Consider the following 138,824-nt stretch of genomic DNA (forward strand, 5'->3'; position numbering starts at 1 on the left):
ATTTAAGAACGCTAAAAAGAAGACTAACAATAAAATCCAGCAGGCCATTGACTTTTCTTTAAGCAGCTGCAGAGAATCATTTCTGCATGCCCTGTGTACGGCACGGCTCTCAGATCTTTTGTTTGCATGATCACATCCTTCTTATTCTTTGTCCAAATTTCAGTCCCCCTCATCTAGCTTGCCTATAAATCCTTGAGGATTTGTTGTGGTCTGACACAACCACCCCTTTCCCTCTACTCTAGAACAGCCCCGTTCTCTTATTGGCTGTTTTCACATTCATGGGTGTATGTGTATCCTTTATATAGTGTGTTGCCTCATGCACTGAGCAAAAAGGGGGTAACTACAGTTGACGGTAAGCTTGCCATGTTTTTGCTCATTTCTCGCTGCTTAGTAAATAAAACTTTTCACTAAGCAATTTGATCTTGGTTTTGTCTGTGCTGTATTTTTAAATAATGGAAACATTTAATATATAAAATTTAAAGTGTACAATAGCATCTTTAAAGGAACTTCAGCTGCCTTTCAAATGAACATTTTGTTGCATCTCTAACAGATTATTGAAGAAATCCTGCTTTGATAATTAAGCACTATGTATATCATCCCATGCAGGTTATTGTGAGTAAAAATGACTCCATTAGGGCTCATCCTGGTCTCATCTGCACTACTGGCAGGGGTCTGGGCTGCAGGTAATCTCATTACATAATGTTAAAAATATAGTTAGACTACTATTAGGTCAATGTGTAACTATAAAGCTTTTTGCTTAGCCTAATGAATAAACCTTGTTTGTGTGCATTTGTTTATCCATTCCTGATATTTTGCTGCAAATGGAAATTTGACTACATGTAATCATGAAAACAGAAGTAGTCTATCAACTTGTTAATCAAATCATCATATAAAGTACTTGGTAATTTTTTTATATGAATTGTAACAGTTTACAATAAGGTCTCTTGTTGATGTATTAACTAACATAAACTAACAATGAGCAACATATTTTTTACTTTATTTGTTATCTTTTTTAATGTTAGTTAATAAAAATAGTTGTTAATTTTTTGTTCATGCTAGTTAACAGTGCATCAAATATTGTTAACAAATACAACTTTTGATTTTAATAATGTATTAGTAAATATTAAAATTAACATTTAGAATAAATGTTGTAGAAGTATCGTTCATTCTTAATTCTTGTTAACTACGTAGTTCGATAATGTTGCTAATAAAACCTTATTGTTAAGTGGTACCAAATTTGTTTCAAAACCAAAATTAATCAATAGTAACCTAATACAATGAAAATTTGAAGCAGATCTGATCATGCTGGTCGATATGTTGACACTATATGACCATCTACTGTATGTCTTGCACTTTAACAGTTAATGAATCCATACTTAGTAAACTGGAAAAAATTCCAGTCAACATGTGGATGTGTCAATCTGCAATAACATGACATATGGTGGGTGCAGCGGAGAGGTTAATACATTTTAGTGACAGTACCATATGAGTTCAAGTATGTATGTAAGAATAAGAATGAAGTATGTAAGATTTTTTCATGTTAAAATACATCATCATAACCCAGTTTATTGTTTACTATGAATGAGGTTTATCTCTCCCAAAAGAGTCAAATTTGAGCCTCCTAGGGACTATCAAAATAGTGTGAGCGGTCTGCTCAGATCTGTCTATAATGGTTTAATCAGACGCACATGAGTTGCCGCAGAGTTGCCTGGGCAGAAGTTTACTTCCGGTCTGTGTTTGTTTATCGGTCTGGCTAGTGGATAGTATGGCGCACTACTCAGTAGAAGCACATTTTTGACATACTATTCTTGGGTAACATGATATAAATATTAACAATCAAGCAGAGAGAAAATGACACCAGCGCCAAAACAGTGTGTGCGACTCACCAAAAAGCCTTGAATGCATTATAAATATCCAATCTGATTGCAAATGAGATCGGGGTCTAATGTAATTTAGACCCCGTCCACACGGAGACACGTTTAGCTGTATACGTATACATTTTGTACCGTATCAGCGTTTAGTCCACACAGATCCGGCGTTTTAGAAGCATGCATCCGATATTTTTCGAAACCGGGTCCCAAAGCGGATAAATCTGAAAACGCTCATCTTCCGTCTTTGTGTGTACAGCGAATCCGTATATTTTCTGAAACGGTGATGTCATCACACTACGTCCAGCACGGTTAAAGAGGTAAGGGATACAACTACGGGCACGGCATGCGCACATCAATATCGCTTCATTTAATTAACGTATCTGCATACCTGTAAGGGTATGTTTTGGGTTGGGGTAGGTGTAGGCATTAATAAAACACATCTGTTAAGTAGCAAATGTATTTATTGTTATTTTATTGTGAGGTTTTGCCTCACCTCCGACCACTGCTATACCCCTTTTAGCCACAACTCTTCTTCTCCGTTTTTAGTGTATTTCTGTGGCAGAATTACAGCGCCACACACAGGCCTGGCATGCAAACTACATCGTTTCTAGTCCGTTTTTGTAATCTCGTGAGAACGCAGATATTTCTTGAAAAGAGGGGAAAAAAAAGATCGGATTGGGAAAGCGCTGGCTTCGTGTGGACAGGGCCTTAGACTGTATGTCTAATGTAATTAACTTGTTATTTATTTAGCTTTAATTTATTTAGCAGAAATAATATACTGTAGCTGTAACTTATTCTGGCCGCGTTTACACTTTGCATTAGCATATGATCACCATGATCCGATCAAGCAGATCGGCTCATCAGTCGATCAGGACCAGGACACGCCGGTTTTCATTTGTTCATGTCAAGTGGTTTCCATCTGGATAACTGATCGGATTTATGTTTACCGAAAAATATTAAATTTTGTATGTAATTGGCCTTTGTCACGGAGTGTAAAACAACTTTCGCTTTATCCTATATTAAAGGTGCACTATGCAACTTTCCGTCCACTGGAGGGCGCCTATTCAAAACAAATGCGTAGTTTGATGATGCAAAGTTTGAGCGCAGCATCTTAGGACATGTTGTCTTCACCCCACAGCCGGTGGAAAATAGGACTCGGGCAGAAATCACGTTCATGCATGCTGTTATTAACGTTACTGTAGTGTAAAGCAGAGCAGGAGCGAGTGTTGTGGACCTGAGCACAGCTGCTGGAGCGATTGTTAAACAAACACATGGCTCGCGAGCACTTGGACTTTTATTATGACGGGACGGGACACAGTCGCCGGGCGCCCGCACTGATCCGCTCTTCCGGTTATGATTATGAGGTAATGCAGCTCTGTTTATCATATTAGATACATTTAAGTGTGTTGAAAATTATGTTATGACGTTACTCCGTGCGTTCACTTGTTCACACTGCTAAGAGTAAAGCGCTCCTGTCAAATAAAACCCGAAACCAAGGGTAGCGCAGATGTGACACAATTGACAGGCTTCCTCAAATGCTATGCTGAAACGTCCCGGTCCTTAGTTAAAATAGCAATTTTCGAACAATTTACAAATAGTTGGAAACATTTGGGATACTCAACTGAACATAATATATGACACCGGCCTAGTGGTTTTTGGATATTTTACTGCAAAAATACTAAATAGTGCACCTTTAATGGCAGTGCATAAAGCACGGGATTTTTGTGATACATTCATATACAATCAATCTCAAATAGGGTACTTTATCTAACTTAAGTTTAAGTTTCCCAACATTAATCTTATATTATGGACCAAAGAAACATGTCATTTCGACGCATTGCATAATTGAAAGGCGAGCGTGCACATTAGGGGAGCTTGCTGCCTACTGTACAGAAAGCGGTATTACACAGTCCTTAAAGGATTCGTTTACATTATGTCATTATTATTCACCCTCATGTCGTTCCAAACCTGCAGGACCCTTTGTTCATCTTCGGAACACAAATTAAGATATTTATGGGTTGGGATCAACATGAGGGTGAGTAATTAATGACAGACTTTTCAGTTTTGGGTGAATTAACCCTTTAAGGGGGGCATTTCCCTCACTCTATATTGAAGACAGAAATTTGAGATTATTTATAGTAAAAAGTTTCTATTTAAAGATGATAACGTATAAGAAAGATAATGCAGCCTCTGTTGTTATTGACGTCTACCGGAATTTAAGTTTGGGCCACAAAATCACGCACACGCATTTACGTTTGTTTATGTTGTTGCCGTTGAAACCGTCTATAGCGATAGTTTATGGTATGGCTGCCATAGCAAGCTGAGACAGATGGTGGATCCCAATTTGCATACTACCCATCCTAAATAGTATTTGATAATAGAGTTAGTATGTCTCAAATTATAGTATTAGTATTCCAAAGATACCCGGATGGTCTACTACAGGGGTGTCCAACCCTGGTTCTGGAGAGCTACCACCCAATAGATTTTAGCTCCAACCTGAATCAAACACACTGAAACAGCTAATCATGGTGTTCAAGGCTGTTTGATAATTACAGACAGGTGTGTTGAAGCAGGGTTTGAACTGAAATTTTCAGGATAGTAGCCCTCCAGGAACAGGTTTGGGCATCCCTGATCTACTATGTCTGGTTAAAAATCGAAGTGCAGATCCGTTCACACTCTAACAACTAATATTGCCCACAACGCATTTGCGAGTTAGATGGGGAATCGTTCAGAGCTACAAACTATAACATAGTTGATTAATGTTTGTTTTATATGTGAATAAAGCCTAAATGAAATCTGTCCATCATATAAAGCGATTGTCTCTTCAGATTTTTTTATTTATTAAACCGCTCAATTCATATAGATTTGTTTAACAATCTTTTATAAACTTTTTTTTTAAGCGTAAAAGTTGCGTAGCTGTCAAATGAGGGACAGAAATCTCGCCGATTTCATTAAAAATATCTTAATTTGTGTTACGAAGATGAACGAAAGTCTTACGGGTTTGGAGGGAGAGTAATTAATGATTCATTTTCATTCTATTCAGACATGATATAACAAACCTCAGAATTTTGCCACATAGGATAATTTATTTCTGAAATGCCTATATCAGCCCACACCATCTTAAAGTCACCATGAAAAGAAAGGTCAATTATTATTATTTTATGGAATGTTGCAGTGTTTATTATAAACTACTTATTACTACTATAATCCACTTAATTTCCAATGGACAGTATCAAGTCCCAACGTTCTTTTCTTTTCTTTTTTTTTTTTTTTTTTTGTCTGTTTACGAAGATGTTTCACACAGACAATTTTGTGCATACTTTAATATGGCTTTTTCACAAAAACAGTGCACGCCTAATATGTTGATTGTAGAGATCAATGGTACCAAAGGGGGAAAAAAAGCATAAAACCAGCCAGTAAGATCAGAGCTCATTATTTTCAGAAAGCTCTAGCCCTTCTGGTAATATGTTAAAATAGCATCTGGTTATTTTATTAATGCATAAATGCATTGTGGTTCTGTCATGTTTACCCTTTTCCTGTCATGTTCAAGCCTGAATAATGTATATGGTTGCATTACTTAACGATTTACTATTTTTATATACACTGCTTTATGTACATTTATGTAAATGTTGAGGTCTGCATGTGACGATTGAAATGGTGTTCATGTGACATTTTCATTCCAACAAGGATTTTACGGGACTGAGGTAAATAGGGCTTAATACCGGCAATAACCAGACGATCCATGGACGTGCCGTCTGAGGCAGAGACAAAGCAGGATGTAGATAGAGCCAATATTAGTCTGACACGGCATGTTTCAGTCTAAGGCATGGCACTGTGTTGGCACCGTCTCATGACATCCCGCCAGGCATGGAGCAGCCGGCATTTAAACCAGAGAACACTACGGCTATTCACTTTAATGAGTGTGATTAATCAATTAGCCACCGCTAACCAAGCAGTCACTAATGTGGGGCAGCCCATGACATGACTTCAGTTTTGATGGCATGTACGTTTTTCATGCTTTGAATAGGGGGATGAGGGGTGTCAGTGATATGCTGTGACACTGATGAAGGCCTGCTGTGTGTTGCACGAATCAAACTTAAAACATTCTCACCAAAAACTGGCAGAACTTAATCAAGTTTGCTCAAGTAGATTTACTCTAACATTACCTAGAAAGCGTATCTGGTTACAATTAGATATAATTTCTTCAATGACATCATTTTTCTTCAATGATCATTTTAAAAGTAATAGTTCACTCAAAAATATCTGCTATTATCAATTATTCTAATGATTCCATCCTGTCATTCCCATTTTAATGTTAACAAATTTGAAGTCATTAACGATTGAAAATCCTCTTGTCCTGTTAACTGTTGCAGGATTTGTGATTTGAGTCTCTGAATTGGTGAATGAATAACTTGAACTTGAGAATAATGAACAAATCATTCAGTTTTGTGAGATCAACTTATTTATTCAAATGATTAAGACACTGTAAAATTCTACTGAAATTGAACATTTTCTACTGACTGATCACATCTATATTTTTCAGTTGGCCGAATTGGATTTCTGTGAATTAAATTGCATAAATTCACAGAATTTCAATTCGGCCAACTGAAAAATTTAGATATGATCAGTCACTAGACAATTTTTAATTCAATTAAATTCAAATCAAATCAATTCTATTTTTTTTTTTATTTTATTTTTTTTTTTTACAGTGAAAGATGTTTTTTTCATGAATTGGACTTGCACCTGCACTTGTTCAGACTACGTTTATGAATATGTTTCTACTTTTTGCATCTTCAGTCTCAGTTTATTGCATTTGCTTGGAAAAGAGAATGGAAGAGCTTTTTTTTTTATTCTCGCTTTTTTAGAATCGATATTTGCTTCTGTAAAAGCAAATCATTGTGACTTCAACTTATTTATTGTTTTAATTATGTTTAATAGCTAAACGATCCTACTCATAACCATAATCTGAAAAGAGATCCACCAGCCAGACAAGTTGATGTTATCGTGGTAATGGAAATCAGGGGCATAAATTGGGAATGGCAGCCACCATATCTTGCAGGTGGATGCTACACATTGGTGGTTGAGGGGATCCCCCCTTTCTATATGTAAATCACTCTGAGTACCCAGAAAAGGCGCTATATAAATGTAACAAATTATAATCATTATACATTGACTGCCTGATCATTATTCAAGTAATATATTTAAATTGCAGGATTAAAGGGGTACTTCAGCGCTGGGAAGATGAATCTGTATTTAAACTGGGTCATTAATGTAGTAGAAATGTGAAATTATTTTTGAATTTGGTGCCTTCTAGACTGAGAAAAGACAGAAAATGTATTTTTGTCTCATGGGGATAAAAGACTACAATTCCCAGAATGCTTCACTGCCCTGTGAGGCCATTCCCAAAGCCGCTACTGGATTACTGTGACTGAGTTGGAGAAGACACTACAATTAAAACTGAACGTGTCTGTTCAATCAGGGTATTCTCACAAAAATGCATATAAATAGTACGAGTGTGCAATGTCGTGGAATGTATACGCCAAAACTCATTTTGGCGTGTCTATGGCACGCTGTTTTTCGCGTGCATATGATACGCATTTTATGGCGTATTATACATACGAACCCCCCACCCCACCACCCTAAACCTACCCAAGCGCGTGTCATATATACGCCCCACTACCCTAAACCTACCCAAGCGCGTGTCATATATACGCCATAAAGTGCGTATCATATGCACGCGAAAAACAGCGTATCATATGCATGCCAAAATGAGTTTTGGCATATACATTCCACGACATTGCACACTCGTACTATTTATACGCATTTATGTGTGATCGGGTTGGTTCAATATAATGAGTGATACACCGCGCGAGTGTCACAGCACTGAGCACTAACTGCAGGAGTGAGATAAATGAGCTGATGAGCTCTCGTGATGAGAGCTGAGGTAATCACGACTACACTAATGGCATACATTCACAGCGCGAGTTCAGTCTGGCGCGTTTCAGTTCATGCCTTTGCAAGCTTAACTTTCATAGAAATTAATTTGAGAAGTTAAAAGACTTACATTGCTCACCATAGCTGCGTTTAAATGAGTGCCTGCAGCTGCGAGCTGAGCTCTGAGTGTAATCTCCCATCCCCCATGCGCGAGTTCAAAACATGAGGAAATGGCTCCCTCTGCTGGCTGTAGTCTTTAGCCACTGGCGAAACATTCCTCCTATGATGCAAATATCGTCAATTTGCATCATAGGAGGAATTTTTCCAGAAATAAAATGCATAAATCTCTTGTCTCAGGGGGATATGAGGAGGGAAAGCACAATCATTTGAATATACTCCAGGGTTTCTACTGATACAAAGCCATATGCCAATCACTGAAGTAACCCTTTAACAAACTTATATTACAATGTGTAATATATCATTTGTAAAGTAAATGAAAGCAATCTGGTTGTTATATTAGTGTCATGTGAGTTTAATTCTATTTACAATGTGATTTTGCAGCGTTGAGAATTGTAGCCAATCACAGGGAAGTTACCGGTAGTGAGAATCTGCTCAATGTCTCTCAAAACACTGAACAAGTTTATATTTAGTGCAAGTTTACTAAGTTATGCACACAATATAAATAAAATATTTTTTTTTATTTAAACAGGAGTTTTCACACTTGATAAATATGCGCCTGACAGATTTGCCAAAACTGTCCTGTTTTCCGTACCCTTCGTGTTCCTTGGCAGATGCAAACAAACATGTGACTCAGATCTGAGGGAAGGTAAAAGATCTTCCAATTCATTGAGAAATAGATGGGGATATATAGGAAAAAGAGAAAAAGGCGTATTATGGTTATAACCAATGAAAAAAAGATTACATCACATGATATGAGAATGATATACACGTGATACCCGTGCATTATATAGAACACATCTGGTAATCATTATATGGACCAGCACTACATTAGGATCCTGCTGTTCCTTTCCACCAGCAAACCCTCTTACCAGACAAACCTAGCAGAGCCTTCTTTACATAAGAAATATATGCAAGGGAGAGGGGAATATGGTTCCCATAAGGAGAGAGAAATGGAGAAGACAAAGGAAAAGCAGGCCTACACGTATATTCATGTGATGTGGACTGAAATGATAAGGATAATAAAAATGATTACATAAAGTGTCAATGCTGAGATGTAGATAAAACCTTATCAGCGCCAAACTGACAGCTTCAGTATTTAGCCTAGGAAACGCTGGTAACTCGCGGTCTAATTTCATTTGCAATTTAAAGGTGTTTTTTTATGACACTGTGACATTACTAGCTACATACTTCACTACAAATATTGACTAAATGTTTTTTTGTATGTTATAATAGTTTGCTGGTCACTAGTCTGGTAATTTAATGTTGTTTTAGATTTTAAAATAAAAGTGTTCTTACATTGCAAACTTCAGATTTTTGATCTTTGAAGTGCTGGTAAAAGTTGTGTGAAGTAGGCTACTTGAAAGTGGGACTGTCATATTGAGGTCCTCAGAGTCTGCCATACCTTGGCTTTTGTGAACACAGATGGAATTGCGAAAAGGCAACAGTGTTCACTCATTTCAACGAAATATTGCGAATTACGTAACCCCATATTTGTATTACATATTTTAACTCGTTACATATTTGTTACATATTTGTACACCCTATTTTTATAATTATTTTTGTTGTTATTATTATAAATGTGAAACAAATTCAATTGATCAAAGACATCTTAATTTAGGAATTTATGGATTAATATTTGAAAAGACAACTTAAAATACAGCAATCCATGTATGATTTCAAAAAGACTAAACGTTGATTCATGATTGTAGACACATTCATGCATCTATCAATCTATCAGCACGTCTGCTGGTTGATGTGGACTGGTCTGCATAAAAATCAGGATCAAAACAATAAAGGGAGCTACTCCCAAGTGGACTCAGATGCTGCAGCCAGACGAGTGGGGCACTTTCCCATCATTTTGTAAGCGCTTTCTTTAGAGAGTTTCTGGAACTTTCTCAAACTCCCACCGCATCCGTTCCGCTGCAGGAGGTAGTGCACTCTCAAAAGCAAGCTTTTGTTTATTTCAAACTATCTCCTTTTAAGTCGTATTTGGTCAAAGTAAGATTAGTGGCCATGAGGCGACCATTTTACCATAGTGATGTAGAACAAATGGGACATTGTCTGCATCTGCTAAATTTGGGAATATCAGTGGTTGTTTGAAGAAGAGCGCAAAGTACATCTCAGCGTGACTGAAAGCTTCATTAGCAGCCAGGAATGCCATATAAATGTTATGCCCTTGTCAGATGGAGATTTTCTACTCACTGATTCAAAAATTGGATTAGCTAAAAAAAAACTGACATCAAACAGCCAATTAGACAAAAAGAATAATCATATTGTGTAATAACAATATCGAAAAGATAGTGGGGTTTACCATCAAGCATCACTTTGACTGCTCATACTTAAGACTGGAATACACTACAAAATTTTAAATTAAATAAAAACTGACCATACACCACATGACTGAGGTTTACACACTACCAAACTTTCGTGATTCGTTAAGTCGTTCTGAACACAACAAAATAACAGAAACATGTGCCTCATTTGAGCAAGTGACAAATGTAAACAATAGGCTATGTGTTCCAAAATCAGCTCAAAATATCAAACATGTTTGATATCCCGGATGGAATCATAATCTGAGGCCAATTTCATAAACTGCCTAGACTAGTTTTACAATGTTTTTTTCTTGAAGAATGATCATAACTTGTAAACGACAGTGTCATTAAAAAGTAGCTTAGTCTAATTTAAATTGGAAAAGTAAGCCTGATTACCCCTAATTAACTGCTAGTAGGTCAGACTAGTTCTTAAGAAACAGTCTTAGCATAGTGGCTATGTTTATGCAACTGGCCTCTGGCGGTCACTTTTTTAGTCACTTACATAAAAGGTAGATTTTGTCTATTTTGATTTGGAAAAATACGATATATTACCTCTTGTCTAACTGCTAATTGGTCAAACTAGTTCTTTAATGTTTTTTAAGGCTAAGTTTATATCTAATCTATCAAAATCAACCTCCAAACAAACAGCAGGATGGCTATGATTTTTAGCAACTACCATCGACTTCCAGAATGCAAATTGGGGCAAAAGTCATGCAGTGTGTTGCAGCTATTTAAGCATTCCAGGGTTACTGAATGGTGCCTCAAATCATGTGACTTGATAAGGAGAGGTGTGATAATGTTTTTCAGATTTATTTTTTCATCCGGTGGTAAAATGGTCAGAGACTATTCTACTTAAAGCTACACTGTGTAACTTTTTTAGTTTATTCTTAGCTAAAAACACTTAGTTCTTTCAAAAATATATGTGCTCATTAATGTATATTTACTTCTTTCAAGTAAGCCATTGAAAATACATACGGGTGAGGGGTTTGAATGCTGGTCGCCATGTTGCCCCTCCATCTTGAAAGTACATTAGCCAAAGAGGGACATACCCATAAATTCAAGCTTTGCCTTCCGCGTTTTAACACTTGATGGCACCGTGTCGAATGTGAAGAGGGGGATTGCCATGTTAATCTCTAAATCGGCCACCGTAGGAGTTCAAACGAAATCAGAATTGAGAGGAACAGAAACTATTATTCACTGAATGGTCATATACCTTTTCACCGCTAGAAAATATCACACAGTGTAGCTTTAACTACATTTTTTAGAATATAGAAACTTAGGGTGGGTGAAGCCTTTTCTTGTTCCAGTAAGCAACTAACCAGAGCTCTATAGCAATCACCCATAACACCCTAGCAGCATTAACAACACACTAAACACAATTCAGAATGCATCAGCCCTTCATTTTATTACATTTTGTTACAATGGTCCAAGACTGATCCAAGCATTTAATCTGTTCCCTGTAGTAATGAAGAATTAGTGAAGGATTTATATAAATTTGTAACAAGTTGACAGAAATTTTGTTTTATATTTTAGGACCACAAAAATTAAGAGTTACAACCATCAAGGTGAGTTGAATTAATTCTATCTGGGACACTTATAAATAATTTGTTTTAATGCTTTGTAACTAAATAATGTTTTGGGTTGACACTTACCCACAATCCCATGCAGGAGGAACCATATGCAATGTCCAAAGGCTCCGAACTGGAGGGCTTTTGCATTGACCTGCTTTCAGCTCTTTCTAAGAAATTAGATTTTAAGTATGATATACAACTCGTGAAGGACAGCCGATATGGCATTACAGATGACAGCGGCAACTGGAACGGTATGATTGGAGAGGTTTTAAGAGGGGTGAGTATCATAATCTTTGAGTAGACAAGGTAGACAATTGACCGCCCCTCTGTGTCAATCTTTAAATGTTCTTATTTGAAAATGTTCATACAGAGCATTACAATCTATTAGTTGTTTGACAACAATTAAAATATAAAATAAAATGTATAAGAAATGGTTCTTGAGCACGAAATTGTCTCTTGGGTATGGATTTAAACCTGGTTCCCTGAGCCCCTGTGTCAGGGTGTTGAAGCTATGGGAACACTTCCAGCATGCTAGTGTCTAAGGCATGTGTTCAGTCACACTAATTTTGTTGGCCGACGGAGGGTCAGGTTACGTAGAATAGTGTGTCTGCATTAGATGTCATCAGATTCTGATTGTCTGAAGGAAGACACGCAGGCATGCCTGAAGTGGAGTGTAATACCGTTCGTAGATGGGAAGGAGGGAGGCAGGAACCGGCGAACATTCAACAACTTTTATTAAATAAACAAAACGAAAGTAAACCACGGGCAGCCCTTCACGGATGACTGCCCACACACACATAACAAAACATAAACAAAACTCAACATAAAATCCAGGCCTGGTCCTCTCTCCTCCTTGACTGGTGTCGCTCATCCTTAAATGCCTCCAAGCTCCCTCATGAGAGGACGGGGGGCCAAATCTCCGTGTCTCACGCGTCTGGGGTATGGGGGGACGATACAAGAGAAGCAGGAGACGGAGACCGAGCGACAGGACGAGAGTGAAGAGAGGGGGAAAAAAAATCTGGTCCGGATCCCTGACACACTGCCGCTTGGTCCTCACCAGCCGAGAGACTCTTCCCCGTGGTGCCATACGATGGTGCTGGACGCCCGGTGGACGGCCCGATCCTACTCCGCCCCCTGGTGGCCGGCGGTGGCTCCTCCGATTGAGGGCAGTTGGCAGCGAGCCCCGTGCTCCCTGCTCCTCCCCATCATGGCGGACGGCAGCAGGCTCCGGCCCACGGCGAACACCGGCGACTCCTCCGCTCCCTCCAGGACGGCCGCCACCCCACCTCGACCCAGGGGCATGGCAGCGAGCTTTCCGTCTCACCAGTCTTCACTCGCTCCAGCACCACTGCCTCGGGCAGCCACTCGCAACCTTTCCTCATCCGCGCTGCACAAACTCCTCAGCACCGCGATACCCCTCAGCAGCGAGGACTCTTCGACAGCATGTCCCTCCTTCCTCCCGGGTTTCGGCACCAATGTAATAACGTTCATAGAAATGGGAAGGAAGGAGGCGGGAACCACCGAACATTCAATAACTTATATTCAATAAACCGCGACCAGCCCCTCACGGACGACTGCCCGCACACACATAACAAAACTCAACGTAAAGTCCAGGCCTGGTCCTCTCTCCTCCTTGACTGGTGTCGCTCATCCTTAAATGCCTCCGAGCTCCCTCATGAGAGGACTTTAACGCTTTTTATCTGCGTTTGTAGTTCTAATCGAATCCTAGTCCCAACTCGCAATAGGTTGTTGGCAATATCAGCCGTTAGAGTGTGCATCGATCCATACTTCGAATTCGGAACGGAAATAGTAAACCATCCGGGTATCTTTGGAATAGTCTTTTCAACATACTACACTGTAAAACATTTTTTTGAAAAAAAGTTACCTGGTTGCCTTAACATTTTGAGTTCATTGAAATTAAAATTTTGATTTAATACAATGAACATTTTTTGAGATTCGACAACCTTTATTAAAATATTAAAAGATTTTATAAGCACATTGGGTAATTGTGTCTGTTTTATTTCTGATGACGCAGTGAAACATGCCAAATAGTGCTATTTTCATGATTCATCAATGTTTTATGTTGTTCAGATACAATAATATTTAGAGTTTCTATTTATTAAACAAATTTCCTTCATTGTATCAACTCAAATTTTTAATTTCAATAAACTCAAAATTTTAAGGCAACCAGCTTACTTACTTTTTTTTGTTAAACCAACAAAAACCAACAAATGTTTTTACAGTGTACCATTTGGGACATACTAATTCTCATTTCGAATACTATTTAGTATGGATAGTGTGCAAATTTGGACACAGGGAGAAAGGTTAAAAAAAAAAAAATCTGATGCTGAATGCTAAAATACACTTGTAGAAACTCCAGAACTGAGCCAACCAGGCAGTAGACAGGGTCCAAATACAGCTGTTTACACCATTTCTGGGAATACAGTTTCGTAGTAGAGGGGCCTCAAGCATTCATTCTAAAAAACCTCGATTGGAAACTGTGGGCTTGAACCCCTCGAGGGGGACCCACTCATAGATTATGTTCTCTCAACCGAGGTTGGGGGTGGAAACGAGCCCCACACAGAGAAAAAAAAGTCTCTCCGGAAAGAAAACTTTGCATGCCAGAGTACATTAACATTTCCGACTGAATGCTATACAATAATACTACTTTTATATATTTTGAACCAGCTACAGCAGTGAGGAAGATGCATGGACATTCAATAGCATTATTTTACCTAAAATTGCTGTACAGCGTCTTATTGCTTCTTATGCTGCCTCTTGGCCAGGTCCTCATTGGAAACGAGAACTTGTTCTCAGCTGACTTACCTGGTTAAATAAATAAATCAATAAATACAGACAGACTGTGACACAAATGTGGATATGTGTCCACACAGCTCGCTGTAACAGCTCAGCCTTTTACAGCAGATTTATTTAACAAAAACTGACAGTCATGACTTAAATATAATTTTCCTCTACATAAATCAGTACTACATTTCAGCATTGGTAACTTAACTTTCGCACACCTTCAAGCTCTATTGACGAGTTCATTAAATCAGTGATGTGTTGAACAGCTGCAATCGGATCAGTTCGATTCACGCATTAATCGTTCAGCGTGATTTGTTCATTTGAAAGGATAGCTCAATCGCTATTGCATTTCGGGGCGGGTCTTAATTTCTTCAAAATATAGAGGAAAGATATGTTTTAATGAAGGGGTTTGAAAAGTGCAATATTATTCTTTTTTGGAATGTAGTGAAGTGAAAGTTTCCCAAAATAAAAATACTCATCTGATAAAGTACATATACTTTAAAAAAATTACTTAAGCACTTTGACAAAGTAAAAACACTTTGATACTGCACTCTCAGAAAAAAAGGTACAGTGCTGTCACTGGGGTGGTACCCTAAGGTACAAAAGTGAAAAGGTACATCTTTGTACCTTACTTACCCCTAAATGGTACATATTAGTACCGTAAAAGGTACATATCAGTACTTTAAGAGTGCAAATTAGTACCTTAAAGGAACATAGTAGAACCTTAAAGGTACATATTAGTACCTTTTCGGTTTTGTACCTTAGGGTACCGCCCCAGTGACAGAAATGCTTCTACTTAGGCTTTACCTGGACTGACATCCAATACTGTACTCCAGCATCTGTCGTAACACTGGTGACAATAACATGCCCCAAGAGACCCAGTGTCAACACTGGGGTCTGTATCACAGAGAAAGTGCACGAATGCCTCAGATAACTCTTATCGCAGAGGAAAACCTGGATAGTGCAACCTCTGCTTTTTCACTTTTGCAATATGCCTTTTATAGAGGCTATGAGCTAGGTTGTCATTCCAGGTCATACCCCAGTCTATGAGTGGGACACCAGTCGTAACATTGCCTTATGTACCACAGAGAAAGGGTACAAATCCATCAGCACCCCATGGTGTGCAGAGACGCACCAGCCTGACCTGCTGTCATATAAGCTTTGCAGGGTCAGGGTCAGGGTCAGGGTCAGGGACCCCCCCCCCCCCCCCCAAGGGTGATGCAGAAGAAGGGCTAAGATAATAATAAACTGGATAGTCTCTTCAACCCTAGGCATCATCCCATATCCATGCCCATGCAAACCCATGATAGTCAAATAACTCAACATCACAGGACTAAAAACGTAGAATAGCATCTTTACGCCGTGTCTTTTTCTATTTTTAAAGAGAAACATTTCTGTTGGGAGGAGAGAGTAAAGTCATCTTTACTCATGGCACAGAAACCGAATCTGAAGTGGCAAAAGAAATCACAAAAATGTGCATTTCACAAATGTGCAGACCTTTTAATGCTTCTCTAAATGCATTTACACAGTAATTAAAATTGCAGAAAACAATGCTTTGAACATTACTAATTACTAATAACCACAGTTTTAACAAAGGGTTAAAATTAATTTAAAACAAATAATATATAAAAATAAAACAAAAATATGTAATTTTAACTAATTTTGTTCTGTGTGCTATATTGCGCTTTTGATGTGTGTCATAATTCTGTAGGCTTACTGTAATTCTGTAATTCTTCAATTTAGGCTACGGTATAGTTATTTAATATTTCTTAAAGGCCATCTTTCAATTTAATTTTATAACTTAATTTATACAGAATATTGTATGAAAATGTAAATTTGAAAAGACATACATAAGAATACATATGTTTTACAACACCCACGGGCAGAAATTAAGAAAAAAAGTGCCTGTTCTAAGCTATGCTCCAAAAACTCGCCTTTTCCCAGAGAACGCGTCATATGACGCAACGACAGGCAAACATAGGCGCTGCAGCACTGGCTCTCAGTGTGGGTTTACGTAGTCTGAGAGGTTTCTGAAACAGAAAATAGAGATTTTCGTTATCGTAATTATAGTTATAGTAGGTTTGAGTTGTCACAATGGTGAATCAATAAAAGATCCTTGTTACAATGACTGTATTTACATGAACAGCATATTCCCGTCATAGCCGAAAGACTAACTGCTTTCATACACGTACTCCACAGTACATGTGAGCTCATTTACATTATGTCCGTCGGAAATCCCAAGAGGTGAGTAGTATAACAGCCGACTAAGCTCGGCATTCCAGCTGTCCGTGTGTGTTATGTTGTTCAGATATACGGCCCAAACGCTTGACATCTGCAGAAGCAGAACATGCGGACACTTAGGTCTAAAAGCAGTTACTGATTAAACATCAGGTAGCAATTTCTACAAAATTTCACAATAAACTATGTTGTGTAGAAATGCACAGAATGTCTATCCCTATCTGACCGTCACAGATGTAAGCTATAGCCTACATCCTACAACATTCATTTAAAATCTGGGATCTAAATTAATTATTTTAAGACACATATTGCTGGCTTAGATGTTGACAATCTACATGGATGCTTGAAAAACAACAAAGTCGACAGCAATATTGATAAATATGATTTATTAAAGATACTGCAATGTGATAAACATGGAGACAACGTAAGCCACAATTAGCTATACCCTGTGGTCATTTACCAAAGACACCTGCCCAATTCTCAACAGATTCTCCTCACACCACAACTCTGTCCATTTACCCTTCCCCTTAACTCTCCCTGACCCCTCTCTCGCAATTATACAGCAATAGCCCATCGTAAGAGTTGACATTTATCCCAACTGGAACCTCTTCGCTGTCTGATACCATTACGAAGAGACGATGTTTCCTATACTATTTATCTACACGTTCATTCACAGTGATCTTCAACTTGAAAGATGGGCTTTAATAAAATTGTGCCTGATTGAATAAATACTATAAAGAAATTATATAATATTACGGCTAGATCACCGCCAGATTAAAATGGGTCAAAAGTTTTTTTCAAAGAAAAGGAAAATCACTTTTGGAAAGTCACTCCTTTCCCGGTGAGAGGGTTCAACAGCTGCCCTTTTTGCAGTTTTTCCGCAGTTTCCTCTGTTTCTATGGCCACTCTGTGTCTGCGCTCGCTGCAGCTGCCTCCCCTCTTCTTACATAATAGAGATTTTTATAGCTTAATGCTCTTTAAATATTTTGTTGCATTGTGAAAATTTTCGTTGCATTGGATGGACCTGTCAAGAGCGCTTTGCAGAATCTCCATTAGGCACCAGGCTGCATAGTGTATTTCTCTAGGCCTATAGACTGTAAAAGTGGTCAGGAATGTAATATTTCCCCAAAACAAAGTTTAGTTCTGCTCGTATAATTTGAACCCGAATATTCGACAATTCTGTTTAATTGTGTTAAGGAAACAGGAAAACGTTACACATGTCAATCCATTACCAACGATTTTGGTTTGCTTCTTATTTATTAAATAGGCTATACTGACAATTATTTAATTAAAAAAAATGTTATAAGCTAATATTTAAACGTAGCCTAACTATGAAACTATAGGCTACGTTTCCTTTAACCCTTTGTCCAACGAAAGTGTCAGTGCATTTTTTTTCCTTTATGACAGTGGGAACAACTCACTCTGTCATTTTTTGCCATACAGAGACATAATTATAATCTATAAACTGTCTAATTTTTTGTGTACACTCACAATAACAACAAAGGCTGTGGATTCAGGGAACAGATTGTTTTACAAGCACTTCATTCCAAACGCTGTATAAAAAATATTTTGTTTATTAAATGCAGTTATTAATTTCAAAAGCATTTCTAAATTCAGTTCATATTTCCAACAAATAGAATTCCGAGCCAAAATAACGACGAGGTAAAAAAACAACAACTTTGAGTTAGCCTACAACCATGCAAATTAAACATTTTGCCCTTCTCTCGCAGTGACTACAACCCGGCTGGGGAACGGTACTTAACTAAATGTTCTAAATAAATATGCACATAGCCTAATAATAATGATAATTATTACACAATAATTACAAACAAATACACAACTTTAAATAAACTCAAATATTCTACAACACATTGCATATAGACAAACTACAATACCATAAATGATGGAGTAGGCTACATTATGCCTAAGGGAAAAATCCAAACTATTTAACGACATAACATGTAGGTCAGCAGATGGCCTATATCAGTAAATATCAAATCTAATATCAAATATCGTTCTCAAAGACTATATGGGTTAACTGGTGCCGACTGGGTTAAACATTTACCGTTTCTGAGGGGAAATGTTGCAGTGCGTTGATCTGCCAGTCTCTTCAAAGGAAGATTACAAACAGAAAACATGACTGTGGTTAGCTTGACGATGTGAGTACAGAACTCTTTTACTTGAACTCCTAGATGGTTTGTCTCCTGCTTCTTGATTCTCCCGCCTCGTGAGCTGAAGCTGACAGGCAGTTGCCATGACGACTGTGTAGTTTAAGGCGGCACAAGTTTGCGTTCATTTACACTGGATCAAAACCGTTTCAGCGTCGCCTTTGATACTAGGGGCCGAGGTGGGTCAGACCCACTATATTTCAAGTCTGCTTTTATGCAGCATTACGTCTTTGAAAAGAATTTTGAGCAGACACAGGGGCGCTTTAGAGCCGCCTAAACTCGGCTGTGTAAAGATGCCTTAAGAGAAGCTACTTGAATCTCCCCGCTTCAACTTTACAGGAATTCAGTTCTTTAAAGCTGATTACGGACAGTGCTATATCCTCATTTCGATTGGAAGAAACAGCTGAGTTACCATCCTGATCTAACATGTGGACGGTTAGAAAAAAATCTAAAGAAAGAACGTAAAAAAGAATACCTATCTCAGCTCTTTTGCCAACCTTACATGCAATCCGCATGATCAAAGTTTCTGCACCGCCTCGGCAAACTGAGCATCCGGACACAGGGTGTACATGCCTGACTCGCTTCCCTCGAGAAGTTGGAGTGGAGCTTTCCTCTTAGTGACTGCACACATGCTTCAGACACCGGCACACTGGAAGTGTTCCCATAGCCTCAACATGACGCAGCGCTGAGTTCCTTTGAAAGAAAACAGCATATTAGAAGGATTTCTGAAGGTTCATGTGACACTTATGTGACAAATAATTCTCTGCCATCACATGAATAAATTATGTTTTAAAATATATTTTAAATATATATTTTAAATTATAGTATTTAACAATATTACTTTCTTACGTTCATTAATTATTGCATTTTCTGTATTTATACTATTTCTGTGTTCAACTTACCTGAAAATGTGATGATTTGCCTTTCTCATTGAGGCATTACTTTTAAATCTATTTGTCTCTACAACATTTTGTCTGTATTATGTAAAAATAGGTCCCAAGAAACCCTCCTTGTATGTGTTGCTGATTTCTACAGGAAGCAGACATTGCTGTGGCGCCACTAACCCTTACAGCTAAACGTGAGACAGCTGTGGACATGAGCAAGCCCTTTATGCAGACTGGCCTTAGTTTCATCCTAATGAAAGACTTGGCCTCAGATGACTCACAGTTCCTGAGCCTTCTTAACCTGTTCTCCACTGAGATGTGGATAGGTGTACTGGTCGCCTACCTGTTGACCTCTGTCTGTATCTTCTTTGTGTCACGGTAAGGGTGGGATGGTAGTACCATGGCACTTTGGAATATAGGATGATAATGACCTGTTCATATTATATGCCATGGTATTTCAAGTTACTATAAAAAATTGCCATGTCATCCCAAAAATTAGCAAAATCATGAACCATGGTTCTGTTTTTTAGGATTAGCCCCAGTGAATGGGAGCAACCAGAGAACGAAAAAAATTGCTTCACGCTCTCACACAGTTTTTGGTATACTGTGGGAGGACTGACTCTTCAAGGTATGTTATGGTAAATTTGTATTATTTCAATTTGTTTAATAGCATTGCAACAACCATAAAAGCATCATAGGCTCACTGGGAAAACACCTCTATCCTCCAAAAACATATGAGCCCTATTTGGATGGTAATTGTTTCTCATGGGGTCATAAATTATTTTCTAGAGGTCGACCGATTCATCTGTTTTGCCAATTAATCGGCACCGATAGCTGATTGGTGGAACAATCGTTATCGGCAAAAATCAATACTGATAGTTTTTCTGGTTTTTGTCTGTTGCGGAGCGGCTGAGACACAGTACGAGAGCTCTGAGAAGTGTCTGCTGGCATTATATAGCACAAGAGCGGCCCCTAGAGGCCAAATAACAAACTATCACTGACGTTGTTTATATCAACACACAAGGCTGCGCTTCACGGAAGCACATGAGAGCGCGCTAACACATCTGATGCGCGTTTAAAACACCTAAAGGGAAACGGTATAAATACAGGACACTTCAGTACATGTTGCCAAATCATTGTAATGCTTTAGCAGGGAAAGAACAGCAGTATGTATGTACTTTGTCCTCGAGGCTGACAGGACGCTAACATTAGCAGTAGGCCTAACGGTTACCTCAAGCAGTTAAAACAATGGAACAATGCACTATGAGCTAACATGAATGATTAAGGTGCAATTGTATTGCTCAAATATTAATACATGCTGTAAAATGTATATTGCAAAATGTATTTAGTTCATGTAAGCTGGCTGAATAAGCTAATACATCCTTGTTAACAAATGGGACTTGCAGTCTATTACCTATGACGTTCACATACATGTTTCTAGGTTATAGCTAAATAAATATTTATTTGCAATATTTTAATGTTTTAGTTATTTCCTGTAGAATTTTTTTCTGTTAGAACTTATCATTTTAATATATTCATATTTACATATGCACTTTAGCACATTTTCATGGTTCAGTACTGTTTTACTTAGTGTTATGTTTCATCCAGTATCTATTTAAAAAAACTATTGGTCGATTAATCGGTTGTCGGAAAGTGTGGTCCAACCTAGTTACCGGTATCGGTAAAATCCACTATCGGTCGACCTTTAGTATTTTCATCATTTACAGAGGCTAGTCTGATTTCATAGCTGTCCGAATCCAGAATATCAGTGTTTTCAAGAAGAGATCACCATCAAAATTCACTGTTCATATCCTTTTTAACCACTGCAGAGCACCCAACAGTTGTGCATGGCGGTTATTGGAATGCATTTTAAAGATCCTTAAAGAAGAGAATTATCTTTCACCATGTAGATAAGAGGATGTATTAACTTATTTCTGCTCATTTTCAAATTTTTAAATAACATCCATCATTTTAAGATAAAATCAAGATAGAAACCCATTTTAATGCATCTATCTTCCTATTTTTAAACAGAAGATATAAATATTTAAATAATAATTAGGATATTATTTTCCAATTCTTGAATTAAATATGAATTTATTCTTAATATAATAACATTTTATTTACAGCAGACAATCCCGTGAGCAGCGTGTTCCCGGGTCCATAGGATAAAATTCTCATCTACACCGTGAATAAATCGTCATCCAAATACATGAGTTTTATCACTGAGGTGGCATGCAAATTTATTTTTATGGAAGTCCACATGAGAAACAATTACTGTCCGAATAGGGTGGCTACATACAAGCAGGTTGCAAAAATGATTGAATAAAAGGGTATGATTATTTATGAGCAATGTGTATTAGAGAAAAACACTTATTTTGTATTGTAATTTTATCTAATGTGTTATCTTGCGTTTGTTAACTATTGATTGGGTTTGGTGTAGATGGTAGGCCTAAATTATTTTATTCAAATGCGATAGAGCATTTAGAGTCCCTCACAAGAACTACCATGATATGTAACCCACAACAACCAAGGTTATAAAACATTGACACATTAATTATTCTCATATAAAAATGAGCATGCTTTTAGTGCCACTCACTGGGCATTTTACTTTAACATAATTTTTTTTTTTATTATGCCAAAAGCATGTTTTTCCAGTGAACCTGGGTGGATAGATTAGTGACTTATAGTGACTGAATTAAAAAAAGTTTGTTAAAAATTTTACCGTAGGTGCTGGTCCTCACCCAAAGGCTCTTTCGGGACGGGTCATTACAGCTATCTGGTGGCTGTTTTCATTAGTGTTGCTTGCTTCTTACTTTGCCAACCTCAGTTTATGGCTGCATTCAGACAACCAGCAACTGTCAATCAAGAGCTTTGAAGACCTAGCTAATCAAAATTTTATTGAGTATGGTACCATTAAAGATTCTTCATCTTTTGCATTCTTCAAGGTAAGACACAGCATTTATTTAAATCTATAGAATCATTTCATTTTAATATATAATATGAGCCTATTATTATATTGTAAGACTTTTTAAGGGTAAGTTCATCAGAAAACTGAAAATTCTGACATGAATTACTCACCATCATGTGGTCCTAAACTTTTGTTCATCTTCTGTACAGAAATTACTTTTTTCTTAAGAATAAAATTATTCTTAACTGCCAATTTCTTCTTATTTTCTAACTTAAGAAAAAATATAAGAATATTTAGTATTCCCAAAAACTTTTCTTAAAAATGTTCTTGTCTTTTTCTTTTGACTATTATTAAGATAAAATTTAAGAAGTATTCATATTCACGAAAACAAAAAATGTCTTAAAATCATCGTAAATAACTTATTAGGATAACCTCCAACCTATCTTAAATACCCAAATGTAAGATGTTTAACCAATTTATTGGGTTGTTTCAAATATTCAGCATTACAACATAACAGTAGCTAGCTAAATATAATATTTATAATTAATAGTAGCTTACCATATGGACAAGTATAAAACCAGCAAAGCTTGCACCAACCGGCAAGACAATGGAACGTCATGTTTAAAAAACCTGTCTCCGGCGCAATAATTCCGATCTTTCATGTATTCATACTCTTGTGTAAATACTCTTGTCTCTTCCGTGATACCCTGAAATTTTGAATAATCCGATCTAATATGATTTCTGACCTGTAAGGTTGCCAGAATAATAATCCTACACGGTTTGTTAATAGGCCAGAGGAGAACTGGCACCCCGACTGAGTCTGGTTTCTCCCAAGGTTTATTTTTCTCCATAATGCCCTGATGGAGTTTTGGTTCCTTGCCACTGTCGCCTTTGGCTTGCTCAGTTGGGGACGCTAAAATTATGATCAAAGTTATTCAACTAGTTATACAGATAAAATTTATGAATTAGGTTTGAATTAATTCTATAAACTATAATACTGATCTGCCAACATTGTCGCTATATGATAAATTAAAATAAGCTGATAACATCACTGTTTTCTCCAGAACGACTGTACAGCAAAATCTAATTTTGATGCAATATTATCCTGTTTGACACTGTGAAGCTGCTTTGACACAATTGTGATTGTAAAAGCGCTATACAAATAAAGTTGATTGATTGATTGATTGATTGATTGATTGATTGATTGATTGATTGATTGATTGATTGATTGATTGATTGATTGATTGATTGATTGATTGATTGATTGATTGATTGATTGATTGATTGAGAAACTCCACGTAATTTAAAAATACTACTGTTATTGTGTCACAAACAGTAGTTTGAAGACTTTTTCAGGTGAGAATGTACTTGTTTAAAGATTAAAAATGTGGTTTATTTATAAAGAGTGCTTATTTGACAATTTTACCTGGCGTTTTCTGAGTACTGAGAGCCAGGCCGTCAGCAGGTGTTCAGCGCTCGTTAACCCGCAGAGAGCAGCCTTTCCTCGGCCAGTACTTCTGACGTCTGCCGCGGGCTCGCGTCTTGTGTAGATCTAACAACCGATCCTTGGTACCCGAGCAGCGCTCTTGATAAACGGCTAGGCTCTTATAAAATACAGATTTTACCGACACGGTACATTAAAAACACAACATTTAGTGATTTGCTCCCGTCAAGCCAGTCACAACGAAAAATAAACACACTTAATATGATAATCTGTAGGAAGTGCAAAAAGACAGGCTTTGAGGTGTTTTTCATCCAGCGAGTCTTCAGTAATACCTTTCAATAAAATAACACCAAATAACATCACTTATTTTCTTCTTAAGTAAAAAATTAAGATGTTCTTAAGAAAATATTTGAGAGCTTCTTAAGAATTTTTCAAGAATTGCACTAAGGAACATTCTTACGAACTTCTTAGAATTTATCTTAAGAATTTTATTGACTTCTTTCTCAAAAACATTTTCGTGAATTCGGACTTCATCATGTAAAATGATTGTACAGAACACGTTCAATTAAGAACTTTTGTGATAAACTTGAAACTTGAAAATGACTTTTAGTGGATGTACAAAAATCATGAGTGAAAATACCTTAATTTGCGTTTTATAGGTTGAAATTGAAGCAACATAAGAGTGAATAAATGATGACAGAATTTTGTACTTTTATGTACTTTTACGTAAGAATTTTAAGCTGTGTTTGGCCCAATTTAGATTTGACAGTATTACATCGAAACAAAGCAATGTGTTTGTGTAAGAAAAATATCATATTATTAAGTAAAATATCTAGCCTCCGCCAGACCATATTCATATTCAACTTACGAAAATACAAATACAACACCGACCAACCGCCACATTCTGCTTGTGCAATGTCAACAGATGAAAACAGGCAGCAATAATAACGCAACAAAATAACTGAAAACAAGAGCCAGAGCAAATATTTTACATTTTATCTGCATTTGAATATGGAATCAATACAGAAACAAACCACCTGTGAGATGAGATGCTACACTTTCGCGGATATTCCGTATCATAAGCAAAAAGTCTCTGCTGATAAAAACATTGCCCTGCATGCCAAAACTGCATGGGGTTTTCAGCAGAACGACTAGCGTTTTCAGCTGGATAAAAATATTTTGGTGGACACACGGCCTTAAGGATTTTGAATTGCATGAGATGTTATATTTTAATACAGAAGGCGGTCTGGCGGAAGCTAGATATTTTACCATATAACTTGTTAAATATGGATATTCTGCTTTAGAAGGTCTTTATGACCCCCCTGGAGCAGGGGGATTACTTTTATAGTGGATAGAAGCACTTTTTGCATGCCATTCACTGCCATTATAATACTTGGATTAGCCAGGACATTTTTTTTATTTAACTCGGATTGTACCTAGGATGGCCTGAGGGTGAGTAATTATGGGATAATTAAATGTTTGGGGTGAACTATCCGTTTAAGCATTATTTGAAGAGCAGCTGTCAACAATGTTTTACTGTTATTTGTCTTTGACCAGAACTCAAACAACCCAACATACCACAGAATCTATGAGCACATCAAGAATGCCCAGAGCTATTCACTCAATGCAGAGGAAGGTTTTCGCAGAGCTCTGAAAGGCAACTATGCTTTCATCGGCGAGTCTGTGTCTCTCGACCTGGCAGTGTCGAGATACTGTAACCTTACGCGTGCCCCAGAAATCATCGGCATGAGGGGATACAGCATTGCTGCTCCTTTAGGTATGCTCTCTGTTCCAAAAAAATTATATTATTTTGCATACAGCAAATTAAGTTTCAAAACTTAATTCTAGACATACGTACCATGGTACTGCCATAGAGCATTGGTTTAATGTTCAATGATATTCTTACCGTTCATTTACCATGTAAACACTATGGTACTTGAATATTGTAATCGGTAGTGTCATGGTATTAGCATCTAATACGATTCTAAGTGTGTGTGTGTGTGTGTGTGTGTGTGTGTGTGTGTGTGTGTGTGTGTGTGTGTGTGTGTGTGTGTGTGTGTGTGTGTGTGTGTGTGTGTGTGTGTGTGTGTGTGTGTGTGTGTGTGTGTGTGTGTGTGTGTGTGTGTGTGTGTGTGTGTGTGTTTATGTCCATTAATGTCCTTAGGCTCTCCTTTGATAAAGAACCTAAGTGTTGCGATTCTCCAGCTGAGTGAGTCTGGTGAGCTGGATTACTTCCGCAGCAAGTGGTGGGCTAGCAGTTGTGTGGCTAAAAATGGCAAGAGTGCTCCACTAAAGGCCACTAGTCTGAAGGGAATCTTCTTATTACTGGCACTTGGCCTGGGACTGGGGCTTTTCTTGGCTTTGATGGAACTGGCTGCCAAATCACGAAAAATTGCTAACACTCAGCAGGTGAGGACCCTCCAATAATGTTATTATTGGATTTTTATCTTCAATTCTATTTCAAAGTGTGGTTATTTTTAAGAATCAATTAAAAAAAATACCATTGCGTATTTCCACATATTAAGCAGCGTGACCATTTTCAACTGTTTTAATTACCACACTATGGTCCTCTAGTGGTTAAGAACAATGTGTCGTTCGACACCCATAAGACCTCCGTTCATCTTCAGAACACAAATGAAGATATTTTTGTTGAAATCCAATGGCTCAGAAAGGTCTCCATTGGCAGCAATGACATTTAATCTCTCAAGACTCATAAAAGGTATTTAAGACGTCGTTAAAAAGCCCATCTCACTACAGTGATTCTACAATCATTTTATGAAGTGACGAGAACAGTTTTTGTGTGCAAAAAAAATATTTATTAAACTTGTCTTTATTCAAAAAGTTCTTGTCTTCCATCTGGTCCTCTGACGTGAACTCACGAAGCATTGCGACGCATGTCAAAGGCCCAGATGAAAGACAAGAACTTGTTGAATAAAGTCGTTATTTCGAATTTTTTTGCGCACAAAAACTGTTCTTTGCTTTATAAAATTATTGTAGAACCACTGTAGTGAGATGGAATTTGTAACGACGTCTTTAGTGCCTTTTATGGGTCTTGAGAGATTAAATGTCATTGCTGCCAATGGAGACCTTTCTGAGCCATCGGATTTCAACAAAAAAATATATTACAATTATACAATATACAATATATTATACAATAACAATACAATATATTATAATTAATGACATACTTATCATTTAGGGGTAATCTAACTCTTTAAGCGATATAGCCAGTTTAGATGGAAAGGATCTCAAGCTGACTTGCTGAAGACATTATTGTATAAATAGATAGACATGGTACTTCCTTGAAAATAAATTCCAACACAGAGCGACAACAACCACAATCAAATGACCCTTTACAATAGATAACTACATATTACAATTTATCAGTTCAATAAAATACCTTACCCGTCCCGTTGAGTAATAAAAACACCATACACTACACTTTTAAAACATTCCAAATCCCTCAGTTCTCGCCATCTCCAAAAAAAACAAGCCAATGTTGATTCTGGTTTTATTACGAGCTCTGTCGCGTTCTCTTTTTGCTAGCTGACTCTCATCTGTTCAAAAGTTTTTTTAAGAACAGTGATTTCCCGGAAGTTTAAGATTTAGCTGCTCCATGTCAACCTTTCTCAGTCGTTGTGACAATGAACCTACGCCACTTCAACACGTCAAAGTGGCCGGAATAACTTTTTTCTATTTATGGATATAAAGAGACATATACGGGCGAGTGACGTATGTATGGAATTTTCTATGAAAACCACCACACCCTGTCTAAAATATAAACACTTGCCATAGTGAATCAGAGTAAGACGGATTGATGATGCAATATTAAAATGTTGTTAATTTTGAACAAAAGAAGGTTACATATTGTACATTTAAGAAGCAAATCAGCATATTAGAATAACTTTCAAAGGATCATGAACCGTTCCTTACTCAAAGTTTCACAGACAAAGTTTAATCTTAGTCCTAGACTAAATGTATGTTTGAATGGTTTTACCTACACTGAAATATCTCAAAATATGTCAGTGCCATTGTTTTGTCTCAAGATGCACACCAGTAACTTTTCTTTCTAAGGCATGATTATAAAAGCTCCTTAAAGCCTAGTTTCACAGACAGGTCTTAGATTAAACCAGGATTAAGTCTTAGTTTAATTAGGACATTTAAATTGCTTTTATAAAAAAAAACATTACTGGTGTCCACCTTGAGGCAAAACAATGGAACAGACAATGTTTTTGATATATCAGTGGAAGTCACATTTAAGTACAGCTCAAACATGCATTTTAGTCTAGGACTAAGTGTGAGCTGTCTGTAAGCGAAAGATCTTACATAATCTCCCAAAGATTTAAACACCTAAAAAAATGTAGGTTTGTGGTAATATAGATTTATGATAATTTGATGATAAATTCATTACTGCAACTAAGAAGAAAAATAAACTAAAGTGTTTTCTGAAAATGGACTATGGTAGTAAACTGACCTGAGACCAGGTACACACACAGACCCAAGTTGAAAGTGAAAATGACCTACTTTCTTACAGAAATCCTGCTGCTCTGTGATGTCCGCTGAACTCAGTCAGCGCTTCAGAGGTGGCGAGGTGACGTCAGCGGAATCCTCTGAGAAAAGCAAAGCCTAAACCCCAGCAAAGCATTGACAAGTGCATTTAATCACTTAAAATATTAATGTTCAAATCAAAATTATTCATTACTAACAAAGCAGGGTGGGTGAAACTTATGAAGACATTGTGCACACATTTTTATTTTGTAATGATTCACCATAATAAAATATTACCAATATGTATAAACACTTTCCAGTTTAAATAATATTATGTTTTCATGTAATAAGACTTTTTTTTTCATATTTCACTTTTTGGTGAGAATTATGTTTTTGAAAGTTTTCATGAATTTCACCCAGGTAAAAGTTTAGCATTTTATATAGACAAGATGTGGTTCTACTAATTTCGGATTAATTTTTCTTATTTGATTAAAAAAGGTTTAGTTGGATGCGGATACATCATTTTATTAATATGTTATGTTGTTTCAATACAAGATCGGACACAGCAGTTAAGGTAACAAATTTATTGGGAGAAAATAAAGATTACTTAAAATTTTGAAAACAAAATTTCTTGTCATATTCGACCTTCTATATTACTGAGATCAGCCCTTATATTTTATTAGCAGAACAATGTGTGCCATGGGTAAAATTGTGATTTCCAAAAATGCATGTAAGAGAAGATCGTATAAATGGTTGAATGTTTTTATATTCCTATATAATAAAGAGATGCATGCAACATTTCTGCCATGACTAATATGTATGTGAAGACTTCAGTTCAGTATTTTATGATTTTATTTTAGAGAATTATCTTAACAAAATAAAAGGCTGAAAAATGTTTGTTTGTTTTTTAGTATTATTTTTGCAAATTAATAATTGGGCTTTTAACACCTTTCATCAGTCAAGTATTCTGCTCTTGCTCCAGATGTTTTTTCAGGTTTTTTGAGGACACTCTATCAGATATATTTTGACCGGAATATTGCTATTCACTTTGACATTCACCTGTTTTGTTTTTGAGCCACTCCAGTGTTCATTCAGTGAATGGGATCAACTTTCTATGCTTGCTTCATTTCTGAATTAAACAGGCTCTCTTTAAGTATTTCACTACATTTTGCCTTATTCTTCCTTTTGGTTTAAAAACGAAGTCCAGTCACTAAAGAGGACCATAGGCAGCATGTTTAAGATTTACGGCACACATAATGCTTTGAGTCTGATGTAAATGTTCTTGGTCTTATCCAACCACACAATTTTTTCCCACGCTGAACTAAATCACTGTTTTCTTGGCAAATTCACATGGTTCTTTTTGAGTAATTGCATCTTTGTGCCAGCCTCTCATTGCAGTGTTATTCACAGCTCTTCATTTGGTCGAGTGGGTCACCTTTACTCTGTTATAGCCATTGAATTCTGCAGCTCTTTCAAAGTGAACGATGGCCTCTCTGTGGCTTCTCCCACAAATCTCATTGCATGTGGTGAAATGTAGTTAGGCTACTTTTAACTGTAATGTGCTATTTCTATTTGATTTGACCCTTGATGTAACTTAGTGATAATAAATCATATTTTTGAAAACAAGCAGCTAATTATGAAGTCCCTCCATGAAGTACATTTACCAAGAAATTATATATATATATATATATATATATATATATATATATATATATATATATATATATATATATATATATATATATATATATATATATATATATATATATAAATATGTGTGTGTGTGTGTGTGTGTGTGTGTGTGTGTGTGTGTGTGTGTGTGTGTGTGTGTGTGTGTGTGTGTGTGTATATACATATATATATATATATATATATATATATATATATATATATATATATATATATATATATATATATATATATATATATATATATATATACTTTAATATACACATACATATATTAATATATTCAAACTGATATATGATTTTAAGTACTTACATTATAGTTTATTTAAGTAATTATATATATATATATATATATATATATATATATATATATATATATATATATATATATAATTACTTAAATGACTTAAATATACTATAATGTAAGTATTTAAAATCATATATCTGTTTAAATGCTTCAATTTGTTTTTATATTATATTATTATAATGTGAACACAAACTGTGGTAGGCTTTTTAAACGGATCTCATAACTAAATAAACTATTTTCAAAACGTGAACATTTTAATTAAATTATAGGCTTAGTTAGTTACTTAAAAATCCCTGAAACCCACACAAAAATGACCCATGTAGGCTAAATGAGTAATTCTGAGTTTGCACGGTAGCCTACCTGTGGTGGTGGTGGTGGTGGTGGGTGTGTGCTTGTAAATGTGTCGGAGTTTTGTTACCGTGCTCATCATCCGTTATCATCTACCACTAAAAAAATGTTTAACGTTTTATTTTACAGGTCTTTTGTGCTGCGTTTCAGTTGCGTTGTTTTTTTTTGTTTTTTTATTACGCTAACTTCCCTCCGTCTCGTTCACGCGGATGTGCGTCATTGTTTACGTTGCCTGAGTGCCCACTACCCACTACTGGCGGAACCTTTGCAATGGACTGAACTGGAATGCCCACTTGGAATCCGCCATGGAGTTGATTTTTTTTTTCTCCTTACGAAATTGTTTAATGCAGAATTCTATATGTGTATTTGTTTTTTGTTTTTTAAATGTTTTAAAAAATAATTAAAATATCATAGAGTTGTTTGTGATGAGGTAAATTAAATGGGATATGCGGTGATGTCACAATCATGTTGCATTATGGAAACCTATATGAAGCTGCCTGAAGTGAGCGTATGAAGTAGACTCGCTCCCTCTGTCCAAACCGAAGGGGCGATGGTCTGTCCATATAAATTTCCCTCATCCACTTCACAAAGTGGAATGCACTTCAAAATGGCGGCAGGGATTCCCTGAGGGGAAGTGCTTAGGGAAGTTTGGGAGTGTGTGTCTAAAAGTGGAGTGGAACGCAGCCCTAGTGAGCGCACACTTCCTTACATCATTCTCTTTCTATGAATCCTGTATTCACCGGTTCTAAAAAAGAAATAATAATAATTCTATGGGAGGGACCAAACATACATCCACTTAAAGCAAAAGTTCACCCAAAAATGAAAATTATAGCCCATGATTTACTCACCCTCAAGTCATCCTATCAGGTGTATGACATTCTTCATTCAGTGTGAATACAATCAGAGTTGTATTAAAAAATGTCTCTTCCAAGCTTTATAATGGCAACGGCAGTTTCTGTTTTGTAGTCCATATCCATCATAAAGTGCTTCACACGGCTCCGTGGGCTAATAAAGGCTTTCTGAAGTGCAGCAATGAGTTTGTGTAAGAAAAATATCCATATTTAAAAGTTTACCATCTGTAATCTCTAATTTCTGCTAATTGTCGTACACACGTTCACGAAAGACTGGCATTCCAGCGTATGAAGTTTGTTTTGCTCTATCATCTGCGCTTCCGCATTCGTCACCGGAACTTAGCCACATCTACGTCGTACATCATAAAACGCCATTCTCTCGTGAACGTGTGTATGACAGTAGGCAGAAGTTAGAGATTACAGATGGTAAAGGTTTAAATATGGATATTTTTCTTACATGACTTAAGGGTAAGTAAATCATGAGCTAATTTTCATTTTTGGGTGAACTATACCTTTAATATCATCAAAAGGAAATGATGGAAGGAATTAAAGTAACAATGTTAAAAATAAAATTAGCAACATCAGGGCTAAATCGTTGAGCCACAGTTATCATTTAAGAGATGGTCTTGAACACTATATTAGATTGTCTTAAAGTCCTTATAAAATCATAATTGTATTTACTTTGTTAGCACATATTACAGGTCTTAGAGTGAACAATGAATCTGTGCAAGGTAATTCAAAGAAAAAAAATGTTTGCCACTGTAATCTTTAATTAAAATCTGAAAAGTTACTTCCAGTCTGGAAATGGCGTTCCTTTTTTCAGAAAAAAAAGGTACAGTGCTGTCCACTGGGGCGTTACCCTAAGGTACAAAAGTGAAACAGTACATCTTTGTACTTTACTCACCCCTAAATGATACATATAAGTACCTTAAAAGGTATATATTAGTACCTTTTCAGTTTTGTATATAGGGTACCGCCCCAGTGATAGCAATGTACCTTTTTTCTGACAATATGTCAATTTGACGGCTTAGGTTTGAAACCGCCCTGCCCTCTATTAAATATTACAGTACCGAAGAAAACTCACTTGCTAGCCTACTTCCGTTTACTGGGGTTTTAAATTCTTACTGGGCCAGTTTTCAAGAAACAAGGATTTCCTTTTATGTAGAATATTGTTTAAAAAGAAAAAAAGGAGAAATTATTTTTGTAACTATAAATCCATAAGCCAAAAACATTTGCTGATTATAATCGGAGAGTTTATTGGGAAGTTTACTACAAGTTGCACATTAAAAGGAAATGTTTTGAGAAAAGACATATCGTGGGATTACATTCCAAATAAAAGATTGATTGTGGAGGAAGTCTGTGGGCCCAATTATTTTTAGGGTATAATTAAAGAAGTCAAAATCAATCAAATTTAAGCCAACATAGTAGTAAATTCCCATTAAACTATACAGCAATTCTACATAAAAAGACATTATTGTTTCTTGAAAACTGGCCCAGTAAGAATTTAATATAGAACTGATTTTCTTTTATAAATTTGGACTGAGCGGCAGGGTAGAGTGGGGGAGAACACCCCCATGGGGTAAAACTAGATAAAACCAATACCAGTAACACCAATGACAGGACACATTAGAAGGAAAAGAGAAAACTCTTTAAAATGATAACTTTCTTTTAATTCAACAAAATTAAGTACAAGCAAATAATAAAATTTTTATTAAACGGAATCCTTCTCAACTGTTACAGTTGATAGGTTACACAGTTGACAAGTAACACATTTCACATTTCGGCCATTTTTGGGTCTTGTGCAAACTGCTGGCCTTGGATAATTGGTAGCTGACCTAGATTAATGTATGTTTTTATATTCTTTCTCTACACATTTATAAATATAATATGTGACGCAAGTTTACCAGAACATGTTGATAACACAGTTGACGGTCAATTCATCTACTCTGCAGAAAATAATATAAATGGTATATTGAAGAGGAGAAGTTATAATTTACCACACTGTCTTTAAATTTACCTCCAAAAAAGGAATGACATCATTTGATGGACTTTGGAACAAACCATTGCTGAGGAGGGTTTATAGGGAGTAACACCTTTCTCATAATTGAATGATTATTTTGGACAAATATAGATATATTCAGAAACATGCATTTTAGTGCTAATCTGAAGATCAAACCTCACATTTACCAAATGGGACAGCACAAAAACAGTGAATTCTAGTATAGAATATGACATTTTTGCAAGATAAAAGATAGGTATCGGTTTGATTTTTGTATTAAATTGATAAAAAATCTCCCCTGATATAAAATCAATCATTGCTTGAAGTGAAAAGTTAATGAAAAATTGTTAAAATTGATAATTGAGTCCACGGACATGAAATGTACCCCTAATTATAAAAGGGCTCAATTATAAAGTTATATCATTTTTAACAGTAAGAAAAAAAAAATGAAGAAATAAATAAATATATATATATATATATATATATATATATATATATATATATATATATTAAGCTTGTTGTATTGCAGAACATCACAGTTTTATATAATATTGTAAGAGAAAAGCCTGTAGTTAAGAAGTAGGCCTAACGTAGCCTGCATGTTATTAAAGGAAAATATAATTAGCCTATATTTGGAATTTATATTTAAAAATTACCCCAGGCATCAGCTTAGCAGCCATTTAGCATCAACTAACAATATTTTTCAGAAAGGTAGATTGTCTCTTTTTTGTCTCTTTAATCGGAATTGCTATTACAGATAGAGGGTGTAGTAATTTATATATATTAAGCTTGTTGTATTGCAGAACATCACAGTATATGTGTTTTATATGTGTTATATATACATATATATATATATATATATATATATATATATATATATATATATATATATATATATATATATATATATATATATATATATATATATATATATATATATAAATAAATTAAACATTGCATTGTAAATGAATCTACATGTTTGGGATTAATTGTGTTTTAGGGTTTTTATTTTTATTTTATATAATATAATGTAACTGAATACGGCTGGACGGAAGGCGGAAGTAGGAGTTCGTCCGCGCTTCCGGTGTGGTTGGTGATGTACGGTTGGTTTTCATCAGTACTCATGACTGTCGCTTTGTGCAGTTGTCGCGCTTATGGACTCTGTTTTTACCAGCAAATACGTTTAAGAAATCAACAGGTCACAGATGAGAGTTTGCTTTGAGGGTCTACCTGTAAGTACCCACATGCGATGTTGAGCGATCATGAGTTGAAATGATAATGTTCATAACAATGCGGTTTGCTGTGAGCGGCCCGTCAACAGAGGCCGAGCAGACATGAAATCAGCTGATGATCTTTGACAATCACCCGCACATACAGATCATCATGTTAAATAATGTGATGGTGAGCTGATACAGGGGCTTCAGTTTTTTGACGATATAAAGCTCATCTGGTAGAGCTGGAAAAAAGCTGAGATATTTATGCTAACATGATTATATCAGCTGATATTGCTAGTATTAGAATTACTAGTATTATTAACTGCTGACTCTACGTGAGATCTGTTAAGTAGAAGGCATGATTCATAAATGTTAATCTAGTTATATATAAAAAGTGTAGTTTTGTGATTGGCTTGACTTCCCGTCATCTAGATTTAATAGCAGCTCGGCTAACTGTTAGCACAGACTACACACACAACCGGTCAAACATGTCATTCACCTAACAGCTGATTCTTACTTCAGCGATCTAAACATCTGATAACTCGCACAAATCACACACAGATCGGTTTAAAACGCGACACTTTTCAGGAAACGTGTGTTAGCTTGTGGTGAAGCCTGTTCATCTGCGCTTATGGAATTATTAAAACATGAATATGTTAGTAACCGTCGTTTTGGATGTCATAGGGCGTGCGGTATTTTTTTAATCAAAGAAACGTCCCTGAAGATCGTTAATATTAAATCGAACTTGAGAATGCATACGCAAGGTCCAAACAGTGCTGGGTAGATTACTTCACTTATTACAAATTGTAGTCAGTTACTGATTCCAAATTACATGACAAAAAATGTAATTAGTAACGTACGTAATGGTGCTGTCAAACGATTAATCGCTTCAAAAATAAGTGTGTAATACTGTGTATAAATTACACACACTTGCATGTGTGTATGTATATATATATATATATAATATTTATATATAATATACTTAATATACATGTATTTATTTGACAGCCATCCATTACATTACACATTGAGATAATATAATCTGACTAGTCTTTGATTACTTTTAGATCACTTTTGACCTAATTTTTTCACATTGATTTGAATGGGATAATCTGGTTCCATATTGATATAAAAATACAGAGAGAGAAAGCATATTCCATTATCCACAACAGGAAGTGCATTAAGTATTACATTAAGTCAGGGTTTTCCAGACTTTGTTTTGTTATGTAACTGCAGGGGGGTTGTTTAATGAAAAGTTATTAAATCATAAACATTTTTTGATTAAAATAAATAATTTAAAATTAAATACAAAATAAAAATCACTAAAACGTGTGCATGTTGTGAAAATTAACTTTATTATTATTATTATTATTATTATTATTGACTTGTGAAGTCAATACATATGAAATGTGAATTTGTACACTTTAATGTGTTTGAAAAAAAAACAGAAGCCTTCCAAAAACTGTACTACTACATGGTTAAAAAAACTCACTGAGTAATGATTTCAAATAATAAATAATATGTTCATCAGGAGCTGAATGCAATGTTGAGAAAACACTTGTTAAAAGCTGAATGATTTCTGTAAATCTAGTGATCAAATGCTGTGTGGCTTTCAGTTTTTCCAGTGGCAAATGATATGACTCTATGATCTGTGTGCAATTCCACAAACCTGGAAGAGCTTTTGATAGGTTTTGTTTGGAAAGAAAATAACGAATTATGAATAATTTACTGCCATAGTGAGAAACAGGGCTGTGGCTATCGATTCTTTCAAGTATTCTACCGATTATTCCATCGAATAATCGGATCATAATGACTTTTTTCTTTTTTTAAAGAGCAATACTAAATATGTAAGAGAAAATAAGACGGGTATCTTAAAATTAACATGTAATTTGTTTTCTTTTTAGAAAAATTACGTTTTATTGCAGAAATTGCAAGCATTAATAGCTGTGAAACTAAACCATTTTAATGCATTCAATCACAATATTTTATATTATAAAAATCTATTTAAAATTACTTTTAAAAGGTAAACATAGTTCAAACTAAAACTACAACCAATAAACCAAAATAATAGTAATGTAAATAACAATAATGCCTAAACATTGCATTTGTCATGCAACTTAACTTTAAAGTTTCAGCTTCAGTTCAGGCATGACATGGGCTAAGCCTTTGCTGTCTTCTGAAGGATTTGTGGCTTTTGTAAGAAGCAAATAATATTAGACATGAAGGTGTCTTGAAATAAGAACAAGAGTAGAGATGGGCATACTAGAGATGCGCAGATCATAGATAGTTTTTTGATAAGCTGTTGGACAAAACCACAATACGAAAAGCATTAAACAAGGCTTCAGATGGCACTGATGCGCGGGGAATACAGAGATGCCTCGCTAGAGCGGCCAGCCTCAGGAAACGACTTTCATTTGCTTTACCAGTCAGGAGCTTGTTGGCTATACCATTGCTGTATTGTAATACCATGTAGCTTTTTTTGCATGTAACTTTGTCACCCTTTCTGTCGAAATAGTCCCACACAGTATGCTTCTTTCCCATTGCTTCATTTTGCGAAATATGTCTGTGGCGGCACATGTGACTCGTTGCATGTGTCGACGCGCCCCTGATAGTGTTAATCAGTCAAAATTCAGTATTATAGAATTAAATAAGACATAATACATTTATTTTATTTGTATATTTAGTTAAATAACTTAGATCATAATTTTAGTGTCCCCAACTGAGCAAGCCAAGGCAACAGTGGCAAGGAACCAAAACTCAAAAATGTCATGCTCGAAATGCTATTGGCTTGAGATTGTCATTCTTTGAGTGTATATTAGTAATACAGTGGAAATCAGCATGTTGATTTACGGTGTGCACACCTATATTTTCTGGTTGTGACCCTCAAATTTTCAGTTGGGGGACGCTGTGCTCCTAGTAAAAAACTTAGTAAAAAACCTAGTAAAAAAAAGTCTGAAGCCCTTTGTCTTAAAGGGTTAGTTCACCCAAAAATGAAAATTCTGTCATTCATTTCTTACCCTAATGCCGTTCGACACCCGTAACACCTCTGTTCATCTTCGGAACACAAATGAAGATATTTTTGTTGAAATCCGATGGCTCAGACAGGCCTTCATTGACACCAATGTCATTTCCTCTCTCAAGACCCATAAAGGCACTAAAGACGTCGTTACAAAGCCCATCTCACTACAGTGGCTCTACAATCATTTTATAAAGCGACAAGAATAGTTTTTGTGTGCAAAAAAACTAAATAATTACTTGTATAGTGATGGGCCAATTAAAAAAAAAACGTTTCAAACCGTTATGAATCAGCGTATTGATTTATGATTTGTTGCGTGTCGATATGCTGAAATTGTGACATTGGCGATCCGAATCCATTTTGAATCCATTGGCGACAAAATTTTCATTTTTGGGTGAACTAACCCTTAAAAGTCTGCTAAAACAACTCTATATCGCAAATCACATCACAACAATACATATCGTCGCATTTTTATATCTCGGTATATCGGTACACCCCTACAACCAATATTTGATCTGTGGTGCTTAAACTAGTTCAACAAGAAACAGCCAGATGACAATTTGCAAACGCAAACCCAGGTTTACAGTTTGATATTTGTTGTTAGAACTGCTAACTGTACCATCTTGTCCTCGTGTGTTTCTAGGAACTCAATAATAAGGGCTCAATTTATTGTTTTTCACAATGCATTGAGCAACACTATTTCTGAATAAGAAGAAAGGTTTACAGTCATGTTGGAAACATTGTGTATTTTGTCCTTTTACAAACAGGTTCCCTGCTTTTGAAACCTTTCAAATCAGCTAGACAGACTTTAAATTTTCGGTTTCCACAGATTGTTTTAATGATTTTTATTCATATAGCTTTTTGTTTGGTGTCAAATCAATGTTGTATTGTTAAATGGGCCATACCAGCATTTCCTCACTCTTTTTCTTGCAAAACAACCATAGTTTAGTTTCCACGCTCTTTGTAACCTTTTCAATTAAACTGTAGCTTCTAGACCATTTAGACACTTTATATACATATAAACACGCATCTTTTTTATGATTTATCGGAATTTTTATATATATGGTAAATAAGGTTGTGGATCCAGTATAGTTTGTACTAATTCAGTTTGCATTGCAATGTGAAAGATTCACAAATGAATCCAATTTAACTGTACCACGTCATTATTTATGGTAAGCCATATATAGACATCACCTGGAATAATATTATCAGCATTACCTTTTTTTGAATAATAGTTTCTCCTACTTCCTCCTCCGTGACCTCACTCTCACGAACTCTGCAGACTCTCACATAGAGCTGAGATTAATAACATTCCTCATGCTAATGCTTTGTTAGCTCTGAAACCTCAGTGGCTTGTATTTCCTTCCTATTCGAAAGTATGTAAGGACTGCGTACAGTGCTTACATGTGATTATATGTAAGTATTGTGTAATTAATATACTTGTTATTGATTTGCATAATTACATATTTTTCACACAATTTAAGTAAATCTATTGATTTTCCCTCATTTAGTTTTTCTATCTTTTAAATATTTCCAAAAAATCCTACTGGAGTGCTTTTATACATTGGGAAGGCGGAGATTTACGGAGGATCACGATTTACAGATTTGCAACCTTTATTTCTAATTGGCTCCTGAAAAAACACATCACACAAATCTTTATATGAGGGCTGCGAGTTTTAATCTATTTATACAACATGCAATTTATTAAATCAAAGGTTTTTTTTAGGGTTTTTTTATAAGAGAGGCTCTTAATGAAAATAATGTAAAGACATTACGTTATTGTAGCAGAAAAGTAAGGCATGTTGGCAGTGTTGGGAAGGTTACTTTGGAAATGTAATAGGTAACAGATTACAAATTACCCAAATGTAAAAGTGTAATTCAATTACCATTTCAATTACTTAATTAAAGTAATGTAACTGGTTACTTTTCTAATTTCCAGCATTGGAACGCCTTTTTATCACTTGTCATGGTGGCTCCCAGACAGGTTGTAGCCTAAAGCTTTCAGAAGCAATGTGGATTGAGAAAATTGGCAGATTCAACAAAATAATAATATTCAACATATCCTAGCGTTTTACAGAAAGTATTCAAATGTAACCCCCTTTGTAATCGTTAACATTTTAAAAAAGTCTCAGTAACTGTAATGGATATTAGTTTTATTTTATTTTGTAATTCAATTACGTAATCTAGTTACATGTAACTAGTTAATCCCAACACTGGGTATAAATGCATGAATACTTTTCTTCTCTATCCTGCAGGTTGCCAGATCTTGTTGAGGGTTGTGTGCTGGTTAATGCATAGAGGAAAAAGGGTGAAACTTGAAGACGACACTGAAGGTAGTTGGAAAAGGTATGATAATGTTGTTGTTTTTTTACTCCATTTAATATAAATCAAATAGCTTTTGAATGTTAGGCTTATGGGTCGCTCCTGTGCTCAGCTTTGCAGCTGTCAGAATGACTGCCGTAGATGACATCTCAGACAGCACAGAGGTTGTGGAAATGGAAGACGTCCCCTCCCAGTTTTTTGTGGAAAAGCACTCATGGGATGGCTTGCGTGACATCATTCACGGCAGCCGGAAGTACTCTGGAATGATCATAAACAAGGCACCCCATGACTTCCAGTTCGTTCAGAAGCATGACGAGTCCGGCCCTCACTCGCACCGGCTCTACTACCTTGGTACTCTTTTCTTGCAGATTCTTGTATCCGCAAATGCACCAGTTCCTCATTTCATTATTAAAATATAGCTTTTTTCAGCCTGTATGTTTTTAAGTGGTTATGTCGTAGTTCAGTGACAGTGTTCATGATAAAGAAAATTATCCTGTTTTTTAAAGCACGCCAGCTGTTAGAAGAGTCATTATACAATAAATATACGTTTTTAAAGCATCGTTCCACGTGACATTGATTCACATACTACATCAACCTTGGTTTGTAATTCCAAATGACCTGATGTAAAGACCTAGAGACAGTCATAAGGACCTGCAGGGGGCCACTGATATCATTTCATGTTTAATATCTTTTCCCCCTTCATTTATGTTGGTTGGACCACATGACTTTTTTGTTCACGCCACATACCATTCTAAAGTCTGGGGTCTGTAAGATTTGAAAGAAGTCTCTAATATTCACCATGGCTGCATTTATTTGGTCAATAATACAGATAAACAGCAATATTCTGAAATAGTGTTACAATTGCAAATAACTTCTTTCTGTTTTAATGTTTAATATGTAAAAACTACTTTCTGATTTGTTACTCCAGTCTTAAGTGTCAAATGATTCTCCTGAAGTAATTCAAATATGCTGATTTGGTAAAAATTTCTTATGTTAAAAATAGATTTTCAATTGAAACTGATGCATTTTCACCCCCAGGATTCTTTAATGATTAGAAAGGTATAAAATATGTTTACGGTATTGATCAGTCTCTTGCTGAATAGAAGTATTTAGGGATGCACCGAAATGAAATTCTTGGCCGAAGCCGAAACCGAATAATAATGAAATGCTTGGCCGAAGACCGAAGGCCGAATACCGAACGCGGAGTTTCGCATTTTTTCCATTTATTTGGCAATTTTTTTTTACCATTACAATAATTAAATAGTAAAAATTTGCTTTTTACTATTTTGTGTTGCTTTTCAGAGAAATAAATCAAATAACAAAAATACAATTTCAAAATATTTATTTAACACTGAATTTTTTTTTAACATTCCAGCAGATATTATACAAACTAAGCACAACATAACTTAAAATAAATAATTAGTAAAATAAAAAATATATTTTTATTTGGCCATCTTAGAAGCCCCCCTTCTTGAATAGCCTATGTTAGGCCTATAACTGACTGCTGAAAGAATGTAACTCTGTATGTCTACAACAACAAATGTGCATTGAATAGTGCAAAAAAAGTGGATAAACCCACAACAAATAAATATCTGTCCTAGACATAAGCCTACTTAGCCTACTTCTTCAGGAAAAGTGGCAGGTTCTTCTTTATGAAAAGTAGCTTCTCTGCTTTCTCACATGAAAGTCAGTTCCTCTTCTCATCGATGACATGAGATCCAGCACTAAACAGTGCTTCCACACTGCTGACATGTTTGCTGCATAAAGCACGCGGCTCTCACTCTACGTGGGTTACTTTTTGATCGCGTCATTAAAAACGTCATTGTTCGGCCAAAATTATTCGGCCTTTTTACTTATTCGGCCGAATGCCGAAAGTGCTTTTTTTGGCTATTTTTGGCCGAATAATTTCGGTTGCCGAACATTCGGTGCATCCCTAGAAGTATTTATTTTAATGTAATAATCTCACTCAACCTTTGAATGGGAGTGTATTTTCTAAGAAATACTACATTCTTGTAATCAGACTTTTTTTCTCCATTATGATATCAGATAAGTTGTCACACCAACATTTTTGTTGTTTAGATTTTGATTATTTGCATGATTCAGGTTTTTCTGCCTTTGTTCAAATTGTTCCATTTCTGTCATTTCCCTAATGTTTTCATCTCGTCATACTTGAATAGGAATGCCCTATGGGAGCAGAGAAAACTCATTATTGTACTCCGAAATCCCAAAGAAAATACGGAAAGAAGCCCTCCTGGTGTTATCGTGGAAACAGATGTTAGATCACTTCCAGGTATCATTTGTTCTAAGTAAATGATGCAAGGCATATGAGGGATTATAACATATTAATAACATTAATTTAAAATGTCATTAATTTGTGTTTTTCCTGTAGGCAACCCCACATCATGGTGTTTATTCCCGTGAGGAGGAGCTTCTCCGTGAGAGGAAGCGTCTGGGGGTCTTTGGCATCACGTCCTACGACTATCACCCACAAAGCGGCCTTTTCCTCTTCCAAGCAAGCAGCAGCCTTTTCTATTGCCGTGATGGCGGCCATAATGGCTTCATTGTGAGTCTAGATGTAGTATTCTGCTGTCCTCAGTTTAATATTTCTGGGAAATTACTTCATAATTTATGTGTGAAGCTATGCGTCCCTATGCCTGAAAGTCATGTGATGTTTAGCAGGCAGCCCCAATGAAGCCTGTGGAAATAAAGACTCAGTGCTCAGGGATTCGCATGGACCCCAAGATCTCACCCGGTGATCCCAGTTTCGTTGCCTTCATAAATAATAATGACCTATGGGTGACGAATATCGAAACTGGAGAGGAGCGCAGACTTACTTTCTGTCATAAAGGTTTGTTGATCTGTTAATATAAAGAAGCAGTTGTTTAATAATAAGGGTATATTCTGGGTTGTTTTTAACTTAATGTCTAAGGAGCTGAGGGACAAATCAAAAATTAACTCTTGAAATCGACAACATGGCACAGATGCAGCACATAACTGGATATATTTATCCAAGTTTTTGTATATGAAGAACATTATGCCTTTATGATTAATGGCTTATGTGATTAATAGTGTTTTTGGTTACACTTTATTTTAAGGTTCAGTCATTAACTCTTAACTAGTTGCTTATTAGCATGCATATTACTAGGATATTGGCTGTTTATTAGGACTTATTAAGTACATAATAATGCCTTATTCTGCATGACCTTATTCTACATCCCGTAATCCTACCCAATACCTAAACTTAAATGCTACAAAAACTACCTTACTAACTATTAATAAGCAGTAAATTATGAGTTTATTGAGGCAAAAGTCATAGTTAATAGTGAATGTGTTCCCCATACTAAAGTGTTACCATGTTTTTAAAGTGCTTTTGCTAAGGCAAGCAACATATAAATATTACTACAACTCAGAATTATGATTTTTCAAAACGAAAAGTGATGAACTCCGCTGTGCAAAATGTCTCATGGAGAAGGTTTTACACAAGGGAAACCTGTAATGTTATGTATTTTTTTTTGTTTCTCTCTGAACATTGATCCATAAATAAAGCACATCAGGTTACAGTGAATGGATGTTTCTGAAATCTGATATCTCTTCTACACCTGTCCAGGATTGAATAATGTCAAGGAAGACCCAAAGTCTGCTGGTGTCGCAACCTTTGTGATTCAGGAAGAGTTTGACCGCTTCACGGGGTACTGGTGGTCTCCAGCTGCTCCTGAAGGTTTGTTCAACACCTAAATCAGTGGTTGTCAACCATTTTGGCTTGAAGGCCCCCCAATTGTCCAACGCAATATTCACAATGAAATTAATTAACTGCAATTAATTTTGTGATTAGCAGAATTTAAGAACTGAATTTTTTTCAAAAAATACAGTAGTATGTGATATGATATAAAGTGGGCCCAGCCTCCTGCTTGAGAACCATTGACCTAGAGAGGGCTGTTTTATTTAGCTTGCTTAAGCCTTGTTTATACTTTCGCCTGGATCCGCACCGCGAGTTTCCCGCTGATTGCTTGTGAACCTCCCCTACAGACAGTGTTTCTTTAACACGACAGGGGTCGACTTGGAGTAATTGTCCTCTAAACAATCAGGAAACAGCAGTAAGAAGTAAGGTACGCGTGATTTTTGTTTTTAGTGTACTTCACCAAACCCAATCTACAAAAGAATTGTGTAAAAAAAAAAAAAAAATCTTGAAATTATTACTTGTCGTTAGAACAAAATATATGGATATGAGAACATTTATATAAAACTAAATTAAAGGGTGCATAACACACAGTTTCGGCCAATCTCCAGTTAATCTTGAGTACCTATAGAGTAGTATTGCATCCTTCATATCTCCGAAGAGTCTTTTGTTTTATCATATTTAATAAAGACAGATACACTGTTCCGATTCTTTCCGAAAACAGCCAAACTTGTATAGGTGTGCAGTGTACGGAGCTAAAGAGACACACACACAATACATCATGGCATTATCCCTGGATAACTTTCAATTAACTATACATTCACTTCAAGTTGTTTACATTATATGCGCTTGTGCGCCGATTGCCAAAAAAAAAGGTAATTTGATGCAGTTTCACTCACCACCTACGGTTACAATTCATGACCTGGAACAAACAAACACACTTGCAGAACTCCACTGATGCTCCGGAAAAACAAACAGCATCCACTGTTTCCTTAACTCTGGGTTATTTGGGAAGCTGAAAAATGTTATCTTTCCCTTACAACCAAAAACTCACTTCTTTAGTGACATTGTTTATTTTTTAGGTCTAAAAACTATAAATGACAGCGCTGCCGACGGCTTCCCTAACCCGAACGACGCTCGTTGAGTTTTCCGCTCTTGCTCTCGCTCTGGTTGACGTGTGCCTTCACTCATCACCGGGAGAAGTTCCCATACAAGCAATTCCACCCTGTATGACAGAGTCATAAATGAAAAATATTGTCAGAATATATCAGAATACTTGTTCGAATCCTGAAAGAGTGTATTTGGCACAAAAATAATCCATCATACGTCCAACTTGTTTTTTGAACAAGTTGGCCCCGTTTAGCACGAGAATCCATAATGTCATAATGAGAAATTGTCATTGTCAATTTTTTTTCTACACTGATATTAGCCCTCTGGCTTGAATGCTCTGTTTCAATGGTCGTGTCTGCTTTGAGACTTCAGTGAAAACACCCACTGTTGTGATGTGACACCTTTGCCTTTGAAATGAGATTGAGGCGGAGGAGGCGTGGATTGACAGATCTGAACATTATAAAGAGTGTTCTTTGATCGCTCTCTGTAGTTTAATCATTTAAATAACAGATTTGTCTCATGCTGCTAACAGAAACAACGTGAAGTTGATCGCTTTAGTCACTGGCTTGATTCACTGGTGCATGGAGTCGACCAGCAGCGGGACTGATAATATTAAACGATTTAGAAAGAAAGTCTGTGTGAACTTGAATGATTAGCTACACATCAGAAATCACTGATCCCAAATGAGGCATTAATGAACACTGTTACTCACTGTTTGTGGCGCTGCTGTTGAATCCATATGATAAAGCCTGTGCTGACATCGCGACTGATAAACTGAACTCATTCTTTAATAATTCTCTGGGTGGTCAGAGCAGAGGAAGGGGAGGAAACCTTTCCTAGTATGACGTCATAACAGGAAAATTCAAGATCAGCTCGTATGGGCTCTCATTTTCTCAAAGGCAGAGCAAGACAGCCAGAACTCGGTCAATTTCTAACCACGTGGGGACAATGTTCAGGCTAGGGGACCTCATATTAATGTTGAAAAAAATGGGACCTTTAACATGGACCTATTTTCATTAAAAGGGCTTATTTCTACTATTGTATGCTGATTTTGTAAATGTAAGAAATTTAGACTAAAAAGAAAGATCAAACTGGGTGCTGCCGGTGTCTTCGACAAACCTTCAACAAAGTGGTGCATCTTCAGAAGCGCATGCAAAAATACAACAACAAAAAAACACCAGAATGCCACTCCCACCGCAGGAACTCCCACCGCAATGACGTCATATTTTTCTGCATGCACTTTTGCACTCGTGCGGAGGCGGCAACTATAAACCCGGCTTGAAGTGTTGTTTTTGTTTGGTTTCATTTGGGGCAACATCCATTTGTACATTAGCCTTATTGGACACATGAAATGCATCAACCACCTGTTGCATACCCTTATTCTGCTTGTTTGCTTGTAGATGCAGATGGAGGCAGAACGCTTCAGTTGCTGTATGAGGAGGTTGATGAATCGGAAGTGGAGATAATTCATGTGCCCTCACCAGCTTTGGAGGAGCGCAAGGCAGATGTATACAGATATCCTCGAACCGGTAATCACCAACACACACTGTTAAAGCACCAAATATTTATGGTTGGGAGCTGAGAAACAATTCCATAAAAATAAAAACGATTAAAATATAAATACTACAAACCTACAGTTTAACAAATAGTTGTACAGTGTAGTTTTTTTTTTTAACACATGATTGCTGGGTAACTAAATAGAATATATGATTCAGTGTACTGATATGTAACTTGGTTGAGTCAATCTAAAGGGGGACTCTTACTGAATCTATCAAAGAGTTTCTTAACATACCTAATGGACAGCAGGACATTACTGCCATCGTTTCCAATTACTTCCAATACTCACCAAAACAGACATTTTATTTTGTGTGTTTGTCCATTCAAGTGCAGAAAGACACAAAAGAGAGATCAATTCAGTACTTGTGCGCTTTCGGTGTGCGCACAGAAAACCGGACTGAATTGAGCTCTCGCATCATCAAACATCGTTTTCTTTCAACCACACGTTGACATTTTTGAACGTTTTATGGGACATGCAGCATATGTATGCCAACTTATGTATCGCCGGGGTAGATCAGCATGTTACAATTAAAATGTGTGCATCTTCCATGCAGAACATCACTTTTGACTGCATCTCTTCCCAAATCATCCCTCCCTAACTTTTTCGTTAAATAAATAACAAATTATTTGTCAGTGAAATTAGCACTGTTTCTTCTGTGGTACTTAGTTATTTCTGGCATCATTAAGGTTAATTGAATCCAGAATTAATGGCTTTAAAGGGTTAGATCGCACAAAAATGAAAATTAGCCCATGGTTTACTTGCCCTCAAGCCCACCCACGATGTGTTTGTGTAAGAAAACTATCCATATTTAAAACTTTATAAAGTATATTATCTAGCTTCCGACGAAATGACTTCCATATTCAACTTACAGAAAAAGTGTAGCGCCCGCGCCTCTTGCAGTTCAGAATGCTTATGTCTGACCAGCAAAACTGGTGTGCAATGTCTTTTTCCTAAAAATTTAATACGGAAGGCGAACACAAACGCATCGATTCGCTTCAGTAGGCTTTTATTAACCCCCCGGAGCTGTGTGGAGCAGTTTTATGATGGATATTGATGCACTTTCACAGCCATTATAAAGCTTGGATTAGCCAGGACATTTTTTATATACCTGAGAAGAATGTAATATACACCTAGGATGGCTTGAGGGTGAGTAAATCATGGGCTAAATTTCATTTTTGGGTGAACAAACCCTTTAATATATGTGGAAGTGCAACACTTGAATGCAGTCTTAAAAATACAGGTTATTCTTTGCATCATTTTGTTTACTATCAATATTTTGACACTGGATTTATGCTTTGTGTTAATTATTAATGCTGATGATCCCCTCTCAATGTTTTTAGGAAGTAAGAACCCTCAAATTAGCCTGAAACTATCAGAGATTCGAACTGACCAGCACGGAAAGGTAGGTACCTGTGCCCAAGCTCACTTTTTCTTTCTTTATGCCTGGTTAAAAGACTTTATAATGGTCTCTTATTCTTTTTGTAGATTATTAGTGCACAAAACAAGGAGCTTGTACTCCCATTCACAACACTCTTTCCTGGGGTTGAGTACATTGCGAGAGCTGGATGGACAAAAGATGGCAAATTGTAAGTAACAACAAATAATCACTTTAAAGAAATTCACTCTCATGTCTTTCTTATACACTGATGAGCCAAACATTATAACCAGTGACGGATGAAGCGAACATCGTTGATCATCTTCTAACAAGGCCACATATTAAGGTCCGGGTAGATTAGATGGTAAGCAAACAATCAGTTCTCGTCATCACAGTGTTGGATGCTAGGACTGGGACGGTTACTGTTTTACCAGAATACATGGGACGGTCACATGATGACCTTTTTTTTAAACCTTTTTTTTTTTCCCGGTGATGGCGGTGACGATCTCAGACCCGCGGTAATCGTCACCACCATCATCGAAAAAAAAAAAAAGGTTTACACTCCAGCCTTCATGTTTTTTGCTAGAAAAATTAACATGTTCACTTTATCGTGATTTTTTTCTTTTTTTTTGTATAAAAAGATATCATTTACTATAGGCTACTCTGTATTTTATCTCTTTACATAAATATATTTTCTACTTAAAAACTACATTTTGTTATTTTACTAACCCGAAAAAGTAGCTTGCTTCCAACTTCCACAGAGTTGTGCACGTTTTATCTCCTTTCATACTATTTTTTACCTAACTATAATTTTGAACTATAATATTGACCCAGTGTTTTTTATATGTGAACGCGGTTTTACGTGATTTTTACCACATGGGTGAAGCACAAAGCTTTTACAAGGGAAATAAATGCGCAAATGTTACATAGCAGCCATGAAAACAGGCTATGGGTTCATGCCGAATGAGAGGGGGAGGCTGAGCCCAATTTAAGATTTGCCAGCTTTTTAATTCTGTTTTGCAATCTGGTCATCCGATATTTCGATTTCCGTGAATTTTAACAATAGGCCTAATGTTAGTCCATTTTATCCCACGGGACATCTTGTTTCTTTTCCCAAATCTTCACTCGCGGTGCACTTGTTTTTGCAGGGAATTATAAACATTTCTTTCTTTCATTTGATTTAGTCTATTACACTCGTTCACATCTTTTACTGTAGTAAAGTAGAAAAACACTGTAGGATGAAATATTATTTAACACACTTTGTGCTTGTTATTAGAGGCACGTCTGGTTTATTAGAATAGCGCAGTTCACGTGCACCCAGCGGTTTTACTTTCGTTTTCTCTAGCAGTGCATAATCAAACAGCCTAAATGTCTTGACCCTGTGGAAGATAAAATTCTCTTCAGACGTTTTACAACAAGTGTTGCTTTGCAACATCAGAAGAAAACATAAAGACGAAGATATTCGAGACTGTCTATCCAGCTCGTCTCCCACATTCATCTCAAAGCGCAGAGCGGTATGACGCATCTTTGCGGGGCAATAGTCTATAAAACAAATATTTCTTATATTCTTAATTTTTTATATATTCTTCAGATTACCATTTACTTATAATCATTTACAATTGGCTGTGTTGTTTCACTGACGGAAAATAAACACGCATGCTTATGAAATGGATGTTTGAGTGTTTATTATTGTAAAATGTAGGCTGGAATACAGTACCATATTTAAAATAGCATATATGCATTAGTTATACTCTCAATTTAATTTACAGAGCAAACTATAGAAAAAGATAAATGTGGCACTCAAAAGACCTGCAACAGCGCCACGCCTGTTGCACGTCTTTTTTTCCCTTTTAAAAAAAAAAATATCACTGGTTTAAAAAGCGGTTTACCGATGAACCGCAGGAATTTCTTACTTTTCAACCACGGTAAAAAAAATCCATACCATCCCTGCTCTATTGGATGCAGTAGAAATGGGCAGGAATAAAGATCTGAGCAATTTTGATAAAGCGCCAAATTGTTCTGGGAAGGCTTGCGGGTTGCATAAAATTCAAACCGTGATCCTAGGAGGGAAAACCCACAAACCGGCAATGGGGTGAAGAGTGAAGGGCGCCCAAGGCTCATCGAGGACACAAGGTTATCCCTTCTGGCCCGAGCCAACAGAAGGTCTACTGTTGCACAAGTCACACTACATTTTAATGATGGTTATGGAAGGAATGTCACAACACAGTGCATCACACACTGCTGCGTAGCCTCAGGCCAATCAGTGTGCCTATTTTGACCCCTCTCCACCGTCAATAGCACCTACAATGGGCATGCGTGCATCAAAACTTGATCTTGGAGCAGTGGAGGAATTTTGCCTGGTCCGCTGAGTCTCTTTTTCTTTTACATCACGTGAACTGCAGTGAACATGTGCACAGTTTACCTGGGAAAGTGATGGTACCAGGATGCACTGTGGGACGATGACAAGCCGGTGGATGGAGTGTGATGCTCTGGGCAATGTTCTGCAGGCCTTGGCCCATCCATTCATGTGAATGTCAATTTGACACGTGCCACCTACATAACCATTGTTGTAGATCATATACACCACTTCATGACAATGGTGTTCCCTTGTGAAAGTGCCTCGTTTAGCTGGATAATGCTCAGGATAATGCCACACTGAACACATTGGGGTTTGAGGAACATGGTGTTGTCCTGGCCTCCAAATTCCCTAGATCTCCATTCAGTAGATCATCTGTGGGATGTGCTGGACCAACAAGATTGGTCCACCTCTCAACATACAGGAAATGAAGGAACTGCTGCTAACACCTTGGTGCCAGATACCACAGGACACCTTCAGGGGTCTTGTAGAGTCCATGCCTCGGCGGCACTGTTTTGGCAGCACTTAGAGTTCCAACAGCATATTAGGCAGTTGGTCATAATGTTATTTTAGTTCATCGCTGTATATAAACTTAGCAAAGAAGAAATGTTACATTTCAGGATACTGAATTTTAATCAGGGTATCCGCGGGGTCTTGAAAAGTATTAAAAGGTGATAAATCAATTTTGGGAAAATTAAGACCCTTATAAAGTATTAAAAAGTCTTATCACGGCTTTATAAAGTCTTTAATTTTGAAAGTATTTTGTTTAAGCTTTGTCAAAAGAGTTTGACTCCAAAAAGTATTTATGAAAATATTTATTTTCATCCCCATAAGTATTAAAAAACAACGGGGTGCTCAGTCTGAGATTGGCTCGGAGCGCGCGCGCCAGGGATGGAAATTAGCACCGCCACCAGCCAAATGCGGCTGATTTTGAGTTGTGGCGGGTAAACTGGCTTCAAATACCGAGCTGTTTCACCTCTTTGTAAACTTAAAAAAAATGCATGCGAGTGCTGCCGTATGTGCGCATATGACCAGTCATTTTCTCCGTCATCACTCGCGTAAAGACACGCTGAGACTCGCGCGCTCTGTGAGAAGATCTGACACTGTGCATCATCCGAGAGCGCGCACTCGTCTCACAGCGCACAAATATTGAGTTCTCTTTCAAGTCTTGCACTTAAACGAACAAACTCACACAAGAAGTATGTCATCATGTCCATCTGGATGAGTATCCTAGCTGACATAGTCTGAATATGCCTTAAGTGAACTGGGAAGGAACTGCTTATGCACAGAACTGACTGTATGCACAGTCGAGAAAGACGAGCATATCCCTGCATCAGGTCTTAAAGGCGCAGTAGCCTTTACTGCTGCCTGAGTGATGTCCTTATATTTAGTTTGACAATAAACAGTGCTTCTTGATTGAATAGCTTTTGTAAGTTTAATAAGGATTAATCTTTCATTTAAACAGTTAAATATGCAGTTATTTTACATTTGATTACTTTATTCAATTTCTGTACCTTTCTTCAGGCCAGTAGGCATGTGCTTTATTATTTAATGTCCACATGAGTGAGGTCGAGTTAAACATTTTAGTTTGAATTTTATTTTTCGGTTTTCAGCTTTGGTTTCTTCTTTTTTGGTTTCGGCCAAGAATTTTGATTTCGGTGCTTCCCATTCTGACAATGTTCTGCTCGGTATGTTGTCAACATGCTTCAAAGATGCCAAAACGAATAGTTTCATTGTTGGGACTAAAAACCATAAAACTGTAAGCCATAAAAGACCACGAATCATCCAAATGCCTCATCCAGGTAAAAAAAAAAGAGCGCACCAAGCCCTACTTATTTAATTAAATGTATATCAGTTCATGTTTTGTGTGTGTATAAGCGAGAACGAGAACATGTCAGTATTTCATTGAGACTTGAGATTAAATAAACTGCTTAAGTATTGTAGAGCTTGTAGTATTAATTTTCACATGCAGTTACACATTGTCAGTTAAAAACAAAAAAGTGGCTGGTAAAAACATTGAGTGGTAGATTTTGAAAAAAGTTAATTTCCATCCCTGGCGAGCACCGTCTACGGGTGACGTCATGTATTTTGCGAAATGCGCAGTTAGGTAATGTGTCGCCTTCCATACATTGCGAAACAGATATGCAATATAAACAATACAAAATTGGCCTACGATAGAGATTTTAAGTCTACATTCGACTACAACTGTTTATTAAAGGTTTGTTGCCGATTAGAACTTAAAGTGTGATGAGGTCTTAAAATATTTTGAGAAGGTCTTTAAAAAGTCTTAAAAAGGTATTGAAATTAACTTCAGGATTCCTGCATATACCCTGTTAATGTTTTCAGTTTTACAGATCATTATTGGAAAGAGTTTTTGTTCAGTGTGCCATAAATAATTTCTACACAAGCACTTTTGGAACAGTCATTAACACTAACAGATTAACAGCAGTAGACAATTAAGGTCACTATTACAACTTTCTACTGACTGGGAAAAACAACAAGAGAAAGATGCCTAATACATAGGAATAAAACTATTATTTGCTTAAAGGAACTGTATGTGAGAAATGTAATTTTAATGAATCAAAAAATGGCCCTGATATGTCACTAGACATTAAGAAATCATGTTCATTTCAAATACTTCTATCACTAACAACAGTAGTCCGGCCAGTAGTTGTCAACAGTAGTTGTTGTTGCAGCTCTCAACTGATGTTAATGTTGACATGTTGTGTTTTGGCCTGAAGCTACGCCCTCCGCCTACAGTCTTGTTCAAATTAATAGCAGTACAATGTGACTAACCAGAATAATCAAGGTTTTTAGTATATTTTTTATTGCTACGTGGCAAACAAGTTACCAGTAGGTTCAGTAGATTCTCAGAAAACAAACAAGACCCAGCATTCATGATATGCACGCTCTTAAGGCTGTGCAATTGGGCAATTAGTTGAATTAGTTGAAAGGGGTGTGTTCAAAAAAATAGCAGTGTGGCTTTCAATCACTGAGGTCATCAATTTTGTGAAGAAACAGGTGTGAATCAGGTGGCCCCTATTTAAGGATGAAGCCAACACTTGTTGAACATGCATTTGAAAGCTGAGGAAAATGGGTCGTTCAAGACATTGTTCAGAAGAACAGCGTACTTTGATTAAAAAGTTGATTAGAGAGGGGAAAACCTATAAAGAGGTGCAAAAAATGATAGGCTGTTCAGCTAAAATGATCTCCAATGCCTTAAAATGGAGAGCAAAACCAGAGAGACGTGGAAGAAAACGGAAGACAACCATCAAAATGGATAGAAGAATAACCAGAATGGCAAAGGCTCAGCCAATGATCACCTCCAGGATGATCAAAGACAGTCTGGAGTTACCTGTAAGTACTGTGACAGTTAGAAGACGTCTGTGTGAAGCTAATCTATTTTCAAGAATCCCCCGCAAAGTCCCTCTGTTAAAAAAAAGGCATGTGCAGAAGAGGTTACAATTTGCCAAAGAACACATCAACTGGCCTAAAGAGAAATGGAGGAACATTTTGTGGACTGATGAGAGTAAAATTGTTCTTTTTGGGTCCAAGGGCCACAGGCAGTTTGTGAGACGACCCCCAAACTCTGAATTCAAGCCACAGTACACAGTGAAGACAGTGAAGCATGGAGGTGCAAGCATCATGATATGGGCATGTTTCTCCTACTATGGTGTTGGGCCTATTTATCGCATACCAGGGATCATGGATCAGTTTGCATATGTTAAAATACTTGAAGAGGTCATGTTGCCCTATGCTGAAGAGGACATGCCCTTGAAACGGTTGTTTCAACAAGACAATGACCCAAAACACACTAGTAAACGGGCAAAGTCTTGGTTCCAAACCAACAAAATTAATGTTATGGAGTGGCCAGCCCAATCTCCAGACCTTAATCCAATTGAGAACTTGTGGGGTGATATCAAAAATGCTGTTTCTGAAGCAAAACCAAGAAATGTGAATGAATTGTGGAATGTTGTTAAAGAATCATGGAGTGGAATAACAGCTGAGAGGTGCCACAAGTTGGTTGACTCCATGCCACACAGATGTCAAGCAGTTTTAAAAAACTGTGGTCATACAACTAGATATTAGTTTAGTGATTCACAGGATTGCTAAATCCCAGAAGAAAAAAAAATGTTTGTACAAAATAGTTTTGAGTTTGTACAGTCAAAGGTAGACCCTGTATTTTTTTTGAACACACCCCTTTCAACTAATTGCCTTAAGAGCGTGCATATCATGAATGCTGGGTCTCATTTGTTTTCTGAGAATCTACTGAACCTACTGGTAACTTGTTTGCCACATAGCAATAAAAAATATACTAAAAACCTTGATTATTCTGGTTAGTCACATTGTACTGCTATTATTTTGAACAAGACTGTATCTACCAATCACGAAGTCAGTAGTGTTTCTGCATCCGTGTTGCCAGATCTGCTCTAGTTACCACAGCTGCAGATCTACAAACATTCCTGCTAGATCCTGCATACTATCTGGCAAACTCGAATCAGGGAGAGGGGGAGAGGGGATACACCGCTCTACAGTCATTTGAAAGTGATTGCAGTACCAGTTTTGGCCACAATCTTACATACATTTCCTTTAATTTTCTCTCTTCCCAGTGCTTGGGCAATGTTACTAGACCGCAGTCAACAGAAGCTTCAGTTAGTGCTGTTACCACCTGCACTCTTCATACCTGCGAGCATGGATGAACCACAGTGGGAGGAACATGTGGAGGCCATGCCTGAGGGAGTCCAGCCCTACATCATCTATGAGGAGATAACTGACATCTGGATCAATGTAAGCCCCTTCATTAATCCTAAAGTGTAGTGGTGCACTGATATCGAAATTTGCGGATGGCAGTTTGGCTCATAACTCGTATAATGGTCAATATATTGTTTATTGTGAGGAAAAACTGCTGTCATCATCTTGCCTAATCAGAATATAGTAGACCAAAGTTAATGTTGGTTGAGAGTGCTTTAGTCACTGACTAAAGCAAAAGGAACAGCTATGGAGTTGTCAGAAGATCTCGCACATGTCTGAAAGATATTTAGCACCATGCCATATAGAGATGTGAAAAGAATGTTTAAAGTTTGGGGTTAGTAAAAAAATATATAATAAATGATCATTTAAACTGATCAAAAGTGACAAATCTGTTGTATTAACAGTAATAATAAAAATCATACATGTCTTAAGGGTCCCCGCGGAGTCTTAAAAAGTCTTAAAAGTCTTAAATTTGACTTGGTGTAACCTGCAGATACCCTGGTCTTTACTATTTCAAAAAAGTGCTGTTCTTTAGATTTTGTATTCTTAAAAGAATCCTAATAAAAACATCAAATAAGGGTTTCCACAAAAATATTAAGCAGCACAACTGTTTAATAAAAAAATGATGATAATGAGCATCAAGTCAGCATACTAGTTTCTAGTCCTAAAGACACTAAAGACTGGAGTGATGGCTGCTGACAATTTCAGTTTTATTTATTTAGTGATAAATATTGTGTTTTTTTGTTTTTTTTTTTCAACAAAAGTGTATTTTGACTGTTTTGTATTCAATTCTTGTCTTATTCCCAATAGGTCCATGATATCTTCTATCCCTTCATTCAAACTACTAATGACAAGATCACCTTCCTGTGGGTGAACGAATCACAAACGGGCTTCTGCCACTTGTACAGAATAACCAGTCTCTTACAGCCAGGCTGCCAGCAGTGGTCCAGAGAATACAGTCCTTCAGAAGGTCAGACGCTGAGTTGATTTTATATCACTGTTAAAGGTGCACTATGTAGTATTTTTGCAGTAAAATATCCAAAAACCACTAGGCCAGTGTTATATATTTTGTTCAGTTGAGTACTTACAATATCCCAAATGTTTCCAACTATTTGTAAATTGTGAGAAAATTATTTTAACCAAGGAGCTAGCACGTCTCAGCATAGCGTTTGAGGGAGTCTCCTTTCAATGGCATCATATCTGTTACCCTCGGTTTCCGGTTTTATTTGGCAGAAGCCCTTTACTCTTAGCAGTGTGCAACAAATTTCACAGCAGCCGCCGAGCGAACACAGAGTAACATCATAACGTCATAACGTCATTTTAAACACACTTAAATGTATCTAATGTGATAAACAGAGCTGCATTACTTCATACTCATGACCGGAAAAGCGGAAATAGTGCAGGTGCCGGCGACTGTGTCCCGTCATAATAAAAGTCCTGCTGCTCGCGAGCCGTGTTTGTGTGTAACAATTGCTCCAGCAGCCTTGCTCTGTTCCACAACACTCGGTCCTGCTCTGCTTTACACTACAGTAACGTTAATAACCGCATTCATGAACATGATTTCTGCCCGTGTCCTATTTTCCACCGGCTGTGAGGTGAAGACCACGTCCCAAGATGCTGCACTCAAATTTGGCGTCATCAAACTACGCCTTTGTTTTGAATAGGCTCCCTCAAGTGGACGGAAAGTTCCATAGTGCACCTTTAAACATAGTTGTGTATTTCTCTTTGCCCAAGAGATTTGATCAGAAGTGCAAATATGCAGATATGATGCAATGAAATTGACACTGTGCAAATATGAAAAAAAAAGTAAAACTTATTCTGACATCCAGTCAAACAAGTTATATATGATGCTGTTAAAATAAAAACTCCCTAATGCAACTTGTAAATTACGTTTTTATTTCTACAGTAGGCTGTATTGTTATTCTTAATGAAAAACACAACAAAAAGCAGTACAAAGACAACTTGCTTATATTAAACATTAATAATTTATTAAAGAGCCCCTATTATGGATTTTTGAAAATGACCTTTCATGTAGAATGTAACCGTTTCAAGGGAATGAAAACATCCTGCTAAGCTTTAAAGGCTTACTTCAGCGATTTTAGCATATGGCTTTGTATCAGTAGAAGCTCGGGAGTGTATTTGAATGATCGTGTGTTTTTTCTTGCGGGTGTCCGAGAACTATTTTGTGATTGGTCAGAAATGTATGCTTTATGATAAAAATTATCTGCATTGTGTTTCCTAACCAACCAGTGGCTTCTATGAAGAACTAAACAATCCAGGTACACATTTCCCAAAAGCAAAGCCTAGGCTTATAATGCTTTTGGGAATCGCGTCCCTAAATTGGCTAGATGTTCTCTTAGATGATTCACTTTAATTAAAAATTAATACTTTGTTTTATCGAGTCATTTATTCTTTAATTTATTTTCCTATTGTCATGTTTTTAATCTATGGCTTGTGCTTCTAAACAAAATGTAACCATGGGTCCTTGAAATATGAATGATTTAACTTTTGTATCATTATTATTAGATGATTTTAAATGCTCTGTAGAAGAGGAGGTGACTTTAACGAGTGGAGAGTGGGAAGTCTTGGCTAGACACGGCTCAAAGGTTTGCCTTATTATTCAACAAATTCAAAATACAAATGTCTTGCACAAATTCCTGTTCTTTATATGTTGTTTTCATTTACGTTTGCAGATCTGGGTCAACGAAGACACCAAACTGGTGTACTTCCAGGGCACAAAAGATACTCCACTTGAGCACCATCTTTATGTTGTGAGCTACGAATCTCCTGGAGAAATTGTCAGACTTACTAAGCCGGGCTTCTCTCACAGCTGCTCTGTTAGCCAGGTGTGTGTGTGTGTGTGTGTGTGTGTGTGTGAGAGAGAGACAATTTTAAGCACTGTTCACACCAAATCATTGGTGACAAAATGCCATACTGAAACATACAGAAATTGCAAATGATGTTTTTACAAATAAGGCTGAAGCTGGCAAAGAATTTCCTGGAATTATAGCATGAATAAATTTGATAGCTAATTATACATTTTCTGCCTAGCATATCCCAGATTTATATTGCCAAGAATTTCATTTTGTTGCATCATTAGCTTGTCTTACAGGGTGCATGAGTGAGGAAAAATAGATGTTAAAATATACAACGCGTGAAAACTGCATGTTCCATGACAAGCAGTCTCTGACTCTGTTTCCCTTGTTTCAATATAGAACTTTGACATGTTCATTAGCCACTACAGTAACGTGAGCACCCCTCCGTGTGTTCATGTCTACAAACTGACGGGTTCTGACAGTGACCCCCAACACAAAGAGCCGGAGTTCTGGGCGAGCATGATGGAGGCTACAGGTGAGAGTAGGGCCGTCAGGTCAGGGTGATGTTGCACGGTAGTTGGAAAGAGTAACACATGATCTAATAACATGTTTGCTTTTGTCTGTGTTGTGCAGGTTGTCCGGCTGATTATGTCCCTCCAGAGATATTTAGCTTCCCGGCCAATTCCGGTTTCCGCCTATATGGAATGCTGTACAAACCACACAACCTGAAACCAGGCAAAAAACACCCCACAATCCTGTTTGTGTACGGTGGCCCACAGGTTGGTTTGGCTGGGAAAAAAACTGACCATTAAGATTTCTGAAAGGAACCGTTTTACCCATTTTATATATATATATATATATATATATATATATATATATATATATATATATATATATATATATATATATATATATATATATATATATATATATATATATATATATATATATATAAATAAATATAAATAAAGTTGGGACAGTATGGAATGTGCAAATAAAAAAAATTACTTTGACTTGTATTTCATTGCAGACAATATGAACACAAAATATTTCATGTTTTGTCTGGTCAACTTCATGTCATTTGTAAATATGCATCCTTTCCTGTCATTCAGACCTGCAACACATTTCAAAAAAAGTTGGGACAGTAAAGCATTTACCACTTTGTAATGTTGCCATTCCTTTTCACAACACTTAAAAGACGTTTAGGGACTGAAGACACCAAGTGATGAAGTGTTTCAGGTGTAATTTTTTTCCCATTCTTTCTGCAAACAAGTCTTAAGGTGGGCAACAGTACGGGGTCTTCGTTGTCGCATTTTACGCTTCAAAATGCGCCACACATTCTCTATTGGAGACCGGTCGGGACTGCAGGCAGGCCAGTCAAGTACCCTTACCCTCTTCCTCCGCAGCCAAGACTTTGTAATGTGTGCAGAATGTGGTTTTGCATTGTCTTGTTGAAATATGCATGGACGTCCCTGGAAAAGATATCTTCTTGAAGGCAGCATATTATGCTCCAAAATCTCTGTGCTTTTCATCATTAATGGTGCCTTCACAGAAGTGCAAGTTACCTTTGCCAAGGGCACTGACACAACCGCATACCATGACAGACCCTGGCTTTTGGACTTGTTGCTGGTAACAGTCTGGATGATCTTTTTCTTCTTTGGTCCAGAGCACACAGCGTCCATTCCTCCCAAAAAATACCTGAAATACTGATTCATCTGACCACAGTACACATTTCCACTGTGTGATGGTCCATCCCAGATGCCTCCGAGCCCAGAGAAGTCGACGGCGCTTCTGGACACTTAAACTAAGGCTTCCTTTTGGCCCAGTACAGTTTTAACTGGCATTTGTGGATGTAACTACGTATAGTGGTACTTGACAAAGGTTTGCCAAAGTAGTCCTGAGCCCATGTGGTGATATCGCTTATAGATGAATGACGATTCTTGATGCAGTGCCGCCTGAGGGATCGGAGATCACGGTTGTTCAGCTTAGGCTTGCGGCCTTGTCCTTTACGCACTGAAATTCCTCCAGATTCCTTGAATCTTGTAATTATGTTATGCAATGTTGAATGTGAAATATCCAAATCTCTTCCTATCTTTCTTTGAGGAACATTGTTTTTAAACATTTCAATAATTGTCTCACGTATTTGCTGGCAAACTGGTGATCATCGGCCCATCTTTGCTCCTAAATAATTAGATCTTTCTTGGATGCTGCTTTTGTACCAAATCATAATTTCAATCACCTGTTGACATCACCTGTTTCAAATCACATCATTATTTAACCCTTTTACCTCATTACTAGCCCTAAATTGCTCCTGTCCCAACTTTTTTTGAAATGTGTTGCAGGTCTGAATGACAGGAAAGGATGCATATTTACAAATGACATGAAGTTGACCAGACAAAACATGAAATATTTTGTGTTCATATTGTCTGCAATGAAATACAAGTCAAAGTAAATTTAGAAATCACTACTTTCTTTTTTTATTTGCGTTTTCCAAACTGTCCCAACTTTTTCTGATTTGGGGTTTTGTATATATATATATATGTAATATTGTGCCTGTATAACTACTATATTTGGAATATATTCCAAGACCTAGGATATATTTATGCCCTAACTCTCCATGTGTTAATGATAAAAAAAAAAAAATTAGTTGACAAATTTGTTACAGTAAATTGGTTCACATCAGGAGTTTTCAAAACTGGTCTGATTTGTTTGTGAACTTAATTGCTAAAGTGCCTGAGTTCAGTTCACGGATTAATTGATATTAATCAGCTAAAAGTTCCACTGTAAGTGCTTCAATATGCCTACTTACTTTTGTGTCTGTTTTTCTTTTTTGTTTTTTTAGGTGCAGTTAGTAAATAACTCCTACAAGGGTGTGAAGTATCTGCGTCTGAACACATTGGCATCTCTGGGTTATGCAGTGGTGGTCATTGATGGAAGAGGGTCTTGCCAAAGAGGCCTTAAGTTTGAGGGGGCTCTTAAAAACAAAATGGTAACTAGAATTGACAGTCTAGTATTGTAGCCAGACATTTGACTTTGAACATCACAGCTAATTCTTGCTAAGGCACTGCCCACCTAGACACAAAAAGATTCTTTGTTTGATTGTATTAAAAAACAAAAAAGGGTGATTGGTCAAAATTAGTGTGTTAACGCATGCCATACAATTTTTTTTTTTGTGATTTTTAATTAGTAATTTTTTTTTCAAATTGATTGACAGCACTATAGTTATTAACTTACCATCACTGTCTGGTGGAAACCTTGTGCTTTCAAAAAATGCTACTTTTCAGGAAATACAAAATAAATGTAAAATAATTAAACACTGCTGTCAAAGTTGATATTGTGGCTTTATATATGGCCAGACCCTTGAATATCATTATGATTTTAACATTTTACCAAAAATCAAGCTCAAATAGTTTCAACCGGTGAATTTCGGACATGCACTAAAATGCCTAACATTTTGAGACACCTGACTTTACATGTACGTGACATCCCATTCTTAGTCCATAGGGTTTAATATTGAGTTGGCCCACACCAAACTCACTCATTCATGTCTTTTTGGACCTCTCTTTTTGCACTGGTGCGCAGTTATGTTGGAACAGGAAGGGGCCAGTCGCAAACTGTTGCCACAAAGTTGGGAGCATGAAATTGTCCAAAATATCTTGGTATGCTAAAACATGTTCCTTTCACTGGAATTAAGGGTTCAAGCCCAACCCCTGAAAAACAACCTGACACAATAATCCCCCATCCACCAAACTTTACACTTGGCACAATGCAGTCAGGCAAGTACTGTTCTCCTGGCAACCACCAAACCCAGACTCGACCACCGGATTGCCAGACAGAAAAGTGTGATTCGTCACTCCAGGGAGCACTACAACACTACTCTAGAGTCCAGTGGGGCGTGCTTAACACCACTGCATCAACACTTTGCATTGCACTTAGTGTTTCAAGGCTTGGATGCTGCTGCTCGGCCATGGAAACCCAATCCATGAAGCTCTCTACAAAGTTTGGCGGTCTATAGCTATTGACTCCGCAGAAAGCTGACAACTTCGTTGCACAGGTGCCTCCGTATGCACTGACCCCACTGTGATTTTTACGTGGCCTACCACTTCGTGGCTGAGTTGCTATTGTTACCAATTGCTTTCACGTTGTTATAATGCCACTAAAGGTTGATTGTGGAATAGTTAGTAGTGATTACATTTCACAAATGGACTTAATGCACTGGTGCCAACCTTTCACGGTACCCCGTTTGAATTCACTGAGCTCCTGAAAGCGACCCATTCTTTCACAACTGTTTGTAGAAGCATCTACATACCTAGGTGCTTGATTTTATAAACCTGTTGCCATGGAAGTGATTGGAACGCCTGAATTAAATGATTTGGATGGGTGTGCCAATTCTTTTGGGCCAACTTCCCATCAACTCACAGGTTATAAATTTATTGCAGCTATGTGTAGCTATTTGCAGTGTAAATTTAGCAATATCATTAGCTTCATGATCTTTTGGCGTGCGTGTTCTTTCAGAACCTGACATAAAAATAGTCTCACATAAAAACATTCTCGCATTTAACATATTGTCTGCTTTTAAAAGGTCAGCCAGCAGGTGTTGAAAACGGGTTGCGTAAATGCTTTATATAGACACAAATATGATCATGCCGCAATTTAAGTTGCAAGAATGATTGGCCATGAAATGTTATGGTGTTAAATTGATTTCTGAGTGACAGCTCAGACATATGATCCCACGTGTTACTCACAGTCAAAGACTGAATTAGATGCCTTCAGTTCTGCCCAACTCATATTTATATCAAAGCTTATTAAAGGTCAATTAGATATGATATTTAGTAATTTTGTATGATGGTTGGATTGGGACATGACTAACTGCTTATTTAATTACATTTTAAAATTGTACAAATAAATGATAGGCTGTTTTGTCTTTTGTCGGGGGGGGGGGGGTGTCTCTGTGTGTGTGTGTGTATATGGTTGATGTATTTGAAAGAAACCAGGCTTTAGGGTATAAAACATGTTATATGGCACTCTTTATTCATATTACTGTTATTTTCTCCTCATCCTCAGGGGCAGGTGGAGATCGAAGATCAGGTGGAGGGGCTTCAATTTGTGGCAGAGAAGTACAAGTTCATAGACTTGAGTCGGGTTGCCATCCATGGTTGGTCTTACGGAGGATTCCTCTCTCTCATGGGTCTCATTCACAGGCCAAACATCTTCAAGGTTAGATTTACAGCTGCCCCAGTGTTATGTAGTCGTCTTAAATTTTCTTTTTCTAGTTGCTCAACTGTCCCTCAACCCCACCCATGCATGCGCTTTCACCAGCAGGGGGCATATCAAATGCACTTTGGCTTGAGAACTTGGTTGCTTTGCTGAAATTTTAATCATGGTCAATTACCTTTTTTTATGCTTTTGGAATCACTCAAATAAAATATAAGAGCTGTATTTTGGATAAAAGGGAAGAAACATTTTCAAATGTGTGTACTTTGAGACTAAAATTATTATCTTTGGTTTTATTCTCATCATGTGTTAAGTGAGTTGCCCATTCTGATCTCCAGGTGGCCATAGCAGGAGCTCCTGTGACGGTGTGGATGGCATATGATACTGGCTACACCGAACGCTACATGGACGTGCCTGAAAATAACCAGCAGGGATATGAGGCGGGCTCCGTCGCCCTGCACGTTGACAAACTTCCCAACGAGTGAGTTACTGCGGCTCAGGCCAGAGGACGCGCAACATTTAGTTTCACCCTGATTAGGTGTTCTTGGCATACAACTTCATCTTAGTGATTGTGGTCTACTAAAGTTGCTTGGATTTGGTTGTAATGGTTAGAAAATCTTGTATTTGTAGTTGAGTATCATATTTAATACTATTTGACACATGAAAGTCTGATGGATGATTTTTGAGAATTTGAAGGTCGCACAATTTTATTCAGATGTGTCAACTGAGCAAAAATAAGCAGATTTTTAAAATGTATATAGCCAAAGTATAAAATGAAATTACTATAGCTTGCATTTTAATCAATGAGATCTTTATAATACTATAGGACTACTTGCAAAAAGTATTTATCTCCCAATAATGTCTTATGATATTTAATGCTTAGTTTTATGATCAAATGTGTTTGTTGCGTCACTACATATATTGCAATGCAATATAACACAATGAAGATTTAAAGATATAAATAAACGGTATAAATAAACATTCCTCTAAAGCCTGATGCATCATTTGATATTTTTAATGAATTTTTTTTTTTTTTTCAGAAAAAGGATGTGGATAATATATACCAAATATACCTAAGTGGCTTCCAACCAGTAAATGTTGATAGTAAAATATTTCTAATGATATTTCTAATGATAAATTAGATTTAAAAAAAAAAAAGATAATTTTTTTTTTTATTATACTAAAAGGCCTAAAATATATTAACTGTAAATCAGATCAAATAAAACAGTTAGATGTTGTACAACAGTTTTTGATGAGATACAGTAGGCTTTATAGTATTAAAATATCCTCTCAAAAATTTCTCCCCATTTTGAATCTAGGTAAATTTAATCTTGAAGATATGAATCTCTGAAGTTCAATCAATTCATATAGATAACTCCTCTCAGGGTGTATTATAAGAGAAATTTGTAATCTCTACACTGCTAACTAGTTTCCTTTGTTTTTTTTCTAGGCCAAACCGATTACTGATTTTACATGGATTCCTTGATGAAAACGTGCACTTTTTCCACACCAACTTCCTGGTGTCTCAACTCATCCGTGCAGGAAAGCCATATCAGCTACAGGTTTGTAAACTGAGTATTAAAATGTACATTTACAGTGAATGCTTTCCAGATGCACAGTGCTTCACTTTTTCCACATTATATGTTGCAGCCTTATTCCAAAATGGATTGAATTCATAATTTCTTTTTTCCTCAATTCTACAAATAATGCCCCATTATGACTATGTGAAAGAAGTTCGCTTGATAATGGTCTGAGAGTCCTTCAGCTGCCTTTTGGCAAACTCCAGGCATTCTGTCGTGCCTTTTACTGAGAAGTGGCTTCAGTCTGGCCACTCTACCATACGGGCCTGATTGGTGGAGTGCTGCAGAGACGGTTGTTCTTCTGGAAGGTTGTCCTCTCTCCACAGAGAAATGTTTGAGCTCTGTCAGAGTGACCATTGGATTCTTGGTCACCTCCCAAACTAAGGCCCCAACTTCTCCCCCAGATTGGATTGGGAAAGCTCTGGCTTCGTGTGGATGGGGCCTGAGTTAACCACAGGTGGACTCCAATCAAGTTCTGTAAACATCTCAAGGATGATCAGTGGAAACAGGATGCACCTGCGCTCAATTTTGTGTGTCATGGCAAAGGCTGTGAATACTCATGTACACATTTTTTTTTTTTTTTGCAAATATTTTAAACTACTTTCATGTTGTCATTGTGGGGTGTTGTTTGTAGAATTGAGGAAGAAAATAATGAATTTAATCAATTTTGGAATAAGGCTGCAACATAACAAAATGTGGGAAAAGTCAAGTGCTGTGAATACTTTCCAGATGCACTGTATGTTAGTATGTTTTTTTTTTTCTTTTCTTTTTTTTCTCAACCACATATTTGATCATACTTTTTCTCCATAGATCTACCCCAATGAGAGACACAGCATTCGCTGTCCTGAGTCCGGAGAGCACTACGAGATCATGCTACTGTACTTCCTCCAGCAGCACCTCTGATGAGGGCCTTCTCTATTCCCACCCTCGTCCACTTCCTTCAGCAGCAATGACAGAATACAGCCCTCACTGGTCCTGAACCCGTCTTTTGCTTTCTCGCACTCTTTCTGGAAGGAGTGTCTTTGCAGCAGCCAGAAACAGACTTCCTCAAAGTCAGACATCCTCAAACTTCGTGTAATTTTGCGCATGTCAGCACACTTAACAGAATGGACATGTCTGAGAATGGAGAAGAACCCAGTAGCTCATTAACCTCATTAAACAGATTCTGGATTATGTGCCACACCTAGGTAATATTTCTTTTCCTACTCCCTTAGGAACACTGATTATGTTGCCAAATGTGTCTTTATTTTTTAAATTTGTAGTTAGTGGCTTATCAGAATACAGAGACTGGATTTCTACACGTACATACAAAAATGCTCTTACCGCCCCTCCCCCCTTTCCTGTTAACTGCTCATTTAACTTAAGCTTTTTCAGTGCTATGAATGCAGTCGTGTTTCGGTCCAACATGAATTCCAGCGTCACTGTTAGCCGCGCTCGTGTGGCTCTCACGTAAGGACACCTCACACTACTACCTGCAGTTCATATTTTAAGTGTGTATTATTAAAGGAACATATTTTTTATGAAGTTGTGACCATCTGTCTTGTATGCTGCTTTATTCAAAGTAGCGTATTCCTTTCATTTCAATCCTTCTGTAATATGATGTATTTTCTAAGGGACTCAAAATTATTCCATCAGGAATTGGTTGGATCGTAAAAGCCGAGTTATGTGACATTTATTTATATAGCACGCTATACAATACAAGTGTTAATGTTGTAAAATTCTTGTAAAATTTCAATTTCAGCTGTAAAGCAGCTTGACCGAAGCTAATAGTGTTCAGCTCGGATTAATTCAGCATTTCAATTCAGTTCAATAACTGAAGTCTTTGACCCTGGACCACAAAACCAGTCATTAGTCGCACGGGTATATTTGTGGCAATAGCCAGCAATACATTGTATAGGTCAAAAATATTTTCCTTTTATGCCAAAAATCATTAGGATATTAAGGAAAGAAATTTTCTAAATTTCCTACCGTAGAAATAAAAAAAAAAAATATATATATATATATATATATATATATATATATATATATATATATATATATATATTAGTAATATGAATTGCTATGGACTTAATTTAGACATTTTTAAAGGCGATTTTCTCAATATTTAGATTTGTTTCCACCCTCAGATTTCAGATGTAAAAGTATCTTGACCAAATATTTTCCTCTCCTAACAAACCATATATCAATGGAAAGCTTGTTTATTCAGCTTTCAGATGTATAAATCTCAATTTAAAAAGAAATGACCCTTATGACTGGTTTTGTGGTCCAGTGTCGCACATCAACTAGAAAGGAATGGAGGTGGATATTACATCCTGACTTTATTTAGATGGTCAGTTGTTCAGTCAACCCAGTCAATTTATTAACTACTTTTTCACTCAAAAATGATTGTAAGTCTGTCCTTCCATTGACAGTCCACACACAAGTCTCCAGTTGAAAATTTTCCAGTGACTGATCACATCTAAATTTTTCAGTTGTCCACTTCATGAATTAAATTGCATCAATTCACAGAAATTCAATTTGGCCAACTGAAAAATGATTTGATCCTTAAATGTGATCAGTCACTAGAAAATATTCAATTGGAGACATTTTACAGTGCACAACTACCCCGTTGATGCTCCAAAATGTCCATAGAGATCATAAAACTAATCCATATGAATCAAGCAATTTAGTCCAAATTGTCTAAAGAGAATTAATCGATTTATACAATAAACAGTTTGAATTTAGGCATTTATTCACATATAAGACTAACCATAGAATTAAAAAACCGAACCATATGCGTTTGATGCGTAAGGACAAACTTTATTGGATCTCATGGAAGCTCAAACATGCTGCATAACACACAAATTAACCTCACTGGTTCTTGTACTGGTTTCTGTGTAGCTTCTGTTTACCACAATCTGTTCATTATATAAAGTGATTGTGTCTCTTCAGAAAATGTGTATGGATTAGTTTTATGAACTTTTTGAAACATTAAAATGCTAAATGTGTGTACTGTCAGTGGAGGGACAGAAATTCAAATGTTCATTCAAATATGTTTGTGTTTTAAAGATGAATGAAAGTCTTACGGGTTTGGAACGACATGAGGGTGAAATCAATGACATCATTTTTTGCAAAGCAGATTTGTTCTGTGTTGTTTCATCTTTGTGATGTCACTGTCAAGTATTCCCTACTTCTATTATTTCAGATGTCAACATCTTGGGTTAATTAACCTAACAATGCCTGAGAGTAGGGAATGAGACATTCCGTCACTAGCCGACACTTTGGGAAACTCCTTTCACCATAAGAACTGAAGCGATTGAATTGTGCTATTGCAGCTGTAATAGCCAATGCCGCTCGAGCGAGGGGTGTAGCCAAACACTGTATATAGACTGTATTATCCACGTGACGTCACTGTCGGCTGGAGTGACTGCAGTTACTCCCAATGAGTGGCAAAAAGACTTGAGAGGCAGGATTTGTTTTGCAGTGTGAATGTAGAAAAAAACACAAAACCAGGTCCAGCTCCAGAGGGGAGGTCAGGGCGGTGGACATCCCTGTGCCCCCTTCTGGACAGAGGGAGACGGACTTGCACAATAGCGTTTAATTTTCTCACTAGTTTTCAAACCACTGCCACCAGCTGCTTCTGATTGCTTTTAGAGGCTAGTCTAGGATCTGTTTTCTTTGCAAAAGAAGCATATCGGCAATAACGCAAAATATCCAGTGCTGTATTTGTATCTGTATTTGTGCTCGTCAATTTTTTCAGTTTCCAACATGTTTCCGCTTTTTGGTGAGTAATGTAGGCAATCACAGACATGTTTGTTGATTTCTTTAACGCAATTGCCAATAACAGGTCTTGAAGTTAGTCACTCACCACTCAGGCAGGATTTGCACGCACACAAATACTCTCCAACAAAGTGTAGAAATTATGTAAATAAGGCATTCATTCTGTTGTCAGGTTCGCTGGTTAATATAGCGTAACTGACAGCTTTTAGAAATTGTAAAGGCTAGGCGATATATATGATTCATAATCCTTCTTTATAAAGTAAAAAAGGTGCAGGATTTTAAGTACTTAGGGTCAACAGTCCAGAGCAATGGGGAGTGTGGAAAAGAGGTAAAGAAGCGTGTGCAGGCAGGTTGGAATGGGTGGAGAAAAGTGTCAGGTCTGTTGTGTTAAAAGAGTACCAGCAAGAATGAAAGAAAAGGTGTACAGGACAGTGAGACCAGCAATGTGGTATGGTTTGGAGACAGTTGCACTGAGGAAAAGACAGGAGGACGATCTAGAGGTAGCAGAGCTGAAGATGTTGAGGTTCTCTTTAGGAGTGACGAGGATGGATAGGATCAGGAATGAGTACATCAGAGGGACAACACATGTGAGATGTTTTGGAGACAAAGTTAGAGAGGCCAGGTTAAGATGGTTTGGACATGTTCAGAGGAGAGAGAGAGAATATATTGGTAAAAGCATGCTGAGGTTAGAGCTGCCAGACAGAAGATCGAGAGGAAGACTAAAGAGGAGGTTTATGGATGTAGTGAAGGAGGACATGAAGGTAGTCGGTCTTAGAGAAAAGGATACAGAGGATAGGACTAGATGGAGGCAGATGATTCGCTGTGGCAACCCTTGAACGGAACAGCCGAAAGAAAAAAGCAATATATATGACATGCAGGATTCACTCTTGAAATTGTAATGACTGACATTGATAAATATTTATGTATTAACATCATATTCATATTAATGTCAGGAAACACGACTTGGCATTATCCATGAATCACTGGATCTTTTGTAAGTTGTAAGGAACTATATCGAGTCAAACCTTTAGTTTAAACTAAAACCCGTTTGTTTTTACTTGTTTTCTGTGACGTTGATGCATACCTTTTATAGCTAATAACCACCTGAGGGGGTGTGAGGTATAGAGGGTATGCATCAATGTCACTTTCCCGCCAGAACTATAGCTATTGCCTCAAATCTTCTACGAGTGAGATCATACAGGCTAAGACTAAGGTTTTACACGACAACTTGCACAAAGTTTTGTTCCCTACTCTCAGGAAACCCTAAGTTAAGTAACCCGAGACGTAATAAATCCCTGCTGTGTAAAAACGACTCCATCCCTAAATCTAAAGTAAGAGTTGAAACAGGGATGAGATAAACACCATAGCAGGTGTGGCCTAAGCAGGTAGAAAAATGTAGAGCTCATCCCAGATTGGTCACCGGACTTATAGTGGAGACACTCAACCAGTCAGTTGACAATCAGCCAAGATGGCGCTGGAACCTTCAGCACCGCCTGACACAGGGTTAAAGCCACAGTGTTAGACCAGTGTGATGAGCGAAGAATACACAACATCATATTGGTGCACTCATAACACATGATCAGCTCAGACGAGCAGATTACTGAACTCAGCCAATAAGTGCATAATACATAAGCACAAAGCAGGTAAGAAGGTAATAATACATAAGCGTGGCAACCAGGTCCTTCAATCATCCAATGACAATTCACTTGTCCCTCAATGTCCTTTGCCAGTACATGCAGTGCAAAAGAAGGGATTTAAAGGTTATGGAATCTAGCAAAGGTGTTTTATGAATATGATTCCACTGCTAGACAGATGTCCTGAAAATGACAACCTTAGACCAAACCCAAGATGCAGTCAAACAATGGGAAACATAAGCCAGGTGAATAGCTGCTTTGACACTGAGTAGCCTTTCTTAGTACATTCGAAGCAGACTGACAGCTGCTCTGACAGGCAAAAATGACCGGATCTTTCCACACGAACAGGGCACAGTGAATATTTGTCATTTTTTGCCCATTGTCATGTTGGGAGAATCAAATGCTTATCCCCTGAATGGTGTTAAGAGCACTTTAGGCATATAACCACGTATTGACGTGTCTCTTACCACACAGTAATTTGTTCTGTACTCCATCCAAGCAGCATTAAAGGTCCCGTTCTTCGCGATTCCATCGTTCAAAGTTAGTGTGTAATGTTGCTGTTAGAGCATAAATAATACCTTTTAAATTATAAAGCTCAAAGTTCAATGCCAAGCGATATTTTATTAAACAGAAGTTCCCTTTCAAAGCCTACAGCGAACGGCCGGTTTGGACTATAGCAGGAAGTGCAGGGATGTAATGATGTCACTAGAACCGTTTGTTGACTAACCCTCCACCCACAAGAACACGCAAAAAAGGGGGCGTGCTTGCATCTCCCTATTATGGTAAGAGGCGGGACCTTTCCGGGCAAAGTGCTAAGCTGCTGTCCAATCACATCACGGGAAGCGCTGGCCCAATCAGAACTCGTTACGTCTTTCTGAGTGAGGGACTTCATAGAACAAGTAAATCATCAGGCCGTTTTTAGGACAGAGAAAACAGTACATAAATTGAAAAGTAAATTGTGTGGAAAATATAGTTTTTTTACACGCGAAACATGAACTAATGTTATATTGCATACTGTAAACAATCAAAGCTTCGAAAACACGCAAAGAAAGGGACCTTTAATAGAAAGAGCTTGCAGATCTCCAACTCTCTTCCCCATAGGCCAAAGCGAGCATCAGCGCTGTCTTAAATGAGAGAACTCGCTCATTTTAAGCGGCTCGAATGACAGGCTTGACAGTGCTCTAATCACTAAAGACAGGTCCCAGACTGGCATCAAATGATGACGGGAAAGATTAAATCGTCCCTCAATAGCAGTATTAAGAGCATCTACAGCGGCCACATACACCTTCAATGTGGAGGGCAAACTTCCAGCGTACAACTGGTCCTGCAGAAAAGCCAGGATCACAGATATAGCACACCTCTACGGGTTCTCATTGTTGGCTGTACACCAGGCTGTGAACACGTTACATTTGAGAGCATATAAATGCCTTGTTGACGGAGCCCTGTGTTACGCTGACCTGCCACACATGCAAGTCCCAAAGCTCTGGCCTAGGATGCCAAATGGTGCCCCTTGCTTGCGAAAGGAGGTCTCCCCTCAGCAGGATGGGCCACAGAGGTGCTATAAGCAGGTCCATTAGTTCTGGAAACCATGGCTGGTTGGGCCATTTTGGCATTATCAGCAATGATGTTTCCCTCTCCTCCCTAATTTTCTGCGGCACGTTATCTTCACCAGATGGAAAACTATATTTTCTCTTTTTGGGCCAGCAGCTTGACATTGCATCCTTATCCAAGGTAGCGATCATCAGAGTGAAGAACAGAGGGCAGTGGGCATTCTCCTCTGTGGCAAAGAGGGTCTACTTCCGCTTCACCAAAGAGATTATATATCAAGCTCACTGTCTACGGGTGCAGACTCCCCATGAACAGTGCTCTCTCCGCCCCGCCGTTCAGCCTGCCTGGCACGTGAACTTCCCATATCGAGAGGAATCACAGGTCCTCCCATAAGAGGAAGTGTTCTGTTTATATGGAATTGCTTCTGGATGCTTTTCCAGGTGCCAAACTCCGGCTTGCCTTCATAAAGGCCTCCCCAGCAGTTTAACGACACATCCATGGTGACCACCTTCCATATGACAAAACTGTCCATGCTGGTCCCCTGGTCGTACATGACCCTGTTGAACCAGGGTGATAGCGCATCGAGACATGCCAGCGTTACCACAACTCCCCCCTGCACATACTCGGCATGGGCACAGCACGCAAATGTTTTGTGTGTCCGGGAGCTCGATGGGCCCGTCACACATGCGGCACATTCCTTGCAGGGACAGCTTATCTAATTTAGATTACAGGAGGGGATTGCTTTTTCTGCCAAGGTCAATGGCGAAGTAGGCTTCAAAGTGAAGGAGAAAGATTCTAAGGCAATAGTCCTTGGTGCTGAGCTATACAACGAGTTGCAGTAATGCGATTCTTTTAGGCCTCAGTAGTTAGTTACGGTGAAATAAGTTTCCCCCGAAACATTAGCTAGTAACGCAATGTCAAGAGATCTACCGCGAACTTGAACTAATCATAACAGAGCTTATTTACATATATAGTCCTAAAGGTACAGGATACTAAGGTACTTTCATTAAAGGGGGGGGTGAAACACTCAGTTTCAGTCAGTGTCATGTCAATCTTGAGTACCTATAGAGTAGCATTGCATCCTGCATATCTCCGAAAAGTCTTTATTTTTTTAATAATTATATAAGAAAGATGCGCTGTTCCGAGTCTTTCCGAAAAAAGCCGAGCGGGTGGGGGCGTGTCGTGTGAGCGGAGCTAAATAATGACGTGCAGCAGCGCGCTGTGTGTTGAGTCGAGTGCGTCGTAAAGCTGTCTCATCCCTAACAGCGGGAAAAAAACTTTATTCAAAATAAAAATATGGCTTTTAATCAGATACAGCCATACATCTATGATCCGGAATCAGACCCAGAGGCTGCAGTTGAACAGGAGCAGCAGCAAAAACGACTAGAGCAGGACGTCTGTATGTGGTACAAGTTATACGCTAACTATATAATATGCTTAGCGGCTTGTGTTATTTACATATTTATACTTGAATTATATCGTCGTATTTTTGTCTTTGAAGGTGTACATGTGGGAAGTGCAGTTGTGCATGTGTGTTTGTGTGTTTACGCGTGGTTTGTGTAGACAGTAAGCGGACTAAAAAAAACACAGACATTTGAAGCAGTCTCACTCACCCTTCTAACGTTGGGACTGCTCCATCATTCAGCATTAGGCGATTGGGAAAATCCGGCGTCGAGCTGGGCCTTGTTTATGAAACAGTCGGCACCGAAATGCAGCGAACAGATATAAACATTCGCGCAACTCAGTTGCTGATCCGGAAAAGCAAATTACATCCACTGTTGCCTTACCGCGGGGTTTTTGGGGAATCTGTGCAGGACTGTCTTGGTCTGGCAACCAAAAACGCACTTTTTTGGTGACATTGTTATGTGCACATCACCTGTCCAGCATCCTACAAGCCAGTGCTTTGATGGGCGTAGGCTGTTGCTTTCGCTCTCTCCCTCTCTCTCTCTCACGCGCTTCCGGTAGAATTGTCCGTAAGGCCCATACAAGGAAATTCCGCCCCCATTAACGTCAAAGGGGACGCATGATCTCAAAAAACTTGCCGAAACTTATGACTAACCGGAAGTAGTATTTTTGACAAAGAAATACTCCCATCAAACGTCCACCTTAACTTTTGAAACTTTGTCTATGTTTAGTATGGGATTCCAAGTCTTTAACAGTGTAAAAAGATCAGTATGCATGAAACAGCATTTCACCCCCCCTTTAAATTATTTGGTGCAAGAAATCTTTGAGTACAGGAGGAAATGTGTATGACCTCTTGAAGATTTGTTTGGTCTTGAAACATGGCTGTACTGCCTTTTATTTGAATCCACTGTGTATCTTGCAGATTAACAATGACTGGACTTGTTTCCTTAAGAAACAAAAGGAATGAGTAACTGGTATGATTCACAGAATTTTCTAAACAGGTTGTCAGTGTCTTTCTAAACACCTCAGGGTATTGTTTAGTTTTTTATATATAAGATTTATATTCATTGAACTTATATGGTAGTTTTTAAGGTCTGTTAATACATCTTTAAATTTTAATTAAGTTTAATTTAATCACACTTTATTTTGATAGTCCACTTTAAGACATTTGGCTAACTATAGCTTTGCAATGACTCATCAACTAACTCATGAATTTGAGATAAATTAGTATCCTGATTTTAGCAATATATAGTTAGCTTTAAAGTCAGTGCTACCCAACACTTTGGCGGTTCTTTACAGTCCATCTTATTGAGAAATGTAAGCATCATATACTTGTGCTACAGTGATTTTAGCAATAATACTGGACTTATGTTGTAAACATCTTCAACTGTGGCGGAAGACCAACCTGTCGTACCAGAGGCTTTAGACTGGAGTGTGAAAGAAATGTGCACAGGCAGCATTGTACATTTAGCTTGTTGCACAAAAAGTTGTTCTCATATTAAAATTATTGTCATGACCATAGATCTTTAAATGTTCTACTTATTCAGTCAAGACAAGACCCACTAAGCTACAGAACTGTCAGTCCCCAAAACATATTTTAATTGATTTGAAATGGAGACAAGGCATGCATTTCACAGACAGAGCCACATTGTACAATGGCTAAACAGCCGTTAAGAACCATGCAATTCTTGAAAATTCTCTGTAATGAAGATACCGTGTATTAGTGGTTGAGGTAACTTAAGTACAGTAGAAATAGACTGTAGTCTAGCCTGAGACCACGAGGAAAAGCCCAGATTCAAGGCTACATTTAGGTGCAACATTACGACTCTTAAAGGAGTAGTTCACTTTAAAATGAAAATTACCCCGATTACACCCTCAAGCCATAGGTGTATATGACTGTATTCTTTCTGATGAACACAGGCAGAGTTATATTAATACATATCATGATGCTTCCAAGCTTTATAATGAAAGTGATGGGGACCATTAAGTTTGAAGCTCAAAAAAGCACATTCATCCCTCATAAACATACTCCACATAGCTCCGGGGGATAATAGAGGCCCTTTGAAGCAAATCAATGGGTTTTTGTACGAAAAATATCCATATTTAAAACTGTAAAGTAAAATATATAGCTTCTGCTATTCAACTTTTTTTAAAAGTGTAATGCACTTGCAGTTCAAAATGTTCTAGTGATACGTCATGCCAGTTATGTTTTTTCATAAGTTCAATATGGATATTTATTAATAAAACTCTTATTGTTGTCATCAAAAAGAAGAAAGTCATATGCACCTAGGATGGTTTGAAGGTGAGTAAATTATGGGGCAGTTTTCATTTTAAAGTGAACAACTCCTTTATCTATGACAAAAGGACATCTTTATGAAGTATTATATATACGAACCCCGCACCTCACCCCACCACCACCCTAATCCTACCCAACAGCGTGTCATATGCACGCGAAAAACAGCGTATCATATGCACACCAAATTGAGTTTTGGCGTATACATTCCACGACATTGCACACTCGTACTATTATACGCATTTGTGATTGGGTTATTTAGTTCTTTTCAACTATGTTTCAAGCCTATATAGCAACCAAACCCATTATTACCATTATTTTGCTAACTTTTTACTACTTTAGTGACATCAAATATATGCATTTTGACTAGTTGGCCATAAAAACGCTGGGTTCTGTTGATGGAAAATGCTATGTAGTGATTTTTTTTTTTTTTTTTGGAATTAGATTTCTCATCTTTTAATATCCAGGCTATTTATATATACAGTCTTGTTCAAAATAATAGCAGTACAATGTGACTAACCAGAATAATCAAGGTTTTTAGTATATTCTTTATTGCTACGTGGCAAACAAGTTACCAGTAGGTTCAGTAGATTGTCAGAAAACAAACAAGACCCAGCATTCATGATATGCACGCTCTTAAGGCTGTGCAATTGGGCAATTAGTTAAAAGGGGTGTGTTCAAAAAAATAGCAGTGTCTACCTTTGACTGTACAAACTCAAAACTATTTTGTACAAACATTTTTTTTTCTTCTGGGATTTAGCAATCCTGTGAATCACTAAACTAATATTTAGTTGTATGACCACAGTTTTTTAAAACTGCTTGACATCTGTGTGGCATGGAGTCAACCAACTTGTGGCACCTCTCAGCTGTTATTCCACTCCATGATTCTTTAACAACATTCCACAATTCATTCACATTTCTTGGTTTTGCTTCAGAAACAGCATTTTTGATATCACCCCACAAGTTCTCAATTGGATTAAGGTCTGGAGATTGGGCTGGCCACTCCATAACATTAATTTTGTTGGTTTGGAACCAAGACTTTGCCCGTTTACTAGTGTGTTTTGGGTCATTGTCTGGTTGAAACAACCGTTTCAAGGGCATGTCCTCTTCAGCATAGGGCAACATGACCTCTTCAAGTATTTTAACATATGCAAACTGATCCATGATCCCTGGTATGCGATAAATAGGCCCAACACCATAGTAGGAGACACATGCCCATATCATGATGCTTGCACCTCCATGCTTCACTGTCTTCACTGTGTACTGTGGCTTGAATTCAGAGTTTGGGGGTCGTCTCACAAACTGCCTGTGGCCCTTGGACCCAAAAAGAACAATTTTACTCTCATCAGTCCACAAAATGTTCCTCCATTTCTCTTTAGGCCAGTTGATGTGTTCTTTGGCAAATTGTAACCTCTTCTGCACATGCCTTTTTTTTAACAGAGGGACTTTGCGGGGGATTCTTGAAAATAGATTAGCTTCACACAGACGTCTTCTAACTGTCACAGTACTTACAGGTAACTCCAGACTGTCTTTGATCATCCTGGAGGTGATCATTGGCTGAGCCTTTGCCATTCTGGTTATTCTTCTATCCATTTTGATGGTTGTCTTCCGTTTTCTTCCACGTCTCTCTGGTTTTGCTCTCCATTTTAAGGCATTGGAGATCATTTTAGCTGAACAGCCTATCATTTTTTGCACATCTTTATAGGTTTTCCCCTCTCTAATCAACTTTTTAATCAAAGTACGCTGTTCTTCTGAACAATGTCTTGAACGACCCATTTTCCTCAGCTTTCAAATGCATGTTCAACAAGTGTTGGCTTCATCCTTAAATACGGGCCACCTGATTCACACCTGTTTCTTCACAAAATTGATGACCTCAGTGATTGAATGCCACACTGCTATTTTTTTGAACACACCCCTTTCAACTAATTCAACTAATTGCCCAATTGCACAGCCTTAAGAGCGTGCATATCATGAATGCTGGGTCTTGTTTGTTTTCTGACAATCTACTGAACCTACTGGTAACTTGTTTGCCACGTAGCAATAAAAAATATACTAAAAACCTTGATTATTCTGGTTAGTCACATTGTACTGCTATTATTTTGAACAATACTGTAGGTCAGTATGATATGTCTCTATAACACAATTCACTATTGCAGACTAGGTGCATTCTCTTAATGATTAGACTAACTGGCATTAAATAATGTTCCTTTATTTGTACATTGAAAAAAATGCTAACTTAAATAGCAAAAGCTGCATAGAACGAACATTTAAACAAAGCATAGACATCATATAAATCATCTAAAATAAAAATACTGACAAACCTAAAATGATACAAAACCATACTTGTAAAAGTATGGTAAAAATAATACAATTGAATACATCAAAATATGTTTAAATGAGCAACTAAAGGATGTTTGCCTGTTTGCAGTTTTGCTGCTGCATCTTTGGACAAAATTAAAGTGTCTGTATTTGAAATCTATAGTGAACATTCTAGTTTAAGACTTTTACTGGTATTTAGCTCAACACCTGGTTTCTTAATTTATGTAAAGTGCCGAGTTCAGAGGGAAATTAAAATGAAAATTACCCCCAAATTTTAAATTACCCTATGATTTAACCTCAAGTAATCATAGGTGTATATGACATTCTTCTTTCAGATTTTAAAACAGAAACAGCCATTTTCTGCCTTTATAAAGCTTGTAAGAGCCAGGCCATTTTTAATATAACTGATTGTATTCAACTGAAAGAAGAAAGTCATATAGACCTAGGATGGCTTGAGGGTGTGAGTAAATCATGGGCTAATTTTCATTTTTGGATGAACTATACATTTAATGAACCAAGCAAACTCAGCAAATAATTATAAATGGAAACTAAATTGTGTACATGCCATTACAGGGTAACCACAGATTAGTTAATCACATTAACTATGTTTTTTTCTACTAACATTTAACAACCACAAAGTATCATGATTTTAAGCTTAACATCTGAAAAGTGCTATTTTTCTTTCAAACGCCACTTGTTTTGATTGATCTAAATGTGTTTTGGAGCAAGTTCAAAACCCTTCTGTGATTGGTCCATATGTCTAAAAGCAAATGTTTCTCTTTTTTAAAATCAGACAATGTCTTTTTAGTTCAAAGAACAGATCACAAGGAACAAAAAATACCACCATCAGATCCAGACATGACAGACATGTAATGGCTGAGTTTTATCCAATTAGATTGGAGGATAAAAATAAATGTTGAACTGTGGTAGAAAACAAGGGTGGAGTTCATGTAGGTGTTTGCTGCTGCCCTTTTTCCAAAAGCATGTAATTACAGCGGTCACAGGTCGCCTGCTTTATGAAGCCACAATGCGTGAGATTAATGATTATTGAGGAGTTGAGTTTCTCAAAAGTAGGATTAAGGATTCACTCTAAACAGCTGCAACACTTCCTCGTATCTGAACAACAGGACGCGTGATGCATCATGATTTGCACTTGACTATTTCTAAGCACAGCCAAACATTTTAGTTTAACCACCAATCGAAACAAATGTTCAGTTTGTGAACTATGTAATCACAATAACATTACAGCTAAGCTGTGATTGTCTTAAATTCGTCATGTCATTTAAACACTGATATTATGGTAGTACAATACATTTACGATAGTAAATACATCTGTTGAAGATGAAAAGTAAGTAAAATTCTTGGGCTTACCAACATTAATGTTTACATATTTTACATAATAATGTTGCATTATAGAGCATTAAATATGTAGATAAAAAAGTATTCAGACAATACTATATATATATATATATATATATATATATATATATATATATATATATATATATATATATATATATATATATATATATATGTATATATATGTATATATATATATATATATATATATATATATATATATATATATATATATACATACATATACTTGTAACACAGACATTGTAAATCTTCCAGTAAAGCTAGTTAATCTTGTTGTTATATCCGTTTTGTGTCCATACAGTATGTCAGTCTGAGGGCCATGTTTTTCTAGGACTGGACGGGCCCCGGGGATTTACTTTAGGTGATACCTGAACAAAGAATAAACACAAAAGTTATGTTAAAGTAATTGCAATCATAAAGTTCTTATTTCTCACCAGAATTATACAATTTGATTAATTACTTTTTAAATTAATGTTTTAATACATTTTTTTCCCAGTCATTTTGTAAAACAACAGATTCGTGGTGCATGGACTGTTATGGAATGTTAACCAGTAACTAAACAGCTATTTAGGCATTGTTTCAACAAACTCCCATTCACATCTGTCTTTATTTTGGTATGTAACACATGCTTTTCATGACCCAATTAATCCCAAACTGCTCAAGTCAAGTCTCACCCTATATTTTACTGAATTAATATCTCATTTAACTTACGTCCCTATAAAAAGTAACCATTAAAAGTAATAATTATAAGTAATGCTAGTTCTACTTGAATGAGTTAAAAAAAACTGTCAATGTGAGAGGACTTACTTCTGCCTGTGCTTTAGAGTAGTTCATGTGGGCATACAGTAGAACTGCAATGTCATTGTGGGATGCCTCCAGGGCAATGGAGAGAGCATTACTGCCATCCTAAAGGAAAGAAGCCAAAGGGCATACATTTACCCATAATGCATTTTTTGGTTGGATTCTTTAACACTGGATACTAGGTCAAGCAACATTTAGGGTGTGACATTTCTTCTGTGACATAATTTTCTGGAAAACATACAGTACAATATTCTACTATAAATGGAACAAGCACCTGCACTGGATTTCAAACATACAAAATGACACCGATCAGGCATAACATACCACCTTCCTAATAATGTGTTGGTCCATCGAGGCATGGACTCCCCTAGACCCCTAATGGTGTGCTGTGGTATTTGTCACAAAGATGTTAGCAACAGATCCTTTAAATCCTGTAAATTGCGAGGTGAGGACTCCATGGATCTGACTTGTTTGTTCAGCACATCCCACAGATGCTTGATTGGATCCAGATCTGGGGAATTTGGAGGCCAAGTCAACACCTCAAACTCATTGTTGTGCTCCTCAAACCATTCCTAAACCATTTTTGCTTTGTGGCAGGGCACATTATCCTGCTGAAAGAGGCCACAGCCACCAGAGGCCTGTTGCATGAAGCTAGCTGAACCAACTGAGTTTCAGAGTGGGTTTAGAGTTGACCAATCCAGATAAATCTAACCTAATTTAGATCAAGTTCAGTGGTCTCTCAAAGCTTGGTATAAACATTCTCAGGTTTAATCCAGAGTTTGCGATTAACTCCTGAAAGTGTGATGTGCGGCAAACAGGCAATCACAGTGTCCGTTTGATTGACTTCTCGCAAGAGAGATGGTGCAAATTACTTCTCGTCTGAAGATTGTGAGATAGTTTTGAAAATTATCATAAAATTAAATGTGTTTACAAGGCAGGAATAAACACTGCTGCTGCAGCGAAAGTTTGAGAAGGCAGCTGAAAGAATATCTGACTATATCAATACATAATATGAATCAAATAAATATGCCTAGTAATTATAGGTTCACAAACAGCTCAAATGAATACACGTTGTTTAAAACAATTTTGAATGCATGTATTACATTTATATACATTTATATTAATAAATATTTTCCTTACTACTTTTTTTTACTTTTATCTAAATTAAATATATATATATATATATATATATATATATATATATATATATATATATATATATATATATATATATATATATATATATATATATATTTAATTTAATTTAATTTAGAGAAATTTAAAAGAAAATGTAGTAAGGAAAATATATGGTAACAATTAAGAGAAAGCAGTCACAACAGAAGCTGTAGCACAACAAGCTTCTATAGCATTCAGTTATAATATTAAAAATAAAAAATGTTATTATGCATTTTTAACCTAAAGTCTTATCTCAATCAAGCAGGACAAGTTTTTCCTTAAGTCATTAGGAAAGAAAGTCAATGTTAATAATAATAAAAAAAATATCTCAAATGTCTTTCTCTTTTGTTGTCACACTTGAATTTTAAGGTCAAGCTGAGTTCATTGTATTGCGGAATAAAGTATTTCAAATGTGGTCATCCATGTATTCACTTCAGAAATAGTATGTTCACATTCATTTGAATGTTAGTGTGACCATCAATTTAATTATGTATAGCTTTATTTTAGGATACAGTATGATGCAGAAACATCTCCGGTTAGTATAATATCCTCGGTTCCCTGAGAGGCGGGAACAAGACATTGCGTCAGCTTGATACTGTGGGAACTCTTCCCCTTCTCCAGCAGCGTCCAGCTAACGCAATGTTGAAGTGACCGCTCTTGAAAAGGAACAGTAAATATTTTAGTGTCATACAAATAGATCATGGTTGTACGAAGGTGGTGTACTCACATTGTCCACGACTGAAATGTCACAACCCGGCTGCTCCAGCAGCAAGGAGACAATCTCAGCTCGACCGTGTTCACTTGCACACATTAGAGCAGTGGAGCCCTCGTCATCTTGGATATTCACATTAGCACCACAATCAAGCAGCGCTCGCACCATCTCCTGCCTCCCATGACTCACGGCCAGCATCAAAGCCGTCTGTCCTGCCTACCCACAGACAGACCAAAAGATAGACGTGTTAAAGGGTCAATGGTGCCTGTGATCCATGCAAACCTTTCATTATCTTACACTCTAAAAATGCAGTAATCTGTTTTTATTTATATAAAAAAAAACAAGCACAAAAGCGGATACAGTAATGAGAATTTTGACAATTACGCCAGACTGAATGTAATTCATTGAATTAAATACAAAATATCAAACCAAGTGGAATCTGCAAATATACAAATATATATTTTTAAATCTAATAAAATGACCATTTTAATGTGTCCGTGCTTAATAAAAGTGTTAAAGGGATAGTTCACCCAAAAATTAAAATTAATTACCAACTATTGCTGTCTATGCAGGGGTCTGAGAGCTCTTGGATTTCATCAAAAATATCTTCATTTGTGTTCAAAAGATGAATTAAGGTTTTACGGCTTTGGAACGACATCAGGCATTAATTAATGACAGAATTTTCCATTTTGGGGTGAACTAACCCTTTAAAATCGTAAAAACAAATTCTTATTGAAATCAAACTTGGTGGTTTTGAAGCATACGTTCCACATTGGTTGTGTTCCACATTGAATGGAGAGCAGTCTGTTATAGTTTAATTTCCTTTAGCAAATCTTTCCACCGAATGAGTTTATGAATGTATAAATTGAAAGGCGGCATAAGTCCAAAAAGATCTGTCTACACTTCAAAAATAAGTTTGTTATTAGGTATAAGTTTGTTAATAAGTTCCAAAAGTGGGTTTTCGCGGTGATGCTATAGAAGAACCATTTTATGTTCCCAGAATCTTTAAGCGAATATTCCTTAAAAATGTTATATTCTGCAGAAACTTTTTTCCTCTATAAAATATATTTTGTGCAATGGAAAGAACCCATGTTAGATTCTTCATGGAACAATAAATGCCAATAATGAACCATTATATTTAAAAGTATAAATGTATATGTCATATTCAAAGTAGCAGAGGATGTAATCGCAGATGAATATCTAATTAACTGGGTGACTTACTTGGCTCGCCTTGGCATTGACGTTGCCCAGACGGAAGAGTTTCTGGACCACTGCCATGTTGTCCTCTTCCTTCACTGCTGAAAGGGCTGCCAGCATCACAGCTGTATATCCGGCTTTATTCTGCTGATCAACATTGCACATGCCTGCACACAAACACATCCAAGGCTGAATATACATTGCCTGAAGTTGCCTGTATTGTTACTGTACCTCAGATGCAATCAACTGAATTTGTGTCTTTAAAAATGTGTAAATCAAATAGCCCCACACACGTAAGGCCCACAGACACTGATAGGTGAATCAGTTGGCCCATACCGCCAGATGGACCACAGAATTAGAATATCTAAAGAATGTATTGCAGGACCTCCAATGGGAGGTCCTAACAGCATTTTATCTATTGTTTATAGAAGATAAAATTCTGTTTCACAGGCAGAACTTTGGGTTAAGATTATTTGAAGGTTGACAAATTCACATCACTGCTGAAGAACTGTGCAGTAACTGCACTACTACCTTCAATAAATTCTTCTCCCCACACAAACTCTGGTCAAGCTTACTTATTTTATGTATTGGAGAAATCTTGATGTGCCACCCAAACAACCACTCGGCCAAATATAGAGAAATCTAATAATACTGTATAAAACTTGACCTCCATTTCAAGAGTAACAAATGAACGAGAGTAAAATACACAAACCTGGATGATAAATGTGACAACCATGTGACAACAATGTTGTATACTTCTGTTTGAATGACTATCATTGCCTAATGCATTTTGTTTAAGGCAACATTTTTCACTATATAACAAAAACACTTTCTTAGCATTAAGGAATGTAGCAGAGTGCATTTTCCCATGATTTAAGACCCATTCACACCAAGAACAATAATTATAAAGATAAATATATTAGCACCCACACCAGTGGACAATATTGTTCAGTTTATTCTAAGCAAATGCTGAAGTTTCGTAGCTTGACAAGCCAGACCCACATCAAGATGTTTGGTCTGGAAACTCCCCATAGACAGGGCTCAATCCGAGGGGCGGGATAAACGGTTGTCTTTCAAACTCCCTCTGCACGCAATTGGATAGCGCTACAACCAACCAGAGCAATGTGAAACAGAGCTTGTTGATAGATTAAACATTCACCGTATCTGGTCGGCAAATTTCCGAACACATCTTCCCTTTTTAAGAATGACTTCAGTGCCGTTCTTTGTTCTTTTCTCAGAGAAAAGCTTAACTCCAAGTCTTACAGAGTCACGGTCAAAGCTGATTCGAAAGACCGCCGTTCGCCAGTTTCTGTGTTTACTAGATGCACGCAAGCGCAACTCTGCCGCCATTATGTTAAGCCCCGCCCACCGACTCTATACACAATGGCCCTCATTTATCAAAAGTGCGTACACCAAATTTCCAGCGTACACCTTGCGTACACCCAAAACCACGGTGACTTTGAGATTTATCAATATGGACGTTGGCGTACGGCACGCTCAAATCCTACGCCAGCTCAGGAGGTGGTGTACGCACGTTTTGAGTTAGAGCGAAAATGCGCAGATAAACAATTCCTAACACCACAAAACGCACTGACAAGAAATGCTATATGACCCACTGTTAAAAACCACAACAACAACATTCATTGTTTATTTTTGTGCAACATGAACGTCAATGTTTCATTTGTGTGACTTTACCAAAGCGTTTGATTTGTAGGCATATGTATTCCTCCAGTCACGAGCCTGTGCGCTTTATCTGACGTTTCAGGCCCGCCTGGCCCGGCAGCTGCGCACGGACTGGGACTAAAATAATTCAGACTGACAAAATAATAAAAATGACCTTCTTCTTTTAAATAATAATAAAATCAATAAAAACGACATTCTTCTTCTAAATAACAAGCGTCATTAAGAATAAAAATCATAATAATAACAATAATCTTATAAATTGTTATGTAATTATTAATGTGATTGAATGGTACTCCACATCACATCATCATCACTGTTGTACCCCAATATATGTGCCGTGATACGAAATTAAATGCTAATTGTTTCAAAACATGTGCTGTAAAATAATGCATTTTGATGGTAATTTCTCATCCAAACAGCTATTTAAACTGCTGGAGTGCGCTTCTCAACCTCCACTCTATTAAGAATAGGCTTCTCGTAATTTGGGTCCATATTTAGTTTTTGTAGGTGCCTCTAATTCCACTCTTTAAACTCCCAAATAAAACAATTTCGGGTTTTTTTTCCACTTCCCTGGTGATGGTCTTGATGGGCGCGTCTCAATCATCTCACTAGTTCAGTTGTCAGAACACTGATCAGGGAGTCAGCCCATTGACTTATGTCCTAGTCAGTGCCCTGACTAGTGGACTAGTGAGATGATTGAGACGCGCCCGATCTCCACGTCGGAGAAGTTTTGCTTCTTTGCCGTCTTCTGTTTGTCCATGGCGTAAAATGAAGGCGTGGAGTAGGTGGACACTTGAATATATAGGGGCGTGTTATTCTAATGACGATCGTTTTCAGCCGCGGCATTTATCAAGGGCAAGTATTGCGTACACCTGGATTGCAGAGGTACGCACAGCTTCATAAATCAGGCAGTGAGAGGAGTGTAAGCATAATCTTACGTCAACATATACACCAGTTTCTACGCAAGATTGATAAATGAGGGCCAATGTGGTTTGCCTGACCAGAGTTTGGTTTTTACAGCTCAGAAGTGTATTGAGAGTTGCTAGACGACACTCACGGCAGATTAGGTTTGCTGCCGCTAGGGTGCGTCTAGATTTCTAGGCTAGCAGTTTCGTCGTCTGCTGCTTTAAATGTTCGAGCAGCTCAAGCAGGTGGTTCTTCATACAATTCTGATTGGCTGGGGAAAAAAACATTCTGAAAGTGATTCCAATTATATTGTTTCTCTGTGTCTTTTTGTGTTGTAGTTGCAATGTGGATTTTGCTATTCTTACATTTTTAAAAAAACATTAGAATTATGTTTTTATCGTTATCATTTATGTTATCGTCCTTGGCATTGTCCTTGACCTTTGTTCAAACTGTGCTAGCTGCTATATTTTAAGGACATTAAAAGTTGATGCATTCTCAAACTCAAACAGAATTAATTCAGGAACACTATTAGGTACTTGTTGTTTTGGTATTACATTGCTTATTCCAAAAAATATATATATTATATTAACCTGTGTCAAGCAGCAAGTCCACAACAATGAAGTTGGAATGGGAGACGCTGTAGTGTAAAGCAGTGTTGCCGTTGCCGTCGGTCATGTTGACTATGTGTTCCAGCAGGACGGGGGAGACCTCTGAGAAAGCCATCAGGTAATTCGACACACGTAAAGGCTGGGCCATCTTTGCACTGGACACTCGGAACCACTCCAGCTGAACGGTATGAGTGCTGGACAACTGCATAAGTTAACAAAGCAACAATAAACCTAAAAGTTATTGTCAAGTTTGACTGGTGATTAATTTAGAATAATAACCACAATGAAAATGAAATGTCATTTGCATTATTTGTTCCTACCACTTCTTTACTCTTCACAGTTTTGGCTCCGTCATTAAGGTGGTTCTTCAAAATTAGACAAGCCTCACGCATTTTGGCACTTAGTTCAAACCTGTAAGATAATATCCATTTAGTGTTGATGAGAGATGAGAACAAGATGATGGACCTCGATTTTTTTCCTAAAAGTAAGTTTAGGAGATTAATTTTAAAGCTAAGACATGTGGACTCAATTACAAATCTGTTTTATGATATGTGACATTTCAGTCATCCCAAAAATCTACATGCACTTACTTTTCCTTCACTTCCTCTGCCTGATCCTTTAAATCTTCAGTCCCACCTGGCATGTTTTCATCACTATCAGTTTCATCCACATTTATATTCATCTCTTCTTCAGATGTATCCTCTAGAGCTGCCTCTTCTTCCACGCTACTGTCTGAACATGCACCAGCCTCACTTCCATCAGAGGAACTCTCTTCATCCTCTTCTTCATCCTCTTCACTAGAGGTCGACTCATACCTGTAAGGATTTAGGCGGAGAAATGTTGTATAGTATCAACAAATATAGCATCAAAGCCAGCGATATACATACACTTGTTACTTGGAAATTGGCATAAGATTTATTTATTATAATTCATTAATGTTTTTTTTATCCTATTGCTGCTGTTGTCATTTTATAAAACCAATAAGCCATGCGAGGCACTTAGTATGTCATTATTTAAAAATCTGCTGTAGCAACTCACCCTCCATTTAGAATTCCAACAAACTTCAAGCTCTTTTTACCACTGGAAGCTGCACCAGCGCCACTCCCATCCTTCCTCTTCATGATAGATTTCAGAGGGCCTGCAGCTTTATTGCAAAGAAATCACTCTTAAAGAGGTTTTCCTATTAACACATTTGTCCTATTATGCGTTCTCACGCCACCAAACACATGGACAGCCAGAACTCTGAAGTTTTTAGTTGAAAATGGTGTTGTGTATGTAGCCCAAAAGTATATAACTATTACATATTATTTTACAATGGAAATTAAACAATCAAAAACTTACTTTAGCTGGAAATTACTTTTTTTCTAGACCTGAAAACAATCTCTTGCATTTATTTCCTATTATCACTGTTAAGCTGCTTTGAAACAATCTGTTTTGAAGGTGACTTGACGACTCGGAAAAGCTTTAAAATATGTGGTTCTCTTAAACATATTTATTTTAATCAATATGAAACATTCTCAATCAATTTGAGAAAATATATTCAACAAGAAATAAATGTATGGTGGAATTTGAGTTTTGAGTAGCCTGTAGTGTATTACATAAATGCTTTATATTATTGTGGCTTTTTTTTACTGTGTTACCTACTGGCAAAATGGCTGTTTTCTACAACAATAACTGTGCATACCATGAACATGCTTTACAAAATTAAAAAAAAATCTCTTGACATTTAAAAAAAGCAATGCTTACTCTCAGCAGAAGTTGTCTGTTCTTCACTGTCTTGTGTATCAGTGACATCAAGACATTCCCACTGGATACCGATGCTTACTAGCTCCACATTATTTTCCTTTGACATTTCTACAGGATCTGTTTGAACGCTTTGGTCATTTTTTGAAATGTACTCCGGGTCAGTCACATCTGGAAACAACACTCCAACTGAACAAACTTCAGAAGGACATGTTTGCATGTGGGCATTGACTGTCTCTGGTTTAGCTATTGTCTCTTTGTCCGACATAATCTTGGACGTCCTCTCAATTTCTTGAGCCCTTAAAGTTTCAAGATCTTGGTTGACCTCAGTTAATCGAGTCTCAAGAACCTGTATTGACTCCTGTTGAAATTTTATAGTGTGTTGCAGAGTATCAATTTCTCGCTCTGTTTCACTTTTTAGCCCTAGAAATGATTCTATTACCCAGACTGCCACATCTTCAGTATCTACTCCAGTCTGAATTCCCTCATCATGCATGACATTAGCCTCAGTCGCAACAGCTGCATGACAAACATCAATAGAAGTTTCGACAGAAACATCCTTGAGCGCTTGACGATTGTACACTACCACAGTCTCAAGAGGAATGTCACTACCTACTGCGATGGATATTTTTTCTACAGGAGAGGTGGTTGTCTTTTTATCTTGCTCATCACTTTTGCATTCTGGTCTTTTATTCGAAAGTGAAGGTGATGGTAGGGGTTCTGGTTGAAAGACTCCCACTGCTGCATCAGTGGAGTCTTGTAGTTTGAGTGTTGCATCAAGTTCTTGTGTTTTCTTTTGAAGTTCCAGAGCCAGTCTTTCCTTTTCTGCACGAAGCATGGCAACTTCTCTTTCTAGAGCTGGTACTCCCTTCACTCTCTCTTCCATCTCTCTCAGCTGCCTAAGGGCAGAGGCCATCTGTTCTCGCACTGTCTGAAGCTGCATGGGAGGCATTGTTCCTGAGTTGGAGGCTGGAGTACTCCTTCCAGATGTCTGAGGACTTGCTCTGGTCCAGATCCCAGAAAGAGGGTTCTGGACAACAGGCGATATCTGTAGCAAGTGAGCATCTGAAGCAAGCTGGGAAGAAGCTACAGAGAAGTCCCTATTAGATCCACTGGCTTTGGAACTCACTTTGGAAAGGTCAGACAGATTAGAGCCTAAACCATTTGAAAACTGACTATGCTCCTGTTGTAGCCGAAGGCTAGTTTCAAGAAGTGTTCTCTCTACCCTAGGGTTTCGTGGTGGAGGTGGTGGTGGCACTTTGGACCAAGTAGGACTGGGACTGATCACTGGTAATGGAGAAAGTGGTTGTGATTTACTTGGTGGTGTAATTGGGCTCTGGAGAAAAGGTTGGTTAGTCTGGCCATTATCACTGGTTGTTGAGGAAAGGGACTCAGTGGATGTCCAGCCACTGGTCCGACCCCCAATACCCAAATTCCGCTGGTGACCACGGTCACCCCGAGATCCTCTCCGAGGGTTCACATTAGCTCTACGAATGCTGTGTCCACTCTCGATTTCTTCAACATACTTGAGAAAATCAAGGTCCAGCTGGAATCCATAGGGTGTCTGTACCGAATAGGAGCCACCTTGATCTGTTTCTTCTTCAGTAGAGCAATGAAAAGGGGTACTCAGATCTGGAATGAAAACATAGCAGATGCTCATCTTGAAACAGTATTATTTATCGAGAGTATAAAAAGCATCTACTTACTTGGCAGTTTAGTGGTTATGTGCACCGATTGGCTCATTTTATGGAGCCTTCTGTCGCCCCTCCAGAAGACAAATTAGCACACCTACAAGCAAAAGACACAATTTTAGCTCCATAGAAACATTAGACTTAATATTCAACAATATTATTGATCTGCCTGCATTGACACCATTGTATGAAAGCTGAACTGAGCTGGACGATCACTGTTTTCTCTAGAGCAGCTGTATAGATAAATTAATAACTTTTTTACAACAGAAATGAATCAACACTAAACATAAGTGTTGACCATACTTAAGCTGGAATATGACACAATTTTTTCAAGATCTGCTCTACAGCCGAAACAAACTTTGTTGCATTGTATTCCTGTTATCACTGTAAAGCTGCTTTGAAACAATCTGTATTATAAAATGTGCTATATAAATAAAGGTGACTTGACTTGACTAAGAAAAATTTTGTTTGGGAGCTGCAGAGCTGGTGACCTGCAACTGAACCTAAAAGCATATCTAGACCATTTGATTCTACAACATGTTTTGGTCCATATGTGTTAATTCACTGTCAAGGTTTTAAGGGTTGTTCAGTTGTTTAGAGCCAATAGTAGATTGGTTGCATAAGCTACTAAGACTAGATTTAAGTTAGTCATCTATTTTTTTTTTTTTCAAAACGGGTCCTAACTTACATAAAACGGTAGATTGGTCTAATTTGATTTTGAAAAGTAAGTCTAATTATTTCTTGTATTGCTAGTTGGCCAAACTAGTTCTTAAGACACAACAATCTTAACAGTGACTAAGTTCATGCAACTGATCCATGGATTGTCACAATTGACATGGGCTGATAATTGTGTTGATGCATGTTTCATTGCATGTTTATTAGGTCACAGCAAATGATGGATAAGTCAGGATGAAAGTTTCTAGATGAAACATGCTCTGGTCATACAAATATGTTTATACTGCATGCATAGTCCTGAAGTTAAATTGTGGTTCATTTTAAAACTACAGATTTAAAAAGTAAATACAGATTTAACCCTTATAAAAATTTAATTGTGTGCAAGTTATACCATGATCTTTTTATTGTTGTAGTATAATGGCTTATGCATTACTGTTGATGCTAAGATGGCCTTTGTGCTTCATTGCTTATGTTCCCACACTTTTATAGAAACTTTTTGTGCATTTTTCTGCACACCTGCTTTTCTCTTTTGTTATTCAGATCAACATGCTACTGCATTTCTCTCCAATACGGTAGGAAATTATATGAAATGTGGAGGATTTTAACTGTGAAAAGATGCAAAGATGCAATTGTATAATGTGGTAGTAGAGGAGACTGGGTATAGTTGTAACACGGAGAGTTTCCTCTGGCTTCCTTTACGATCCCACATGGAGGTTTTCCAGTCTGTGTTGCTATCTCTCCTACAGCAGAAAATCTAATTCTGAGGTAAGAAAGTTAATAACAAGATAATATTTTGCTTAGTATTTCTCCAGTTGGAGATAATTTTGTACGAGTTATATCAGGTAAAAGTGTAGTTTCTCTAGTAAAGAATGGTATATCAACCTCCAGCTAATTTCGAAGCAACATGCTAATACAGTTAGCTAAACAATGGGTGACAGTGGCGGGGTAGGTTTTAACACCATCCAATTTCATACAACTAAGAACATTTTTGTGATTTTAATAATTCTACAGAATGCCTATGCTTATGTTAATTTGGCTCTTCTCTCTCTCTCTCTCTCTCTCTCTCTCTCTATCTCTCTCTCTCTCTCTCTCACACACACACACCCAAATGAATGTGAACGTACAGATATTTACAAACAAACGCACGTGTGCATGCACAAACACACACAATATGCACACATATTTTATTGTTGCAGCCATTCATTTAAAATAAAACTGTTGTTGTTGCATATCACTTGGAGTACCCTTAGTTTTTGTGCATTTTGTCTACCTGTTACAACTTCCCCAGTATGTTTTACAACCTACCCCAGTAGTGGACCAATTATTATTTGTCATCATCTCACAAAGTCTGTGATATAGTTAAAAAATTAAAATTGTTAACATTTGTAGTAGACAAATGTGGGTACTTTGCCTAAAAGTTTCAGACATGTAGCTATAAAAAGATTAGTTTTATATGCTGAAGAAACAAAATATTACAACCATACTCCCATAAAAAAAAAAAAAAAAAAAACTAGTCTACACTTTTGTTACACTCTTGTGAAATTTTGACACAGCAATGCCTATCTGGATAGCTCTGCACCCAAATTCATAAACATGCTATGCAGCACAGGCACCTCCTACCTCATGAGTATATACACCCCTTAGGTTGTGTCCTCCAAAGCCTTTTTTCATGCAGCTGGCTGGTGTATTCAATTGCTATCAGTGTGAGAGCCTAGTTTTTAGAACGCCATGAGCATAACAAGGCACAAACCGAGATTTTCATGCTCAAACACTGAGCAGTCAAAGTTTTTTATTGCTCGCTGAGCGTTGACTGTTGGCCAATCACAGTAGAGGATGGGCAGGACAAATACAACCCATATCAACTGCCACATTCTGCTTGTACTGTACAATGTCAACAGATGAAAACAAGCAACATAATAATGGAACAAAACAATTTAAAACAATCTGCCATTTTATATAGAATTAATACAGAAACAAACTGTATTTTTACCTGTAAAATAAGATACTACAATTCCACGGATATACCTTATCATAACAAGCAGAGTCTCAACTGTAGCTAGAAGACGGCAGTGGCTCAGTAGTTCATGTAGGTTGGCTACAAACCGAAAGGTTGGTGGTTAAATCCCCGGTTCCACCTGACCAAGTGTCAAGGAAGGTGTCCATGAGCAAAACACCCAACCCCAGCTTCTCCCGTTGAGCTGTATGGCGCCTTGCATGACACCGCCGTCGGTGTATGAATGGGTGAATGTGAGGGAATATGTAAAGCGCTTTGAATGGCCATAGGTCTGTTAAAAGCACTATATAAATGCAGTCCATTTACCAACTGAAAAAAAAATCACTGCCCTACCAAAACCTTTTTTAAGCACTCAAAAGCAAGGTGTTTTCAGCAGAGCGGTTAGTGTTTTCAGGCTAAAAACGCTTTGGTGGACACATGGTCTTACTGCTGATTGGCTAGAAGTGTGTTTTGGTGAGTATGGGGTCTCTGCGGAACAAAAGAGGGCGTTTCTAAATTTGTGGGTGTTTTCAAACTGATGGGTGTTTATAAATCATGCAATGAAAAGGATACCCTTCACCCGACTCCACCCCTAAACCCTACCCACACCGTGACATGAGCAAATCAGGAAACGCAGTGGAAAACGCCCCTCTGTTTATAGCCTCGCCCACTGATCTGGTAACTTCTGTTACTATCCTGCAGAGACACACCCTGCGTCCCAATTCGCATACTATCCATCCTAAATAGTATTTGAAAATAGAATTAGTATGTCCCAAATCGTAGTATGTTGAAAAGAGTATTCCAAAGATTCCTGGATGGTTTACTATTTCCGGTCCGAATTCGAAGTATGGATCGATGGGCACTCTAACAGCTGATATTGCCCACAACCCATTGCGAGTTGGACGAGGATTCGATTAGAACTACAAACGCGGATAAAAAGCGTTAAAAAACTACAAACATGACGGATGTGCGAGTCCGACGGTTAAGTAGAGAGGTTTAGATAAAGGGGTTTGAGTGACCAACTATCAATATTTAACCTGACAAAAATAGATTTATTCAGTGTTGTCCACATTATATTTCACCTGCAGCAGCATTGTGAACTTTTTTAATGACACGTTTGGCCATTAACTTTTAAATGCATCATTATATTTAAACTGCAAACACATGAGGAGAGTCTCTGACCCACAAAGACCCACACATGGCAGATCAACAAGCGGCTACATTTTTCTCCGATAGGGTAGGAGATTCAACTGAATGTGGAGGATTTGAACTGTGACGAATCTAACGATGATTGACAGGGCAGATAAACGGTGACGGAATGCACGTAACTAAGCGATAGAGTCCGTTAAAGATGACGAAGTAGTATGTCCCGATGCTTGCATACTTTTCTGTTACACACTCAAAAGTATATACCTTTTCTTCACAAAAAGAGTACATACTTTTAGGACATAGTATAAGTAGGCGAACTGGGACGCAATTGTATTCTTGGTTTTGGTGATCGGTCCAATCCACTTTCAACAGCTTTTCTAAGAAATCATTTACTGCACCTTTAATGACAGCAACATTTAAGCTGAGCTGGCATGAATAAAACCCGATGATCATATTTTCCAGCATGATTTAAGAATGATAAACAGCATTTTGCATCTCAAATGAAGAAAATCTGACCTTTTGTACAAAGGAGTTCACTGTGTTCAATGTCTTAATGTGCTTAATTTGATCAGTGACCTTAGAGCAGAATCTTTTTCAATGTGCTCCCTAGAGCACAAAATTACCATCTAAAATACTGTATCACCATATCATGGCACCATTACATTCATTTTATATGATTTCAACTTATAACACACACCACATATTATTAAGGGATAGTACACCCAGAAACAGTACACCGAAAAAGGTCAAAACCCGGCGCGATCCCGATGTGTACATAGAATCCTCATTCGACTGTTCCGCACATGCACTAATGAGGCATCTGTACATATATCTATGATCACGCCGGGTTTTGACCTTCTTCTACGGAAGTAATGGCGTTAGGAATACTAGATGAGATTAACCTGCTATGAGGTAAAAAAAAAAAACATAAAATCTGTTTGGTTTCTCGCCCAAAACTGATTGTTTCATGTTTTAAGACATCAATGTATCATCACAAGCCACATGGTTTAAAATAAATTCGTATGTGTTTTTTACTCTCATAGTGGCACTCATAGAAAAAATCCCATTGACATGCATTATACAAGCAACGGTTGGATTTATCTTCATTTGTGTTCTACTAAAGAAACAAACACACCTACATAATAGGATGCCCTGTGGGTAAGCAGATAAACATCAAATGTTCAATTTTGGCTGAAATATGTCTTTAAAGGATTAGCTCACTTTAAAATAAAAATTACCCCATGATTTACTAGCCCCATATTAATAAATATCTTTATTTTCCAAGCTTTATAATGGCAGTGAATGGTGCCCACGAGTTCGAAGCTCAAAAAAGAGCATCCATCCTTCATAAATGTACTCCACACAGCTTCTGAAATAAACCTTGGAAACATCAGGATATTTATTATTATAACTCAGATTGTGTTCATCAGAAAGAAAGTCATATACACCTAGGATAGGATGGCTTGAGGGCGAGAAAATCATAGGCTAATTTTAATGTGAACTAATCCTTTAATAACAACACATATTCTGCAAATTTTTAGGATGGTAAATTTCAATACCAATGGACAGAGCAGGCCATGGAAATATAGTTAAAACACACTCACGCCCTGTCAGAGGAGGGGAAGCATGTTACACATATTAACTGTTTTCACAGAGCCCTAGGCACATTCCATCAGACACTTCCTATTTCACACAGCGCTAATATGACCAGGCTCGGACATGTCATTCAAGCACAAAGACTCCACAAAGAGAGCAAACGGCTTGACTGCAGGATATAATGAGCAGACTGTTGGGCCTAAGAAAAAAAAACCCAGAAGCACTATACTAGTTTAAGTAGTGCTGGCAAAGGCTGTGTCTAATTAAAAGCATACTGCGTACCGTTTGATCACATTAAACAGGCCAAAGCTGTTTTTTCCACTGATTGAGCAAAGTAACGGTCCCACGTGGAGACTGAACCCGAATGCTTCAATATGTTTTGCATTGGACTCTCTGACTGTGTATGCTGCAATGCAGCACGTTGTGCATACAGCTGACCAGGTTTCCAGTCCCTGTGACTATAGTCTAGCCTGTCAACTCGAAGCATGTTCTCTTGATTTGCAGCTTGCAGGACTTCCCCGTCCCTCCAGCTGTGAGCTGAGAGGTATCACTGTGTTTGCCTGCTGGTAACAGTCTAATTACAAGGCAAGAGGGGAAAAACACATTCCTGTCTGCCTCCTGCGCCTCTTAACCAGCATGCTACAAACATGCCAGGCTAACAAAAACAAAAAGCATATCCACCATTTGACAAAGAACTGAACATTTACACTGCAAGACGAAAGTTTGGACACACCCACCCTTTTTTGACATTATGGTTTTCCACATTTTGGAATAATAGTAACATCATCAAAACTACAAAATAACACAAATGGAGTTATGGGAGTTGTGTTTTGATGTTTTGAACATTGATCCAACTTTATGAGGTGATTCCTGGGAAGCATATTGAACATTATAAAATAAGTTTCCGCATATGCTGAAAACTTGTTTATATTTGTTAACTACACTAGTTTTAAGTTAAAAATCTTTAGATATTTAAAGAAAATGAGAGGCATAAATTCAATCGAGTGCAAACATTTGATTGTTACTGTATATCATCTATTTTAGTTCTTGTCAAGTCAAATTAAAAGAAATCTGTGTACTAACCCTGTACCTTTGATTTCTGGTGCATAAAAATAAAAGCTTTGTGAATAACATTCACCACTCTGAACATGGGAACAGTGACTTCTCAGAGCAGGCAAATAACTCTGACAAATCTTCCACTGTGGCGTTGTCTGAATGGGAGTCATGCTTTGAAAGTGACCTCATAGCACTCCCTCCCATTTTCCTGCAGAGGAAGCAGGAGGTCTCTATTCACATTATATATTATGTGAACTCTGCAGGCCGGGCAAGGACACATCTTACAATTTTTATGAGTGGGCAGTCCCATAAAAATCTTTGACAGAGCCTTCTGACGCCAGCCTTAAAGCATTGTCTGGAAATTGTGTCCAATCACAAGGAATAGTATACCAAACAATTGACATAATGCGTCATCATTCATGCACATTCTTGTTTGAAAACCATGTGACTTCCTTCAATAGAACACAAAATTGGATATTTAGCAGAATGCCCAGGCTTCTCTAGCCTGACGTGGTCATACTCAATTCTAGTCAGAATATGAGTCTGAAACTGCTCCATTGGGCTGTGATTATGGGCCGTGTTTCAACTGAACCAGGAAAGACCTCAATTGGATAGAGCTACAACCAATCAGAGCAACGAAGCGACGCATTGTCAAATGTCAACAGAGCTCAACTGCACTGTGTTGCCAAGTCCGTGTTTTTTTTCCTGCGGGTCGTTTTCTATGTCCGCGGATTGAAGCGACTATTATGTGATATATAGACCCATGAGTGCGAATTTCAGCAGGCAACCTTGCCAAAATAACACACATTTTACCCCCCAATGCCATTTTTCCCCTGGAGAACCCCCCGAGAAGCTATTGTTTAGGGCTATAAGTTGGCGGGTTTGTTGTAAAAACTTGGCAACCCTGTCTGCACGCACGCTGAAATCAGGCTGGAATACACAATCTCTGCCGGTGTTGTAAAAAAAATATATATTTTAATGATACACAGAGTAGGCTACTTACCCAACATGATCATCATTTCTGAGAGAAATTGTGAAGGTGAATGCATATACCAACTAGCTCTCCGTTTAGGATTCGAAAAAATATAATCCAAGCCCCTTTGATGACGTGCATGATTACGTTACTGTTGATCATCTGTCCGTCCTGATGATTTAATTGGTCCGAACAGTTTCTGTTCGGTGATAATTACTCCTCTATGGAGCAAGGCCAGACCGAACTGCCAGACCTAAAATTTTTGTGGGCGGGGCTAAGTTCTGCTGGCATCCAGGCTAAGGCTATCCTTTCCACATAATGGAATCATAGAGTTACCAGAGGTTTTTCAAGTTTATTGATTCTCAATCTCACAGTTGAGCTTCTGTGTTTACCACATTTGATGTGATCGTGTATGTGTGTCAATCTTTGTTTAGATGTAAATAAGGCTCTAAATCAGGGGTCTCAAACTCAAATTACCTGGGGGCTGCTGGAGGTAGACTCTGGGCCAGGCTGGGCCGCATCAAATTTGCATCAAGAAATGTTAATCAATTATTGTATATTAAGAGCATGGATTGGAAACGTTGCATTTTGTGTGTGTGCAATTTAGTTTTTCACTGGAAAGAATAGTCTCTCTCCGCAATGGCATTACGCGATAGATTGACGCGCTCATCTGTGTGTGCTCGTCACTGCATGAGAGAGGGCTGAGCTAACTCTATCAAACACACACACGAAGTGAGGCATAAAGCGCGGCACACGCAATGACTCCGCCAAAAATGGTTTTCAGAGCAACGCGCGGGCCGGGAGTTTGAGACCCCTGGTCTAAATTAAAGGAAGTATATGTAAGATTGTGGCCAAAACTGGTACTGCAATCACTTTCAAATGACTTTAGAGCGGTGTATCCCCTCTCCCCCTTCCCCTGACTTGAGGTTGCCAGATAGGCTGCAGGATCTAGCAGGAATGTTTGTAGCTGCAGGTGTGTTAACTTTGCAGATCTGGCAACCCGGATGCCGAAACACGACTGACTTTGTGATTGGTAGATAGGTGGAGGGTGGAGCTTCAGGCCAAAACACAACATGTCAACATAAGTTGAGGGCCGCAACAACAACTTTTAAATAACAATATCCTGGTCGGACTACTGTTGTCAGTGATAGAAGTATTTGAAATGAACATGATTTCTTAAAGGGTTACTTCAGAGATTAGCATATGACTTTGTATCAGTAGAAACCCTGGAGTATATTCGAATGATTGTGCTTCCCCCCCTGAGACAAGAGATTGATGCATTTTATTTCTGGAAAAATTCCCCCATGACGCAAATATCGTCAATTTGCGCCATTGGAGAAATTGTTGGCCAGAGGCTAAAGACTACAGCCAGCAGAGGGAGCCATTTCTGCATGTTTTCAACTCGAGCGTGGGGGATCGGAGATCACACTCACAGCACTCAACTTCTCAAACTAATTCCTATGGTGGCCCAGTAGTGCAGCCGTACTAAATTAAACCACAACACAACGAAATTGCCACAACACAACGGAAACAAGGCACAATACAACGAAATCACCACAGCACGACGGAAATGCTCCCGACCACGAGGGGGCTCTCGGAGTGCAATAAAGTTAGTTTCCCTTGCCATTGCTCTATAGATTGGCCAGTCTTACAAAGTTTTAAACACTACGATCAGTTTTAAGTGTGTAACCATTGTATATCAACATGAAATATCAATTTAAAATCACCTACAGGCATTAGAGCTGCATATTTATACTCGAAAACACTTTTACGCGCTGCCAAGGCGATGGTTATTTTGTTGTGTTGTGCCTAGTTTCCGTTGTGGTGATTTCGTTGTGTTGTGGCTCGTTTCCGTTGTGTTGTGGTGATTTTGTTGTGTTGTGGCTCGTTTCCGTTGTGTTGTGGTGATTTTGTTGTGTTGTGGCTCGTTTCCGTTGTGTTGTGGTGATTTTGTTGTGTTGTGGCTCGTTTCCGTTGTGTTGTGGCAAATTCGTTGTGTTGTGGCTCGTTTCCGTTGTGTTGTGGCAAATTCGTTGTGTTGTGGCTCGTTTCCGTTGTGTTGTGGCAAATTCGTTGTGTTGTGGCTCGTTTCCATTGTGTTGTGGTAATTTTGTTGTGTTGTGGCTTGTTTCCGTTGTGTTGTGGCAAATTCGTTGTGTTGTGGTTTCATTTAGTACAGCTGCACTTCTGGGCCACCATAAATTCCTATGAAAGTTAAGCTTTCAAAGGCATGAACTGAACGTGCGCTGTGAATCTATGCCACGGACGCGTTTACCTCAGCTCTCATCACAAGCTCATCCATGACTGTCAATATCTGTGAGACTCCCTCAGCGGCTAAATCACATATTGAACAGACACGTTCAGTTTTTAATTGTAGTGTCTGTTCTCTAACTGAACTGATTTTAAAATGAACGCAGTCGCTGTGGGAAAGTGAAAGTGATTCAGTAATCACTGTGTGAAAGTGATTCAGAAGCGTTCTGGGAAATGTTATCTTTCATCCCCATGAGACAAAAATACGTCCTTTTCTCAGTCTAGAAAGCACCAAATAAAAAATAATTTCACATTTCTACTACATTAATGACCAGTTTAGATTCAGATTCATCTTACCAGCGCTGAAGTAGTCCTTTAATGTCTATTGACATATATCAGGGCATTTTTATGATTCATTGAAATACATTTCTTACATACAGTTCCTTTAAAACTGTTCATATCAAATCATATAAAACAATCATATCTCTGCACAAGACTTGGATAATCTGATCAATAATTTGATTCATATGGATTAGTTTTGCGATGCCTTTATGACCTTTTTGTATTGTTAAAGTTTTGGTTGTGTAGAAGAAATGTCTCTTAATTTGTGTTTTGAAGGGGAATTAAAGTAAATTATGACTACATTTTTATTTTGGGTGACCTAACCCTTTAAGAAGACTTGGAATATAGAGCACATTTATTTGGAAAAAATATTATTTTATGGTATTTGTCATTTTAGAGCTTTGCCAGAGTCTATCTCCATTTACTTCTGCTAAATATCTCTGTTTCTGTTCAACATATGAAACAAATTTATCTTGGAATTATTTGATGGCTTTTTGTCTTTCATATTTGGGTGAACGGTTCTTCTAACCTACACAAATTCTGCATTGCATTGTTGTTTTAGTGTCACAGCATGCACAGCAACACAGCTGCTCTTTCCTGAAGGGAAAAATTTCCTCCTCTGAATTTGCCTCACTGGCACGACATGCTCAAAACCCGTCTTCGGCGCAATAATTCCGATCTTTCATGTATTCATACTCTTGTGTAATTGACGCCCCATCCTAAATAAATCTGTCTCTTCCGTGATACCCTGAATATTTTGAATAATCCGATCTAATATGATTTCCGACCTGTAAGGTTGCCAGAGTAATAATCTTACACGGTGTGTTAATAGGCCAGAGGAGAACTGGCACCCCGACTGAGTCTGGTTTCTCCCAAGGTTTATTTTTCTCCATCACGCCCTGATGGAGTTTTGGTTCCTTGCCACTGTTGCCTTTGGCTTGGCTTGCTCAGTTGGGGACACTAAAAATATGATTAAAGTTATTCAACTTATTATACAAATAAAATATATGAATTAGGTCTTATTTAATTCTATAAACTATAATACTGATCTGCCAACATTGTCGCTATATGATAAATTAAAATAAGCTGATAACATCACTGTTTTCTCCAGTACGACTGTACAGCCAAATCTAATTTTGTCGCAATATTATCCTGTTTGACACTGTGAAGCTGCTTTGACACAATCGTGATTGTAAAAGCGCTATATAAATAAAGTTGATTGATTGATTGATTGAAGGGAAGTGGCCCTGATAAGACCCCAGGGTCTCCTGGAAAAGCAGCCATTGTCTTGCAGGACAGTGAGTGCTAGACATTTGATCAATAGAGCAAAAGCTGCTTCCTCAAGGACCAGGCATAGAAAAATAAACAAGGAAATGAAGCGCATGCACATGCTCTAAAAACGACATCCCTAGTGAAATCCGCTCGTTTGTCAGAATACAAAAGATAATGTTTAAAGTTCTAGATGCTGCAGGAAATAAAATTATATTTTAAAGACCAAAACATGCTATTCTGTGACCATCAATCACATTTAGCATATGTGCATGTCTAATAAACTTCATTAAACATTAAAGGACTTTTTAGATTCCTTCTATGTTATTCTCATATCAGTTAACATCTACAAAAAAAAAAAAAATTGATTAAATGATAATAAAGTTACAATTTTACTAGTCTCGGCTTCAGGCGGCACACCTAGAGTCTGTTAACTGAACATCTGACTCATAATACACACAAAAAACCCCACAAAGAAATGGTTAATTGCCAGTTCAAATCAGATTAGCTTTGAAGGATCAAAGGCACAGCATTTACAATTTAGAAATGCTCAAGTCATTTTAACAAACATTTGTAAGTTGTTGCTACAATAAACACTTTTGAAAAATAACTAATCACTAGATTCGCCAGCTTGAGATTTGTGGCATAAAATATTTGCTTAGTTTGAAGCACTTACTAGAAACCACATATTTTTGAGCAGAAATGTATTTTCAGGTTTCTTTGAAATAGAGTAGTGCAGGTATGACGCCAGAACCCGGAAAACTAATTTGAGATTTTCCTTTGGGTTTTTATAATGGGATTTTTCGATTTATGTGTAAAATAAAGCCTGTGGTAAACATAACTCGACTATACTTTGATGTTTTGTTTACAGATTACACACACACCCATAGCAAAAATGTGAATTTTGAAAACAAGGTAAGACATCATGGTGTGAGTGTGTGCCGTGTACATTGTACAACAAAGCGTCTAAGTATCGTTATTAATGTCAAAGTTATTTAAATGTTTTTAATAAGATGTGCTGTTATTTCCACGTCTGTGTATTATTGTAACATCTACTATTTTAGGTAAACTCATCCTTAAACTGCATGCATAAAAAAATGAATAGGTCACCTGTTGTTCACAGACTCTTTCTGTCTAAGTGGGCGGCTCTCGGTCAGGATTACTAGCAATGTGGCTGTATGACGATAGTAAAAGGTCTGTCTACATAAGATTACATTTTTACAAATGTTTACATTTGTTAAAGAGGCACCTTTTTACAAGATGTAATATAATTTGGAAACCCACCCGGATTTCTAGAAAAGGGCGGAGCCTACAGCTCGTTTCTCCGATACTCTGCCAATAAAAAACAAAACATCTGCTATCGCGGTCACGCTCACGTGACAGTAGTTCTTCATTTAAGTTTATAATCTGCATGCGTTTTAAAGCCATTTTAGTCTAAACTTCTGATATATGGTTTTCTGAGTGCACACACATCAAAATTACTCACAAACTAAAGAAAGCTGGATGTCAGACGGCACATTAGTATTAAACTAAGCTCTCTTTCACGTCTTATTGCACTTAAACGGTCATATACAGGTTTTGTCAAGAACACACAAAGTTCACATAAACACTGTCAGTTTTTTTTCTGTAAATGTTTTACTGGCTGTGGCTTGATCCAAACTTTATAAAATGCTAACTGACGACTGATTAACTATATGCTGACACTTATCGGCGTGTAAGCCACATCTTGGAACAGCAATATTTTTGTTATCTGCAATACTTTATTCCAGTTCATTAATATGGCGGTTACCAAAATGAATAAAACAGATCTCTCAGGTTTCACCATGAAAGGGGAACACACTTACGTAGAATAAAAAAAACTATTCGTTTTAAATTTTGATAAATGGAAAACTGCATCTCTAGCAAAGCCTGATAGAGGCCAGCTGCTGTGACAGTTTGGTGAATAACAGCAACATCCTTCCATTGTTTCTAAAAGCTGCTTCAGAAAATTGACTCTTCCTGTGAAAAACAGCTCATTTATGGGAATAAAAACAGATTCTCAAGGCCAGTAACAGACTCTAGTGGAGTCATTATTAAGCGTTTATATTTCACTGCTATTACTGCACATACTCAAACATCAAGTTATGAGTATGAACGTGTGTACATTTCCCACACTGTGTGTGCTAAAAACATGAATAATACCTCAAAGTATGTAGCTTGTTCAGGAGAAGTGTTTTAAAGTGTTTTAGTAATTTTAAGAGGTCTTTTGAAGGAGATACCCCAGTCACACTGTGTGGCCTTCAGATTAGTTCAAGAACAGTGCGTAAAGAGCTTCATGGAATGGGTTTCCATGGCTAAGCAGTTTCTAAGCACGACGCCACTGGAATCTGTGGAGACGTGTTCTCAATGAATCACGCTTCTCTGTCTGGCAATCCGATGGACGAGTCTGGGTTTGGCAGTTGCCAGGAGAACGGGCCTTGTGTTACTCCATTGTGCCAAGTGTAAAGTTTGGTGGAGGGACGATTATGGTGTGGGATTGTTTTTCATGGGTTGGGCTTGGCCCCTTAGTTCCAGTGAAAGGAACTTTTAATGCTTCGGCATAACAAGACATTTTGGATAATTTCATGCTCACAAATTTGTGGGAACAGTTTGGGGATGGCCTCTTCCTGTTCCAACATGAGTGCGCACCAGTGCACAAAGTAAGGTCCATGAAGACATGAATGAGCGAGTTTGGTGTGCTGGAACTTGACTGAGTCCTGACCTCAACCCAATAGAACACCTTTGGGATGAATTATATCATAGACTGTGAGCCAGTCCTTCTCGTCCAACATCAGTGTCTGACTCCTGAACCTTGTGGAAAGCCTTCCCAGAATAGTTGAAGCTGTTATAGCTGCAAAGGGTGGGCCAACTCCATATTAAACCCTACGGATTAAGAATGGGATGCCATTGAATTTCATTAAATAACATGTAAAGACAGGTGTCCCTAAACTTTTGGAAATATAGTGTATTATACAGCTAGACCTTAAACGACGAGACATTTCCGACCAATAGTCTATCCAAAATTGAGCACAATCAAGCGAGGGGGTTCACATCATAATTTGAGTAGCCTGACAAGCCAGACCTACATCAAGATGTTTGATCTGGAAACTCACCATCGACAGGGCCAATCCGAGGGGCGGGATAAACGGTTGTCTTTCAAACTCCCTCTGCACGCAATAGGGTAGCGCTACCACCAACCAGAGCAACGAAGGTGAAACAGAGCCAGTTGAAAGATTAAACTTTCGCCGTATCCAGTCGGCAAAACTCAGAACACATCTTCCCTTCTTAAGAATGACTTCAGTGCCGTTCTTTGTTCTTTTCTCAGAGAAAAGCTTAACTCCAAGTCTTCCAGAGTCACTGTCAAAGCTGATTCGAAAGACCGCTGTTCGCCAGTTTCTGTGTTTACTAGAAGCACGCAAGCGCAACTCGGCCGTCATTATGTTAAGCCCCGCCCACCGACTCTATACACGATGTGATTGGCCAGACCAGAGTTTGGCGTTTACAGCTCAGAAGTGTATTGAGAGTTGCAAGACAACACTCGCGGCAAATTAGATTTGCTGCCGCTAGGGTGCGTCTAGATTTCTAGGCTATAATTTGAGGTTAATGTGTTACAAATCAGATTTTAACCTGGTGAAAGGTAAATGGCACAGGGCACGTAACTATATTTGTTTCTTGTTACGCAAAGGCTTACATCATATCCAGGAGTTAAGTTAGTTAATTTGGGTAAAATTACAGGCTTTGCTTATCCCGTGCACCACACGAAAATCACACGAGGTCCCTAGATAATACTAATCCTGTGTGAATAGGGCTTTATACAATGTGTCAGTATTTATCATGACAAATCAATATGCAAAGCTGTGATCATGCTCAGCTCTGCAATGAACAGAATGTTCAGTTCATTATATCTAGCACTTTGTGTGTGTGTGTGTGTTTGTGTGTGTGTGTATTCTGGGGTATTCTTGACAAGCAGAAGGTTGGTCTTACAAGAGTCTATTTCCAACTTGATTATCAACTTGATCCTGTCAAACTCAGTGTAGGTAGCTCTCCCATAAAAGTATGTTTATTTCACTTCATAGATCATGTTAAGTGTCAAGTGCTGCAAGAGAAGAGATAAAGTTTGATAATTGCGCATGAGCTTGTCAAATCAACAAAAAACAGACAGGGAACATTTTAAATTCTCTGCCAACATTTCTGCCATTTTGCTAACTTATGGCAAATGAACTGATGTCCCTATGACCCCATCCCTTCAAAAACACACAAATAATCCATGTCTGCCAACCTGATGTCAGCAGATCACTAAATTAAATGCTAACTATGTGAACTGTATAAAATTGGCTAATTTGAATTGATTTGAAATATTACCACAAGTTTCCTATTCACTTGTATTTTCTTCACACTGGCTACAAAATAGTTCCCTTATGAAAACCACTTTCCTGGTACCTTTAGTTTTAGGATAAAAATTGCCTGTGGCAATAATTTTTGTTGTGCTAAACATTCAGATTCCTTAATGTGGAGACTAATTAAGCTCTATTGTATCTAGCCTACTTCCTTGTCTCTGTCTAATAAACCTGGCATTGTATATTACGAACATTGTTGGCTCTTGAACAAATATCTTTAGTTTAGTTGTAAGTTGTTTTAGATACAAGTATCTGATAAATACACACATATAAATGTACTGTCAGCAGAACAGATAAAAGCAAACAAAAAATCTTCTAAGTCAAAGTCCGATTTTTATATTTGTAACATAAATATAATACAGCGGGTCACGGCATCAAATGTAAACGGTCCTGCTCGACGCACTCCGAGCAGGATTCGAACCGGTGTCTCTGGCATGGGAGGCAGGTGCTCTAACAAGGACACTGAAGTCAGCAGTCTCTAGCATGCCTCTCGAGGCCAGGGGAGTAAGGTTTACTGGCACAGCTCTTACTACCTCCGTTATTCTGATGTCTGTAAACATACAGAAATAAAGGCACTAACTTTGTGATGTGCTAATTGGTTTAACATTTTCAGACAGAGCTCTCTCTCCCATGCTGGTACAATGCTCAGTATTATCCACACATACCGACAAATAATGTGATTTAGAGGAAGAGAAAGTCTCTAGAACATGCTGCTGTGAACACTGCAGGCTCTATTCGCCTGTAAACAACTTATACATTATCCACATTAACGCATGAACAAAGAACTTTTGTCAGAGAAGTGAGTCAAATCATGTCCCACTATTTAACTATATTAAATTAAGGATGAGAATGTATTAGACCACATTTAATAGTGAATCATTGCAAAGTAGCAAAAGCCAGCATTAGGATGAGGTGGACACACAACTTTATGAATTACAATCGGTTTTTACTATTATTATAGGATCACATGGACATACAGAGGCTAAATGGGTGTCTATCAAATCCTAAACATCGCATCTTTACACTCAGAATTGTAGAATTAGTGGAATTACATTCAGAAAAATACTGAGATGTATACAGTGCTTTGTGATTGAGAAGTTCAGTCTGAAATGGCACAATTACACTCGATAAAAGGATGGGTTAAAAACAACCCAATTTGGGTTGAAAATGGACAAACCCAGAAATTGGGTTGTTTGAATGGGTCCATTCAATGGATTCAAACAACCCAATTTCTGGGTTTGTACATCCCAGCATTTTTTAGAGTGTAATATGCCATTTCAGACTGAACTTCTCAATCACAAAGCACTGTATACGTCTCAGTATTTTTCTGAATGTAATTCCACTTTTTGGAATGTTTCCCACTTAATATGAAGAAGGAGAAGGGCGAGTGGAGGGGCGACCCAGACAGGGGGGATGGCCCATAAATAGAATCATGAGACCTGAAGCATGTGATTCTTTAGTGTTTTGGAGGCAAGTTTAATTTTCAAGCAGCACATTTAGTAACACATTTTCCTGGGACAACAACAACAACATACTGAATTGTTAATAGCAGTTCCGTCTGCAAATAACATTTAGTGGACCTCATAAGTGGAAAGGTCATGCAATATTTCTTCATTTTGTTTTCTCCCTTTGGTCATATAGCATTCATTGTATTGTTAATATTTATTTATTGCATTCTAATATTGCACAAAGACAATGAGTATGCAGATCATAAATCATTTTTTGCAATACTGTAACCATAATTTAGGGCATGTTTGAATGCAAATTAAAACCCTTTTTTGTAATATTATTTTCTTGCAATAAACATACATTTAAAAAAAAAAAAATCTGGTTAAAGGTTTTAATTAATGCTGAGCAATCAATTACTTGCGAATTAATCGCATCCAAAATAATAAAAAAATGTATACACATATATTATGTAAACACAAAACTTCAATTTTAGATGCACTTAATCGTGATTAATCATTGCCCAGCATTATAGTTTTAATAAAAGGATTTGAGATTTACTCTCTCACTCAATGGTTTAATAACTCAATAGCTAGTTTTGCAAATGTTCAAAAACTCAAATGTTTTTTTGTAGTTATTGATAAACCTATAAATATTCCTATTAATTCAATAAATTTGCAAACACATTATGTTTACAAACAGCTTAATGTTGAGCTTCATGAATGCAGAAGGAGTTTGTGCTGAATTAATTTAGGCTTAGGCCTATACATGATATCTAATAGTTCTCTTTCCTCAAAGACCAAAGGTTTGTGCTTTTATCAATCAATTAACCAACAAATGAATTAATAAACAAATCAACCAATAAAGTAATTGGACACTCATTTTTTGTAGGCTACGTTAGTGTTGAAGCAATATGATTGACTTGAATTAATATAAAGCCTTGTATCAGTTTAAACTTTACTTATGTTATTATGCGGATATTTAAAAATGTTGCTGTTAAAATACTAAACGTGCCATAAAAAAAGCCATTTAAAGACAGACACAAAGTCCCGTATGGCTATATATCTCATTTTGCGTAACATATTTAAATACCAAGTTATACCAAGGACAGCCAAGCATCATCCTTGTTTAATCGATTGTGAAACCTAACGTTAACCTTAAACAATCATCAAAGACAGAACTACTGGTGAAGAAGAAACAGCGCTCCCCATTCTGATACTGTCCAAAGTTACTCTTCAGAAGTCATGAAACTTGTCTTACCCTGTGGGTGACGTTTGCTATTTTGTTTTGTTTTTTGCGCTATAACAATCCGGGTGTGTTCTGATTTATTTCCAGCCGTCAGACGAGCAGTGGTTAGCGTTCATTCCGAGTTAGTTTGTTTTTAAGGGTCTGTGGCGGGATCCAGTTGAAATGAGTTTAACTGTATCGCTCGCGCTCATGGGCGGCGCTGCACGTCTTCTGCTGGCATCGCTTTAAATGGGTGGTCCTGATTTCCTCCCACCATGAAACGACGTCGTAATCTTCATGTTCAAGAGCTCTACATTTAGACCGATCTGAGTCAGGCACACATATTGAATGTCCCAGACTGGAAGTCCCCAAGAAACCCAATTATTATGAATGCAGGGGCCCAAATTCTCACATATTAGACAGACAGGCAGATTTGAACCTCTTAAAGATAGGACTTCACACAATGAAAGCCTAATATGTAAAATGACTGATTCAATTAATCTTATAGGCTTACATATAAGGTCTGGTCAGTGAAATATACAGATCTAATATCATTTGACTGTGAACAACTTTATAGACAGATACCTATCTGTTTCCTAATATGAATAACTTATAAATCATTTCATGCATGGACAACATTATGTTAATATATTACAATATATAACATGCTGTTTTTTTATATATTAAAACTATTTGATAATATATTTACGTATTAATGAAGGCAATTTCATATTCAATATTCATAGCTCTACTGTATACACGGCACGTAATAAAATATGGTAGTGTATTTTTGAACATGTACTAAATGCACCTTCTCCTCACCATATGCCGGCATGATTGATCTCAAGCAAGGATTTGGATAAAATGTTCTGAAGGAATCCACAATCTTAGTTGTGATGCAGCATAATCATAGATCATATAGCCTAGCCTAGAATTAACCAGAGGAGGACTTGTCAACCAATGGTGCCTGGTTTTTCTCCATTTATGTCACACTTTCTGGCTGCGTCCGAAACCTGGAAAATGCTGCCTTCGGAGGACACATTTGAAAGCAGGAAGGCATCAAGCTGTGCCGAATCTAATGTTTGCTTCACTTCCTATCTCCTGAGATACCTTCATCTGATCGATTTTTTAAGGCAGCGTACATGTGTCCTTCGCTGCCTTTGATATCCCACAATCCTGTGCTTTCCATTCAGTGACAGTTGAGCTGGGGGAAAAAGATGGCGTCCGGAAGTTGTGTTTGCGTGTCAGTTTGTGTGTAAATGTATGATTTTTACCAACATACTACACTTCTGATGTCATTTCTAGCGAGAAATCACTACTGTAGTAATTAAATATGTGTGTAGTTCTCACCAAAGCTCTCTCTATTTAGCTATAGAAACTGTTACACTGCCTTAGAAGTCTGTCCGAAATTAGTTTCATGAGATGCCTTCATGCACATAACGCTGCCTTACAAGTCATTGTCTGATGAGGCAGCGAGGCAACGAGTCAGCAGCCTAGGTTTTCGGACGCAGCCTCTGTCACCTTTTTGTTCTGCTTAGTTGTTAACAAATATATAGTTCACCCCAAAATGAAAATGTTGTCATCATTTACTCACCCTCAAGTTGTTTCAAACCTGTATACGTTTCTTTGTTCTGCTGAACACAAAAGAAGATTGTCGGAAACCAATTGGGTCCATCAATTATGTTTAATTCCCCCATATTCTTCAAAAGTTATTGAACTCAATTAACACTGAACTGACCTCAGCTGAACAATGACACATTTCTTTTTGCTGCTTTACAGCAGAATTGAATTCGGTTTACTTGATTACTACAAGTTGCGTTGAAGCATTCTGTATTATATAAAGTATGGGCCTAAATAAAGGTAAATGAAATATATGTGGCAACATGTATAGGCCTATGTGCAGTTGTGCTATTTGTGTTATACTGGTATAGGCATATTTATGTGCTATTGTGATATATATATATATTTGTAAATTCTCATTTTCCACAACATCTTGCCATGAAAATGAGCATTTGCTCTTTTTATACATTTTTTGTTACACACACAGTATTAATTGTGTTAAAGGCCTGTGTTGAATAAATTAGTTTGTCATAATCCTTATTTTGTAACTTTACATCGCCCTCTCACCCAGGGTCTACAACAAACCCGGACGATGGGTTGAATTTTAACATCACTCCTTGTGTTTGAATTGAAACCACACATTTTCTGTTTGCGCTGAAAAGTAAAGATGAAAAGATGTCATTTAGCTGACACTTGTAAAGAGTTCAGATGCAGACATAATGTCAACATTTTTACCATCCCCGGTTTCGAATTATTTAAACCCTAATTTAAAACGGCCCTTATTGGGACATATAGCTATATCTCTCTGAACTGGTTAACGCGGTTAAATAGGTGAAAAATAGTTTTTGCTTGGCATCTAAATTCAATAAGAAATTGATGTCGTTAGTTTGCGTTTGATACGACAGGTGGCGCGAAATTCTGTAGTTCTTGCGGATGTGACCGTCACTGAACCAGAGAATAAGAACAAGACTTCCGGCCCGCTGGTCCTTCACTGCTACTGCATCTGACCCAGGATCAGCCTGACTCCCTTACGTTTCTTCATGATTGTGAAGTCTCGTTCGTCTGAAACTGATTCTGCAACAGATTCACAGTGAACAGCGATTTCACCTTGACACCAACTATGGCGTCGGCTACGAAATTCATCCAGAGACTGAGGAATTATTTGTCAGGGGTGAGATGATGACGATAATGATTTTAATAGTTTATCAGACATGCACTGTTAGATGTACAGTATGACAAAAAACGTGTATGCCTATGTATGTGTGTATTGTTAGTAGAATACAGTAGAATAAGCAGAATACAGCCTTGGCAGTTCATGTCTAGATAATATTTTGTTCAGTAACACATCCACTTTTCTTGTTCATTAACAGCAAGATCTCCAATCAAAACTACAACTTCGGTACAATGAAATAGCAAAGAGGTAGATATATTTGCATTTTTCAAATAAGTACTTTGGGATCTTGAAATTGATTATATCGGTCACTAAACAATATGGTATTCATTAACGGTATAACGTTATATAACTAGCATGAAATCAACAAATATGAATAAATACTGTAATGCATGCATTTCGCATTGTTAACACATTTGTTACAGTATTTATTCATCTTTTTAAATGTTAGTTGATGAAAAATACAGTTGTTCATTGTTTGTTTCACAAATCAAGTTTTGATTTTAAATAATGTATTAGTAAATGCCGAAATGAACATGAACTAATAAATGCAGTAGAAGTATTGTTAATTCTTAGTTCATGTTAACTAAAGTAGTTAACTCATATTGTTGTCAAATGATTAATAGCAATCCCATCCAAAATAAAAGTTTGTGTTTACATTATGCATGTGTATAAAAATGATATGTATTTGAATATGCACACATAAATGTACATATTTAATAAATATTTGTCTTGTATATTTATATATTTCATATTATATATAAATATTTTATTTATGCATACATGCATGTGTGTGTATTTATGTATACATAATAATTATACCCAGTACACACACACATTTTGTAAACACAAATTATTATTTCGGATGTGATTGCGATTAAACATTTGATATAGTTAACTGAGGAAACCTTTTTGTAAAGTGTTACTGGATTATCTGTCTGAAACCAACGCTGTACATGTGTATTTTTATGATGTTAATATTGATTCATTTTTATGAATGGGCAGTTGACAGATTTAGGTAGAAATGTAAATACTTGAATAAATAAATTCACTTTTTTTGGTTTTGTTTTTACAAAAAAATAAACAATTTTGTCTTCATTCCAATGGATCTGCAGCGAAACAAACAAATTTGTTTTTTGCTGTCTACAAAAATAAAGATTTTTTTTTTTTAATTCTTTGAATACAGTAAAATTGTTGTCATGTGAACTGCCCAATATTTTTTCATATTTATATTTACTATAAAAGCCTTAATTTCTAAGGTTGTTCAGTGTCAGTGAGTGCAATCCTTACACAATGGTGAATATTTATTGATTTCATTGATGGTAGGACTCAGCCCCCACCCAAACTTCCAGTTGGACCCAGCCATAAATTTGCAAATAACTACTACTGTCAGAGAGATGGACGCAGAGAGTCTGTTCCACCAACTGTGATCATGTCTTCACAGAAGGCCCTAACAGCTGGAAGGTGGGTTGGCATTTCTTAATAGAAATTATTTAACAAATATTTTCTACAGTGTATATTTTATGTTTTTAGCAGGCATTCCTTTATACGAGCAACTGCATTAGAAAGTACCATGAATAACAATCATTAGCAAGGCTGTGAATACCTATTTAGAAAAGCTCTTATGTATATAATACAGTGTTGTAAATCCCTTGTGTATCTAGATTTGGTAAGTTTGCATCTACATAAAAAAGTTATGTTTCTTGACAGTGGAATGTATTATTTGGTTTGTTTCATGAAGATTTTGCTTGCTTGATATTAACAAAGTTGGGTGTAATACATTACTAAGTAATGAATTACAGAAATTTAATTACTTTCCCCTTGAAAAAGTAAGGAATAAAATACTTCAATGCAAAATTTAACATCTAATGTTAAAAATGTATGTTTAAAACTTTTAATGTAACCTTCACTCTTTAAAATTGTTGTTTGGTCAGTTCAATAATAATTTATGCAATTTTATATTATTTATTTGAAAGAATTAAAAGAGCAGTTTCATGCCTATCCATGTCTATTCTGCTGGTTTAGAAAGTAAATAGTAATGCAGTACTCTTTAAATGATCAGGGTAAATTGTACTTATTTTGTCTTCAGGGAAGCATCTTAGGTTGCTTCTGAAGGGTAGTGTTTAATAGGGGGAAAAATCTTTGAACAAAATAAGAAAGATTTATGCCACTCATAATGCATTGTGCAACGTTTTGACCTTTTTAATAATTTAAGTAATAGTTTTATAAATAAATGAATCCTTATAACCAGTATGTTACCATCCATTATGAAAAACGGCTTATTCAGGGCAGTACTAAAACAACATGCAATTTGTATTATTAGCAACGTTTTGACCTTTTTAATAGTTTAAGAAATAGTTTTTTAAATATATGAATCCAGTCGTTGATCATCCACAAAACAACAAACAGTTTTAAGATTTAAGGGTATGTCAATTTGAGAACTGAATTTTTGTGTATAAATGTGGATTGTAAACTAATGAGCCAAAACATTATAGGTAAGCAGATGGTAAGCAGACTATCCGTTCTTCTAATGAATGTGGATGCAGATTAAATGGGCAGGAATAAATATCCATTTTAACAAGGGCCAAATTATGTTAAGGGAACTGGGTCAGAGTGGCTTGATGTTTGCTCCTTGTCGGCATTGGTGAGAATTGGTATTTACTGTTGGCATTGGTAGAACAGTAATCCGAGGAGGGCATACCACAAATTGGTGATGATGTTGGGCACCCAAGGCACATTGATGGACAAGGACACAAGGCTATCCCGTCTGGTCCGAGCCAACGGAAAGTCTACTGTGGCTCAAGTCACACAGATTTGAATGGTGGTCTTGGGAGGAATGCACAGTGCATCACACTCTACTGCTTATGGGGCTGTGAAGGAGCTGTAACTTTTTGTAGCTTTTGTAGCTTTTTGTGTTTTATTTTACATCCTGTGCAAGTGTGTGGCGTTTACCTTTGGAAGTGATGGCACCAGGATACACTGTAGGATGACGACAAGCCGGTGGAGGGAGTGTGATGCTCCGGGAAATTCGCTGGCAAATTTTCTTTGCAAAAATTTGACATGTGCCACCTACCTAAACATTATTGCAGAGCATGTACACCCCTTCATGACAATGGTGTTCCCTGGTGGAAGTGGCCTCTTTCAGCAGGATAATGCACTCTTCCACACTGCACGCATTGTTCAGGAATGGTTTGAGGAACAAGGTTCTTCTGGCCTTCAAATTCCCCCGATCTCAATACCACAGGACACCTTCAGGGGTCTTGAAGAGCAGAGGCTGTCAAACCTGTCCTGGAGCACTCCCAGCCCTTCACATTTTGTATGTCTCCCTTATCAAACACACAATTCAGGTCTTGCAGACTCTACTAATGAGTTGAATCAGGTGTGTTAGGTGAGTGCAGTGCTGGGGTTCCTCCAGGACAAGTTTGACACCCCCTGTTTTAGAGACTGTTGCAGGTCAGCGCTGTTTTGATAAAACACGGAGGACAAATTTTATATTAGGCAGGTGTTCATAATGCTCTGGCTCATCTATGTATGTTACCATCCTTTACAAAAATTTCTTATTCAGGACAGTACTAAAAAACATATATTTTTTTAATACATATATTTGTATTATTACCATCTTACACATTCTGCAAGATGCATGCAAAGTCATGAGCAGTTCCTTTTTTGGTGACTTTGATGCCTTATTGTGTTCAATGTGTGCATGAATTAGCCAGGGACGTGATAAAATATGGAAACATTTTCAATGCTATGTTCATATTTTAATACATTTTACTTAAGTGAAAATTTTATTGAGAATTTACTGGAAAAAAGGGGTTTAAGTTGTATCAAAGTATGCTTTCAGTGATAACCATTGGCATTGATCTCTTAATATTCCTTTTTTGTTTCACAGTGAGGTTTCTGCAAAACCCAAATTCCCTGTTGTGCCCGGGCCCCAGCCGAAGGAACTTCCAGTGAGCGCTGACTAAATTTATGGTGTGAAATATATATAATAATAAAGGATGTGTATATACAAGAAACATATCATGGTACTCTTTCTGTTTTTTGTTTTTGTTTTTTTACTCCATAAGTAATCAATGACCATAAACAATGAGGTTTTGTTTTTATTTTTATTTATCTTGTTTATTAAGGAAGTTTTCACAATGCAAACCTTGTGACAACCTTCTAACAGTGATTGGAGAAGAATGTCTTTTAAATATAAAATACGATCTAAAGGGAAGATTAAATTTCCACAGCACATCTGTTTTTTTTTAAATATAATATAAATAATGGCGCTTCACCAATATGTAAAGATTAATGATCAAATCAGCAGAAATTGAATGAAATTATATAAAAACACATATAAAGCAATATAAAAGTAATTTGCCTTGGTTATCATGTTTATTAATAATAATAATACATACTAATAAAACTGATTTTATTGTATGAATATGTTCATTCAACATTAGCAAATAAATATTAATGAGAATGGAATTTCAGTTTGGACAGAATTCACAGGAATATATTTAAGTATTGATCTAACTGTCTGTAAATATCATAACCACTGTTGAAGAAAACAAGCATTTTTGTAATCATCAAACCTAACTGGAATGTATAATGCATAATTATAGACAAACACAATCTGACTAATAAACGATTGTAACTTATATTGTCTTAATTGAACCTTCAATCCAAGTTTCTGAAGGCTTAAATGTAACAATGACTTAATGGTTCTGAATAAAAATCAAACAAACAACAAAACACTGTCAAATAACTAGTTGTTAGAAGCAACAGTCTGTGTGTAAAACCAGCTGCTTTGTGTCTGTGTGTGCGCTCCTTTCTCGTTGAACACGAGATGGCAGTAACAGCTTTATTTATCCGTGGCACTGCAGGCGTGGGTGGGTAGAGTTGGTACACATTCTAATTTATAGTATTTGACCCTTTATTGAAATAATAAAGAGAGCTTTTCTCTCCGTTTGTTGCAGTGTCTGCTTTAATAATAATAATAACTCTTTTCTAAAGAAAAAAAAAAACCCGAGTTTAAAAGAGGTTGAATATTTTTTTTAAATTGTCCTTCGGTTGTATCCGTAGAAAGTCCTCCTGGTTACCGTAGTGACGTCATGTGTGCACGTTTTTGAATCGTTCATATGATACTCAAAATTGGGAAACATTAATAGCTCATATTTCTGCAGTCTGGAGTAATATAAGCCTGAAAACAACCATGAACGTCCAGCCTTCAAATCCCAATAACCCGATAGTGTTTTTCGACGTCACCATTGGAGGACAAGTAAGTTTAAATCCCACTGCTGTCTTCATTAGCAGATCAGCTAACTGACATTAATCACACAGATACATTTTTAAACTTGTGCGCAGCCTACTGATACAGAAAAAATAGCATTTGGTGCACCAGTCAACATGCTACTCTCGCTTGATTTCTAAAAATGCTTGTGGTCTCAACTTGACTGATTGATTATTAAGTGTCATTTTCTTACTTATTTCAGTAGTTAACTTACACCGAGCTTTATGTTAGTGGTTTTGCAAATACCACAATTTTTTTTAAGCTCGGTTTAAAGTGGTAACGTTACGTTAGTTTACTCAAAAATTAGCCCATGATTTCACCCTCAAGTCATCCTAGGTGTAACTTACACGACATTCGTCTTTAAGACGAACAAAATCAGAGTTGACGTATATTAAAAAATGTCCTGGCTATTCTCAAGCTTTATAATGGAAGTGGATGTCTGTTTCTGTTTTGAAGTACATAAAAGTGCTCCACAATTTTCACACATTACACCTTTTTATTTGGTGAATAAACAATTGAAGTATACAGAATGGCATATTTTGAAATTGGTTATAGTTCAAACTGAAATTCAATCCAAAAATAGAATAGTTTTGCCGAAGATAAAAATAAGAACAATTAGGGTCAAAACACAGACTTGAACTATCAGGTCAAGTCACATTCCAGACAAACCTGCACATCATTCTCTGGGGGTTTAAAGGGTTAGTTCTCCCCAAAATGACAATGATCCTATGATTTGCTCACCCTGAAGCCATCCTAGGTGTATATGACATTCTTCTTTCAGACGAATACTATCAGACTTAAATGTCCTGGCTCTTCCAAGCTTTATAATGGCAGTGAATTGTTGTGTCATTTTTGAAGTCCATAAAAGTGCATCTATCCATCATAAAAGTGCTCCACATGGCCCCAGGGGGTTAATAAAGGCACTCTGAAGCGAAGTGATGCATTTGTGTAAGAAAAATTACCATATTTAAAAATGTACAAACTGTAATATCTAACTTCCGCTAACTGTTGTACACTGGTTAATAGTGTTGCATTACAAGTAACTTGAGTTACGTAATCAGATTACTTTTACAAGTAACTAGTAAAATTACGCATTACTTTTTAAATTTACAACAAAATATCTGAGTTACTTTTTCACATTTATTTGAACAACAGCCCTCTTGTCCCCATGTTAAGAACAATTAAGAGTAAGTGCACAGGTGTTGTGTGTGAACAGGTTATAGTAGTTCTAAACAAAATGTGAGCATTTATCTCATTTGCACAATAACGATTTAGTACTTAAATGTCAAATGCAAAACCAGAATATGCAAACCTCCAAAAATTAAATATTAAATAAAACTTTTAAAAATTGTATTTATGCATTTAAACTACCTTTATTGACCAATGTCTTGCTGCTTAAATCATAAACCAAAAGCATAAATTACTTTAGATTTTTTGTTTTTATTACAGAAATAATGTTAAACTCTTTTCTCCTGTGTCCTATTCTTCCATTATCCTGAATGGTAGCACAGCTGAAAGGTTTGTTTGAGCTGCACCCTAAACTCTACATGCATGAATTTGCATTTTTACCTAGGCCTGAGGTTTATTATTTCAATTCTGGTGTGGAGAGGTCTTTACATTTGCAAAAAAAAAAAAAAAAAAAAAGGTGAGAAAAAGTAACACAAAAGTAAAGTAGTGCATTACTTTTCTTAAAAAGTAAGGACCTCAATTAGTTAATTTTTAAGGGAGTAATGCATATTATAATGCATTACTTTTCAAAGTAACTTTAAGCATTTACATTTTTTTTAAATAATTAAGTGACACTTTCTGGAGAGTTTTGTGCAAAGAAATTGAGTCTTTCATGATGTGAAAAACTGCAAGGTTAAGAGCATATACTTTGCATTGTTGTATTATCAACAGGTATTAGGACATTTAGCATTTACATTACTGTTAATCAGTCATCACTTGATTACACATTGTATTACCTTATGATATATTGACCCATACAATGCGGCAAACATTAGCTGTGTCTCTTTTCGTTAAATTTCGAAGGCTGCGTCCTCCGGAGGACACGTCCTGTGTAGGATGCAGTATACGGAGTGTCCTCAATCAGAATAAAACGAGACATCCTTCGTAGGACACACAGGCAGGAATTATCACGTTGCTATGCCAACACGTTCAGCCTCGTTACGCTCTCACGCCAGTTATATGAATGACAATTATTTATAACTTGAAAATGACTATGAAATGTTTCTTGTCTTGACAGCAATGTACTGTTCTAAACATTTTAAAAAGCACTAAACAGTTGTAATCCTGTTTACCACAACTATCTGTCTGAGGTGGTAAAGCTTAAAAAACAAAAACAAGCTTAAAATACTACTTACATTTAAACACCACACTTGCGCTTGCATGTATATCTGGCGGTGGTCCGTTTTTTCATATAATATATAAAAAATATGACGTTTGTTAACGGCGAAGCAAATAATTGTGGGTTATCTCCAGCCGTGAAGGATACACCTCGAATTCCTGTAAAAGAAGGTCGCATTTGAGTGTCCTACTCACTTTTTTGAAATGAGACGGCCTTATGACGTATGCACCCTTCGAATGCGACCTCCGGAGGACGCAGCCTTCTGAAATGAGACAGCTATAATGTGCCACATGAAGAGACAGTACAGGATATGACAGTAGCAACAGCTGCGAAGATTTGGGTCTATGGTGACCGGATAATTAGATAATACTGATAAAATACTGATATTTAGATTTTCGCAATAGTTATAGAAACACAGCTATTAATACATTTTATGTCAATCACAACAACAGTCGCATTGTCCTGATTTTAGACTAAGTGATTGTTGTCACCTGTCACCAATTTGGTGAATACTGATATTTTCCCGGTGCTATGGGTGCTTTTTAACGGCATACTTTTAGTTCACGCAATCACGAGAGACTGGTGCATATGTTGCATATGTTCTGTTGGACAATGCAGAAGCACAGAGGATAGAGCAATAGAAAACTTGAGGTGCGTCTCAATCAGCTCCCTAGTTCAGTAGTCAGGCCAGGGCACTGATCAGGGAATCAGTCAACGGGTTTAATATATATATATATTATATATAATATATAATATATATTATACATTTTATTTTAATTTTTTTACACAAACTTATTTCTTCGCTTCAGAAGGCTTTTATTAACCCTGGAGCCGTGTGGAGCACTTTTATGATGGATATTTATGGACCTCAAAACAGAAACAGACATTTACTGACATTATAAAGCTTGGATTAGCCAGGACATTTTTTTTTTTTTTCAATATAACTTTTTTAAATATAATATATTCGTCTGAAAGATGAATGTCATATACACCTAGGATGACTTGAGGGTGAGTAAATAATAGGCTAATTTTAATTTTTAGGTGATCTATCCCTTTAACCACAGTAGCTTTCTTTGTGTCAAATGCTGCATTCAAGTCCTCCTGGGAAATTCGTATTCACGAATTGGGAAGTCATATTTATGATGTCATGTGTGTTCAAGTCACTTTCGTTGGAGTAATATGGCGGAGTACTTTCTCTTAAAGCAGCACTAGGTAACTTTTCAACCTTCATAATATATTTTTTAAGACTCTTGTGATGATAAATCGACTTACAATAGGTTGAATGACACGTCTGCCATAGCCTGATGGGGTCTGTATCGTTTTTAATCGTACTTTTAAACTTCGGGTTTCGGGTAGTAACCCGAGAACAAAAAGAACTACAAAATTCGACTGCTTTACGGCATATACGTCACTTCCACCAACACACACACTTCCTTACATTCAGACGTGCGAGCACAACTTTGTTCGTCGGATAATATAGTCATGTCCGAAGCAGCACAGACACATAAGAAAGAAAATGTTTTGTTGGAGGAAAGCAATAAGAGGAAACGAAAAAGTGATGGGATTAAAGGCAGGACTAGGATCAAAATGTGACCAGGGTTTGCTCGTCGGCGTGAGCTGGAGGAGGCGTGCCCGACCGATGCTGTCATGCTTGTTACGGTGAGCTACCACTCAAACATTGAACTGAAGTATCATATAGATTCTGTAAAACGGTAACCAATAGACTACTATAATGACGCTGGCTTGTAAACGTGAGCATCGTGATTATTTGGCGTTTGAAAAAAATAAAAGCCATGAAATTATATTCATATGACATGCTGAAGCATATGCCACTGACTGTAACGTTACCTGGGATGAAGACATTTCACACGCGCCGCCAGAAGAACTCGAAATCCTCTTGCAGTGTTCAGGGGAACTGTTAGTGCTGCACCATGTGCTGCACCGATCCGCAGCGCCACTTTTATGAAGTTATTTGGCCGGCACCGCACCACTGTATATATTTTTACAACCCGCCACGCACCCGCGACCATTAAATAGACATACGGGGTCCGCGGGTTATGAGACGAGCCACGCATCACTAGTTCAGGGCTATCAGGGTTGTCATGTCAACAAATGCACGCGCGATGGCATCCCCTGTTGTAGGATTACAGCGCTTACGACAGTAGTTGAGGACATTATTTTTTCCAAACTGTAGGGGGACCCCGAGAGCAAAAGTAGCCAAGTGGGGCTTTAAAAGGTTAGTTCAAATCAAAAGCAGCTCAACAGTGTTAATAAGAGGATAATGCAACAGAATTTGATTCGGCTGTACAGCTGCTCTGGTGAAAATGAAATGTTATCCAACCAATTTCAGTTATCATATATTGTCAATGCGGGCAGATCAGTAATATAGTTGAAATTTAGGTGTCCCCATTGAACTGAGCAAGACAAAAGTCAAAGGTGACATTGCCAAGGAACCAATACTCCTTCAGGGGCAGAATTGAGAAAAAAACCTTGGGAGAAACCAGGCTAAGTTGGGATTCCAGTTCTCCTCGAACAAACAGTGTATGATTATGATTCTGGCAACATAGCAGGTCTTAGGTCATATAAGGTAAATAGATATTCGTAAGATTATTCGAAAGATTGGAGTTGTCATGTCGAAGACGGTTCTATTGAGGGTGTCGTGTCGATGTGGCATTTACAGGGTAGGTTTAGGGTTTTTAGGGGGGTTCAACCAGCTCGGAGGACACAGATATCGCTGACAAGTTAATTCGCTCGACTTCAGTGGTTTGGAGATATTTTGGCGATCCCAGAGCGACGTGTGTGGGCTGCTTATCATAGGTTCACCACACGGAATTTATTTATTAAATTATCGTGCTTCTTCGAAGTTCTTCCATATAACATTGAGCCCAACACAGCGGTAAATCTACATTAACTACATTCACGCACAGCCTAGGCTTATTAACACCTTGTTAGTTGTTTTGGGTGACTTACAACAAGCTAACGTTACCAAACTATAATTACTAAAACATCGGACTTGTACATCGCTATCATAATTGTTTGTCTTTGGTGATGTATTAATGACTCAGCATTGCCTGTATCAAAAGAGAAATAATGTCATCCGATGTTTAAAATGAATAAATTGGTCACGAGACATACAACAGCCAATGCTGTCAAACCTGACCTGACGTTTCTTCTGGCGGCAATATTTGAAATGTATTAAAGGGTTCCTTCAGCGATTAGCATATGGCTTTGTATCAGTAGAAGCCCTTGAGTATATTCAAATGATTGTGCTTTTCCCCCTCATATCCCCCTGAGACAAGAGATTTAGGCATTTTATTTCTGGAAAAATTCCTCCTATGATGCAAATTGACGATATTTGCATCATAGGAGGAATGTTTGGCCAAAGACTAAAATTACAGCCAGCAGAGGGAGCCATTTCCGCATGTTTTGAACCCGCGCATGGGGGATGGGAGATCACACACAGAGCTCAGCTCGACGCGTCGACGTCATCGATGACGTCGACTACGGAAATACGTCGACGTTCGTGAAATGCGTCGACGCGTCGTGTCAGACGTTCATCTCGCGTAATGTTGGCTTCTGCTCCTGGTTCTATCACAAAAACCTAGACAGCGAATATCAAAAGTATGGGAATACTTTAAACAGAGGCCAAACAGTGTTTCCCACACATAGACTAATTTGTGGCGGACTGCCACATAATCAATAACGGCCGCCACATTCGTCATTCATTCATTTTTACACTATTTAAAAGACGCACGCATATTCGTTTAGCTGCATTTCCTTAAGTTCTCTCTCCGCCCTTTTGCGCGTCTCTTACTCACACACACACACACACACACACACACACACACGTGGGTTGCATCGACCGTAAAACAAGTTTTATTGCATTTTGGCGCATTTAGTGTGACATAGCTTTTAAAACCAGAGCAGTTGAATAACAGAGTTGCGACACGCCTTCATCACGCGGCAGCGCGCGGTCACGGCGCTCATATAATTCTAAACAAACCAGCGCGGTGTCAATCAATACAGACCAGTGTTTCCCAACCGGGATCCCGAGCAAAAGATGCCGGGACGCACTTACACCGCGGTTCATCTCACATCTGATGACGCATCTTTAATATGGGGTGTAACTTGAAAATAATGCTGTATGTATGTTTCTGTCGCTGGATACGTGCTGATTCCTCAGGTATACACTACTACAACAACAGCGATAATAAAAGAAAAACGTGGGCAAAACGGTCTCTCTTTGTAAACTTTATAAAACGCATGCGAGTGCTGCTGTACGTCCGAATATGAGCAGTCATTTTCACCGTCATCACCCCCGTGTAGCCAGGAGACGCGAATGAGAAGATCTGTCTGTGCACTCGTCCCACAGCGCGCAAATATTGAGTTATCTTTCAAATCCTGTGCTTAAACGGACAAACTCACAAAAAGTATGTCAAAATCTCATAGCCTACTCTATGCCTTAAGTGAACTTTATACAGAAAATACGACGACTATCCGTGGGTCTTAAAGGGGCAGTAGCCTTCACTGCTGTCTGTTTAATGTCAAAGTTTAAAAAGGATTATTTTTTTAAATTTTAAACAGTTAAATGTGTGGTTATTTTACTTTTGATTACTTCATTCCATTTCTCAAAAAACTAATGTTAGACCAACCTGAAAAGCATTGTTTATTTTATTCTCATCTTTGCTCAACAGTATTTATTTGTGCTGCTGCTTCTATTTAAGTTATCTGTTCTTATTTTCTTTATTTTCATTTGACAGTAGTCCTTTTTCCCCTGAACATAGCAAATACCGAACTGTACTGAAACGTGAACCTAAAACCGCGATACAAAGCGAACTGTGAGCAGTCTGTACTGTTACACCTCTAGCGTAACTTATGTGAGGGGGTGCCACAGAATTTTGAAAAATTTCAAAGGGTAAAAAAATTAATCGTTAGATTAGTCGACTAATCGAAAAAATAATCGTTAGATTAGTCGACAGAAAAAATAATCGTTAGTTGCAGCTCTAGCGTAGATTATGCGGGGGACGTGTCCCCCTCACTTTTAATAAAATGTATTTTCGTCCCCCGCACTTTTACTGGGTCTCACCGATCCTAGTCGACCCACTCCGAGCGGGATTCGAACCAAGGTTACCCTGCGCGGCGGCGGGCAAGTTAACAGGGACGCTGAAGACAGCCTTCTCTAATCTCGGTTGATAGCGCGCTTGACGCGTCACGGTCAAATGTATTTACATAGAAACCAATGTGAATACATCAAGATTTAAATTCAGAGACAAAAAATAATCTATGCATGACCCGCTGTCATTTTATTCGTATCTAAATATGAGGAGGGCGCTCTCATAGAAAGTCCAAAAGCGGATTCGTAGAAATTTACTGTCACGCTGGAGCTGCAGCTGTAGGAAAACAATCGTTATGAGTGATGAAACGTGATGACGACAATCAGACGATTGCGACAATATTTTATTTATGTGTGTTTTTCAAGCCATGTCAATGTAGGCTATTTATTGACAATAAAGTATAAATAATGCAGCTTTTTTAATGTTTATCGTCTGCTCACCACAGATGCATTTATTTAATCAAAAATAGTTAAAGGGTAATATTGTGAAATATTATTACAAATTAAAACAGCCTTTTTCTTTGTGAATATATAGTAATTTATTCCTGTGATCAAAGCTGAATTTATCATTACTCCAGTCTTCAGTGTCACATGATCCTTCACTAATCATTCTCAGATGAGGATTTTATAATCAAGAAACATGATTATTATCTGTGTTGAAAACAGTTGTGCTGCTTAAAAATGTTGTGGAAACCATGATTCATTTTATTTTTCAGGATTCTGAGTTCAAAAGTTTAATGGACAGCTTTTATTTGCATTTATTAAATAAATTATCTTTTATAATATTAAAAATATCACTTGTGATCAATTTAATGCATGTCTGATCAATAAAAGTATTAATTTCTCTCTTTTTTAATTTTACCACAAATGTTTAGATGGTTTCCACCAAAATGAAGCATCACCATGAGCAGCACAACTGATAATAATCATAAATGTGTTGATCATCAGATCCTCATATGAGAATGATTAGTGAAGGATCATGTGACACTGAACACTGGAGTAATGATGATAAATTCAGCTTTGATCACAGGAATAAATTACACTTCATATATTCACATAGAGAACAGCTGGTTTACATCAGAATATATTTTTTTTACTTTGCATAAAATCTATGGAGACTTAATGCACAAGTGTTTGTAGGAAACCAATCATAAAATTGGCATAAAATATAGGAGAAAAATATTATAGATATTAGTGGTAATTGTTCAGCAGTGTATTTGATATCTTACCAAATTAAAAGCAAGAGATGCAATAAATTATATCGGTCCAAAAAAAAATAAAAAATGGTAGGCCTATTATGACATTTCTGTCCCCCTCACTCCTGAAAAGATGGCTACACCCCTGGCTCCAGGCACTCATTTAAACGGAGCTATGGTGAGCAATGTAAGTCTTTTAACTTCTCAAATTAATTTCTATGAAAGTTAAGCTTGCAAAGGCATGAACTGAAACGCGCCAGACTGAACTCGCGTTGTGAATGTATGCCGCAAGTGTAGTAGCGATTACCTCAGCTCTCATCACGAGAGCTCATCAGCTCATTTATCTGACTCCTGCAGGTAGTGCTCAGTGCTGTGACACTCGCGCGGTGACTCACTTATTAATATGAACAGACATGTTCAGTTTTTAATTGTAGTGTCTTCTCCTACTCAGTCACAGTTATCCAGTACACTGTAAAAAATGAAATTGCCATTTGTCCAGTAAACAGTGCTTTTTGAATCCCATATATTAAGAATTGTTAATAACTGTGACTCTACATAAAAATACATGTTAGCTCAACAAAATTCTCCAAAATGTCACGCTACATATTAAACAAAGTTTTCTGGACAAACATTTTTGTGTTGAGCAGAAAACCTACGATCTAAATAGTTTGCGCATGCGTGATGAGCCAGAAAATCGCGCCGAAATGCACGGGGTTTCCTTCTCCATTTTGCACGGGTAGCTCCTGGCTCGTTTTGAAGTTCGCTCATCCTCCTGCCTTTTCAAGGATCTAATATTGCCATACTTCAGTTGGTAAGTATTAATATTACTTTTCATTTCATGCATGCAATGAATTGCATATTCTCAAGCGGACAGTGTTATTGTTAGACATACGATTGGTTGTGTATTGTTAAAAGGCGTGTGGCCTAACATTTTTAATGTTTGTCACTGCTCAGATAAAGATTAGCTCATTAAAGTAATAAATAAAGTGTTATCTTAATACAATAACGTTTCAATACAATAGCCAGATAAAAAAAACTGAAATTAGCGAGTAATATGTTTGTTTAGCACGAGTATTCAAGTCCTTTAGTTGAGGTTTTCTTTTCTTATTTGTCTCTAGGTGGCGCTGATAAACTGATATATCTGCGTTGAACCGCGTTTGTGAGAGAGGAAGACAGCGGAGGGTGAGGTAAGAACGTGTTATGTGTTAATGTTTAATTTGTAAGCTGCGCACACAATGTATGGATATATAAACTATTATGTAATGTTAAATGTATTTTAGCCGTTTCAATGTGCATTTTCGTCGTTACAAATCACACGCAGATGTATGTTTATGAGTGTGTTTAGAACGAAATATTTATTTATTTTTTAAACATTGAGAGCTATACATCATATGATTTTAAATATGGGGACAAAGAAAAAAAGTGTAGAATAAGACTATGCATAGCATTTTTTTGTTTATTTTATAATAATTTTAAATAATATAAGGTAGTGATGTTTACAATAGGTTCGAACTGATAATTTTCTATTTTCCAGAATGATCCAAATTGGATGTTGTTAGCATATTGTTGGATGCAACACTGAGGTATGCTGTATAAAGAAAGTTTCCACATTTGCACACTGTCTCACTGTCCACATATGTTTGTCTGCATGGAACTCAATTCTAAGAACATCCTTTATGCAGGACACTGCAATGGACAGCCTGAGTTCAAGATAGCATGTTGCTCTGCTCTGCCAAAGTGTCCTTTATATCAGAACGACTCTCCACCTGGTAAATAGTGCATTTAAGATCTTGAACAAACAAACTTGTTGAAAGCATCTATGCTGACATGTTTGACTTTTATACTGGTGACTTAACTGATTATCACCCTTTGATTCCATACAGTTTCAGAGAGCCTGTGTTTGTAACCCTGAGGACATATCTGCAGCACTGAATGCATATTTAATGGTATGTGGCAACTTTGTTTTTTAACTTCTTTTTAATTTATTAATTAAATAATTGAAATTGATTCTTTTTGATAAACAGCCTTTTCTACTGTGAGTTGTCATATCCTCCACTGAAGCCCAGCGAGTCAGGCTTCCGGAAGTGCCTGAATCAGTGGACTCTCTCAACAATATACTTCAAGTGAAGCTACTAAAAGGACAGTTTTTTTCCCCCTGCAATTTGAGGACTTTGCAACCTGTCGGAGATCTCAGAACTGCCCAATGAAAGAGCAGTCTTGCATATTCAGTGGTCCAACTCCTGTGGTCACTTGATGAAACCAACAGCCTACCATCTCATCGTTTGGTACTAATAGTCTCAACACTTCTGAAGGGTCCTCCCACATTCTCTGTACAAAGGTATTATTTACAAACTGCTTAGAAATTGGCCTTTAACATTCCCCATACCAATTCTCTCATTTGATTTGAATTGTATTATTTATTGCATTAATACAAATTAATTGTTTATGAACAGGTTTTTGAGGAGTTTTTCAGAATCACCAACAAAGACCTTCTGGGAGACTTCATGGCAGCCATTGGCATGTACACACCGAAGCTCCTGAAACTTTACAGAGACAGAAGAGAGCTTTCGGACAGGACATGGATGCACTCCTAGAAATACTTCATGACAGGGTAAGTTCAATTTCAATGTTTTGATAGCTTGATCTGTGTTACTTTGGCTGATGATGAATAACATTTTTATACCTAAGCTATTTGGTTGTTTCTTTTGTATGTTTTTCTAGACAACAGACATAGATGATCACAGGAGGACTCCTGCTCTACAAGGCCTGCCTGTATTTCTTTGCGAGAAACCAGCCGAGCTATTCAAGAAGTGTAATGTACGTATCAGTCTTCAAAAGGCTTAAAGGGTTATTCCAAACATGTAAAGTCTGTCATAAATTACTTTGCCTCTTGTCATTCCAAACCTGTAAGACTGTCATTAATTTTCAGAACACCAATGAAGATATTTGAAATGAAACCTGAGAGATTTCTGTCCCTCTATTGACAGTCTATGCAGCTGTAACTTTTCAAGCCCCAAAAGGTAGTAAAAACATTGAAGTAGAGTAGACCATGTGACTCCAGGTGTTTAACCTCAGTTTTGTGAAGTGACATGAATAAGAGAAAAAAAAAAGTAATTTTTTTTACATGCAGAGCAATTGCATCGCTAATCAAATTGAGGTTACGCCTCTGGAGTCAAATGAATTATTTTTATGTCTTTAATATCTTTCTGGGCCTTAAAAGTGGTTGTTGTATTGGCTGTCAATGGAGGGACAGAAATCATTCAGATTTCATAAAAAAATAATTGCTGTTTTCAAGATAAAGGAAAGTCTTACGGTTTGGATCGAACTAAAGGTGAGTAAATAATGACAGAATTTAATTTTTTGGGTGAATTAACCATTTAAAGCAGGGATGTCCAAACCTGCTCTTCTATGGCTCCAACCTACCTGGAAGTTTCTAGTAATCTTGTGGACCTTGATTATCTGGTTCAGATAAGTGTAGTTGGAGTTAAAGCTAAACTCAACAGCACAGTGACCCATAGAACAGGATTGGACACCCCTAGTTTAAACTCTCTCTCTTTGGTGTTTTCTGCTTATTTACTTGGTCATGCCATTCTTTGTGTTATCTGTCATATTATAATGTCCACTTCTGAATAAGGATTTCACATTATAAAACTATTTACCAATACAAAGTTTACAATTAGTGCATACAATTTATGTATTGCCAACCCCTCATCCCCACCCCATCTTAATTAATTTGTTACACAATTAACTAATTGAATTCTAAACTAAATTATATTTCTTTTTGTGTTTGTGTCACAGGAAACAAAAGCGGCCCCTGTTGACATTTTCTATGTGCTTGACGATAACACCCAAACAACATCACCATTTATCAAGACTTGCTGTTGTACTAGAGGGGGTTGTTCTGGAAGAAGTTTTCCTATCCTAAGATGATCCTAAGACTGGTAACAAAATGGTTGTGCGTGAGGCAGAGTTGGACCAGTGTTTCCAGTTCTTTTAATGTTTTAAAAAAAAGTTTCATTTGAGACATTCAAAATAAAAAACAAGCATTGAAGTTTTGTACGGACTATTTAAATGGACAGTTTTACTCAAAAGACACTGTATGAAAACTGTGCATTGCAGTGTTGTGGATACGTTTTTTTTATGTTTTTAATTACAGATTGCAAGCTCTTTTACAATGAAACACTGCACTCATATTGATAAGCCATAAAATAGTGAAACTGTTTAGAGTGTAAAAAAAAACAGCATTTGTGTGAATATTTATTATTTATGGATCTGGCATTGAGTGACCTGTTTATCTTTGCTTTGTCCTAAAGATATTTTAAGCAAATTTGGACAAGTGTTAATTAAAGGGTAAGTTTGGCCAAAAATTAAAAAACCAAAAAGTCATTTACTCAACCTAGGTTGTTCCTAAATTGAATGTGTCTGTATTCTGTTGAACACAAAGGAAGATATTTAGAAGAATGTTGATAACCAGACAGTTAACAGTAGCCATTGACTGTACTCTACATAGTATTTTTTCCCCCTACTATGTAAGCCAATGGGTGCCGTCAACTGTCTGGTTACCAACATTCTTCAAAATATCTTCCTTTGTGTTCAACAGAATACAGACACTTGCAAGTTTGGAACGTCCTGCGTGTGGGTAAATGACAATTTTTTTCAATTTTGGGTGAACTATCCCTTTAGGAATTATTCTTTCCTGTAGCTTAAACAGTAGAGCGTGGCGCTAGCAACGCCAAGGCCATGGGTTCGATTCCCAGGGAAAGCAAGAACTGACAAAAATGTAAAATGTGTACCTTAAAATGCAATGTAAGTCGCTTTGGATAAAAGCGTCTGCCAAATGCATAAATGTAAACGTAAATTATATAACATTTCACTACATTCTTTTAAAATGTATGTACATGCATGTGCTTACAACTGAAATAAACGGATCAAAATAACTACATTTCTGTCATTTGTAAATAGATGTAAAGTCACTAAAATAATTATAGGAAGGATAGTGTGGTGACACTTTATTTTGCGTTCAGGAAACAGAAAAATATAAATTACCTCAACAACAGTAATTGTTGTTTCAGTTGCTGTGACAAGAATATTTTTATTAGCAAAATACGACTATCAATATTGCGTGAACAAACAAATTTATGTTGGCTGAACAAATGATCTTTACTGGGAAGAATTAAAAAATAATTGTTGGGACAACTCAAAAGTCTTACTGCATCAAGTTGCCTTACATTTTTACGTTTTCTCAACTATTTTTTTTTTACAGTGTAGGTGGCTTTGAGAAAGGCCACACAGGGCAGCGAAGCATTCTGGGAATTGTAGTTTTTCATCCCCATGTGAGACAAAAATACATTTTCTGTCTTTTCTCGCATTCCTATTACATTAATGACCCAGATTAAATACAGATTCATCTTCCTAGCGCTGAAATACCCTTTTAATATTCGCCGGATGGACTCGACGTTACTGATCGTTTTTGGGGATTTTCTTCAAACAAAAAAATTGTTTGGCCTTGGAACACTTGGAATTTTTGTGGTTTCTGAATAGATTGTGCCTGCAGTATCTGTGTATCTGCCTGTTATATCCTGTTTTTTTTTATATAATACACAAATGGGTAGGTTTAGGGAAGGGATTGAGTTCCCTACGCCTGATCTAAAGTAATCAGATATAAATTCGTTACCCATTGTCAATAAGAAAGTGCCCAAGCAACATTGTTTGAGTCTGCAACACTGAAAAAAAGTTTCCCTGTCTTTTGTCACCTTTATTAGGATATTCCGTGTGTGTAAAAGCTTCCAACTCACAGATATTTTGTTTCCATGCTGTCATGGCTTTCTTTAATTCTTACCAAAGATTTTCAAGGGGATTTGAATCTGGAGACTGAGCTGTCCACTCAAGAACATTCCCGGACCCGAAACATGCTTTGGTTCATTTGGATGTATACTTGGGATCATTGTCCTGCTGGAACATCCAATGATCCAGTAAAGCTTCAGTTTAGGCACTGACAGGATCTTAACCTTTGCCAAAATTTCCTGATACTTCAAATAATCTATGACATTGGTCACATGGTCAAGATATTACTGCTGCAGCAGCAAACACCTTATATCAAGACTGACCCACCTCTGTGTATGTTTGACCCTATGGATTGGTGATCTTCTCATCAGAAAACCATGCCGATACATTCTTCCAGAATTCCACAGAACAATCCAAATACATTTCAGCATATTTAAGTCAGACTTTAGTGTTCTTCTTTTCATTGTTTAAAATTTGTTTGTTTGTTTTTACACCAGGTAATCTAGTAAGCCTTGGCATTAATCTGAGGGTTTTTTCCAACCCTTTCCCTTTGTTGAAATAGTGCTTTTTCTTCCATGCCCTGAAAGATTTACTATGGTACCATACAGTATAAACTTACCGATGAAAACAATGCTGCCAAAGTGTCTCTAGGCACTTGAGATGTAATAAAATAACCTTTACTCTTGGTCATGTTTTCTAATGGCTACATTTATGCATGTGCCACAACTTGATTACTTGATTGTGTACCTAGCATAAATAGTAAGTGATTAAAAACAGCAATAGGGGTTAAATAATTATGACACAGCTGGATTTTAAATAAATAAAAAATATTACAGTTGTATATTGACATTATCACTTTTAATATGCTACTAAGGTGTTATAATAATGTTGGATCCTTAGAAAAGCGTACGCTTGTAAATTTGTGGGTTTGAATAATTTTGATTGTACAGATGCACACACAACAGTATTGTAAAAATGGAACAGTAATTATGTTGGTATAATTAAATTGGTACAGTAATTATACAGTAATTATGTTTATGATTGATGGGGGCACTCAACGCATGAATAAGGGGAACATGAACATAAGTTAACTAGCCTTAGGCCCTGTCCACACGAAGCCAGCGCTTTCCCAATCCAATCTTTTTTTTCCCTCGTTTCAAGAAATATCTGCGTCCACACGAGATTACAAAAACGGACTAAAAACGATGTAGTCTGCATGCCAGGCCAGTGTGTGGCGCAGTAATTCTGCCACAGAAATACACTAAAAACGGAGAAGAAGAGTTGTGGCTAGAAGGGTTTCTCCCAAGGTTTATTTTTTTCTCCATTATACCCTGATGGTGTTGGTTCCTTGCTACGGTCGTCTTTGGCTTGGCTTGCTCAGTTGGGGTCTTGGGGACATATACATTTTGATCTAAGTTTTCAACTAAATATCCAAATAAAATTAATTACTTAATTAACTGTATCCACTATATTACTGATCTGCCATTGTCGCTATATGATAAATTGAAATAAGATGAAAAATCACGTTTTCTCCAGAACGACTGTACAGCTGAATCCAATTTTGTTGCAATATTATCCTGTTTAACACAATTTTCATTGTAAAAGCGCTATATAAATAAAGTTGACTTGACCAGTCTGAGTAAAATACTAACCTTTTCATGGACATTTTGTTTTCATAGAAATATTGTGTGTATCATTATAGGATTGTCTAGCAACATATTGATTATTGCAGAATTGCTTTATTGTGATGATATCGGTATTGTGAGCCATGTATTATGTATCGCATTGTGAGATTTCCACCCCTATTAATGACTATTAGTGGGATGCTGTGTTCAGTTTTTGTGGCCTTGCATACAATGGAATGGAAAACCCTTAAAGGGAGACATAACGACAGATTCAAAAAGGGTCATTGCTTACAACATTTCTGGGTTGTATATGGTTTCAGTTGTCTTACCTTGCTATAGGCACTGGTTTAATGTTCCTTTGTGTTTATGCACCTAAAGCTGCATGTAAAGCAACTCGCTTGAGAAGTTTTTGGTGACTTTGGGTTAATCTTATGAAACCATGAGAATAGATTTCCAAACGAACCAAGCTGCAAGTGTGAACACACACATGTTATTTGGCCAATCCTGGCTCTACTCTTCAACTCAATGGTAACACCTAAAGCTGAGACATATCAGAAGAAACCCTTTTAAATTCCAATATAACCGAGCAATAAACAGCAGTGGATCACCCCTATATTAATCTTGAGCAAAAGACCATAAAATAACAATTTAATAAAATATTTAATTTTAACTTGATCTCTGCATTTGATCTCATGTGCTGCGAGCAAATCACTCCGCACTCCGCAGAAGTGGAGCAGTGCTGCGCCTTCTGAGAATATAGTCCACAGTATGTATATGTTTATAAGATGGCTGTGTCTCATGTAACCTTGTTATTTGTACACGCTGTGACTATACACATTGCAACATGTAAATAGGAAAATGTTGGCGTTATTTTGTCACTTATTGAGCAGTAGGCTAGCTGAAGCCATATACCTCCAGTCTTTGTGCTAAGCTAGGCTAGCGGGAGTGCGTGTAAGACTGAGTTATGGGATGCACGGAGATGAGTGATTTATATGGATTTATCTAACTCTGGGGGATACACTTAATAAGCCAAAGTCCCAAAAAGTTGGCGTGTTCCTTTAAGTGTAGCAAAAGCATATTTGTGATATTTGAGGCTCGATGTGCTGCGGTGATACTTGTTGTATAGCGTGCACACAACCATGCTCTTGTCGACGCTTCCATCCTTTCGTTTTTTAAAACAAAATGTCCCATCCACGATGCCAAGCAAAGCGGTTTCATCAGCTTCTTTGTTCATGTTTGTTGTTGTCGTGACTCGTGAGCGCTAGTTGGTGTTCCAGTATAATCGGTCCGTCGAAACTCATTCATTGAAAATCGTTCCGCAGTGCAAAAATAAGTGTGGTTAAATTTTTTTTTTTTTTTTTGCTATTCTATTCTTAGTCAGTTGGGGTACCAGTTCTCCTCTGGCCTATTATAAAACAGTGTATAATTATTATTCTGGCAACCTTGCAGGTCATAAATCATATTAGATAGGAATATTCAAAATTTTGTGTATCACGCAACGCAAGAGGCGGGTTCATTTAGGATGGTGCGTCGATTACACAAGAATTTTTGTCCAGCGATTACATTGTCCAGCGCTTCATGTCTTTTTGTATTGAGTCAGTAACTTTCTCAAAATTCAAACTGAACAAATCATCTAGGTTTTGGGAGATAAACACTCCTATGTACTTTAACTCCTAGTAACTTGTAAATTTTTAGCGTCCCATTTAAGTTTATAATTGTTTCGTATGGATTTACTGGGGGAGTAGTTAATGGTCAGGACTTGTGTTTTGGTAATGTTCAGGTGATAACCTGACAGCTGACCAAACTCTGTCAGAGTTCTCATAAGTTTAGGCAGGTTTACTTGTGAATTTTGAAGGTAGGTGATAATATTGTCCGCAAAAAGTCCCAATTATAGGTTCAGTATTTGCAATAGTAATGCCTCTAAGCTCTTCATTTTGCCTAATAGCCTGTGCCAAGGGTTCTATGTATAATGCGAAGACCGTTGGACTGAGAAACAGTCTTGTCGAGTACCTCTAAACAGTTGAAAGCTATCAGTTAGGTGGCCATTCATATTTACCCTGGCCCTCGGACTATCATACAGTGACTGGATACACCTAATAAATTGATTATTAAAGCCAAGACGCTCAAGCACCTTGTATAAAAAGGGCCAGCTGACCCAATCAAAGGCTTTCTCCACATCGAGGCTGACTAAAGCCAAACTCAGTTGTTGTTTCTTGGCTTGGTCTATCGTCTTATACAGTCATGAGTTTGATGGCCTTTAATGAATCCTGTTTGATCCTCATTTATCCAGTCTACAAGATACTGCTCCATTCTCTTAAGCCTAGTTCAGACTGCCCGATTTTTGCCCCGATTTTGAGTCACCGACAGGTTTTGTGAAATCGCCGACAAATGCCCGAGATCATAGGCAAATTGGTGCTTGTGCACGCGAGTGACAATCACGCAAAGAGAATTGCCGACGCCCGTGAGATATTTGGCATGCTAAATATCTGGACCTGTCGGCGATTGAAACTCCTGCTGTGTGAACTGTGTTCTGACTGAAAATTACACCGACAGCCACTCAGGTGTACCAGTGAGTGGCTGACAGAGAGTGAGATACAGGGCAACAGGAGGTTCAGGAGTTATAGACCAGAATATCAGTATTTTAATATATATATTTACAATTCTATCAAACAGAAACAAAGGCCAAACATTTGCACGTCCAGCCACAGCAGCAGCACATTACAAAATTGTTTATTTACCTCAAACTGTCTCTGTTTTACCTCAAAATATGAAATGTGTTTGAATACCCTAATGTTTTAATCATGTTCTTGGTTAGACATATCCCATCTTTTTTTAATTTATTTATACCCTTTTTTCTTTTCACTGGGCTACTCAAGCCATTTACATTCAAAGAAGCAATTTTTAAATCATATGACACTGTTATAATAGTAGAAGCCCTTACATGATTTAGCGAGCCCTAAAAACACACATTGAACAGTAACAAAAATGAACCTTAATGAAATATAACATCCCAGGCTTAACTAAACCCAAAACCAGTCATATGATTTGTTAAAAAGGAAACATCCCACATCAATAGTTCAGTTAACACAGACTAAACATAGCTCAGAGAGTCTTTTTGAATGCAATTTAAGTGATATTTTATATTTAGTATTTTCAGTTAAAGTACAGCAACACTCATTTCACAGCAACCTTTTGACCGTGTCAATTCACACTATAGCACAATACAAAAACAATCAAATTACATATAAACAAAGTTCACAACCATATCAAAGTTCATGTGTGCAGTAATGAGTTGAATAAAGTCTTATCTGGATTTTCACTAAAGGTCCCAAACTGTCCTGTATATCCTTCAACACATTGATCAACCGGAACCCATGTCACTGTATCACACAAGGTCCAATTTTAGAGAAGTTTTATTTACAGTAGCAGTCGTTTAGGAGATTGAAGAGCCTTTGTGTACAAGCAGATAAGGATGAAATGGTGTTCACAAACTCCACATCACAAACCATACCTTCCAGCCAGCACAACAAAGTCCTTCTACAACATTCAAAAGAAACCAGTCTTAATAAAACAGTCCAGATAATACATTTTAAACACCTCCACCCCAATTTCAAGACATGTGTTAAACATACATTTCATACCAATATCTGTCATCACTTACTTTCCATTGAGCGTAAAACACATGTTTCTCAACAAGGACATCTAACTTAACACATGGCTAGGCCATGCTGCAGCCTTGGCATGCTGAACTAACTTCTTCTACAACTAACCCTGACTTATACAGAAAAAAGTAACTCAAGCGCCACCAGTGGAAAGGAGTAAAATTGCCTATCATAATGGCCAATATCATAACAGGCCTGAACTGGTATAGAACTGACTTCCAAACGAAAATAGGATTCTTCATCCTCTCCTGTAACCCCCGCTGGCAGGTCGAGGGTTAAGTCCCTCTGGACGAGAGGGCTCGAAAAAGACAGTAGATGTATCTGGATGCAAAAACACATCCATTTCATTAGTCCAACGTAGACGATAAAGTGTGGCCTCTCCCACGTAGTAGATAATCAAGCCCAAGCCTAAAAAAACATTGTGTTATAGCGTAGTGCCCTGCTCCTTTTTAATCAGATTGTTCCCTCTGGAATTCTTGCAACTTGGCCTTCGCTCTGAGCGCCACGACTGGCCCGTTGCTGTTTACCAGCTGCCAGCCCAATAGGTCCCGAAGACGAGACTCCACGCAGTTCCCTCCGTCGGCTGTAACCGGCTCCTCCACTTGAAATCCTCGTCTCTTCAGATCCTTGTAGGCTTCCTGAGCGCAGGAGTATGTGCGCAAGCCAGTCTCCCAGTGGATCCTCGTGTTGGTAAACAGAGTTTGGAAACGTATGCCTTTGTCCTTGAGTGTGTTTTTTTTTTTATGGCGTTGTATTTTCTGCATCTCTTAACAATCTCGGGTGCGTAATCATGGTCGAAATGTATAAATGCCGTGCCCACCTGTATCTTGCCTTTTTTCCACACTTCCCTCAGGATCATTTCTTTCATGGAGAACTCCAGAAAGTTGACAATTACAGCTCTCGGTGATGCTCCAGGCGGGGGTTTACTTACAAGAGCCTGATGTGTGCGTTATATTTTAAGGTTAAAATCCTTCGGTAGTTGTAGCTGGCTCTGCAAAAGCTTCTCAATAAACTGCATTACTGAGTCCTCCACTTTTCCTTCTGGCACCCCAAAGACACATATGTTGTTTCTTCAGGATCGTGATTCTAAGTCGATCACTTTGTTCTGAAGTTTCCTCTGCTGTTCGAGGCAGGTGCACAGCACCTCAGTCGCCTCCTCTGCCCACCTTGCACCTGGTTCACGCGGGCCTCCGCCTCGTCCATCCGCTGAGATAAGCCTTGTATGTTGGTTGCAATATTGTCCAATTTACCGTTGATTTCTTGACCCAGTTGGCCAATATCCTGTTTGAGCGTTCCATTGTCTCCTTTTAGATCCGATGTTAAGTCCTCTATAGCTTTGGTCCGAGAAGTGTCCATGCTTATTCTGGGGCTCCCCGTTCCCCCGTCAGCCGTTGCTAGCTTGGTCTGTTTGGGTGTAAGCTTTTGCGGCTGAGGCACTTTTATCCTGAGCTTTGGACATCTTTGTCAATCTATTGTGATCTAGTGTGCTTCTTCTCCCTCTCATCATGTATTATTTTGTTAAAGGGGGGGTGAAACACTCAGTTTCAGTCAATCTCATGTCAATCTTGAGTACCTATAGAGTAGTATTGCATCCTTCATATCGCCGAAAAGTCTTTAGTTTTATCATATTTATAAAAGAAATATGGGCTGTACCGAGTCTTTCCGGAAAAAACCGAGCGCCTGGAGGCGTATCGTGTGGGCGGAGCTAAAGAATGACAAGCGCGCAAAGCGGTGACGTCCTCAAGCGTGGAGAAACCCATCTATCTCAGCTAATACAGATAATGATCCAGAATCAAATCTGAGGCTGAAATAAATTGAACAGGAGAAACGGCAACATCAGGATGTCCGTCTCTGTGGTATGTACTGTATTTAGGGGCCTTTGTGTGCAGTTTATGAGGACATGATTTGGTTTATGGACTATTGTATGTGACTAGACCTTAGAGGTAGCAAGCAAAACGGTTTTGCACGTCAGAGTCAGAATAGTGTAACGTTATACAGAACAACAATGGAGTAACCGTTAGCGCATTTGAATGACGAAGCACGCGATCGTATCGTTTACTGATGTTTACTCATGCGACGGTAGCCAATAGCAGAGACATTTGAAGTTGATTTACTCACCGGCATCTTCCAAAGCAGGACCGCTCTGTCAAAAACACACTTCTTTGGTATGACTTGGTGAAGTCCTGTGACAGCAGTGATCGTGGAAATCCACTTTGCGACGCGACTGAAGCGATGCCTTGAAGCTTCCCGTCATTTCTGCGTTCAAATCGGTTCAAATGCAGCGCTGCCTTCCCGGAATGCTGTGCTGAAGCGTTGAAGTCGCTCGACGTCACCCATAGGAATAAAGTGGAGCGCGGCGCGTCATAAGTGTTCACGGACGACTGGATCTGCACCTGAGAGACTGTTTACAGCGTGCATTTCCTCTCTCTCCCTCTAGTCACGCGCGCGCGCACCCTACCGGGAGAAGAGCCCATACGGCCCATACAAGGACCTTCCGATCTATTTAACGTCAAGTAGACCCATACTCGAAAAAAACTCGCCGAAACTTGTGAGAAACCGGAAGGAGTATTTTTAACACAGAAATACTCCATAAAACGTCCAACATTAGTTTTTGAAACTTTGTCTATGTTTAGGATGGGAATCCAAGTCTTTAAAGGTGTAAAAAGCTCAGTATGCATGAAACAGCATTTCACCCCCCCTTTAACACTAACAACAGTTTAACGAGTTTATACAGGATTTTCACGTTTAAGGTGGGAGAGGGGTTTCAATCATAGGTTTCAATGCGACCGACTACTCCATAAGCACACCCGGAAGTCCTCGGAAAAAAAATGTTTTAATGCAATACACTTTCTTTATTT

At 37.4% G+C, this 138,824-nt stretch overlaps 5 protein-coding genes and 1 long non-coding RNA gene across 7 annotated transcripts in view; 5 read left to right on the top strand and 1 right to left on the bottom strand.

Annotated features, from left to right (window-relative positions):
- The first annotated feature begins 280 nt into the window (after positions 1–280).
- Positions 281–29,698, top strand: si:ch211-251b21.1 (uncharacterized protein LOC571720 homolog). The gene is made up of 10 exons (XM_067413142.1): positions 281–352; positions 607–683; positions 11,831–11,862; positions 11,966–12,145; positions 20,115–20,341; positions 20,494–20,591; positions 22,691–22,908; positions 25,873–26,092; positions 26,480–26,724; positions 28,850–29,698. Exons 2-10 carry the CDS (start codon positions 623–625, stop codon positions 28,943–28,945), a joined length of 1,377 nt encoding a protein of 458 aa, XP_067269243.1. The 5' UTR covers positions 281–352; positions 607–622; the 3' UTR covers positions 28,946–29,698.
- A 5,366-nt stretch (positions 29,699–35,064) lies between these two features.
- Positions 35,065–66,505, top strand: dpp9 (dipeptidyl-peptidase 9). Of its 2 annotated transcripts, none has more exons than XM_067413143.1 (21): positions 35,065–35,228; positions 40,482–40,572; positions 40,661–40,899; positions 42,726–42,838; positions 42,938–43,111; positions 43,225–43,396; positions 44,156–44,266; positions 46,735–46,863; positions 48,233–48,294; positions 48,378–48,478; positions 55,234–55,411; positions 56,186–56,345; positions 57,902–57,981; positions 58,069–58,221; positions 58,591–58,726; positions 58,825–58,970; positions 61,034–61,180; positions 63,256–63,408; positions 63,744–63,886; positions 64,856–64,967; positions 65,796–66,505. In XM_067413143.1, the coding sequence occupies exons 2-21, from the start codon at positions 40,517–40,519 to the stop codon at positions 65,886–65,888; spliced, it is 2,658 nt and encodes an 885-aa protein (XP_067269244.1). In that variant the 5' UTR covers positions 35,065–35,228; positions 40,482–40,516; the 3' UTR covers positions 65,889–66,505. The 2 variants fall into 2 exon arrangements, with proteins under 2 accessions (XP_067269244.1, XP_067269245.1); XM_067413144.1 differs by having other exon boundaries at positions 43,228–43,396.
- Positions 66,506–79,555: 13,050 nt separating this feature from the next.
- Positions 79,556–108,455, bottom strand: kank3 (KN motif and ankyrin repeat domains 3). Its single transcript, XM_067412504.1, has 11 exons — positions 108,264–108,455; positions 89,855–89,936; positions 88,152–89,780; positions 87,444–87,549; positions 86,996–87,220; positions 86,726–86,816; positions 86,388–86,607; positions 83,233–83,375; positions 82,027–82,227; positions 80,130–80,228; positions 79,556–79,690 (listed from the first exon to the last, which is right to left on the bottom strand). Exons 2-11 carry the CDS (start codon positions 89,889–89,891, stop codon positions 79,628–79,630), a joined length of 2,814 nt encoding a protein of 937 aa, XP_067268605.1. The 5' UTR covers positions 89,892–89,936; positions 108,264–108,455; the 3' UTR covers positions 79,556–79,627.
- Positions 108,456–110,775: 2,320 nt separating this feature from the next.
- On the top strand, positions 110,776–114,984 carry ndufa7 (NADH:ubiquinone oxidoreductase subunit A7). Its single transcript, XM_067412505.1, has 4 exons — positions 110,776–110,961; positions 111,161–111,210; positions 112,288–112,425; positions 114,854–114,984. Exons 1-4 carry the CDS (start codon positions 110,911–110,913, stop codon positions 114,927–114,929), a joined length of 315 nt encoding a protein of 104 aa, XP_067268606.1. The 5' UTR covers positions 110,776–110,910; the 3' UTR covers positions 114,930–114,984.
- Positions 114,985–116,036: 1,052 nt separating this feature from the next.
- Positions 116,037–138,824, top strand: part of ppih (peptidylprolyl isomerase H (cyclophilin H)) — a 45,915-nt gene continuing 23,127 nt past the window's right edge. The window contains exon 1 of the mRNA XM_067413159.1: positions 116,037–116,227. Coding sequence (XP_067269260.1) covers positions 116,162–116,227 — 66 coding nt within the window. The 5' untranslated portion in view covers positions 116,037–116,161. The remainder of the gene's footprint in view (positions 116,228–138,824) is intronic.
- Positions 125,359–129,064, top strand: LOC137038070 (uncharacterized). The gene is made up of 9 exons (XR_010897367.1): positions 125,359–125,706; positions 126,014–126,082; positions 126,430–126,478; positions 126,578–126,664; positions 126,779–126,841; positions 126,920–127,233; positions 127,349–127,506; positions 127,617–127,712; positions 128,694–129,064. It is a non-coding gene; the product is annotated as an uncharacterized lncRNA (long non-coding RNA).

The sequence above is a fragment of the Pseudorasbora parva genome, chromosome 13 (genome assembly GCF_024679245.1).
Source record: "Pseudorasbora parva isolate DD20220531a chromosome 13, ASM2467924v1, whole genome shotgun sequence".
NCBI classification, from domain to species: domain Eukaryota; kingdom Metazoa; phylum Chordata; class Actinopteri; order Cypriniformes; family Gobionidae; genus Pseudorasbora; species Pseudorasbora parva.

Excerpts from the sequence above, each read along its gene's own strand:
- dpp9 (XM_067413143.1), top strand. The coding sequence starts at position 40,517 with ATGCATAGAGGAAAAAGGGTGAAACTTGAAGACGACACTGAAGGTAGT. Across the intron at positions 40,573-40,660 it reads ACTGAAGGTAGTTGGAAAAG|CTTTGCAGCTGTCAGAATGA; the intron begins GTATGATAATGT and ends TCCTGTGCTCAG. Across the intron at positions 58,222-58,590 it reads ACAGCTGCTCTGTTAGCCAG|AACTTTGACATGTTCATTAG; the intron begins GTGTGTGTGTGT and ends GTTTCAATATAG.
- kank3 (XM_067412504.1), bottom strand. The coding sequence starts at position 89,891 with ATGAGCCAATCGGTGCACATAACCACTAAACTGCCAA. Across the intron at positions 82,228-83,232 it reads TCAATGCCAAGGCGAGCCAA|GCAGGACAGACGGCTTTGAT; the intron begins GTAAGTCACCCA and ends GTCTGTGGGTAG. Across the intron at positions 80,229-82,026 it reads ACATTTCAGTCGTGGACAAT|GATGGCAGTAATGCTCTCTC; the intron begins GTGAGTACACCA and ends TCTTTCCTTTAG.
- si:ch211-251b21.1 (XM_067413142.1), top strand. The coding sequence starts at position 623 with ATGACTCCATTAGGGCTCATCCTGGTCTCATCTGCACTACTGGCAGGG. Across the intron at positions 11,863-11,965 it reads TAAGAGTTACAACCATCAAG|GAGGAACCATATGCAATGTC; the intron begins GTGAGTTGAATT and ends AATCCCATGCAG. Across the intron at positions 12,146-20,114 it reads TTGGAGAGGTTTTAAGAGGG|GAAGCAGACATTGCTGTGGC; the intron begins GTGAGTATCATA and ends TGATTTCTACAG.
- ndufa7 (XM_067412505.1), top strand. The coding sequence starts at position 110,911 with ATGGCGTCGGCTACGAAATTCATCCAGAGACTGAGGAATTATTTGTCA. Across the intron at positions 110,962-111,160 it reads TGAGGAATTATTTGTCAGGG|CAAGATCTCCAATCAAAACT; the intron begins GTGAGATGATGA and ends GTTCATTAACAG. Across the intron at positions 112,426-114,853 it reads AAGGCCCTAACAGCTGGAAG|TGAGGTTTCTGCAAAACCCA; the intron begins GTGGGTTGGCAT and ends TTTGTTTCACAG.